Source organism: Chelonia mydas, chromosome 20 (genome assembly GCF_015237465.2).
Source record: "Chelonia mydas isolate rCheMyd1 chromosome 20, rCheMyd1.pri.v2, whole genome shotgun sequence".
Taxonomy (NCBI): Eukaryota; Metazoa; Chordata; order Testudines; family Cheloniidae; genus Chelonia; species Chelonia mydas.
Window position 1 is genome coordinate 10,198,337 of NC_051260.2, and position 140,518 is coordinate 10,338,854.

At 40.8% G+C, this 140,518-nt stretch overlaps 4 protein-coding genes and 1 long non-coding RNA gene across 8 annotated transcripts; all 5 read left to right on the forward strand.

Moving 5' to 3' along the window:
• The first annotated feature begins 2,465 nt into the window (after positions 1 to 2,465).
• Positions 2,466 to 7,799, forward strand: HOXC8 (homeobox C8). Its single transcript, XM_007065803.3, has 2 exons — positions 2,466 to 4,372; positions 6,150 to 7,799. The coding sequence occupies exons 1-2, from the start codon at positions 3,937 to 3,939 to the stop codon at positions 6,440 to 6,442; spliced, it is 729 nt and encodes a 242-aa protein (XP_007065865.2). The 5' UTR covers positions 2,466 to 3,936; the 3' UTR covers positions 6,443 to 7,799.
• A 5,485-nt stretch (positions 7,800 to 13,284) lies between these two features.
• Positions 13,285 to 81,282, forward strand: LOC114020832. 3 transcript variants are annotated; one of them, XR_005223091.2, is made up of 4 exons: positions 13,285 to 13,301; positions 41,793 to 41,824; positions 78,449 to 79,072; positions 79,910 to 81,282. It is a non-coding gene; the product is annotated as an uncharacterized LOC114020832 (long non-coding RNA). The 3 variants fall into 3 exon arrangements; XR_006286723.1 differs by lacking the exon at positions 13,285 to 13,301 and adding an exon at positions 34,312 to 34,378; XR_006286722.1 differs by lacking the exons at positions 13,285 to 13,301; positions 41,793 to 41,824 and having other exon boundaries at positions 73,857 to 79,072.
• HOXC6 (homeobox C6) lies at positions 16,820 to 26,634 on the forward strand. 2 transcript variants are annotated; one of them, XM_027828102.3, is made up of 2 exons: positions 16,820 to 24,789; positions 25,552 to 26,634. In XM_027828102.3, exons 1-2 carry the CDS (start codon positions 24,390 to 24,392, stop codon positions 25,890 to 25,892), a joined length of 741 nt encoding a protein of 246 aa, XP_027683903.1. In that variant the 5' UTR covers positions 16,820 to 24,389; the 3' UTR covers positions 25,893 to 26,634. The 2 variants fall into 2 exon arrangements, with proteins under 2 accessions (XP_027683903.1, XP_027683904.1); XM_027828103.3 differs by having other exon boundaries at positions 17,639 to 24,789; positions 25,576 to 26,634.
• HOXC5 (homeobox C5) lies at positions 28,493 to 31,538 on the forward strand. Its single transcript, XM_007065804.4, has 2 exons — positions 28,493 to 29,635; positions 30,283 to 31,538. The coding sequence occupies exons 1-2, from the start codon at positions 29,179 to 29,181 to the stop codon at positions 30,495 to 30,497; spliced, it is 672 nt and encodes a 223-aa protein (XP_007065866.1). The 5' UTR covers positions 28,493 to 29,178; the 3' UTR covers positions 30,498 to 31,538.
• HOXC4 (homeobox C4) lies at positions 51,154 to 53,432 on the forward strand. The gene is made up of 2 exons (XM_027828111.3): positions 51,154 to 51,891; positions 52,377 to 53,432. Exons 1-2 carry the CDS (start codon positions 51,348 to 51,350, stop codon positions 52,724 to 52,726), a joined length of 894 nt encoding a protein of 297 aa, XP_027683912.1. The 5' UTR covers positions 51,154 to 51,347; the 3' UTR covers positions 52,727 to 53,432.
• Positions 81,283 to 140,518: the final 59,236 nt, after the last annotated feature.

The following is a 140,518-nucleotide window of genomic DNA, read 5'->3' on the forward strand; positions in this document are numbered from 1 at the left end:
AGAGAGAAAGAGAGAGAGGGATGCACATTTTCAGAACCTTGCGGTGAGTATTGCTGGTCATGAATGTAACAATAATACTCAAATGGAGGATCTTCCTTGGGCATATGGTTTGCATCTCTGTGTATATATTTTCCTGCTTCGTTTAAAAATGGCCCTTTTGTAAAGCACACAAAAAAGACAGGATACTACAGCTGTGAAAGCTGTCCATAGGTACATTTCCGCAGGGAAAAAAAAGCCAGTTTTACAACTCTGTTTGTCTCACTGTTATGTGTGCTGAATAGAATTGAACAAAACAGGACCACAGAACTGGCTAGACGTCTGGGTTTAATTGTTTTATGGTTTAAATAAGGTGGGTGCTTTTCTCTTTGAAACCGGATTATTGGAATGTTTTGTCTACAGACTACAAACAACAGACCCCCTTGGCTCAGGGGGGAAAAATACCACCCTAAATTAAAACTGATAAAAGCACTGAAGGTTGAAGGAGAGATGGTACGCTGTTGCGTTTGTTTGTCAGTATGTACACACGTCGTGCTTTTTTATGCGTTCCTTAGCAGAAAAAGAAGAAACAGAAATAATTTGTGCAAAAGTACTGCCTTCTTGTCTATGAAGAAACAATCACTATCTCATTTTATTTCTAAGGCGTCATATCAAGCTCTCTGGCAAATCAGTAACTCGTGTAATTATTGGTTATAAAATGCCTCCTGATAAGCTCAGAATACCCATAGCCACTTCACAGTTTAGTAAATCATACAGTTTTCTTTGGCTTTCTTTTAGATTTAGTCTGATTTAGATGCTTGAAGAAACCGCTCCTTTCCCTTTTTGACAGAGGGGATCTCTCTCTCTCTCTGTCCCTCTTGAGTAAAGAAAACGCAAGATGGCGCTGTTGTTCAATATTAGAAGTCTTTTGGCCCATTAAGTTACAACGCATCCTATTACACCTTTAGGCCTCTAAAAGGTTGTAAGAAAAACAAATCAAAACAAATATGTATAAATTCCCTCACCTATGACTTGTAAATTAGCATATAATGTGTATCGGAAAAGCAAACACATTAGAAACTGTCAAGATGGTAGCACTGCTCTGAGTCTTAGGTAAAATAGTCTTTCAATAAATAGATTTTTTTTAAAAAAAATCGGTTAATTATATCTGATGAGACACAGAGCCCCTCAGTACAGCAGCAACCAGTAAATATATAAAATGCTTGCGGAGAAAGCTGTTTTGTTGAAGTCTTTTTCTTTATTAGAGCCAACACAAGTTACACCTTTTCAAGAATATGTTTCTGAAAAAAAAAAAAATGAAGCCGTAACATTTTTTTGGCAGTAAGATCAGAACATTAAAAATAACTCACACCCATGACAAATACAGTAAAAAATAGATAGAATCCTACAATACAGACAAATTTATAAAGCTACATTCCGAAGCGTGGAGGCACACACACACACACACACACACCAAAAAAACTGTAGACAAAGAACAGCACTTTCCCTGGACCGTAAATGTCAAGATATTTTAAAGAAGCACTGAGAGTTGCACATAACTGATTTAACGAGAGTGCTTTTTGCATGGACCTTGAAGGTAAACATTTATTGTTAAGCCCTCATACGGCGCGATAAATAGTCTGCATTATTTACTGTATCTTTAGGTATCACACAAATGCACATGCGGCTAAAAATGCAGCTAATGTTTCAGTCACATCATTTAATTTCAGGAAGAGACTATCTGAATTCTCAGTCATCAAATATAAATCCACCGCCATGTACAGAATGTTTAGTTGTTGGGTATTTAAAAGTAGGAATTACGTTGAGCATATCCCTGTAAAATGGTCACATTGACTATCAGCTGCTAATTAAGGCGTTTATATCCCCAGGTGCTTATTTCCCCCTTTAAATTGTTTTTAGGGGTTTAATGAGACATAACATTTTCTCATGTAAAATTCGACATGCTAATTCTACCCTGTTTATAATTATTTTTAATTTGTCCGTAATATTTGCTCACCGTACACGTATCTTTTCATTTCAGTAATAACCTAAGACATGGTTGGAAAATTGCTCTCCATATATATATATGTGTGTGTGTGTATGTGTATTTGAAAAAAAAAACCCACTACAAATCCCTATTTCTGAAGCTTTTGAAAGAGAAAATACAATCATTTGTTTTATTTGGGGACACCTAATAGACATGGGAAAGGGTTGTTTTGTTTTCTCCCTCCCTCCTGAAAAGATGTCTACTTAAAAAAAAGAACACACCTCAATGACAGTCTCGCCAGATATTTTAACTAGTTCATGCCACTAAAATGAAGAATTGGAACCCTGGAAATATCTTCCTAAGTTTGGGTTAAAATGTATTTCACTCTTCCACACTTCAGAACAGTTGGCATTTCTTAGGTCTTTTCTGAAATTAATTAACTTGCATTTTCAGAAAGAACATAGGGGGAAAATTTGAAGCAATTGCTGGAAATATTTGAAGGGAAAACGCTGACAGTTAATATCACTCCATAATTTATAGATGTGACTTTGATTTTTTTTCACTTTTAAAAAGCTGCAGAACAGCACAGGAAAGATTAATTTGCAGCCCTTTTTCCCCTCAAAATTTTAAGAGGAAGACCGCTGGCTTATGCTATATTTAATGGTCTGAGTTCCTTAATGCTGTCATAAAATGAAGTGTCTCAAGTGAAAGGTTTCAATGAATGGTCATTCACAGTGAAGAGAAACTAGAGGAGGAAATAGGTGCTTTAGCAGCATCTGTAAAATTAAAACATGGAAACAACTGTCTGTGATTTAGAAACATGTCGATTTTTAAAGGCAACCCTAACCACACACAGACACACAGATACACACGCAGAGATACCCATACAAAAGAGAGTTCATACTTTCTGTCCCATTTTCCCTCTCTTTCTTCAAAAGTAGCTTTCTTAAATGCATTGTTTACTTTATTTCCTTGAAATGATGCTTTCCTGTTATTTTCAGCGCTGGGTTTTCAATGGTTGGTCCAAAAGGAAGAGGAAAAAAAAAATCCCAGACTCTTCATTCATTTATTTATTTATTTTTAAAATAGGACAACAATAACCAACCAATCAAACCAATTGTCTCCTATAGGGGCAGCTTCTCTTTTTGTTGTGTTTGTTTGTTTGTTCCATTTCGATTTTTCAACAACAACAACAAACAACAACAACAAAAATCGGAAGAAGGGATGCCACGAGCTGAATAGGCTGCCGACTCATAACCCCACAGGCGTAGAGTCAGAAGAGAAGAGACGAAAACCTCACTGTAAATGCGTAACCAACACTCAGTTGGTTTCCTGTTTGTCTTTAAACCCCATCAAAATATCGCCAAGAAAATAATATTTCTATTGACACCGAATTGGTCTGGCTGGCGTTTCTTTTACCTGTTGAGGTTACCTAAATTGACCTCGCTGGCGCATGTATTTGCTGAGATAAGTGAAGAGGCTCGCTTGCAAAAAATCACCTAAGGATATTAATGCGCACCTTTCATAACCCTCCTTCATTCATTAGATATGTTTTTCCCCCTTCCCTTCTGAAGGCTGGTTTTTCCACGTACCCTTCACCCCCTTCAAGACCCCCCAAATCCTTGTCATTTTCTTTCTAGCCTGTCTTGGTGTGGAAGAGTGATGAGTACAAATCGCGTGTGAAAGCGCCACACCATCGGGATTTTGAGGAATTTGCCTATGGTGTTAAAGGGAAGGAGCAACTTACAGACAAACTGAGAGAGAGCTCTACCTACCGACAGATACAAGAGAAGTCAAGAGCATTAAGAGGCATAAAGCAGCCGTATACACACTCAGGCACTATGAAACGTCTTTGAGAGCTCATTAAAAAAAAAAAAAAAAAGCCACAAAACTCAGGACTTTATACAGTCCAGGGAGAGCCTAGCACTAATCTCTTAGAATTAAAGACTTTTTTTTTTTTTCATGCGAAAGTCATGAGTTCCTACTTTGTAAATCCTCTTTTTTCCAAGTACAAAGGCGGTGAATCGCTGGAACCAACTTACTACGACTGCAGATTTCCACAAAGTGTAAGCAGGAGCCATGCTCTGGTTTATGGTCCGGGCGCTACCGCTCCCAGCTTCCAACACCCTTCACACCATGTCCAAGAGTTTTTCCACCACGGAACCTCCAGCATCTCTAACTCTGGATACCAGCAAAACCCATGCGCCTTGGCGTGTCACGGAGACGCGTCTAAATTCTATGGATATGAAGCTCTACCAAGGCAGTCGCTTTATGGTGCCCAGCAAGAGGCGACCGTTGTACAATATCCTGACTGTAAATCGTCTTCCAACAGTAACTCTAGCGAGGGACAAGGCCATTTAAATCAAAATTCGTCTCCCAGTCTCATGTTCCCATGGATGAGACCACACGGTTAGGACATTTTTTTACTCTCCTCCTTTAACTGTTTTTCTTTATTTTATATCTTTATATATATATATATATATATATAATATGAAAAAAGATAGGCATGGCTGTAAAGTCTGAAAGAAATGAGCAATTTTTAATAATATTTCTTCTTCCTAGGAAGTCCTTTGAAATCAGACAAGCCAGCAGATACTAGAGAGACAGCAAGGTGATAATACTGTGCAAAGGTTTTAAATCACAATAAAGTAAAACTTGTTTTTTATTGCTTGCCTTGAGGATAGGCAATAAGATACAGCTCCCACGAGGTTATTTGCATCTTGATAATACACTGCTCTTTAAAATGTCATATAGCCTTTCTTAACCGCTTGGAGACTTAGGCTAAAAGGTAGGAACTTGCATAAGGGAATTATTCATACTTTACATACGTATGTTTATATATATATATGTATATGTGTGTGTGTGTGTGTGTGTGTGTGTGTGTAAAGCATTACACATATATATGTATATATGTAAAGTATTACTCTCTCTATATCTATATATAGCTAAATCTATATATCTAGCTAGATCTATCTATCTCTATATATAACTAAATAAAAGTTAAACTTAAAGGGGAACTTAGTTCAGAGCTGGGTGGGGTGGAGGGAACATTCTACTGTCCTGGACAGGAAAAGATAAAGGGAGAAAGGAAAATGGACTTAACAGAACTTTGTTTGATGAAGTAAACTGCAACCATTCCTCATTTGCACAGAATCCTAAATACCTCAAAGTACAAGTTTCTCTCCCCTAGCCTCCAGGTTGTATATAATACTTGTTAATTCAAAACATATGAAGATTAGACTACAGAGTGCTAATTTTAAAGGACAATCTAAGAAATAAAGTTTCCCCCAGCCCCCAAGAAACCCACTTGCCTTGTAAAAGCTTATAGGCTTTGGCCCAGAAAAGGCTTAAATTAGACATAAAGTGAGAAAACGTTATTTATCAAAGCTTTGATTTACAGGTAAACACATGTCATAATTTCGAGCTATAAGATATTTTAGCAAATCTATGATTTTTTCTCACCGAGTAAGTACTATGGAGAAGGGAGAGTAAGGAGTCAGATTCAGATACATAAGCCCTTATTCTGTTATTGTTGTAAATGTCTATTTATGTAGCTGTTTTCAATACACTTCCTGTGTATGTATATACATATACATATGTACTCATCTCTATATGTGTATACACACACACACATTGATAATACAATCACACAAGGGAGAGGTAACTTATCCAACAAAAATGCAGGTCCTTAGGGCTCAAAAATATTAGGAAGCTGTGAACATATATTTAGTGAGCTACATTTGCAAAAGGAAACCACAGTTAGACATTTTGCAGAAGAGGAGTGGGCTGGGAGAGGTTGGATTAGTAATAATAATATAGTTAAAAAAATTAAATAGCTTGTTTCATTTGATTTAACACCACAGCTAAAATCCATCAAATATTAGGAAGCTGGGAGGATATATTTTATGAATTACTTTTGCAAAGGGAAACAAGAGGTGGATATTTTGCAGAAGAAGGGTCTGGGGTGGGAGGGAGCATGGTTAGGGTTTATTATTGTTACTACTACTATTATTATTGTTGTTATGAAAAATAAACAGTTTGTTTTATTTCGGTTTAATACCACGAGAGGCTGCAGGCATAGGGAAGGGAAGACCACCAGTGTCTCTAGGAAAGATCAGGCAAGGAGTTAAAAAAAAAAAAAAGCACAAGGAGAGATCTAACAAGTTATGTTGTTTGTGTTCTATAGCTCCCGGAAGGCGCAGTGGCAGGCAGACTTACAGCCGGTATCAGACCCTGGAGCTAGAAAAAGAGTTCCTCTTCAACCCTTATTTGACACGGAAGCGGCGGATTGAGGTCTCTCACGCCCTGGGACTGACGGAGAGGCAAGTGAAGATATGGTTCCAAAACAGGAGAATGAAATGGAAAAAAGAAAACAACAAAGACAAGCTCCCGGGGGTCAGGGACGAAGAGAAAACCGAGGAAGAAGGGAATGAAGAAGAGGAAAAAGAAGAGGAGGAAAAAGAAGAAAGCAAGGACTGATTTCTCAGCTCCTTGAAGTCTCGTTTTATGGCAGATGATAAATCGAGATGTTTACGACGGTCATTTGCTTTTATAGAGTATAGAATGGAGAGCCTCACACAGCAGTAACTACCTGTCAAAGAGTTCTAGCCTTTTTTATTGTCATAGAACAACTTCCCCTACTTTTTTCTGTATATATATATATATATATATATATATATATATATATATATATATATATATATATAGCGGCATTTTTGGTTTCATAAATATATAGTTGGCTTTACTACAACAGCAGGAGGGGGGAAAAAACAACACAAAACAATCATTGAAGCAAATGCCACATCTCCAAACAGTAGATTCTCCCCTACTCCCACTTCTATCTGTCTAGATAAAGATATATAGATAGATATATAAATGTATGCATCTTATGTATTCGTTTTAATAGGTTTGAATAGTATTTCTTCTCTACCTTGGTTTTCCCCATTCATGACCCAAGGGGAAGTATGATATTGCTTTCTGCTAGTCTTAGCTTTTTAAAAATATCTATATATCTATGTATCTTCAGTGCTAATACCCAGTTATCATTTAACTTTTAGCTGCCTGTCTGAATTGGAAGATTGGAGGATGACCATAGGTGATACCACGCACATATTAGCTATATATGAATATATCTGTATGTAGATAATACCTATACGCCTATGTCTCGGTAGGCCAAAACATGAAGGCTAAGAGCCTAACATTTCATGATTTATATAGGCACTGTTTACCATTTCACTGTGTGAGCACTCGAAATTCTTAATATACTACCTAAAGGGAAACCTGCAATAATAATCAAATCTATTATCAACAAGGGGCTTACATATCCTAAATTTTACTTGGTCAGAATTTATTAAAGGAAAAGAGCGAGCGAGCTGCGTTTTGCCCTGATGCAAGCTACTAAGTAGCATAAAATAAAATGATAATAATAAAAAAAACTTGTAATGTACTTTTCACTACCTATAGAAGGAGTCATGCTTTCAAAGTATTTGTAATGCGGTTTTGTTGTATTTGTTGCTGCTTATTTTCTTGGAAAAAAAATTTCCCAACAACTGAAACTGCCTAGTTGAGAACGCACAGTATTGTATTATTTTATTGTGCTTATAAAGTAGTGTAGAACTAAATTGCACTGAATGTATAGTTATCTATTTGTCTTGACTTATCTGTTAATGCAACATGCTCGAAAAAAAAAGTCATTTGTTTTATGTAAAAGCATAGTTCTGCGTGTTCAAACTCTGAATGTAGCAATTTCTGCCAGAAGCCAATTTCTGGACACCGTGGATTTGTATTGTATACGTGAGACATTACGTAAATAAATAAATAATAATAATTAAAAAAAGATTTTAAAAGGTCTGAGTTGCGTAAATTGTTATGCATTTATTTAAAACCATTCATCCACACACACACACACACACACACACGCAGTCAGGAGATGCCAATGAGTCCCAAGTAATATTTCATAGATTCAAGTTACTGGTCGCCATGCTAGCATAGTTCAAAACCAAGAGCCATCTTTAAGTTGCAAGGAAATCAGGATGTCTGACTCTTGGCACAGCTACAATAAATGTGGGTAATTAGACATGGTGAATAAGCCAGGGGGCAAATAAAACCTGGTATTATCATTACCAATGCAGTATTGTTTACTGATACGTAGTCTTAGTGTTTTTTTAAAACTCCATTTTCAAGTTGCAAGCTTCCAGAAATATTCATTGTTAAAATTCTTCTCTTGGTATGAAACATGCCTACGCATGTCCACCTTCCTTGGGGTGGATTGGAGGGGGGGAGAGGGAGAGAGCAATGTATTAAATGTAAATATCTTTATTTTACTTTCCTCACCTGGGAACTTCTACTGAGAGGTCTCAAACGTGTAACATTCTGGTCTTCCATAGCTCTAAAGTGCAGCAGACCCGTCACTCTTTCTTTCTTTGCTCAAAATGAGGTTACAATAACCCAGAAGATTCAGAATTTCTCATGTCATATGTATGTGCAATTTGCTACTTGCAAGCGATCGTTATAAAGCGATTGAGAGATTGGAAAGAGATTATGTATACATTAAAACGTGCCTTAACTACGTTGTAGAGATATTCACAAGCCATACTTGGACTATATGAGAATATAGTTAACTAAGTGAAACTCTCATAAGCATCTTACCAAGAAAACTGTCATGAAAGCAATGAATAGCTTTTTTCAGATACAAAATCAGAAATTCTTTTTATGAATCAATACATAAATCCCAGTTATCGCTCTTGCACCTGAAGATCTCTAAGTGACACGACACTGAATCTCTTCCAATAAAACCTGAATGTGATGGCTTCAGTTCTTCTCTTTGTAAAATAGGAATATTATAAATATGCCCCCCACCGTCATTTTGTTAAACCATATATGCTGATCTTGTAAATATTTATTTTTTTTCTTTTCTGTTGATAAATGGACTACATCATATAGGAGTAGTGGATATAAAAGTGGCGGGTTGTTTACAATGAAAGTATAGATAAGAAAGCACAAGATTCCTAAGATACATCCTGATGCCCTGAACTATGTCTGGAGAAGAGACTGGGGTTGGGACATTCTTAACCCAAAACACCAAGCTTAAAGGATTTAAATGCCTCAAATAATTGAAAATGTTGGATACTGCTCAGGAAGAGTATACAACAAGGAAGAACTAGTTTATAACATATTAAATCGATACTGATATGTATATCCATACACCCCCACAACCCCACAATTCCCACACCCCCACACACATAATGCAAGTGCATATGCTATATGACGGTGTATAAGTGTAATTCTAGATTTCTAGTACCATTTATATGTGTGTGCATATACAAATGCTCAAACACACACACAATGCATATGTATATGGAATATGAATGTGTGTATGTTTCATTCTAGAAACCTAGTGCAGCTTGTATGTCGTGCATGTATTCACGTTCAAAACACAAACACAAACAATGCCTATGCATAGGGAACATGGATGTGTGTATGTCTCATTCTGGAATTCTAATGCAGATTGTATGTGTGCCTATTATTCATGTTCAAAATACAAACACGAAATGTATGTGCATATGCAATAAGAATGTGTCTATGTAGAATTCTAGTGCAGATGGGGGGGATAGGAATATCTATCTATCTATCTATCTATCTATCTATCTATCTATCTATCTATCTATCGAATTCTAAGTATACTCTCCCTCCACTCCCGAATTCTAGAATTATACACAAGCACACACGCACACACTTCTATGTTATTGCACATTCTAGAGTGGACATATATGCTCATGCACTCATTTTCTCCACGAAAGGGCTAAAAATAATAAGGATCACCGTAGAGTTTTCCATTTCGAATGTAGACACTTAAGGTAAACTGTTCTATTAGGCATAGAATAGGCTGGTTTATCTTAGCAGAGGCATAATCTTCAGGGTTATTCATCTGCCATTTACAGCACCGAAGTTTTCTTCCTCTTGCTTCAATAAAATGGATCTATGCTTTTCACACCTTCCACAGCAATGTTAAGGAGCCTTTGCAGACAGCAGCTTGCGCTATTACTGAACTTTTTTTGTTTTGTTTTGTTTAAGGTCTTGTCGAACCCATACTCTTCTTAGAGAGGTTCAAAGAAGAAAGATAACTTATCAAAGTGTTCTGTTCAAAATTTTTTAAAAAGTTGTATGCGCAGTCTATCCATCATATTTAAATCCACATCTCTAAGTAGTTTTATATGAACGAATACCACATAGCCACACTCATCTATCAAACGGTTAGGAGTTAAATTATTGAAACTACAAGTGAAGCAGTAATTTTGGGGTGAATGTTTATGCTGTCTAGTCAACACAACAAAGTCGCATCTTCAGTTGACATCCGGTTATTTTTGTAATCACTCCACCATTTCAAGAGAAAAAGAGAAAAGAGGATTTTATGGGGTAAAGTAATTTGAAAGAAGATACGCTGTTCACAAAGTGGCTTATTCAGAAACGATCATTGCTTCAGTATTACTGAAATTAGTCTCATTTACCCGCCTGAAGTGAGAAATATCCTATTTCACGCTTTTTATTAGCCAATCAAATTTCCTTCTGATCTCCATTTGTGATTTGTGAAAAATGTAATTCCTTAAAAAACTGAGTTTGAGCATATTGCTCATTTTGCCTTAATTTATTATTCTAATCATAGCAGCAGCTACACGACAATGCAGCCATTAGGCTAAAAAATTCGTTTAGATTTTATACTCGAAATGGGCACAGATTATATTTTAGAGGCAACGAATTTCTCGGGCATTTATTTTATTTTATTTTATTTTTATTTTTTGCACTGCATGCAGATAGGCTGGAGGATGGGTTGAAAAAGACGAGGATGAACACGGAAAGTTTGAAAAACAAAACTTGGAAAGAAATAAATCCTTCCACATTTTCTAGCTGTTATATTCCCCTCCCCCTTCCTAGATTTGATCCTCTTGTTACCTTTTCCAAAGGGGGTGGGGAGGGAAAATTATTTCTCGAATATTTAATTCAAGGAAAGAAGCGACAGGCTATTTTCCTAGACAAGGCTGTTGGATAAAGGGAATGAGAATTAAATACTGAAGTCATGGGCCCTAATGTTTCAAGTGCGGGGAGAAACGTGTCGGACAGGTTACCTCTGACTTGCAGAGCTAAAATTTCCTGTTCACTATATGGATTCTATTCTCTGGTTTACTCGTTGGAAAATGAGGAGTCCATTGTGTTCTTTGAGCTGTTGTGGTGGTTGCTTCCCCCTCGTAACTTTTAACTACCTGTTATAAAATTTATTGGTGGTTTGTAAAGTGAATAAAGTAATTTCCCTTCCATCCGGTTGTATTACAACCTTTGTGTTGTTCGGATAGACAGACAGACAGACAGACACACTTAGCCCCCACCCCACCCCCGAAAAAAGCAAGCAAACCAGAAGTACCTGCAGAATTGAACTCTGGAAATAGGGGAGCATGGTATGAAAATGCCTGACAAATGACTGAGTTCAGTTATTGCGACAAAGTGTATTTTTCCTCCCAAAGCTTTCTGCCATGCCTGGCCCTGAAGCTAAGAGTTGGGATTGTAAAATGTTTCAACAAGGGGAGAGAGGGGAGAAAGTGTAGCATTTAATCTAAACTAGCAGATCTGGTCTTTGCGGTTGTCTATTTGCAGACTTGTGGACGTCTCCACAGGATCAAAGCAGGCCTGTACCCGACAAAAAAAAAAAAAAAAAAATCTCTCTGACTCCAAATCAATATTTTCAAGTGTTTGCACAGGCCCCAACTAAAAACTCAAAGAAACATAATATCGCCTGCTATATAATTCCTGCCCGTCCTGTCGCATGATTCAGCGAAAGGATCAGACTCTGAGATGTTTCCTTGAGAACTAGTATTAGCTGAGATTTCCAGTCACAGAGTGATTAAAAAAAAATCCCTCCATGAAACAGTAAAATTGGATCCGACGCTGTTAATTTAAAAAAATCACACCAACATTTAGGGTAAAAATGTGGGAGTTTATGGGTAAATACCGCATCAGCTGCTCAAGTTTTGACTATTATTTGGAGAACTTCACTCCAAATCTTAATATCCCAGGACAGGATATGGAGATTGGCTCAAGCCAAAGAGCAAAATTATAATTTAGAAAACCAAAGGAGGGTTGAGGATCGCAAATTTGTGTTGAGCTTGCTAGTGAAAGTGGACACACCCTTTCCTAAGAATATTGTGTTGCCGAGAGATGTTACTACACGGTTTAATTAGGTTAGCTCGAGGAGCTTGCGGACACAATAGTGTTATTTAGCTTTTCCTACTTCCTGAAAATTAACACGGTTTTATAACGTTATTATTTTTAAACCTTCCAGTTCACCCCCTTTTCTTCCTGCCTCTTTAAAGTCCATCCTTCCTCCATGTTGATCTCTCTAAGTAGCCCAATTAATTAGCCATAATAAAAATAAAAACCATTATATTGTGAAGGCCATATCTCCCTGGTCAAACAAAAAAGGCTTCACATTAAGACAGGCACTAATGCTAAGAAATTAAAATCTAGTACGGACGCGCGCGTGTGTGTATATATATGTATGTCTTATATGTATTTATATATACCCAGTATTAATTTGCTTGCTTTAAATGGGAGGAGGGGTGAAGAGAGGAGAAAAAATTACTAATATTAAAAAAAGAATTGTATAAACATGGCGACAGACGAGAGCATTTGCACTCGTCACAAAAATGCAACGCATTCCTGGTTGTTTGCAGAAAATTTACAGCTAAGCAATAAAAGTTTACGACTGAATCACAAGTTGGATTGGCCACAGGAAGTCATGTGGACTCCATCCATGAACGTGAACTTTTTATTGTGGTTTCTCTTATGACTCTTTCACAGTAGTCCTCCCTTTAACAGTCCAAGCAGTGCCAGGGATAGGATGGTATTTTTCCCCCACCTAATTATTAGCGTTATTATTATTTTTTTTAAAATCTAGATTTTTTTCCCTCCTTGGGGTTGGAATTGTTGGTTGCTTTGGGCATTTTGGGAATAATGAGTTTACTGCTGCGTCTTGTTGCCGCCTCCTATTCTCCACCCCTAGGGGCAAAACGCAATACATTGCCTTTGGAGGATGCAATGATGAGGGGCACAAGGAGTTGTAAATACCTTTTTTTTTTAAAGAGAAAAAAATAGATGCCTTCCCAAGCTTCCCCCCAGCCCCTGTCCAACCAGAGAAGAACTATTTTGCTTTTGTTTTCCATCTTTTTTTTTTTTTTTAAATCTTTCTGTGGAGCTGAGCTGCAGCGTCAGTGGAACAGAAAGAGAGAGAGAGAGAAAGAGAGAGAGAGAGAGAGAGAAAGAGTGGGAGAGGGGGAGACAGGCAACATTGGTAAGTGTTCCCTTATTGGCTAAAATGTGTAACTAATGATCCATAGCAATGGGTGTTAAAGATAATGATGCATCGTTTTGCGAGCGAGGGGTAGGCGAGGGGTGTAGCTTGGGTATGACAGAAGATGGCCAGGATCGGCACAAATGTAGTTAATTCGGTGAAAAAAGGGTTTACGGGTGGTGATGTCACATTGGTGGGGAGCTGGTTTGCTGGAGACAGACAGAGATGCGTGCTGCAGTCTGCCTTTCCATTGACAATGGTGCAGTGTGAACAGGGGTGGTGCTGTGCTGGGGAAGGGGTGGAGGGGGGAGAGACTTACTGAAAGGCCTAAGAAAGCATCTGATCTACTGGTTAAACGAGAGGAAACCGAGAGGGCTCGGTTGGAACCTTGGCGGGGGGGGGAGGGGGGGGAAGGGAGGGGGGAGGGGGGAAGAGAAGAGCGAACCCGGAAGCGACATTTTCCATGAAAATGAAAAATAATCCCAGTCCAAACTTTTAATAAGAGGCAATCATTGACTATCTAGCGCACATGCGCAGTGTAGGCAGCCAGGAAGCGCAGGAGCAAAGCTTTTTAGTGCCATTTTTAATGAGCAATTACGGGTTTGCTTCTATTTGTGTGCATCAGCCACCGGCTGGCTGGCCCAGCCCCCACGGGTTTCAACAAATGATTGAAATGGAGGCGGGGGGGGGGGGAAGTTGCCGCCTGCCCCCCTCAGAGTTTTTATTTTTTAAGTACTTTTTAAATTTCGAGATCGTCCTTTATTCACCAACTCCGCCTTCTGGTCCAAATAGTCTTTAAAAACATCATTACGGGCATTACATTCTAGTCTCTCTTCCCACAAGGAACCATTTCAAATATTTCCTTCCACCCTCTGTTTTGTATAGTAATAACTTTCTTCTGGGATATTTTTATATTGGTTTTTATGTTGTCATGTTGTTGTTACTATTATAACATTGTTTAAAATTATGCTGATCTTTACATTTTATGCGGTCTTCAATTTCTCGCCTGTCTTTTAATTTCTCGGAATAATTTTTGTTCAGTTACAACATATACAATTTAAATTATAATCTCTTTCCCTATGTTTCCCCCTCTTTCCCCTTCTCTCTCTCTCCATTCATTTGTTCACTCGTTCCAGAGAGAACAATATATGAGATGTGTATTGGTTTAATTTGAGAATGTATGTAATGTATTAGCTTAATTTCCTCGAAAGTATATATCTCTTTTCTCTCCTGACATGACAGCCCCTCATGGAAAAAGCATCTCTAGATTTGTAATAGAAATTCCTGTTGGTAGAAGTTACAGTACAAAACAATGTACCTAAATAACAACATGAAGTAAAAGATAAACCAGACATTGTTGTGACTAACGGTGGGATGGGGGAGGGGTGACAAAGACAATTCTTGCTTCCTGGCTCATTATAAATTACTACTGTTCCCCCTCCCCCCATATTAATACAGTATGTGGGAAAAGGCATCTAGAAAGGAGTCTGTGTTAAAGTTGATGCGATTGATTCGTAAACCGTGCCACTAGTGAAATATTTAGCGTTTTCTGCCCTTGAATAATAAACAAATAAATAAATAAGTAAATAAACAAATAAATAAATCGCCTCTTCTGTATTTCAGTCTCTCAGGAGACTACATGGGGGTTTATTATCTAACGTGATAAGTGTTTTGGAAGTTACCGGGGATGATTCTTAATTTGATTTCTATGTTTCTGTGTGATATATATTGTAATTTTTTTAAAAAAAATAATAACATGTTTTTATCCTACTATCCTTCTAAAATTCATTTATCTATGCCCTGCATTTTATTCTGAAAATTATCTTCTTCTTTTGGTCTATTTAAACGACAACACCCCCGCCACCAAAATACTTTCGCTCTTGGGTAAACGCAAAGAGGTATTTTAAATTTTTTAAAAAATGTTTCCCAGAGGCAATTTCTGCGACATACCTTTCGGAGACGTTTTTGCAAAAGGAAGAATAAATTGGATTATACTGAATTAAGTTTTTTTTTTGTTTGTTTTGTTTTTTAAAAGTAAGAGATACAATTTTGTCTTCGGTTTGTTCACTGAAAACACATTGTGTCAGCCGTTGGTCTGCAATCCCTATAGTCATAAAGACACTTTCTGAGCAAACAATGACTGTTTATTGGAACCAGGTCATTACAGAAATAGTATCTTTTAGGGGTTCCAGACTAAATACATCTGCATTCTTCTCTTGAGTTGTGGTTAATGGGAACAAAAATCTGTTCCCTTTCCTTCGATATATTATTGAAGGAATTGCATTTACTGTTTACAATAACCACTGTCAGCTCTGAAAGGCCTGGAATTGGGTATACAAAACAATTTTTGATGTATTGATTTTCTACTTAGGCTGACGGATTGTCATCGTTCATATACTGGCAATGCTGAGAAACATTTTAGTAGGTATTGAAGGAATAACGTAATGATTTATATTCTCTGAGTTTTACAGACTAAAACAGAGGAAATAAATTGCTTCTTTTATCTATACCATCGGTACGCAGGAGGGATTATAATAAAATAACCACGTGTTATTGACATATACTTACAGAAAAATAACAGCTTTTCTACTGATATAGCTTGTATAAAAGTGTAGGATTCTACCACATTATTGAAATGCAAATTATGTTGTCGTAAATGTTCATATTTTAATTGTATTATAAATATATCAAATATGAGCATTTAGGCTCTAGCCTAAATATAATGAATAAGAATATTTGGGATAACATAATTTATATTTTAATGGGAAGACTTCACATTCTTAAACTATATATGTATATATTTTATCATCATTTTATCTAAGGATAGGATTATGATAAATCTTATTTTTATATATTTTATCTTATCGGTAAAATATGTAAAGAAAAAATTATGATCTACATATAAAGATTATGCTAAATGGGTGTGGATATGTGTGTGTGTGTTGTTATGCAACGCTACAATGCTAAAAATACGTTTTTATTATACCATTATAAACATACAAGTACAGTAATACTTGTAAAACAATTTACAAACTTTTGAAAATGGTAGCAACTGCGGGGAGGGAAGACGACGAACCAAAGTAGCCCACACTTTATCCAGAAATAGTACGTGATATACAAATATATTATAAATTAACATTTGTGTTCAGTGTAAATTGTACCTGCGGTAATGTTAACTTCGATTTTCAATGGGGTTTGTATCTGGGTCATTACTACACGAATACATATTATTTTTCACTATATTTTTGTTTTTTCTAAATTCTGTCCAGCAAATGCTTTTGAGAAAGAAATATTTGAGGTTAGTCATTTAAGATCTCTTTGCAGCAGACAAAATTAAAACTTTAGTGAATGTATATATATCATGTATAAAATGTATAAAAATCATGATTTTTCTCTAATTATTTTATTTCCCAACATTCACTAAAGTTTATATATATATATATATATATATATATATATATATATATATATATATATATATATATTTAAAATGCATAATACTGAAGTATCAAGGAATACCTGTTCTTAACGGAGGAAAGTTAGATCTCTTGTTACTAGCTCTACTAAAAATAAATTAAAATAAAATAAAATAAAATCTCTTTCAGATTTCAGTTTAATCCTATGAATTTAAGGTTTGATCACAGAAGGCCTTGCTACATTTAAGCAGTTCAGAGCTTTGGGAAACAAAGTGATGCTAAACAATGTATCTCTGTAGATAATGTGTCCACTTTATAGGTAAATAAAATACATTGCGGATATAGCTCCAATAAGTTTCTAGACAGAAAAGTAGATCAATAGATTAAAGCTAATATGATTGCAAGTATATATGAGAAATATCGTTGTCAAAGTGTATGTACAAGCCGAGAAAGAACTTTAGACATCTCAGTACGTATTCAATTATCCACAGAAACCAGAAGAAAATAGCTGACAAGCAAGAATCTCAAAGAGTAAAAGGTAAACGGGTGTTTAAATTCATATGAATCTGAGATTACATACAGTGTTTCCAGTTTCTGGTTTTGTTTTTGTTTGTCGCATGTGGACACACCTTTCTGGAAAAGTCTAAGCAAGAATCTGGTTCGGTTTGGTCAGATTTAAGAATGTTGATTTCCCAGGGGCAAAAACCAACCCAAACCCCATGTATATTTCTAGCGTCGAAATAATATGCATTTCCTAGATCTATGTTGTACAATTGCTATTGTTTCCACAGGTAGAGAATTTCTTTCCTCCTTTCATTCTGGGCGAGTGTTTAAATATCTGCACGTTTTGTTTACTTGTTTTGTATACTGCCACCAAGTGACAGAAACTTGCAAACCAGAAATTTTGCAATTTGGTGCCTTTTTGTGGGGGTGGGGAGGTGGGGTGAGGTGGGGAGGAGTGGGCAAAATACCCTTACTTGACTACTTGCAAAATGCTGGACTACAATAAAGGCCGGATTTGCAAGGAAGTTTTAGTACCTTAAAAGAGTCAGCAATGTCTCTCGCCCCACCTCCCCTGGAACGTCCATAAACGGCCCCCTATTAAGGTATTAGCTGAACAGTACTTCAAAAAGTTTGGCCTCTAAAACCTATTTGAAATTCCTCCGATGCACTTTATACCCATTCACTAGAAGTTTTCTTTTTTTCTTTCTTTTTTTAAAGCCCCTTTCGTTCCGTATTCCCGTGTTTTAAATCATTCCAATGTACGTGAACTCATAAAAATAGATAAGGCATGTCAACTTGGGAACGATATTTCCCCTCTTGAAAATATGAGTGTATTTAAGCAAATCCTGGAATATTAAATTGTAGCTCGATTAAAGACAATGTAAATGTATAAATTCAACAAAGTGCACAGAGGTTGTCTCCAAATATATAGTTTAATTCTGTCTAAGTGATCGCCTCTGAAAAAGCATCATTAAGGCAACTAATATTGTTTCCTGAATTATTATTTTTTACTTGCGACCTAAGATTAAATTTCTGCTTTAGAATCTGCGAACAATAAAATATAAAGCTGCCTATAGTTAATGACAACAATTTTTCATTGTTGAGTTATCCTTCCAGAACGCAATAAAATGGTATTCCTTTTATTTTTAATCCTTACACTGAGCATAAATAGTTGTGTATCTATATTCCTCTATCTACAGATATAGATACTCTTAATAATTTTAGCTACTAACCATTGCCCGCGTCAACTCAGTGACGTCATAAATGCAGCTATCTTGAATGTAAGAAAAAGAAAAAAAGAAAAAAAAACCACCCAAAACATGATAGTAGGGAATATTTTCACGCAGCCAGACAGAATAACCAAGCTAAACCATAGTTCTCTGAAATGCACAGGGTGTCAGGAGTTTGCAGTGGTACCTGGTTTTAACATGTAAGGCATGACATACATGCGATGCAGTCTGATGCACTCATTCGTCAAACTAGATAGTGGCTGAGAAATAAATTTTCCTTGATCAAATGGAATATGAAACTATTGTCCGTACTTTTGTAAAAGAGATTATAAGGGATTTTTTTTTTTTTTTGGCAATTACACAATGTAACCCTCAATTATTTTACACATATCAACATTTTGGGGTTTCCCCAGCACTGAGAATGAATTTGTTAATCTCTAAAGTGCCACAAGTCCTCCTTTTCTCTTTATTCATAAGTGCATTTAATTAGCAAACATTTGACGTAATGTTACATTGAAAATTGGATTATATCCATGCATTACTCATCATTACATAGCATGTGAAGGTGCTGACGCTAAGTTTAGCAGCAACATTGTTACTTGGCAATTTAAGACAAAGAGAAGTTCCATTTCTGCGGAGAGGTTTCGATTCTGGCTTCTTGTGTTGGGGTGCTTTGGGTCATCAATAAATCTGGTAAGGCAAAAATAAATAAATCCACATATTAGAAATTGTAATTCAGGCATAATAACCGTCGATTTCAGTTGCAATAAGAATTCAAATGAACATAAACAAACGCTCAACAATGTTAGAAAGAACTTCAAACCTTGGTAGAAAAAGGGAATAAATTAAATAGTGCAATAGATTAATTTATCTTCTCTCACAGCCACCCCCACCCCCATCTCCCAGTTTCCTGTTTATGAGATATGTGTTTTGACAGTTTCCAGAATTCTGTCTTCTTTTTTTTTCTTCTGGAAATGCATGCAGTGATTACAGAATGGCGGTTGCAAACCTGAGAAAACTATGCTCCCATGTTATTTTAGAACTATTATTTTTCAGTTTTGAAACTAAAGGCTAAATGTTTTCACATTCAACTTTCTGTGTGTGGTGAGGATGAGGCGTCAGGCAGAATCTTTCTTTCTTTCTTTCTTTCTTTCTTTCTTTCTTTCTTTCTTTCTTTCTTTCTTTCTTTCTTTCTTTTAAAATAACAGTACATTTACACTTATTTCCATCAGCCATGCAACCCAATTAATAAAATGGCTGGTGCATAGAAAGGAGTCTTCCTTCTAATTATACCAAACTTGGAATGCACTTTATGGTAAATATAGTCTTTATAACCTGTCTTTAGAGATATTAGACACACTTGCATACAGGACTGAAGAAATGGGGTTTATATAATAATAAAATAAATAATAAATAATAAAAAAAATAATAATAATAATAGTCTCCTAGGAAAGAGGTGGAAAGTGAAAAAAGAGAGAGCTCTATTATTGCTAATTATTGTTCGGTGCATCTTTGTCAAGAAGATGCCTTGAAGTGGCAAATAAACCTGCCAAATAGCCTTCCTCTTTCAAAACTATCTGTCTGCAACATTGAAATAAAGTTTAAACAGTCCATCAAGAGCTGAATAGAAAGTATGCAGTAGAAGGATAGATTTCCTCTTCTATTTTAATCAGAAGCTGCCAGACTCTTCGTCCTCAGGTTTAATTACTGCAATATAACTAAGGAAAGAAGAGACTCAAAACAATGCAAAGCATTTCAGGTTGGGAAATAGTGGCCCATGGCGCATATGTGCCAAGTAATCCTCAAATAGATTTTCTTTTTTCTTTCTTTTTTATAAGAGCTATTTACAAGAAAAGCAATATTCGACTAGGAAAGCCCGTGCTATAAAAACAAGAATAAAAAATAAATTAGAAGGCAAGAACTCATGTGCGCAATACATGCCAAGTTAAAAAAAGACCGAGATAACATATATGAGGTAAGATCAGCTAAAATCAGGAAGATATTGAATGACATCACTTGTTTGCATCTACCAACTACAAAATATTCAGCTCAGATATAAATACACACCACCACTCTCTTTATATAGTTTATATGTTATATATGTGTATGTGTGTATATATGCGTGCTGATACATTCATATTCTACATGTATATATAGGTGTGTATGTATAGAAAGAATTTCTAGTTTGACTATACACATTCGTTTTATATAATATATATATAGTATATATAATGCAGATACATACATGCATACACAGATATAATATGTTTTCAAAATATAAACTCTTTGTACTCTCTCTTTCTCTCTCTCTCTCTCTCTCTCTCTCTCTCACACACACACACACACACGCACACACACACACACGGAATTCTAATATGTGTGTTGAAAATATAAACACTTTCTCTCTACTCCCACTTATAGAATGCTAAAATGTATATTCATACTGCACAGGAACATCAAGTAAACACTTCTGACCTATATTAACTTTTGGTGTACGTTAAAAGCACCCAGACACAACCTGTATTTATGAAAAAGCAGATTTCTACATCCAGGCAATGCACTGGCTAACAGAGTGTGATTGCTTTTGACTACATTTGTGCTATCAGCCTCAACTGGTCATTCTGACTGTACCAAACAACAAACCCATTCCCTCTTAAAACAAACAAACAGGCGTCTAAATTTGCATTCAGGATCTAAGCAGAATAGGAACCTGACAGTAGCATTTTATTAAGGCTGTAGGGTGTTGGGGGGGGGGGGGGGGGAAGAGATTTGGGTTTGTTTCCTTTCAGTAATTAGTGGGGATAGAAAACACATGTGTTGGGATTGAATTTTTTGAAGCCTTTTTCTAAATCAGTTCATCAATTCGCTAATTATGGCTGGGAGAGAAAAAAATTTCTCCCTATACATATTTTTTCTTTCCCCCTCTGTGAACATCAGAGTGGGGAGAGGGGTAAATGTGTGTGTGTGCGTGGGGGGAGATATGGCTTATGAGAAGTGGATGTTATTTCAGATTTCTGTGGGCTTTTATTTTCTGGGAACAAAGAGCAACTGCTATTAAAGAACTACTCGAAGACTTGTGCATATTTCCACTGCTGTGTAGCAGTTTTAATAAAACATCTGTTCTTGCTTCTGCTGATGAGTTTACATAATTGTTTGCAGACCAATTTAACCAGAAATAGCCCTAGATATTTCCCTGTACATGTTTTCATGCGGGAAAATAATAAATACCTTTTGCAAGTGACATACCTTGATGAAATACTTTCGAGAAATCCCAATACTGGTTAAAATATAAATTGAATAAAAATCTAGTGCATTAAAAACGCTAGACTGAGGAGTTCAATCAGTAGAACATAATCTAATGATGCCTCATTTATATTTGCAGGAGTTTTTCTCCCAAGAACCCTGGTTTTTCAGGAGGGAAAGCATTCTATTTTAAGTTTCTTTACGGCAGCTGTTTACTGTTCACTATAAATCGACCAGACTTTTAAGTCTTGCCCTCTGTTTAGAGAAGTAATAAAACACTTAACTTTCTCCACTCCTAGTCGCACGGTTATCAGACAGGTCTTTAATACAAGAGCCCGGGAGCACCTATACAAAAATTAATCCCTCCACGCCAAGACTTTCCCAAAACTTTAACAAGACTGGGATTATTATAAATGCATCTTTATAGGTGAAAGAAACCACAGGAATCACACTCACATAGAATTATATCTGTATATCTTCCAAGGATTCCTGCTACTTTCAATTTACTCTCCAAGTACATTTGGACCATAAGTAACACATAAGGTAAGGCAACATACCAAGAGGAAGCAAACGACCTCCATTCATTCATGCATGCATGCATGCATTCAGTTTATTGTACATTGCCCCAGTTTCATATCTGGAAGCAGTGCAATCGTTGGTTTCCAAAGTAACCATGGTTTCAAATGAGATTGTTCCTATAGGACATATAAGTACATACATATATTTACAGTTATAATCTATATAACATATATGTATCTGTAGACACATGCATCTGCATGTGTATGTGACTGGGTGTGCAATATGTCAACACCAGGGGGATAGCATATGTAGTTTTTTTGTTCCGTTTTGTTTTGTTTCCATAAATCCCCACGTATAATGGCTGGGGAAGAGGGAGAAGAGTGGGGAGACAAGAAACCAAACTAAACTTCGTTTTTTGGAAAATACCAGTAAATCGTCACATTGGGCATAATTCGTATATCTGTACTAGGCTGGTCACAAGTTGAACACTATAGAGTGGGAGCCAAAGTATGGTCAGCAACAAGGCACATGTGCTAAATAACATGGTGTGTACTTCCAGCTATCTTCATTTTGGTCAGAAACTTTATTTTATTTTCCTAGTGACACTCAAGGGAAGCCTTAATGTTATAGAAGATGAATACACGAGCTTTTTTTTTTTTTTTTTTTCAGTTGTAGTCTCGTTTATGGCTTTATTGCCACCATTGATTACTTTGCTTTGTTACACAGAGGAAAAAGATCATAAAATCCTTTGGCATCCGGGTTCCTGTTATAGCTAGGGGGGAAATATAGCTTTCCCCCTCTTCTTTGTCAACTAAAATGTTTTAGGGGAGACATCGCTAAAAAGGAATTAAATGTACTGAGTAATAGCAAGAAAACACCTTCAGATGTTCGAATTTTTACCCTGCAACTTTGAAAGCCTGCATCTCACCAGACCACTCTACACAAATCCTAAATTTGAAGAAAAAGGCCAAGGGTTTCCTGGCATAATTGAATTTTTAAATAGCAAGCCACGAGAATGATGAATATACCTTGCAATATTTACAGATCAGCAGGTATGTTTTACATTTAAGGAGCAATTTATGGGACTGGATTGAAATTAAAATTAGATTAGCTGCCTTCATTTCAATTAGTTCTAGGTGCAATTCACCAAGACAAGAGATAATATAATCCTCTTTAATCTAACCAAATATTTGCAAAGGAAGTTTCCTAAATCTGTTGTAAATATGTGAAACCATAAATTTCTGTAAACGTAAACACGAGGTGCTGTCCTCAACCAAGACCTCAAAATGTACTTAAATTGCAAATAGGAAAAGTGTGAGTTTTGTTGCGGTTGCTGTTGAAAATGTAAATATATTCTAACAGTACCAACCAATGAAAATTACAAAGGGAAATATTCAGGACAGGAATGTCAAACTGTACTAAAAGAGAACATCTAACTTCCAGACTAACGTGAATTCGGAATGTTGTCTCTTTTTATTGCAACTTCCTTCCAAATCCATAGTTCAGGAATGTTCTAAAAGCCACATTATCAGTTGAGCAGTCGCCATGTCTTTTTTCTTTTTGCTCGCTTTATGTAATATTTTCTCATAAAGAACACAACCACTTGATTCCATAATATTGACCAATGCTCCATGAGAAAACGAAGAAAGATGGATAATTTATGAATTAATCTTCTGTGGGCACCTGAGATGTATTACTTTGAATTCTGGGCTATTTTGTTATCAGATATCAGGAAACCATAAAAAATTCTGTGCTTCAAAAGCTCAGTGTTGAAAAAAAAATAATAAAAGAGAGAGCGAGCGAGAGAGAGAAAGTTAGATTTGGTTGTGAAATTTCAAATTTAATTCAGATGTGTTTTTTCCCTAAGAGCCCCCCCCCTTTAAAATCTCCCCCCACGCACTTAATATTTGCTCTCCTTCTTCTAAGCCATCTTATATTTAGAATTTTCAAGACTTACTTTCAATGCATACTTAGTTTCAACTGGGGAATCAACACAAGCAAAAGCAATTTTTCCCTTTCTTGACATCTAGCTTCCTATTGGCTCAAACCAGGTCAGCTGACTTTGTCATTTTGTCTGTCCTGGAGTAGAGCCTTCCCTATAACAATCTAGTTCAGACTACAAACTGGAGACAGAAATAAATATTAAAGAAATCATACACCCAGGTATAGAGGAAGATATGAATTCCTATTTTACAAACCCATCGTTATCTTGCCATCTAACCAGTGGCCAAGATGTGCTACCCAATGTAGCTCTCAATTCAACGGCTTATGACCCCGTCAGGCATTTTTCTACCTATGGAGCAGCCGTTGCTCAAAACCGGATTTACTCTTCTCCTTTTTATTCACCGCAAGATAATGTTGTGTTTAGTTCCAGCCGAGGACCATATGACTATGGATCTAATGCTTTTTACCAAGAAAAAGACATGCTTTCTAGCTGCAGGCAAAATTCTATGGGACACAATACACAGACTTCAATTGCACAGGATTTTACCAGTGACCAAAACAGGAACACTTCGCAAGAACAAAAAACTAGCATTCAAATATATCCATGGATGCAGCGCATGAACTCCCACAGTGGTAAGTTTTACAGCTTGGAGATATAAATTAAATAAACTGAACCATCTTTACGACTATCTCCCTAGCAGAACAGGCTCAGCTACTTTTTATGGCCCCATAAAAACAATAATATAGCTCCTTCACAGTTGCCGCTACAGGCCTTTTATTTGTTAAGTTGTTGCAAGCAAATATGGCTTGTTATGCTCTTTCTAATTAAAAGACTTCGAGAGTGTAAAATATCTATAATAAAGTGCAGTGAGCTCTGCTTTTGAGTTAAGTACAAAATATTACTTGGGTAAAGTAAGTTTTAATGATAGGTGAGTAAGTACATTTTTTTTTATTGGACGGGAGGATATGTAAAAAAGATCCCTCTCTGTGACAGATTTCTACACAGGAATTTATGAAATTGTGTTGATAACACAAAAGAGGAAGAGTCTATTTCTAGTAATTAAGGCAACACTTTAGGGAGAACCCCTAGTTTTCTTTTCTCCCTCTCTGTCTCTCTCTTTAGTTTTGGGGGGTGGGGGGAATAATTAAAGCAAGACTCTCCAAAGCTTTGCAAGGAGTAGCATGCCTAGATTAGAAACCATTTGTGCTGCAGGGGCTGAGTGTGTTAACTTGAATCTGAGTAAACAGGAGCTAAGAACTGGGGGGGGGGGGGGGTTGACAATAGGGATGTAGGATGGAGGGGAGGGGGCTAGAAGGGAAATCGATTTTGTGATTTCAGTGATCAAAATAGATATGTCTTCACTAAGGTATATATGTATTACTAATTAGTTTTAGTTTGCTTTGTTTCTGAATCTCTAGGAGTCGGCTATGGAGCGGATCGTAGAAGGGGTCGTCAGATCTATTCCCGCTACCAGACCCTGGAACTGGAAAAGGAATTCCACTTCAATCGCTACTTGACAAGGCGGAGGAGGATTGAGATCGCCAATGCACTTTGCCTAACGGAGCGTCAGATCAAAATCTGGTTCCAGAACAGGAGGATGAAATGGAAAAAAGAAAGTAACTTGAGTTCCACTCTGTCTGGGGGAGGAGGCGCAGGCGCTGGGGCAGCTGCAGATAGCTTGGGTGCAAAGGAAGAGAAGCGAGAAGAGACAGAGGAGGAAAAGCAAAAGGAGTGAAAATTGACGGCTCAGCCCCTCATGCCCCCCCCACTCCCCACCCCCACCCCTCCCCACATACACGCTATATTTATCACTGGCACAAGTTATATGTTTGGCTACATTAAAAAAAAAAAAAGAGCCAAACGTGGACATGAAAGACAGACCTTCCCCCACTCTCACCCCCCATTCCCCAATATTCAGTTCAGAACTTGCTCCACAATCCCTTTTAGGTTTTGAGTATAAACCCTCACCTACCCCCCATCTTGCCTATTTATCTAACTTTGAACACAGGTTTCTTCCTAAAAAGAAATTGGCTTGCAGGAGGCAGAACACCCTGTAGTGTTGCCTAGTTGTGTTGGGATGATCCTTGTAAGATGGACTCTATGCAGTTGTTTTATTATTATTATTATCATCACCATCATCCAGAAAACGAATTTCCCACCATATTGAAAATAATTCCCTGAAATCTCTTTCCACGTAAATATAGCATTTTCAAGAGTAACCTAATTGTATTTAAACAATACCTGGGCTCATCATTGCAAACTGTGACAGTTTATGTGTGAATATTTTTAGCTGTATTTGTGGTATCTGTATTTATATTTATGTTTAGCACTGTAATGTTCAACAGTATAAAGTGAATGGAGGTCTATAGCAGTAGAAAAAAACCAAACCTTGTGTTACACCCTCTCATGTATAAAGATCATGTCCAGAGGACTATTGTTGAGTATTTAATAAAACTGAATATTATTTTTAAAGTTTACAGACTGGCCTCTGAGATTTAATTGGAGCCCCTCATGTTGATAACAGGGTGTTCGAAAGTTCACTTATTCTCTGTGTGTTTTTCCTAAAAATCAAATTCTTTTATTCTTCCCCTCCACACACACACACCTCCTCCATACTTCTCTCATTCAAAAGTATTCCAAAAGGGGAAGTATACATTTTGCTTTGTCTCCTTTATTTAGTCTTGTTACTGTATTGTTAAAGGGCATCACAAATCTGTGCCATACCTCTCGCTCCCTGATTAAAAAAATGGATTTCCAAAGTTCAAATAGTATTTTTATTGCAATCCTCATCAGGCAATTCACAGGTCACAGAATGTTTGTTGTTGTTATTCAATAAATAAATAAATAAATACATGAATTTGAAATTGCTGATGAATACCCAGCTTTAAGCAGTCACACACTTTTCCAGACTTACTTAGACCATTTCTATAGAAAAGCTGGCACTCAGCAGAGGGTAATTGACAATATCATACTATGAAGTAAACAATGCTAATATTACACTACGGTATGTTGCAGACTTATATAATATGTTACGAAGGCTTGAACACAACTTACATTTTATATCATCTGTGGTATATTCAGTACAAAGGCATTTACCAGTGGTAGGAACATTCTGTATCTAACACATACGTTAGGGGCATATCTTTCCTGGAAGCCCCACCATACTCTTAGAGTTTGTCTTAAACAACCAGGATTCGGCTGAAATAAAAAGAGCAGGGAGGTTTTATAATCCCATAATTTGCTTATTTTCCACCCCCGCTTGTGTATGTTACTTAAAACGGCATAAGAAAGGAGAGCAAAATATGCATTTACAAAACAATAGTCTTGCTACACAGTAAAGAAAACAGGAAGGTTAAAAAGAAATAAACAAACTTGTTTCCCTGGTCTGAATTTTAATAGAAAAAATAGAAATGATATAATTATGAACTAGAAATTATGTAGTTATATAAATATATGTGTATATATATATGAACTGTCATAACATTTAGAGCAACAAACCTTGAAATAGATTTTAAGGTTGTTATTGTGTGTATATTGCAACAGGCACGTATCCTTGTCTTAAGGCAGTCTAGCAGAAGGAATCATATTTTAATGCAATCATTTAACTAAATACCCTTGAAAGGAGATTTGATTTCTCAGTAAGCATCAAGCACAGGTCTCCCTACTTCTTCAAGCAGTAAACTGCAGTGGTAAAGGTAATAGAAATTGTAAACTTTCGGTCATTACTGTAGATACATGACAGAAGCAGCCCATGCTTAATACTTAAGAGCTTTTTTTCACATATACTGAAGAGAAGGCATTGTATGTGTTTATTTCATTCACCTAAGCCATGAAATATTTATGGGGAGGTAACTTTATGGGATTCCCTGCCACTGAATACATACACTGATATTAACACATAACATAACGCACACAGAGTGATACACAGAGCTAGAGTGTACAGATATATATATATGTATATGTATATATATATAATATACAGCTATAAACAGCAGATGTGAATATATATATTCAAATCTGCTGTGTATAGCTGCATATTACAGGAGATTTAGATTATAAATCATATGTGCATTCATATGTACAATGTATACGTATATGCAATATAGACAATGTATGTATACTGTATATATTATATATGTAATGTATTGTCTGTAACATATATTACAGACAATACATTACATATATTATATAGTATATATATGTGTGTGTATATATATATGCACGAACTGATATATTATTCTAACAAAATAAAATATAGCGACTAATAGTTCACACTAACGCGTTTTGTGCATTAGAAATACTAAAGCGTTTCAGTCTACAGCAAATACACAAACATATCTATAATAATACAGATGCGCATAGACACACATATGAACCCCCCCTTCCCACCCAAACACAGCTAGGTACGTGTGTTTCTCTAAAGGTGCATATAAACCATACTTTGCTATTATAGCCACATAATATATGCGCACAAAGAAAATAAAGCGAGAACGTATTATGGCATGTATCTAAAGATATTTTGCATCACTGGCTTTATCCCACACAAATACGTCCATGCCCGCTTCTGAAGCTCTGTCAACACAAAATTAGCCAAATCTTCCATTTCTTAAAAGGCTAAAGACTTTTATATGTTGGCCACTCTACACCCAAGCCCAATGTATACACTGAGGGGGGGCATGGGAAGCCGCATTTTATGAAGCGTTGTACCACAGGCCTAGCACCAGGTGACGCTATAGTCTCGTAGTCTTGGTTTTTACTTGGGGCCTTTAGTTTGCTTTGCCAACATATCAGATACGTTTCACAGGCTTCCATCAATAACCTCCTGGGGTCATCAAGCCAAATTTATGACTGGCCAACACAGTCACGTGATTCTATTTAAACATGCCTTATTTGGGCAGCGCACATAGAATAAAGAAAGAAGAATCTCCACCTATAAATTCTGCACTTTAGAGAACAAAAAACCCCCTGAACTTCAAAGGGCCACAAATCAAGCCTAATCAAAAGGGTGCAAAAAATCCGACATGAGTTCTTACGTAGCCAATTCGTTCTATAAGCAAAGTCAAAATGCTCCTGCCTATACCATGCAAAGTTATGGGAATTATGGATCTCTGTCTGAGGTTCAGTCATCCAGGTATTGCTACAGTGGGCTGGATCTAAGCATCACATTCCCATCCTCTGGTTCTTCCAACTCTCTGAACGGTTTGGACATGTCTTCAAGCCCTAGAACTAACCCCGACCGACCTTCCTGTACAGTCATGGGTTCTTCAGGGCACTCTCTAGCCAGAGACGACCAGACTCCTCTAAACCCAGGAATTTACAGTCAGAAGGCTGGTAACACGGCGTTGGAGGATAGATCTAAGGGCACTGGCGAGATCAAAGCGGAGCCCGTGCAAACTACACAACAAGGAGGGCAACAACTGCAGCAGCAGCAACCACCACAAATATATCCGTGGATGACCAAACTACACATGAGCCATGGTAAACTTTCACTTCTTGATTTTGTTTCACAGGATTTGCCTGGTTTTATAGGCCATACGGGGCAAATAATAAAAAAAAACTAAGGTCGTAAATTTTACGACTAAGGCATCAATTGCTCGTAAAACTGTCCACTAAAAGGCTTAGAGGCTATATACGCCCAAATTTATGACAGCATAATTGGATCATAGAAACAAAACGTGTATAAAAGGCAATATTCCAATTTTTTGGAGGGGGTTTTAAAAATACACATGTTCTTTCAGGCTTCTCTTTAAAAATATTAAACCCAAAAAAACCATATAAAAAAGTCATCCTGTCTATATAGACTTGTTTTTCCTCCTTGCACCCTCTCCAGGATAGAAATCCAGCCCATGAAAATATATTCCCCTCTTTTGCACACTTTCTTAATGTTTAACAGGGAACAGGTTCTCTTCTGCTCAGTCTGCATACGTTTGATCTTTACAAACTTTAATCTGAAGGTGTTTATAAAAAGAGAAGCTACATGTTGACCCTGGCCAAACCTTGAAGTCCTAGGCAGATACAATTGTCCTGGGTATAACCAAGGGGACTTATTTATATTCTGTTGTGTTATTATTTATTTTTGAAACATAATTGTTTTGGCTTTTCATGTGGTGTCTTTTATTTTCCAGAAACAGATGGCAAACGTTCCAGAACTAGCTATACTCGCTACCAAACTCTGGAACTAGAAAAAGAATTTCATTTCAACAGATACCTCACACGCCGGAGGCGCATTGAAATTGCCAACAACCTGTGCTTAAACGAAAGGCAAATCAAAATCTGGTTTCAGAACCGGAGAATGAAGTGGAAGAAAGATTCCAAATTGAAAAGCAAAGATTCTCTCTAAGTAGAAGGATGACTCTCTAAAGAGAGAGTCAATAAATATTTACACGAGTTTGGTTGTAATCTACCTTCAAAAAAACTTTTCTTTTTAGGGTGGGGAGGGGGTTGTGTTGCTGAATGGACTGTGTTACATACCCTCACAAATCCATCAGACAAAGGAGTTATCTTATTAGTATGCAAAAACCTGCTCTTCGCTTCATGCAGAACTTAGTGTATAGCTCTTTAGATTGTTACTCAATGTTCTAACCTGTACGTTCTGGGGGGCGGGAGGGACTATCATAATCATGTTGCTCAAAAACAATCCGCAGAGCTAATGGGTTATATTTTATCAGTGCTAGAATAATAACAATAGCAACAACAATAATAAGCTGCCTACGGGAGAAAAAACGCAAAGTAAGTTGTCTAAAGTCACAGAATTTTCCTTAACTGTCTGCTTAATGTTAATAGCAGAAGGGAAAATGCGGATATATTTTACTGTATGTAAATTAACCTCTGTATCCTCGGGTTGTACGTAAAAGACCTGACATCTCCACTGTTACTTTCTGAAGCCTAAAAGAAAAATGTTTACCTTGTACGTGGATTGGATACATCCACAGCTTATTTCATAGATGCACTTGTCCTCAAACATGGCAAAAAAAAAAAACCTCTGAGACGAGTTGGTTTTGTTTGTTGGTTTGTTTTGTTCGGACTTAGAATTCATTATTTTTTATTATTTGCATATGAAAAGAAAGGAATGGACTATGAAATAATCGGCCTGAGCAATCATCCGAAATATCTTGTGCAGAAGAGTAAAGCATGTGGGGAAAATGAATTATCTGGACCTAATATTATTGTGTATTTATTTGTTGAGTAATTAATGTAGATTTGCTAAATGCTAAAAATATATAAAAAAGCAAAAATTTGTACATCTTTGTTTAAATGTAGTCCATTTTAATAACTTGTTTTCAATAATGTACGCCGTATATTTATTGGTTGCAGTTTCATATGTGAAAGACCATGGAACTTATATTTTGTCATATTAAATAAACACTAAATAATACAAAACTTTGGCGTGCCAGCTGAGATTAACCCCTTTGTGCTGATTTTCCTTCTTAGAGTTGTATTCAATCCTGCTTCTAGTTTGCTTAAAAATCTCTCTGGAGATAACAAGGGCAGAATGAGGGATCCATTTCTTACTGTACACTTACATACCTCGACCCAAAGAAGCTTTGAGTTATGTGTGCTTTTCAGTGGTGGGGTCTTCTGATTGTAGAGTGCTAGATAGAACCATCTCTGAATAAAGTGCAGCACTGCTGTTACTTCCAGCATACAAATAATATGGCAGCGTTGGCTTCTTCTGAACCAAGTAAACTCCTTTTAGGCTCTATATTCATTTCCCCCAGCTGACAGATGGCCTCTTCTGCCAGGAATCTAGTTTTCAAAGACTCCCCCAAGTGTATATGTATAGTTCAGAGAAAATACCCTTCCCAAAACAACCCAGTTGACACCTCTAAACAGTCTTTTAAAAGGTTGAGAAGCAACTTAAGAACGCTCAGGCACAACTCCCATTGGTTTAAATGGATGTGTTGCATGAGTTGGGGTCTGTACAGTGATATGTAGGCGCCGTACCTTTTAGTGGCTATAGGCCCTATCCTATTGCCATTGAAATCAATGGTAAAACTACCATTTATTTAAGTAGGAGCAGAATGAGGCCCATATTCGAATAGAGGTTCAGGGTGAAATTCTGACTCCACTGAAACCAATGGCAAAGTTGCTATTGATTTCAGTGGGGCCAGGATTTCACCGGCAAGGTTTAAGGTGGAAGTTTAGGGTAGACTTTTTAACGTGCTCTTTGTGAAAGTTACTTTGTCTTTAGGATGCTACAAGATCTGAGTATAAAATTACATTTTCTTTGGTAGTTAAAAACTTATACAGGAAATCTCGATACTTTAAAAATGTATTTAGAACCACAGTTTTCTAACCCCCTGATTATTGTTATTGTAATTATTATTATTTAACGTGCTTGGCCTAATTTAGTATTCTTGAGGTCTGTTTGATCTATCTATCTATCTATCTATCTATCTATCTATCTATCTATCTATCTATCTATGTGTGTCTGTCCATATATATGTATGTGCGCACACACATGCATACAGGCAGACAGATATACATATACACACATATACAAACACTTGCATATAAACAATTATATGTGTGTGTGTCTGTATACAAACATATATTTGTCTATTTGTATACATACACACCATACCTATAGACAACACACACTACTAAGGTCATCCTTGATGTGTCTTGAGAGCTATTTACAGTAGAAACAAATGCTTGAAGAAGCCAATAGCTCCATAAAACTTTATAGCATTTCCTTTACACATTTCAAACAATGGAACAATTTCCTGAACCTGGAAACAAAAGTTTCTTTTAGTGGTAGCCTGGAAGTCTTTAAGGGCACAATTAGTAGAGCGTGGTCAAATGTGGAGTGTCTATATGGCTTTCTTATTAAACATGGAGTTAGGACTCTACCTCTTCCTATAGTTTATTTATTATTAGGCAAGTTACAAGTATCAAGCAATGCTTTTCAGAAAGGCTGTGACATTTAATTTTACTGTCATTTAACAGTCAATTGAAAATTCCTTTTATTTTTCTGGAAGAACTGTCATTTTTCCGTTCATTGCAGTGAAATACGGCTAAGCAAATCAAAACTAGGTCTGGAAATTTCATTCTGCCTGAACCAGGTTTTGCTTAACGCTCTGACCATGTGGGCCTTGGGTAATTACAAATAGAATAATAGAGTCTTGTAACTATTCCTTTTAGGTTTTTATTTTCTACCCATGCTGTGTAAATCTATTGAGAAATTGCTCAAGCACGGAAAATAATTTGGCGTATACTGGTGGCTGTTCACTAACTGAGTAGTTCTGCATCTAGTCTTATTCTCCTTTCTCTTAAACACTGTATTTGTTAAATCGTCAACAACATCTTTCCTTTCTCCTTGATAGGTAAACTGTCAAGAAACAATTAGACTTGACAGGTAAGGGTTAACAAAATCAGATCCATTTTTGCTATATCTAAGGGAGGAGTGGGGTTTGCTGGTTCTGTTTTGTTGTTGTTGCTTCTTTTTTAAACCTAACACATACAACTCCAAACTTTTTCATTGCCATAGTGCGAAGCAGCAGTGTAGTTAGTTATGATTAATTAGGTTAATCCTGACTTTCCCGGGGTGGGGTGGAGGGGGGGCATGGATTTATTTCAACCCCTCTTTTTTTTAAAAGAGTCATGTTCCAGGACTGATTCATTTTTTATTGTTGTTTTTGCTGCTTCTTGAGAGGTTTTGTTTTTTCCTGTCTGCCTCTCAATCCTTTCCCAAAGATCGCTGTAAAACCAAGAAGGAAATAAAAAATGACTTACCTTTCCCCTGTCATCCGTGTCAACCCAGTGTGAACTTAAAATGGCCCCAAAAAAACAACCACAGACCAAAGTTCCATTTTTTAAAAAAAATCCTGCATTGTTATTACTATTAACATCATCATTATTATTGAGCAAAGGGCTTTTAGTTTAACTGAGAACATGAGAACATTAGCAGAAATACTCATGGCTTCTATGTGAATTTAGTAGTTTAAAACTTTTGAAGGTTATTTATGTGGATGGCCCTAAGCAAAAGCCCTGAATGGCTCTCAGAGAACACGTGATGTCATTAAACTAAGTTTTATGGTTTGGGGGAGCTGACAAACCCACAATATATTTACATCATATATAATCTTAACTGTCCACCATCGCAGCTGCTAGAGCTGTTTAATGCTGGGACAGTGGGACAAGGCATTTAGTGTGGATTACGGCGTCTCAGACTGCTGTTAGTGAAGGTACATCTTACCAAATGGATCCCAAGCGATCTCAGTAAGTTAATTTTCCCCCCTTCTCTCTCGCTTTCTGGGGGGAAAAAATCCATTGCACCCAGTGAGTCTTATTAAAATAGAGCGTTAAACTCTGATGGGCATGGAATTCTGTAGATACTGTGATGGGGGAGGGCTTTGCTTCTTTTACTATATGACAAACTAGTATGTATGCCGTTTTAAAGTAACATAGAAGGCGTATAAGGCGAGTAGCAGTCAGGAACCTTATCTAGAAGGAATATCAGACACCCCCTCTCTTTCCCCAGGGCTTGTGGAAATTAGATAAGGCCAGAAAGCTCCATATATTACTGGTTAAGCAGAGACATTTCTCCCCCCACCCCTGTCCTACCCCACTCTCTCTGTAGACAATAAAATACTTGAAGAAAGCGAAAGGTGGAGGATCGGGGTTTTTGATTCTCCTCCCCCCTTTGGTTTTAAAACTCTGATCAGATAGTTTTGATTCCTGCTTGAGTTGTTGGGGCTTTTTTAATCTTTGGGTTTTTTTAAGGACCACAGTATAGAGTTTGCTGTGTGTGTGTGTGTTAAATGTTGCTGGGTGGTGAAGTGCATGCGCATTGCTGTGGGGGGTGGGGGGGAGGTTGAGCTGGAAAGAGATCTGGAAGTCTGACTTCTGTACTCCTTTGATGCTGTTGGCAGGTGTGTGGAGGGAGGCATGAACTCAGAGCTATGCGGGATTGGAACTAGGCCGAAGAATTTGTAAACTCCCTGTCGCAGATAAGGCTACAGAGACGTGGCATTTTTTTTTTCTTCAGAAGACTGATATGATCAGATTACACAAAGTGCCATTAATGCAATCTCTGTTTCTCTCTTTTTGTACTCCCCCCTCCACAACCAGGAGATTTTGCTCTTATTCCTTGTGTGTCCTTGGCTTAATGTAACAATATACCTCCAATGGATAGATTTCAAACTCGAGCAATGCAATCTCGAAAGGATCTATCGAAAATGGGGCAGGCCAGAGTCCAAACACCTGTCTGGAGCACAGTTTGAATGCAGAGAAATAGACTGCTGTCCTGGATGGTTTCCCTTCAATATTGTTTGCAACACACCTGGGCAGTGGTAGTTTTGGGAATGTAGAGCCGGGGCTCATAACTGAAATCTAACCACAAAGACTATATTATATTCAAAGTTAGACATGTCATATTCAGTGAATGGGAAAAAAATTAGGAAATGTAGCAATGACTGGTAAATACGTAAGAATTCCTGTCCCTGATACTGCTTGTGTTGTCTCAACTGTACTTCTAGAGAGCGTCTTGATTTGTTTATATACCACATTCTCCCTCCCCCGCCCCCAGTCCATACAACTGCCTTCGGAGCGCTGAGCTCTCTGGATCTAAGAGTCAAGAGAAGTGTGCAATCCCAGAAATAACTACTACTTGGCCTGTTTTATTGGAGTCCAACTCGCGATCAAAAGACCCTCCTGTTAAACAGCGAAGTGAAAAGAGGATTTCTCTAGTTCAAAGGAAAAGGAAGGAGGGGTGTGTGTGTGTGGGGCGGGAATCTGTCTGTGAGGGGGACGGGTGTGTACATGTGAAGATATAAAATGTTTTGTTGCGCTTAAAAGAGACGGTGCAAGGGGATAGTATAGGGCCAGTGTATCTCACGAGCTCAGCTCCCGTTTAGACGCCTAAATGTAGAGCAGGTTTCAGAGGAGCAGCCGTGTTAGTCTATATTCGCAAAAAGAAAAGGAGGACTTGTGGCACCTTAGAGACTAACCAATTTATTTGAGCATAAGCTTTCGTGAGCTACAGCTGAATGCATCCGATGAAGTGAGCTGTAGCTCACGAAAGCTTATGCTCAAATAAATGTGTTAGTCTCTAAGGTGCCACAAGTCCTCCTTTTCTTTTTGTAAATGTAGGATCTGGACTTTCAGAAATGTTCAGTACCCAACAGATCCCTTTGAGAACAATGGAGAATCACACACATGAACAATCTGAGGAAAACCCATTATTCTTAACTGGAGTTTACTGGGAGCTGATCTCTGACCCAAAGAGCCCAATTCTGCATTATCTGCACCCCACAAGGAAACCAGTGGGGTTTTTTTTTGTAGAGTTGAGGAGAAAAGGAGGATCCTGCCCAGTAAGCTTTAGGGTCTTTGTCCTCCAAACTTTCATGAAAAGGGTGTTCCTGGGGAAAATGAGTTTCTCCAAGCAAACAGCCTTCATTTTCATTAGGGATTTTAAAATCAGGACACTCCGGTATACTGGGGAGGGGGAGAGGGGTAAACTCCGTCCCCTTATAGGAAACCAAGCAGAATTGTGATCATAGGCCCCTGTGTGTATACATAGGCCAGATGCCTTCAAGTAGGTGTTGCTCCTGTTACTTATGGTCTTTATAAGATGCTTCCCAAGCCTTTGGTCTCAAATCCAGGCTCTGATCCCACCCCTACAACTCAGCGACAACTTCCAGGAGATTCAGGCCTAAATACACCTGGTTATTTACGTTGGGATAAAGATTCAGCCAGTTTCAATAAACAGCAGCACTTGCTGAGTCCCTCAGTAAGGTGCTCAGTTAATTTAACACGCTCATCATGGATCCAGATTCTGTTCCCCTTCACACCAGAGTAAATGATGAATCATTCCAGATTTGCAGTGTGGAGGGCCAGAACAGAATTCGACATGGTCCGGCTATTTCTACATGCTGTAGACACTCCTTCAGATAGGTGATTCTTTGTATAGGCATAGGTGAAATCCTGACCCCACTTGAAAAATTCCTTTGGCTTGAATGGGGCCAGGTGTGTGCTAAAATAAACCAAACTGTAGTCCTTTCGTTAGGGGAAGTTCCCATTGAAGTATATGCTAATTTTGCCTGAACAAAGACCCCTGGGTGTAGAATATTTAAGTTTGTGTATAAGTAGATACTATGTACATACATGCACCCATAAAGTACACCCTTCATGTGTATCCAGAATATAAAGTGTCATACAAGAGATATACACAGTGATGTGGTGTATGTATAGAGATCGATACATACTTATTAAATATAGAAGCAACATCGGGCCTAATTCACCCTGCGTGTAACTTCATTGACTTCTGGATAGTTACAACTTGGGACTGATCTCTGTTTTCAACCTCCTGGGATTTTATTATTATTATTATTATTATTATTATTATTATTATTAAAATGATTTGACCAAATTCTCCATTATGGGCCAATCTTTCAAGAACCCTGCACCCACATTTGGGGCCAGATTTTCCAAAAGGTCTCCGAAGCCAGCAGCTCCCCAGTGTTTCCATTATGGCTCTTTTCCCTAAGGAGCTGCGTGTCCAGCCTGCACGCCCAGCCATATGTGTATACATCTGCCCCTCCCCCTCTTCTGTGTAATACTGGGTGAGTTCTTGGGCCCCTTAATGGTGCCATGAGTTCCTTCTGGTGCGAGATCGCTCTTCCGAGGAAGAAGGTGAGCTGGGTTTGGCCTCTGCTCTTTGCAACAAAACTTGAGCAGTTGTGACAACTAGGAAGATTCTCAGTGGGATGGGGCAGGGGGAGGACCCAGGACAAAGACATTTTTTGCCCACCCGATCCTTAATTTCTTCCTCTCCAAATAAACCAGTAGATTGAGATCACTTCTGCTGTTCACATTGAACCGGGAGTGACAGCATCGGATTGGTGTGGCACTGTTTTAAGGCTCGGCGCGGAGGAGTAGCAGCCTGGAAAGCGTGGGGGGGGGGGGGGGGGGGGAGGCGAGAGGGGGGAGGGGGAGAGACAAGAAAAGGGATGGCCTGTTAGCAGAAATAAATCGCAACCGCTTCCCGAGCCTTCATGCCCTTTGCGAAGCAAAAGGCGGCCTCCCTGCAAGGCCAGTAGTCACTAGGCGCGGTAGCTCATAGTTCTAGGTTCTCTGGGGCGAGGCCGGTGGGTTCCATGCTGCAAAGCGCTGAGTGAATCTGGAAGGTGCGGAGCTGTTTCGTCGGCAGGTGGCTTCAATGCAAATCTAGGCTCCAGCCCGCACGTGGGTTTCCAGAGGGTTGTTTTTCCTTTTTCTTGCCTGACCTACAACTTGTTCCAGGTTTAATAACAATATAACAATGGGGGTGCTCGAGTGGATAGACTGGAGAGTTAAGGCTTAAACGAACTCAGGCTTCGTGAAGATGGAGATGCATATAAAAACATTTCCCAATTTCTCCATAGATAAAGGTTATTTTAATATGTAGTGTGACCAATCCTCTACTTTGCCAGGGGACACACACAGCCATAACTCCGTGCCTGGACAGAAGCTTTGGCGTTTTGTATCGCAAATCACATTTCTCTTATGAACGAAGAACCCAAGGGTCCAATGAATTAAGAAGTTTCTTCATAAGGAGAAGTGGCTCTTTTCAAAAACAGCCATTTTAGTCGTGATTGAAAAGAACAAGTGCTCTGGATTTCTTGGCGCTCTGTCTCTTCCCTAACTCTGAGTTTCAGGGGGGAAAAAACCTCTCTCACACAAATAAACTGATACAATTGGTTTTCACCTGGAAATCCTATTCATAAAGCCCATTATTTGTTTGTGCTTCAAGAACAAGATTGATCAGGCCCAAGAGTTGCTAGTTCATTTCATCTTCTCCAATGGGGAAGTTCTTGCCATCTGAAATCGTCAACTTTTAATTTAGGTTTCTCCAGAGCTAAATATTTCTGAAATGTTATGATAAATGCACTGTTTGTGTTTCCATCCCTATGACTCTTCGCTGTATTATTATTTTTTCTTAATGTATATGTGGTTGGCTAACATTTCACCACGAGAAGATGGAAAGTTAGCCTGGAAGATTTGTGTACTTTTATGGCACCCAAAATATCCCAAGGATCCCAGCAGGCATGCGCAAAGTGGAGTCACGTGATTACTGCTCGCCAGTCAAGAAAAGGGGTTTGCACACACCCTAAGATATATTAAAAAACAAACAAAAAAGAATTAAACATCTTTTGATTAGCAGAAGCAAATGTGACATTCAGGCAAGTTTGTCACTATATCAGTCATCTCCCCTTCTCCTCCCAAAAGGTGATACAACATTAGCATGAGCTTGATATTTTACCTAAGGTTGCACCGTTGTGGGAGAGTTTCTTTTCTTGGAACATAAATACAGTCCAAGTTCTGCCACAGATAGAGGATAAATCACAGTGCTCAACTGTATTCATCTTTGTGTGTTGTCAGTTGGGATATTTGAGATTCAGAGGCATTCTGCTTAATTTGGAATTAAAATTGAGCGAAACCCTACTTCGCTGAAATTACTTTACCTGCAAGATATTTACACGTCGCATTTTAAACTACCTGTTTTGGGAAAGGAGGGGATGCTACTTTAAAATAACAGCGCTTCCTGGCATTTTAGTACCTTAAAATCCTACATTTCGTACTGGGAACATTTTTGTTAAAGGTGAACAAACTAAATACAATAACAATAACCAAGACGACAGAAAACCATGAGTTAGCAACTCCAAAATTGCAGCCACTGCGAGTCAATGTAATTGGGTTACATCCTATTATAACAGTGGGGATATTTTATTATCTATTGTAAGAAACAACCAACATCTGTGCTCGCCTTGAACAAGACTTGCAATTGCGAGAACCTCATTCCACTTTTTTTTTTAAAAGGTAGGGTTATAACTTTCTTAGTCACCCTCAGAAGATTGTATATGGAAAGGTTTGCAGTGGGCAGTTGCCAAAGAGATGCCATATTCCAAAAGTAAACATTTATTTGGTCCTTTACAGCCACCATATTTGATGTGCCTTCTAAATAGGATGGCAAAGGGAAGAGAGAGTACGGAGGTTTTACATTAGGGACAGGATCTGATTATTTCCAAGCAATCCTTTGCAAGGCAAATTTAAGGAAATAATATTTTCCAATTGTCCTCCTTTCAATAAAGAATCGAAAGTGCTTTAGTTTCAGTGCCACACCCATAATGAAAAATAACCCTTCAAGGCATCTAAAAGCACGTTGCCGAGTATTGCCAAGGGTATCAAAAGTAAATATTTGTATTGAGCACAGTCTAGAATGCTCTGAGCTTTGTTATGGGTACTATGAGATTTAAGACGCTGCATGTCTGACACAGGAAGAAAGTTTTGGTGTGACTTGAAATGTAGATATATTCTTTCAAGAGGGTCTTTCATTGTCTAACTCTTTCTTCGGTTATAGGTTTCATGATTAATTTTTAAAAAGTCAGTGTTGTAGCTAGTAAATTATTTCATTTCCTCAGCAGATTTGGCTGCTTTGGTTTTTAGCTTAAATAACATTTTTTGAAAACTGTTTCCGTTTCAGGATCAATAAAATAGCCATATTCAAAATTTTATTTACCACCTTCGTACCGTATGAATTAAAAGGTTTTTTTTAAAAAAAAGGTTAATATTAAACATTCCTCTTTCCAAGAAAACCATTGCGCATATTAATTACCCATGTGAGCGGAACCATAATGTCTTCGAACATAAGTTTAGTGTGATGCTGAATCCAGAAAAATTGGCTAGCTAGAGATGGAATGAAGAAATCAAAATATCCAGCTAAAATAAGGTACACTCCAAGGGTGAGATTCACTTTGTTTCAGTTCGCTGGTCTCGGTTATTCTCCCAGTGGTTTTTAAACATCATCTCCCCCTTTTCCTCTCTCTTTTAAGAGCCACGGTGCAGAGATCTTCTGCCTATGCAGATTGTACTGATGGATTGATTTTATTGATTTAGTATCTGATTCTGAGAGAGCATTCCTGTCAAATGATATTTTGATCTGGGTTTTCCCGGTCAAGAGTTGAATTCCGAGTTATCGATTTTTTCTTAAACTTGCGATTTCCCTTTTTCCTGGCAGATATGAATGTAGTTTCCCTTATTACCCCTGCACGAATTGGAGATGCCTAACCGCTCACCATATCACTTCTTCATTTAGAAGGAGGAAGCCTTCCCCAGTGCGAATCCCCCTCCCACTTTCGCTTCATTGTTCCACTGATCAAGATTGTTGGTTATTATTTTTTAAATTCCATATTTGTTTTCCTAGCCAAACCAAAAGGCGAGAGGATTTGAGGCAACAAGATAGTTGGATGTACATGAAGAAATGTTATTCCCCATCCCCCACCCCCCTTAGAGTCTTTATTCTGTATCCTATTCATTTTCTCCTCTTCCTTAGTAGATATATCTATATAGACATTATATATATATATATATGTATAATCAGTTCTTGGCACTCAACAGATTTCTCTAATTCATGTCTCAACAACAAAATAATCACATGGGAAGAGAGAGCTGCTACTGTTGACCTTTCTATTTATTTCTGTCCGCGGCAGGATTAGAGTTTGCTTGAGTTTAGGTAACATGAACTGGAGTGTAATCTACAAGGAACTGGAGTCAACTTGAAAGTGCACATAGCTAGAGTTTATGGATGATCCTGTAGGGCATAGCCTGTATGTATCTTTCTTTCTTTAAAAAAATGAAACTTTCTTTTCTGTAGGTTTGGCCATGACAAAATGGAGAGAAACAGCAGTAAGTAATTCTTTCTTTCTTTCTTTCTTTCTTTCTTTCTTTCTTTCTTTCTTTCTTTCTTTCTTTCTTTCTCTAAAACAAAAACAAAATCAATGTCCTTGTTTTTTAGACTCACAAACCGTGATTGCATATATTTTGTTTCATCTTTCACAAAAGGGATGGCTGACTAGACTTTTATTACAGGAGGTTTTTTCCTGTCAGGAAGGGAGGGGCGGGGGTTGTAAACGAAGGTAGGTGTCCGTTTTGATCTGTCGCTAATCACAGGAAGTGAGGGGGTCTGTGTCCTTAAGGTTGTAAATTCCACAGATCTGCTTTTACTTACATTCTCAAAGGTACCTCCGAAAAGATTTTTTTTTTAAAATAATCTCGTGCTATGGTCTGGAAATTGTCTATTATGCCCAATAGTGCTCTGCACTGTTATCGTTAAAAACAAAACAAAACAAAAATAGTTGTATCTTTTGCCTGGAGTCCCAGCCTAATCTGAGGGAAGACATAGTGGAAATATTTGTAGCTGATTTTCTGCTAAGGCAATGAATAAGATCTAAAGACCCATTGGCACTGGAGATCAATGCACCAAGTAGCTTCCTAAAAAAGGTCTTCAGACCTCCCTCCCCTTGTTAACTATATTTGACCTAAAAATATTGAACGTATTTTGCTTAAACATAGCCCAAAGAGAGGTCAACTGAGCGTCTCCTATGGGGGAGGACAGCTATTTATAATAATAATAATAATTATTATTATTATTATTATTATTATCATTATTATTATTATTATTTTATTATAGCTCGGATTGAATATTCCACTAGGTTGATAGGTTTATATAATTAAAGACAAGCTAGAGGTTAGTTGTTGTTTTTTCCTCCCCTTTTCCTTCTGTTCTATATTGTGTACTTTTGTGGCTGTGATGCTTAATATCCAGTAGGAGAAAATAATACTTTACAAAAATGACTAAGATTTGTGATCTAACTAGGCTTCGCAGTAATAAAAATAGAAACATACACACACACACACACACACACACACACCAGCTTTCCTTGGAACTCTAAGAGCTAGAAGGTTAGATACATGCTCAGGAGGCATATAGGCAGAGTAAGACTTTGTGTATGCTTTCTTTCTTGCTATATCTGATTAAATACATTTAAGTGAGAAATTAACAGATTATCAAAGAGATCCCTTTTCGACATCCACATAAAAATGGTCTGTGCCTACGTGTGTGTATAATCCGTGCTGAAGGCTAACTTCTTTCTGTACGGTAGCATTCAGTCAATCTCTCTCTCTCCGGCGTGGTGAAAAGTGACTTCTTTCCATAAAATACCATTCAGTCTCTCTCAGTGTGTGTGTGTGTGCGCGTGTGTGTGCGTGTGTGTATACACATTGTGCTGGTTTTATAAGACAGTCAGTCAAGGTACGTTGTAAATGAATGATCTAATAGACATTCTCCAATTAAAAACCAAAAGCCCCCGCTATTTTTGCTTCCCTGACACTCTGGCTAGGAATAAAACATTTGACTGTTAAGGAGAGACGGGAGTACTTTACATCTGTCTCTGCTTTTCTTGGGTACCTGTCTCTGTCGAAATTAATTCCCCATAACACTGTGGAGAACAGAAATATAAAGCTTTTTTTTTTTTTTTTTTTTTAAAGTCCAGTCTCAAAGTTGCTGGGTCATGTGCAAGCGAAGAAGTGGAGTATGAACAACCCTATATGTTATGTTAGTTTACTACCATGCTGCACTGGCTGATGCACCATCCCTGAACTAATATCTAATTCCTCTTAACTTTTTCCAAATGGATGCTTAAAATAAGATTTTCGGATCTAGGGAGTCTGTTATTATTAGTATTAGCTGGCATTCTGTTCTGCCGTCATTTCATCCCACCTTCCACTTTTTCATGGAGCTAGTCCCAGCTGCTAAACTCTGGATGGAATCCAAACAATCTGTTGCCTTCACAGACCCGTTGCAATCTCATATGGGTGCATTTCTGGTACCCTAGGTGTTCACCTTTCCCTTTCCCCAGGTCCCCAGGTTTTGGTGTGAAAACACTTTAGCCTTTCCAGGAATCGAACAATTATTCAACGCATCCGAGGCCCAATTGAACGAGCTTAGCCATCTTTTTGCAATAAGGCAGCCGATTTCTTATCAGGTTTGAATTGATGCTAGAGGCCTGGTTCTGTATATCATTCTTGAGATTTCTCTTGTCCAACTACCCGGCTCCTTTTGCTTCTGTAGGCTTGACTAATGACTGCTGCAAACGACAATGCCTGCAGAATTCTAATGGCCAGGATGAGTCGGGCAACATTTACACATCTAAATTTATTTTAAAGTATTTTACAGCAGACCAAGTTAAGTTAAGTTCTGCCTGCTGCTCTGGAGGTGCAGCTACAACCCTCAGAATTACTGAAACTAATAAAGGTTTTATTAAAAGGTTTTGATGGATTCACCTTTGGGATTAACTAAGATAATAGTTTATTACACAGTGAAAGATTAAACTGAAAGTACCCTAGTGAAAAAAATAAACATTATAGATAACAGAAAACTCCTCTTCAATCATTATAGTCCATTGTTGCCATTCTCCACCGCCCAATGAAAGTTTTTTTTAAAAAATTCAAATACCTCATTTGGTAGCTGAAGGCAATTAGAAGGTTTCTCCAGAACTCCATGTATCTTATTCGCTCATTAGAACACACATGGTTCCGGGTTTATACTCTGTATATTTGTATAAAGTGCGGTTGATCGACAGAAAATCGAGATAGATAGGAATATCCAAAGATAGGAATCTTATGCAGAAGAATAAAGTAATCACACTAGATAATTTTTCTTCATCAGTCCTAAATAACTAATTCCAGTGCCTTACTGAACAGTGTTCATCACCTTAAACAACACTGATACACACAGGCTTGTGTGTCTGTCCCTGTGTGTATATATGGGGGGTAGGGTGAGGGGAGTGTGCCTATATTTGTTAGTTGTGTGTGTGTGTAAACATACACTCACATACAGAGATATGAATAGATACACAAATACTTTAAAACAGTTTTAGGTGTGCAATATATAATATTTACCCTTCAAATCATAATATATCTGATACATGATTATAGTATGCATATATATGTACAGTACACTGTATTTGCTTTATATATATGTATATAACAAAACCAGTGCATATACAATATATACAGTGTATATATAATACGTGTGTGTGTGTGTAAATCCTGTACATTTTGAATATAAAAGCTGTATTCATTAAACTGACTAGGAGAATTGATATCTGTAAGGTTTTAATAACAGCTATTGATTCAAGCACTCACCAGTCTCTAACCCATATTGAGGAAATCTTTGTACATCTAATCTAATTAGACACTGTCACACATATGTATGGTAAGAGCAGTTTGGCCATTTGAAACCCAAGGAGGAAAGGGTGCTCTTTTGCTGCCCTTTGCTTAAAAAGTGTCCAGTGATTACTTCACATCCCCAGAGAAAGCTACCACAGAATTGATTTTAAATTGCAAAGGGTGTCAGTACCGACCAGAAGTGCCTGCAACCTGTGCTTCTTATTTCCCCATAGGCACAGATTCAGAATGAGAATAACCCATCGGACTTTTCTCTTTGCCATTTACACGCCAAATGTTCTATGGCGAATGTCACACGAAGTGTTGCCCCTGTTCAGCTGGATTATTTACTCTTGAGCCAGCTAGGAAGGGAATCCAGCGGAAAGAGAAGGCATTTAGCAGGACTATATGAGGCAGGGAGGTTGTCTCTGCAACACTGAAAATGAACGCACAGTAGGGTTTATCAGAGTTGCCCTAAACTTAGTTGCGGGCCAGGACAACGTAGCTAACTCTTATATTGACCCTTCAACCTCAAGGGAGGTTGGTATGACTTTCTATTCCCCTGCACAATTTAAAATAACTAATATTATCATTCTAACCCACTCTACTGTCTCAGTGGCTAAGCCCAGATCCATTTTCCCTGGGCATCGGCTTCCAGAGTTCTTGTCAGGAGCTAGGTGCTATCACAGACAGAATCAAGCCAAAGCAGTGCATTCTCTGTAATTATTAATATTATCACTCTGGGGGACGATTTCAAGGCTGAATGGGTTAAGCTAGTAAGTGCCACTCAAGAAGAAGCTTTCTAGGATAATACAGAACAAGAGCTGTCTAAAGTTTGTATATATTTCCATACCACACAATAACATCCACCTAACTTCCACTGAACGGTTCTCTCTGCAACTCCCCCCCACCCCCTCCCATCCCCGTAGAAGACCAATGTTTTCTTTACAACTTAACCTACGGTTCAGCAGCATGAGATGAGTCATTACAGGTATTGTTTGTATAGAAAAAGTCAAGGAGAAACCCTATAGCCTCTATATATGTCACTTAAAAGGATCCTCCATCAAAGTTTTTTCTCAGTGCTGAAAAGGATAGAGCCGTCAGACTCAGAAAAGATTGTATTCAGAATGTATTGATTATAACTAAAATACATATTTTCAGCCTTTTAAATAGGGTTGAAGAGGCTAAAGGAGAAGAAGGAAGCGATCAGTTGTAGTTATATGGACCATTACAGACAAGCAAATATGGTATAAGAAATAAATTAAACTCTACCGATCGCAGGTTTATTAATTTGGATTTATTTAAAAAGTTATTCTTTAAGGACCGTCTCTGACAGGTTTGGTTTGCTAGTTCTCGAAGCTGCAACACATATATTTTCTTTTCGAGCTAAATGAAATCACACGAGAAGTTATAAAGAATTGAGACGTAACTCGCTTACCCATGCTGGCTACTTTGATCTATTACAAATAATAATCCTCTTTTAAAACAAACAAACAAAAAAGTAAAAGCATGTTTCCTACCAAGCAGGAAGTTATTTTTAAGCTCCCGTGTAGGTCAAGTCTTGAAGAGTTCATGAACTGAGGCTCCAATATAAATAATAATAATTATTATTAATAATAATTAATAACAACAACAATAATAAAATATATTTGTAATACAGATTCAAATCTCCTCTCAGCTAAAAGGGGGTCTTCGCCAAAACCAGATTTTTAAGGGGGGTTTGGGGGGAGGTGATAGAAAGAAAACCAACAATTTCTCCAGCATAAAAATGAAACATCAAATTAGTTTGCCTCTGGGCTTCATTTTTCCCCTTCTACATTATAACTAGTTATTGAACTAGCTAGAAGATCTAAAGGCCATTTGTGAGGAGACAAATTTCAATGGAGTTCCCCCATCAATAACTCCTTGGCAGTGACCTATTGGATCAAGTCAAACAGTTGAGGTGAAATTCAGGTCACGCTGTCTAACCAATATTAAAATGCGCCCACTTTTTAAAAAGCCACTTTCAACGAGATTTGAAGAAAATTGAATTCCTGGGTGGGGGGGGGGGGGGATAGAGAAAGAGAGAGAGATTGAGCAAACGGTTTGTATATTTTTTTACAAACAAACAACAGGAATTCATCTTTAACATTTTAACGTTTTAGAAAGAAGGGGTAAATATTTACATTATTACAGATTCGGAGACTAAAAAGGAAAATGTGAAGGCGAGTACTTCTCCTGACATGCTCTGGTTATTAAAATCGTTTTAGGCCGATTCATTACTTTTACTGACAACAGATTTAAGAAAAAATCAATTAAACATTTGCATATTTCTTTGCATAAATTAGACCTGTCTATTTGTATTATGAAGGAACAAAAAGAAAAGGTCTTTTTTGCACTTACTGCTTTCAAGTTGTTAGAAAAATTAAAATTTAATTAATTACATGTCATTGCATAATGTCACAGAGAAACCAACTGTTTTTTTCTGCAAGAAACTATCTGTCTCTCCCCCCGCCCCCAGCATACACACTAATGTAACTTATTGTATAATAATCACCTTAAAATAAACCCTTAAATGCTTTGAAATAAAACTCTACTCAAACATTTATTTCCTGCCTATGAATCTCAAGAAGAGATAGTTCATAGTGTGAGGTTTGTTGTTTTATTATTATTATTAAACATTGAATAACAAAACCCCAGTAGATAGGTACTTCATTTTTCTAGGATGCACAGATTGCTAATGGCTTGAGGTACAGGTTACCAAACGGTCAGTATGGTAATAGCTAAGACAATGAATCCGCAGGGACAATAGTCACTTATTTTTCTTCAGTACTGTCAGAAAGGCGCTTTGTACTCAAAAATGTTCTTGAAATGGTAACCAGATCTATATTTTGCAACCTGATCCCTGGGTAGAGAAGGAAATAAAGACCAGAAATTATTTTTTCGAGGTGCTATATTTCTCTTGGCGTTGTCAGTCCAAAACTGTTTGTCGACATTGTTGGGTTGGCTGGGGAAATTGAGGCGAAAGAGAGAGGGGTGGGAGGGAAGGTTTATAGACAAAAGAGCCAGATTCTTGTACAACTATTCTTCACACGTCAGTGCAGACTTATTTTATGGAGACAAAAATTCTGCCAAACACTTAAAGCAAAAGACACATCTAAAAACTCCACTAAAAACAAAAAAAAAGAGAAAAAATCAGATAAGTGAGGGGGGAAATATATTTGTGCACTGCTTAGAGATAATGTGCAAGAAACTAAAATAGAAGGGGGGAGGGATGAATTTAGATTAACAAGGCAGCAGGGCCAGGCGCTTCTTTAAAGAAAACCTTTTTTTTAAAAAAAAAATATTTGCAATTAAGTCCCAAAGCTGTAAGAATAACAAATCATTGAAATAAAATTGCAGTTCTCCCTTGGCCATCTGGAACACTGAGCCAAAGACTTTTTTAAGCCTTCGAACTGTAGGTCTGTAACTCATTGGTAGAAATTAGTTTAGGTGACCTTCACTCCTTGGATTTTTGAACTCTTTAGTTGTTTATGATAACCACCAAGTATGTTCTTAGATAACTACCTGTGGATATTTTTTAAAATCCCTCTCATCTGTGGCTTACCGAGATTCATCCTTTAAAAAGACATGCCTAGGTAAAATTAGTTTATTAACTCTACATCTTTATTCAATATCCCCGCAGCCTTGGAATAAAGTTTTTGCATCAGTATGAACAATAAATGTCAAAATCCTGTATGAGTCCAAGGTGTTCGGACAGCATGAGATACAGCTAGTGAAAAGGAATGTATTAGATAGATTTGAATCAATGTTTTGAATACCAGAATACATTTCCATTAATGTCTTTTGCAAACTCTAGATTCTTCCCCCACCCTCCTTGCAACTTTTCTTTAGACAGATAGGATTCTACTTGCTTATATCAAGAGATGGAACATATCTAATTTTAATAAAGTGGGGCTCATCTTTGTCAAGCCACTGGATAAGTAATTAGGCCATGGGAAAAATATGCCAATAAAACCAATAAATGCTAGATAATAATGAAAGCAGCAAATGAGTTTCCACATGCAACAGTGCCAAAATATATATGGGACTGAGTCTTTGTGTGAGGTAGGACCCGCAATCACAAATATGCAAAGCAAACCATATTTGTAAACATCTTAAGCAACATGCTAAGTGAGTGGCCTTTGCATGCTCTCCAACTTTCCTCCAGCCAGAGAGCACTATTCTGAAGTGCAATCCTTTCCCTCCCCACCCCTCAAGCCTCAACACCACAAGTGCCAAATTATACAGTCGTCTATATGTACCCTGTAGAATCGAATTTGTGTGAATATTTGAGAGTCACAAATTCGTCTCTAGGGGAGTATATGGACGATGCCAGAGCCTTGTAAAGTTCTGCTTTCCTTTGATTCCCTTAATTGCAGCTGTTCTAATTAAATCCTCAAATACTGGTTATGTCATTTTAAAAGGTAGTTATTCAAGTGCAAAACAGCCATAGCTTCTGCCAGGACAGCGTGGGGGTGGCTTGTTAAAGGTAGACTGAATAATAATGATGATTGGGGATGAGGATCATAATAATAATAAAATCACATTATTACTTTTCATATAAAGAAGAAATAGCAGAAGTCTGAGCCAACAGCACAAAAAGCCCCAACCATTTCATGTGACTGATTTATGGCGTTTTACAACCCCATAAAAGCTGTAACAACGAGCCAAAAGCCTCCGACACCGCTGGCACGTTTAGTCTAATAAATAAAACATAAACAGTTAACTTTATGTGTCACTTTTATTGTTATCAAGTAAAATATGGCAATGCCCTGCAAGCTATGATTTTCAACTATAATTGTTATCAAGCAGTACAAGGGATTAATCCGACTCCCTCTGCCCCTCTGTTTAGTGCAAGCTATAGATAAAGCCCTTAATTGCAATAACTGCTCTCTCCAAAATATTTACATCGATTTCCAGTTTCAGTACTTGCACAGGGGGTCTATTTGTCCTGACATCTGGGAAAGGGAGCCATTTTTATATATGTTATCTCAACCTTTCCTCCCTCCCTCTATTAAAGCAGCTAGTTAAATGGGTCTTTTCAATGGACGTTACAAGGGAAACTGATTCTCTGGCTGGATGTGGAGCTATGAACCACATTTCTATCTAATCTGATCTAATCTATCTATCTATCTATCTATCTATCTATCTATCTATCTATCTATCTATCTCACATACATGTATGTTTAATTAAATGTATGTATGTAATATATGTATATTATATGGAGCTTTGGCAGACTGGAAAAGGCAGAATTTTGAATGACGAAGACAAAGCATAATCAGCCTGTAAAAGCCAGTAGGAATAAAAACACACAAGTAGTTTTACAAGTAAAGAATTGTTGTCACTCCAAAAGCATTCCAGCTTTCTGAGTGGGTGGAAAGACTGTGTAGCTATGATCTTTAATACACAAATAGATCCTATCAGTTTCCAAGGAAATGAGATATCTCTTAAGCAAAGGTTGGGAGCATTTAGAAAACTCTAAATTATGGAGCCATGATTTGCATATTCCCTTTTACCTCTCAGGTAACTTGTTTCCTTCCCTTCCCTCCCCATCCCCCATTTAATGATGTGTGTTTAACAATATTTCATTTTGGGTGGGGGAAAACAAATTTACCAGCAAGGGCACTTAAACTGCCCTGTGTTACTTAGGGGTGGAAAGGGGGGCAGTTTTGTAACCTAGCATTTCTTTAAAGTGAAAAATTCAACATAGTCTGAGCATGTCTTATTCTGTGCAGGGTAAAGTGATAGTTAATCTTCATAATTATGGCTTGTTCTGTTGTTGATCTGCAAAATCTGGGGGGAAGTTCTACCACGGAGAGATTTCTAAAATCCAGTCTATGGCAGGGTGTGGGGTATTATGAGGAATATTCCCCACATGTCCCCCCACCCCCTTTACAAAAACCGGTAGGATTTTATTCTTTTATTTTCCCTTACACATTTGTCTTTTTCGGCGGCGTGAGGGGGGGCGGGGGGAGGAAAGAAAAGGGGGTCTGTTGATCCTTCTCACCATCCTGACCCCTTTGCTCCTAGTTTTGAGATTACACAAACAACAACAAAAAACAACAACAATGCACACACACACACGCACATACACACACACAAATTGGATACATTTTGAAAAAGCTTTTGGTTCCTTATCCGGGGACTAGGCTGGCTGGTGTGATTGGACAAGGGAGTCACATGGTGAAAGTAACTTTACGGGGTCGCCAGCTTGTAGGAGGGCTTTATGGAGCAGAAAAACGACAAAGCGAGAAAAATTATTTTCCACTCCAGAAATTAATGATCATGAGCTCCTATTTGATGGACTCTAACTACATCGATCCGAAATTTCCTCCATGCGAGGAATATTCGCAAAATAATTACATCCCAGACCACAGTCCGGAATATTACAGCCGGACAAGGGAGTCCAGCTTTCAGCATCATCACCAAGAACTGTACCCACCACCAAGACCAAACTACCCAGAACGCCAATACAGCTGTGCCAATATTCAAGCTCCCGGCAACCCAGCCGCGCACCAAAGGGGACATGGGCAAACTCAAGGAGGCCACCACCTCTCAGAGAAACCGCAGCAGCTCTGTGAGCAGACTGCTCTTTCCAGTTCCTCCACCTCTCCTTCCCCAGCCCCTCCAGCCTGCAACCAGCCAAACCCTGAGCATCCTAACAGCACAGCTTCTAAGCAACCTATAGTCTATCCATGGATGAAAAAAATCCACGTCAGTACTGGTAGGCAACTTTTTATTCTCTCCCTCTGCTCTGTCCTTCCTTCCTATTTTCACACCCTGCTCTCGCTCGCTCGCTCGCTCTCTCGTTTTTTTTTTTCTCCCCCTGTTTCCTTCCCTTCCATGAGAGTCTTTGGGTTAGCACAATTGAGCTGGATTTACGACTCGGAATGGGTAATTACACCCACCATAAATTTTATAGCCAAGCTAGTCTGGGCAGCCTTAGCCATGTGGTTCATTCTGTTATGTATGTGTGAAACTCCTAAAGCTTTGTAAGGGGTACATAAATAATTCAGTCTTTTGAGCCAGGGAAACCCCTTCTTATTAGAATAGAAAGTCTTGGGCTGCCAGAAGTTCTTTATAACCCATTTAGCTGATTACTTTTTCCTGAGCCACTCTAGATTTCCTGTCTCTCTCTCCCTCTCTGTTCTGTCTGCTTCTCTCTCTCTCTCTCTCTCTCTCTATTCATGCTAATCTTTGCTTTTCCAGTGAATCCCAATTACAATGGAGGCGAGCCCAAACGTTCCAGGACTGCGTATACAAGACAGCAGGTCTTGGAGTTGGAAAAGGAGTTTCACTATAACAGGTACCTGACAAGGCGAAGGCGCATCGAAATAGCTCACTCCTTGTGCCTCTCGGAAAGGCAGATCAAAATCTGGTTTCAGAACAGGCGGATGAAATGGAAAAAAGACCACAGGCTGCCCAATACCAAAGTCAGATCCTCGACTCCATCTAATTCATCGGCGGGCACCATCGCTGCTGGTAACGCTGCCCCCAGCGAGGAACTATCACCGGGTACAGCTCAGGATCAGCGAGCAGAGGATATCACAAGGTTATAAACAATATCACACACACACACACACAAAATTGACTCTGATTATTTATAGAATCTAATATATATATATATATATTTTGGTTCTTTTCTTGTAGTTTTCCTGTGCGTATAAAAAACAATGAGGTCTTCTGTAAGACCACAGGCTTTAGATGCATGTAACATAGCATGAAGCCAGGTGACCGAGAACCTGCAGGTTTTTTTACGCCATTTCAGGGTTTTATTTATTTTTTAAGGGGTAAGGAAGGGGGAGGGGGGAAGAGGTCAATGTTCCGTTAGATGAATTTAATGAACAAATAAGAATAATCACAAAGAAAAAGAATGTAGGTATTTTGCCCTCTGCGTTACAAATGTACAATGATCTACCGAGGATAAAATGGAGCATTGAAATTCTTTGGTATAAATGTGAAGAAAAAGCTAAAAAAAAATCATCATGATTCAAAAGGGAAAAAAAATCACACAAACCAGGCTGAGCGAGTAATTGGTTTAAATTTTGAGAAGCAAGGGGGAAAAAAGAAAAGGGAAGGATAGTGACATATTTAAAAAAAGAGCAAGGTTTAAACAAAGTCAGTAGCTAGTTTTTTTGTCGTGGTTATTTGTGTTTTTGGACTGATTTTACATGATCATTGTAAACTTGCAATAAAGAGTTTTAGTGTGTATGTGAAAGTCCCAGTGTTCAATAAACCAGTGAGTGTGAATTAGTTTTACTTTAATGTCTGGTGGCTTATTTCACTCTCCACATTCCCCTAGCCCTAAAAATATATATATATATAATAATCCTGGGATTGTGGCATTAATTCCATGTGCAGGAGTGACTGCTTAAATTAAGTCTAAACAAACATAAAAATAGCTCTGTTTTCTAGATTTTATGACATCACAACTTGGTCAATGTGTTTCAATCTCAGATTCTCCCAGTCAAACATATATATACTTGGGGGTGGGGGGGAGGAGGGAGGGAAGGAATCTTGTTTTGAGAAAGGAACAGTGATGTGTGTTTGGGTTAGAATATCATTCATCTGTCTCTGTTTCCCCCCTATCTAATATAAGGGTTTTCTGATTTTTTCTCTTTCTCTACACTTCTGTTGTTTTGTTGTTGTTGAAAGATTATGTGAACTAGTTCATTCATAAAACCAATAGGCTTCATCTAATCTTCTTCCAAAGACAGTAAAAGGTTTGGCAAAAAGGCATTCTTGCTCTTGGACTTTGAATAAATGATCCAAACGGAGAGTGACATGGATAGTTTAGCAAGAAATTTGTCCCCACAATTGAAGGTTTGTTTACTTTCCCGGAAGGATGAGATAACTGTAAGAAAGAGTTGTGTACAAATGGGGAAGTTATACATAGCTGTTTTCTAGGCCCCAATCTTTTGCAACTTTGCAGCATGCTCCTTTTCAGAACTACTGTCCCAGTCTGAAATAACATAGGGGTGCCAGATTTTCAGGTAGGCCTGTTTAAAGACATTTATTCTTCAAGCATTTAACACTATCCCAAAGTCTTGCATTAGGATAGTTGGCCAGGTGATTAGATCTCCTTAACCCTCCCCAGAAGAGAGATTATCTAATCTGAATGAAGGGGATCTTTCTGTTATCTTTATTTTTATTTTTATTTCATTCGTTTTTAAATGTTGGTTTTTACTGGCTCTCAAAAACATGTATAGCCTTCCCTTAAACAAATAATGGTCTCAGAACCTATTGTGATAGCTGGTGAGATTGATCCTGAAAGGGGAATATATATTATGATTACTATTTATAATAGATCGTGTACATGTAAAGCTCATCAGTTCTTTACACTCCTGCTGAGGGACATTAATATCAGAGTGAGAATGGAGAAAAATGTTGCCATTGTAAATAGACATCAAGTCTATAGTTCTCTTTAAACATTTCCACCTCCATGCAGAGGTATGTGTTATGAGTTGGTTGCAATTTTTTCTCTCCCTCTGATTCCTTGCCTGTAACAGACAATCTCACACACTTTACCAGTAAAAACAAACAGAAAAACATGGTATTTAAATTCTTTTTATATTCAATAAAGTGAATTAGCTAGCTAATCTGTAACAAAGCATCCTCCAAAGGGGAAAAAGAGCCTTTACTTGAGGTTAGAGACACTGTCTTCAGACACATCCACCATGCATATACATTGTAAAGAAAACAAAGGCTAAAAGTCCTAACCTTGTGATAATGGTGCTGCTACAAAGTTGAACTGGCAGTTCATAGCCAAGCAATTTGTGTGTGTATGTGTATTCATCAGTGGAAACCTACATGTGCTAGTTCCGCAGACTAAACTGAGGCTGGTGGGGGTGGGCTGGGTGGAAATATTTCTGTTTAAAGTTTGATCCACTTTCTCCCCCCCCCCTCCCCTTTTTGCAAAGTGCATCATAACTGGATGAATTACAAAGGGGTATTCTGAGAGGGGACTGGCTCTGAATGGGATGAGACTTTTTTGTTGCGTGTGTGTTCTCTCTCTGAGTGTCTGATGAGGAAGCTAAGGAAACATTAATCACATTTTCAGCTCTATAGTCTGCATATTCAGTAATAATAAAAAAAGAATCACATTTAGGTATATGCCTTTGCATTCTTGTACCTACTTTTCTGCCCCGGTTCTTTGCTCTGAGACTAACTTTACTTTTTCACCTCTTCTCTGCGTTCTGCTGAGTATTATTTAGCATCTTACTTAGCCTTTAGACTTGGCCATGACACAATTCCTGGAGTGGAGGGAGATTATGAATGCATTATATAGCCAGGCAGCAGGGGGAAGAGAAAAAAAAATTAATGTTCCTAGCTACAAGCAGCCTGCACCATAGTCTCTTGACGCCTCCATGTTGAGCGCCTGAAAGATACTTTATTGAAGTTCGGGTAAATGGCAAAAATGGGTTCACTGAAAGGACAACTTTTCTATCCCATCAGCTTTATTCTAGCCAGGCAGGCTGACCTCTAAGCCCCCCTGACCCGGGTAGGTCTCACAACGTGTACCTTCTGTGTCTCTCTACATAGATTTAGCGGCACCACTACTGTTTAGCGTCTTTGTAGATTTTACCATAGTAATGGGGGAGAGATGGGGCAGATTCAATGCGTGTTATCGCATTGTGTTGTCACCAAAATAATCCAAGAGAAAGGAAGAAGGGTGAAGTTACGGCCAAATCTCTCTTCTCACTTCCCGCCTTCCCATGGCTTATTTCCCAACTGGCTACTGCCCTATGACCAGATCAAAGTACCCAACGCCAAGTAAGTAGCTTTGCACTTTAAAAAAACACGGGGGAACTTTGCAAAGCGAGGATTAAAATCAGGAGGCAAATGCAATCGGGCGAGAAGGGAGACAATTTCTGTGTTAGAGGGGAAACAATAGTTTAGTCTGTTTAGGAGTGCAAAATGGTCCAGATATACCATGGCACATATGGATCTGGTACAAGGGGCTGCATTACCCCCACTCCCCATCATCCTGTGTTCGAAGATTAGATGCTCCTTCATTTCAGTGCGCTATGTTCCAGGTTTACCTCGGCACATATAGATTTGTGGGGGTATGTTCCCCCTCAAACTGTGTATTTCATTGTTCGTGATTGGATATTCTCTCTACTTATATTACTGGACTATAAAAGTAACATCATCAACAAAAAATGTTTCCCGAGGATCAAATTAACATCTCAGGTCAGTTTATTTTAACTCGTTTTCTTCCAGTCCAATTTGCTTGAAAATGACACGCTTAATTTTTTTTTGTTTGTTTCCCCTCACAGCTAGATTTTTGAGGACTAAAATTCTAACATGAGTGAGAAGCAGTTTATAAGGCTTTAACGAGCTATAAAAAAAAACATTATAAAGCCCTTGTATACAGACCCTTGAAGGGACCTCTGTTAAATGTAGTTCAAGAAGTTGTGAAACTTAGTTTCCTGTATTGCCTGTTAAAAACCAACAGCTCCAGAGATGTTTGGGGAGATAACTTCCCACAAACAAGGGCCTTCAGGCGTTAAACTAAGTGCCTTCAGTTTTATGAAAACTTTTCCAGTATATAGATACACATTTTCCCCCCTTTTGCCCAAGGGCTAATCCACAGAAGTGGCATAGTTTAGCTTCCAAGCTCTTCAGTTAACATAATATCCCAGGTCTTTACAGCCACTTGTGTCCTTTATCCCTCACATAGTTCGTCTGCACTGTTAATTGTAATTAAAAGACAAACATTCAGCCAGGGTTAAGTGAATGAGTTACGGGTTTGCAACCATAACTGACAGCACCTCGAACGTGTAACTTACATTTATTGTGGTCTCGTATATCATTATCCAGAGATATAGTTTTATGTGCTTCCTAATCTGTCCTTATGATTTATTTTGATGGGCAAGGTACCAAACCAAACATTTTGGGACTTTAGTGAAAGACTAGTATTTCCTTACAAACAGCCAGCAGCCGTTATGGTAATGATATTAACAGTTTCTGGCAAAAGCCACCCTTTTCTGTTTGTTTGTTTCATTGGCTATAGATTGTCTTCCTACGTGGAAAAGTATTTTCCCAACTCAGCAATAGATAGTTTTGAGTTGAGAGAGAGAGAGAGAGAGAGAGAGAGAGAGAGAGAGAGAGGTTGGTTTATTTCTATGTAGGGAATTCAATATTGCTTTGTAAATTATTCACTTTTCCTAAATTAATTTTTTCCCATTCCTAAATTAAAGTTTCCATTGCTACCTAATCCATCATATGTATTAGATAGATAGATAGATAGATAGATAGATACTTTGCTTTAAAAAAAGAAAGATTTTTTTAAAAACAATCTTTGTATTAAAATCTTTAGCTGTTTCTTGGAGTTCATTTTTTCAGGGATATTTTGATCATTTTATTTTCTTCACTTTTTATCTGTACTACAGCTCTCCCAGCTTCTTCTTTCCTCCTCTAAAGGAGTTATTTGCTGTTCTGGTGTTAAACGTTATACAATGTTCAGTAATATTTTGTCCTTTGTGTAACTCTTTCTGAGGAGCAAACAAGCAACCTATAAATAATTGAGGGGTAGCCAAGAAAAATAACTCTAAATATATATATATATATATATATATATATATATATATATATTGCAATGTATAAGTAATATACATATGTTACTGAGAATGGAAAGAGATCGGTGTTATTAAAATTACTATTTCAAACTTTAGGGCTTTTTCATAAAGTTTAATTCTGATGCGCTCACTGTGACGGCTGTCACTCAATCAATTCTGTTTGTGTCTGTTTAGTCACTCATAAATATCTGTGTTATTACTTTTTCAGCTAAACAGTTTCATTTCTCTGGGGCTCAGATGTTAACTCCCTTCCACCACCACCCCCATCCCCCTCTGAACGGTTATTTATGCCTCATACTTATTGCTTCTCAGGAAAAGTGAAATTATTAAGGACAATATACCTCTGAAAAAAATTAACCTTTACCCCAAAGACAGCCAGCTTCTTTAGGAAATAGAGCAGAATATAAATAAAGTTGAGTCTCACACGACCATTGCAACACAAACAAAAGGGTATGCTCCAGCATGGGATAGAAGAATTAATTTATTACAAGGTATTAAAAATATTTTAAGGTAAATTTTTCCCGATACTTCTTTTTTTAAAGGAAGTATGTTGTTTTAATCATCCTCTTCCCTACACCCAAGCTCACTCCTCCATAGAGTCCTCTCCTCTGCTTATTACTTGTTAACCTCACCGAATCACATCTTAATACATTTATTTTCAATTCATTAAATTATTATTAAGCAGACACTTTAACAGGCTTAAAGTGCTTTGCAGCTTTTGAGTGCAAGTTTCCCTTGAGTAATAGCCTGGCAAATTAAAAGTACACACAGAGAATTAAAAGTACATGCATATACACACAACCACACACACACACACACATTTGGAGAATTAAAAGTATATGCACACACACACAAATACATACAAAAAGACTTCCACCGGCATATACATGGATAATTAAAAGTAGATGCTTACACACATATACACACACACACGTGTTTATGCTCATGTGCACATTTTATATATACATTCATATGTACAAAACCTCACACATATAGAGATAGAATTAAAATGTATCCGACACCCACACCCACACAGCCTGGAAGTTGGTTACCCTCCAGAAATGCTGCGAAACCCAAAAAGTAGAAGCAACCTGCTATTAGGATTGTCCATGAAATTATGGTTATTTTATTTGCAATATCTAGATACAGTTTGGCTTACTTCTGGGGCGTGCATGCAGCAAAACGTCTGTCTGGCTTCTCTGAAATCCCCCAAAACCAGTTCCCCTGAAGTACCTATAAATATTTAAAGAAGACCCAATAAAGTGTTTACTCGCAGGTTTGCTTTGCATTAGCTAGGTCATGACCCCAAGTTTGGACAGCAGGACAAAGGAGCTTTGACTAGGGTCTTGAAGTTTCGTGTTAGGGAACGGCATAATCCCAAAGTTATTGTTTGAACCAGCAGGTTAATTTACTTGTTTGGCAACAGCTCTGAAGTCTGGACGTATAACTTTATCTAGCCCATGTCTCTAGCCCCATCAAGGACTACTTAGACTCCTCTTTTATTAAAGTATCCAGATTAGATGATTGTTAAAGTGTTGCAATTTACTTCCAATTAGAATCCAAGAAGGTTTTTTTTTTAAAGGGTCTAAACTGCATAATAACAAATAATCCCCTAAAATCCTATGCTAAGGAAGATACCTTCTCTACACTTTCCAGACTATGGAGGTCCTGGCGGGTAAAAAATTCGATACCTCCACGCGCCATGTTTATTTCAATGCTTAAATACAGCTATCCTGGTTTGTAGAATAATTTCAATAAATTGGGGGACGGAGGAGGCTGAGGGCAAACAAACAAACAAACAAAAATCCGGAAGTCAGTGGCCAACCCCCATTGACCTCGCTGACTCAAACTCAAGTCCTAGGGGTCTCTGGTGCAGAGGCTATACCGCACTAACTCATTTTAATTTAACAATTAAGGTTTGGAAAGAGAATAGTCTGGCTTGATCCTTGGACAGTTTTCCCAACTGTAAGCATGTAAAATAAAGCCTATGGTGTCTATGAGACGATGTTGACTGTAGATAGAGAATTATTCTGCCAGCACCCTGTTTGAAAGAGTGCACTAGCCGCGTTCTTATTGGTTTTTTTAAGCTTTGGTTTAGATTCTTTTCCTTCTTAAAACCAAAGGAACAGATGGTAAAGCTGAATTTAAAGTTGTATAAACTTCACCTCAGTGCTAGAATGCATGGGCCTCTATGGGCACTGAATGTATAAAGTTTGCTCTTGATAACAATATTTATATATTCAGTATACAGAACTGACCCTGGGTGTATATACAGCGAGATAGCTTTGTAAAAGGGGCATGAGCCTGAAATGGGCTAAATATTTTAAGGACTTGGTTTTAAAGAGACCTGACTTCTTCATGGGCATATTTAATAAGGGAAATGTTTATTACAAAAAAAATGCTGATGATGTGAAGGAAAAAAGGCAAAGGAGAAGGTACCCCCCCCCCATTTGTAAAAACAACAACAACCTCTCAAGTAGTTTATTTCAGATTTTGATTCTCTCTCTTTTCACAAAACTGGAGCTGCTTTCAGGGGAGAGAAACGCAGGTGGAAAAGTGGGACTAGCATTGCTGTATGGGAAGAAAATGACCCGTGATTTGTATAGCAATGGCTTGATGCTACTGAGTGGCTTCTTTACCTTGACGATCTGCCTTTTTATGGTGAATGTTTTAATATCAAGTTTACAATATACATCTTGGGTGACATAAATCGACCGATACGTACGCATGTAGTGGCCCCATGCTGGTCATCCTAACCTTTCCTTTCCTCTCCAAGGATTTTCGGAGATTTAGAAAATGCCGCACTGGCTTTGCTGTTACTGTCCGCTCCACTCGTGAAGGAACACAGCATTGCGAAGTGTTTATACTCCCCGGCGCGAAACATCAAGACCTGTAATTTTTTTTAATCTAAACAGTTCTCCTCTCTATCTGGAAACCGTCTTTCTGGGTACGAAGAAACTTTTTTCCTAATATGGGTAGAAAAGTCTTAGAACCAGCAGCATAAAGATTATTGTGAAGATAAACCTCCAGTGTAAGTGTGTGCTTGTCAGAGTGTGTTCGTGTGCCTGCACGTCTGCTGTGTGTGTGTGTGCATGCCTCTCTGTGTTTGTGTGAGTGTATGTCTGTGTGTATCTATGTGTCTGTGTGTGTGTTTGTGAGTGCCTCTGGGTGTTTTGGAGTGTTTGTGTGACTGAATTTGTGTATGTGCTGTGTGTATCTCTCTCTCTCTCTCTCTCTCTCTCTCTGTGTTTGTGTGTGTGTTTGTGAGTGCCTCTGGGTGTTTTGGAGTGTTTGTGTGCCTGACTTTGTGTATGTGCTGTGTGTATCTCTCTCTCTCTCTCTCTCTCTGTGTGTGTGTTTGTGTGTGTGTTTGTGAGTGCCTCTAGGTGTTTAGGAGTGTTTGTGTGCCTGACTTTGGGTATGTGCTGTGTATATATGTCTGTCTCTATGTGTGTGTTTGGGAGTGTGCATGTGTATGTCTGTGTCTATGGGTGTGTGTTTGTGTTTGTAAGTGTGCATTCTGCTTTCGGAGGGTGTCACAGAACAGAGCCAAGGTTTGGCCTGACCATTGTAAAGAGGGAATTCCTTGAAAGACTTCACATGGGTATCTGGCAGAGGCAAGCTGTAAATCCAACTGTTTTATAGCCCTGGCAGCAGATGGTTTAAAGCGCACTTTCCCCCTTTGGATCACTGTTTATCACAGAACTTCTAGGCCTGCAATCTATCGACCTTTTATTCTTGGGGTGGTGAGCTGGTTTGTTTTGGTTTTAGACTTTCCATTTGATTGCTAACCCTTTTATCAAATGGCTTCTTTTAAGATCTTTACCCTAAAACAGCCCTTCGTGGTCACTGCGGATGGCGATTAACTCTGGCAAGGGATTGCCTTCTTCTGTCCCTGCTTTCCATATTTGCAAATTAAGCGCTCCTGTGATCCGATCAGACCTTCATTACCAGGGGGAGAGGAGTATTTTGAGGAGGGGGAGGGGAGAGGGACTGGTATGGGTGCATAAAGTCACATTAGTTTCTGTGGGGTGAGCAACCCTGGCTGACGTGTTATGAAACAGCTTTAACGTGCTGTGTCGATACCCTCCCTAACCCATCCATCCTCCTTCGGCTAGCCCTCTTTTGTTGGCAGAGCTGGGATGAACCCCACCCTTGTAAATAGAATCCATGTGGCCAAAAGAATCCGAGGCGTTTTGCCTTTGGGGTTAATAGGGGAAAGCGGTGGCTGTTTTATGCCCCTATCCTGTCAATCCGTGGCTGGTATGCATGGCAGAACCGTCTCTATTGCTCGCTCTTTTGAAGCTTTAGCATATGCCAGGCATGTTTGGAGAGCAAGGCTTGGAGATAGCTCAGGCTTATTAGGTTAAATCGTGCGTGTGTGTGTGTGAGAGAGAGAGAGAGTGAGAGAGAGAGATTGTGGAGTCAAATTTAATTCCATTGTTTCTTATCACAAGGTTCCTTTGGAAGATCTAGAAAAAGCCCCAACAAGTAACCAACAAACAAAATAATAACACTGTCTCTTCACGTTTATTTCCTTGTAACATATGGGGCTCTTCGGCTTCGCTGTATCCATCACCGCTTCTCTTTCATTCTGATAACTGAGAGCGATTTTCATAACGACTTGCAAGAGGGTTGTAAAGAATTATGGGCGCTCAGCAGAGTCCTCCGGTGAACTGTTGGCAAGTGTCACTTTGCAAGCTGACACCCCCCGCAGTAAACGAGAGGCTCTGCTCTTCGAGTGCAGTTCTCCAAGTTTGCGTGAGCCGTACGCGCTATATATATATATATATCTAGTAAAAAGCAAGACTGTTAGAAACAAATACCCAACTCATGTAAACAAGGCACTCGTGGCCTCAGTCACCACGACAATTAGAATCCGGAGCGTCTGAACACACACCCTGCTCTCTGGGAGAGGTTGATATGGTTAGTGGGAGTGCTAAAACCCTACGAGGCATACAATATTTATCTTGGTTAACCCTGGTGCTTTTATTAACCTTGGTGCTTCCAAGGACTCTGAGCCCCCTCCCTCCCCCCACATTAATCGATCTGGACAAGAGTTGTAGATTTCACAGCTGATGTTTCTGTTCAAATACTTGGAAAAGGGGGGGGGGGGGAACAACCCAACAACCCGACCTTATAATAATTATAATAAAAGCTTCAGATCTAGCTGGGGTTCTTCTATTGAGAAAATAAACACAAGCAATTATCCCAGTGTCTGCACCTACCCGCTCAAGAGCAAAGTGATTAGATGCGCGTTATGAGCACTTTACGCTCATAAAGTTAACTTAAGACAGGTCACTTTCTTCCGAGGAGCAGCCAAGGGAAATGCGAGCGTAGAGAAATCTACGATGGAATCACTTAAAATCTAAAATCTTCGGAGAAAAGGCAAAATGCATGGCCATCTATATGGGCTAATATACACACACAAAAGAACAGAAGAGACAGTTGTTTTCCTATTAAAATCTGCTGGATGCTCCCCCCCCCCAAAAAAAAAAAGAAAGAAAAAGGAAAGGGGGGGGGCTGCATTCATTTATATGATTCACTGCTGTTTAAATAATAATGTGGTCTTGGCAAAAAATGGACCCCATTGCCAATTTTCTCTTCTCACCCAGATAGAGCGAAATGATACTATCTCTGTATTTACAGTTCAATGGCTTGAATACTTAATTTAGTCTATTTTTCGGAACACTCCGCATACCCATAAATCTGCCAGGCTTTCTCTGTTACAATGCCATCAAATAAAGAGGACATTGACTTCCAGAGCAGGTACGGTCCAAATAACTAACAAAGATAATCTATAAAACTGATTTGGAAGGCACGAGATGAGATGAGTTCCTTAAGTCTAATCACTCCGACACTATAAACAAATGGCTAACCTTCGGAAATTAAGTTTGCTTTAATAACCTTTCATAAACAGACTTCTGTCTTGGTGGCTGCAGAAATTATCCTGACTGGGCATTTCACTCAGCACATAATACAGTAGGGACTGGGGAGAGGTTTCCTGCACTCTGTCATTGTATGGGGGGTCCGCATCTGGGCCAAAAGCTTGGCTTTACTTAGGCAAGTAAAACCATTGAAGTCAAGGTTTACTCTTCTTGTGAGCAGGATTTGTGAGCAGGATCTGGCTCCAAATATATATCCATCTGTGAAAGAAAGAAAGAAAGAAAGAAAGAAAGAAAGAAAGAAAGAAAGAAAGAAAGAAAAATTTCCCCATTCAGAAACAAGAAATTCCCTTGTATAGTGTGACTGCTTGTGAATAAAGAGTCATAGGTGGCTGTTACCTTACCCCTTTAACTCTAGACATGATTTCAATCTATTGAGCACCAAAAGAGTAACACGTAGCTTTTCCATGAGCAACTCCCTAGGAATTAGATCCAAGCAGCCAGATCCTGGATTCAGCTATGTGCTGAAGTATACCAAACAAAGGGGTGGTTATTTCAAAGGCACAAACATGCATAATGGTCAGATGTTTCCCTTTAGCCCATGTGTTTTTGTGTATGACTGTGTATGTGTTGGAGATGACTCTCAAAAGCTTGCATCATACAGAATTTAGTCTTGGGAGATGGAAAGAACCCCTTCAATCTGGGGCCCTAAACAGTGGGTGTTCTGCTTAGGATATAGCTTCCTGTTGGTCAGTGGTGATCTGTGAAATGGGTTTTTTTTTATTTTAGTCCTGCCAGATCTGCCCTAACCCAAAGGTCTGAATTTAAACACTCCTTGAATGAGGGCCAGCCGAAGATGACACTTGAATGTTGCAACTTCGCTACTGGCATTCTTCCAAAAACAATTTCTTCATCATCTCAAGTTTCAACAAGGCCTCTCTTCTCCCCCACACCACCCTTAGAAAGGAGACGGTGGGGGTGGAGGGACTCTTCTCTTTGGATGAGATGAGTACTGTCCTAGGAAGAGCCAGAGATGCTGTGGTGAGCTCTTCCCCAGTCCGGGGCTTTGTCCGGCTGAATACATTAAACAAGGGCACCCAGAGGTCATGCACTAGTGGAGCAAGCTCCGTGCTTCCAAACAAGCCCATTTCCACTGGTGTCAGAGCTCACCACTTCAGGATGGGGGAGGTGGGACTGAGGCTGCAGTACAGGCCTCTAAGTACAGTGAGGAGGCAGGGCTGTGGGGTGGTAGATTTTGCCCTCCAGGCTTCAGGGTTGGCATCAAGTGGTAGGTCCTGCATGAAGGCAAATTTGCACTCCTGGCTTAGGTGACGACATCTCCACTGAAGTCAAAGGGAGGTTGCTAGGAATGGCTCAGGTTCAGGTGCTAGAACATTACATTGAAATGGCTATTGGTATTTTCCTGTCCCATACACAGCTTGCCTAGATGCTTCCCACCTCACAACCAGACAACTGTGTCCTCTTTGTTGCATGTAGAACCCTTTATTGCAAACTCTTACAGGGCAAAAGTCATCTAAGTACTGCAAGATCAGTGTCTAAAGGCAGCTGCACACACCTGTGGTTGTGTATAATATGGTGCCTCATAGGTGCCTCAGTGTGTTTGTGTATGGGCATGTGTGTGTTTTGGTACTTGTGTATGTTTTGTGTATAGAATATGTATTTGAGTATGGTGCATATGTGTGTATGGTATGTTGGTGTCTGTGTGGGTGTTTGTATATGTTATGTATGTATATTTTTGTGTATATGCGTGTTTATGTTTGGTTTATGTATGAGTGTGCCTGTGAGATATATATGTATATGGGTTTATGTATATGTGTGGGGAAGTGTATGTGTGTAAGAACATAAGAATGGCAATACTGGGTCAGACCAAAAGTCCATCTAGCCCAGTATCCTGTCTTCGGACAGCAGTCAATGCCATGTGCTTCAGAGGGAGTGAACAGAAAAGATAATTATCAAGTGATCCATCCCCTGTCTCCCATTCCCAGCTTCTGGCAAATACAGGCTAAGGACACCAATAGCCATTGATGGACCTATCTTCCATGAATTTATCTAGTTCTTTTTTGAACCCTGTTATAGTCCTAGCCTTCACAACCTCCTCAGGCAAGGAGTTCCACAAGTTGACTGTATGTATATTTCCTTTTGTTTGTTTTAAACCTGCTGCCTATTAATTTAATTTGGTGACCCCTAGTTCTTGTGTTATAAGAAGTAAATAACACTTCCTTATTTACTTTTTCCACACCAGTCATGATTTTATAGACCTCTATCATATCCCCCTTAATCATCTCTTTTCCAAGCTGAAAAGTCCCAGTCTTATTAATCTCTCCTCCTATGGAAGCTGTTCCATACCCCCTCATTATTTTGTTGCTCTTTTATGAACCTTTTCCAACTTTGAGATTCTTTTCTGAGATATATATTGAGATGTATATTTATTTATGGTCCATGGGTATGAATGTTTGTGCTGGTGTCTGCAAATGTTTTGAGTATGTGTGTGTATTTGTGTTCGATGTATGTGTGTAAGCATATGTGTTTTGTAAGTATGTGAATGTGTGTATTTGCTTATGATATATGTGTGCATATTTGTGTTTGTGTGTTCATGAGTATGTGTGCATGGTCTAGATGTGTGTGTCTGGTGAGTGTATACTTATGGTATGAGTGTGTGAGTGTGTGTGTGTGTGTGATTGTATTTGTGTAGTGATGAGAGTTTATGTATGGAGGTGTGTGGTAAGTTTAGGCAGGCAATGTGGGAAGCAGGTAAATAATTTTGTCTCCATTTCAAAGTAATGTTTAACACTAAAGTTACCATCTAACTATACATTTCCATAAAGCTCCATTTTGACATATGCCTTTCCTATGGAATTTATGTCAAAAGAACCCTGAAAGCAAAACTACCTGTATGGGCTGACATACTAGCCAGGCAGGGTGTCAGTTCTCTGTGCATGGGAGAAAAATAATTAACCCAAATCCTAATGAGATTGAACCAAACCGTAAAACTGTATAAACATCCAGACTACTGGGGACAACACCTTTGATCTCTGGGCCCTTTCACTGAAATTTACCATTAACCTCTTTGATGCACTTCTTCAAAGATGTGGTAATTTCGGGGTGAAACCCTGGAGCCATTGAAATCAGTGGGAGTATTTTGCCATTGACTTCAATGGTGCCAGGATTCACCCCCTTATATTTTGCAGATGTTTGGGACCATTAGATTGAAAAGTGCTTATGCAGCCGGTTTGATTAAGGAAAGAGAAAGGCAGCATTCCTCAGCTAATGTAAATCAACATAAATCCAACGGAGCAATGCTGATTTCCAGCGACTCCCATTCTGTATTGAAGACTGGTCGTATAGAATTAGATTTATTTTACTTGAAGTTAAAAAAAAATCCAGAATATCTTTTTATGCCCCCCCCCAAGAAATTATTACAGGACAAGGCACGGCTTGTTTGCAGTGTTGTAGCCGTGTTGGCCCCAGGATATGAGAGAGACAAGGTGCGGGAGGTCATATCTTTTATTGGAAGAACTTTTGTTGGTGAAAGAGACAAGCTTTGCAGCTCCACAGAGCTCTTCTTCAGGCTCCGTGGAGCCCGAAAGCGAGTCTCTTCCACCAACAGAAGTAGGTCCAGTAAAAGATATGACTTCACCCACCTTCTCTCACTCAAAACACCATTTGTCCGAGATATTCTATTCACTTATGGATGGGGGAGTTGTTTTTAATGTAGTCAGTATTTGCTGGAATCGTTTGGAAATCAGAGGGGAAGAACAAGTGAATTAATTGAGTTCATCGTGTTGAATGGTGAAACAAAAGACATGCAGACATTTATTGTTATTAATATTGTTTCTGGTGGTGTTGTGCTGGGCAGTGAGAGACCGTTCCAAACAGTTTACAGTTTCAATAGACAAGAGGATAGGAGGGGAAACTGAGGCACGAGGCGGTGGTATCACTGGGCTGTTTGGCTGAACAGTGGCTGCAGGATAGAACCCCACATTTCTGTGAAAATAGTATCATTGACCTTGATTCGGCAAAGCGCTGAGGCACTTGCTTAAATCTCATTGATCAAGCACCTGATCAGAATTAAGCACCAGCTTAAGTGTTTTACACCTGCTTAAGGGTAAACCCACACTTATGTTCTTTGTTTTATCAGATCCTTAGAGAGCTAAGGCAGCAGGTAGGTGACATTGCCTTGGCAAACACATTTCAGCTAGGCATGCCTCAAGCCGTTTGACCCCCAAAGTCAGCTCATGCTAAGAAAATATCCAGGGTTCTAAAGAATGGATGGGGAAAAAATGAAATACCTGGAAAGCAGGATACATTTTTAACATTCATGTCACAGCATTTACCCCCTCCCCGATACACCTACAGACTGAGCATGGAGAGTGAAAGAAATACAAGGAAAGTAGAAATACTAGGAGGTCGAGAATGCCTGCACTAGAAAGTTACACACCAAAATAACTTAGCAAATGTAGCGTCCCCAGCCAAGCGCTGATCTCTTTAAGAGCTGGAGCCAAGGATGCAGTAAACTTAGATGATAAAAAATTAGTATGTAAAATAACAGAGTGAAATACAATTTCCCCGACTACCACTTTCCTTTCATTACCCTTTGACTGGCTGGGACTTTAAAAGCTGTACCTCACCCATTTTCTTTAACTGCTTCATGATCCAGACCTAATGAATTTGCTTTGCTACCAATAAATCAGAATCAATGTTTTCTCTTCAATGTTGTATTCCTAATTTCTTGGAGAGAGTCACCAAAAAGGTGCGGCTGCCTGAAGTTAGCAAATTAACACGCTATTATTAGCAACCAGCAGACTTTGTAATGTTACAGTGCACCGTGGGTTTTGCAGCTGGAAGGGTTTGCAAATTACAGATGATATTAACTGTTTGCTGGGTCCTGTGAAATGTGGAGCACTGCAAGATTTTTAAACTGTGCTGTCTATATTTGAAGCTGCTAAACAAACAACAGCGATTATTTCCCCCATGGGGACCATAGCAGAGGGGCCGCGGTGCCCTTTGATTAAAAGTAACTTCAGTGGAACAGAATATGGTGATCCTTAGAAATTGCTTCCTGACATTTTCCTGCCTCAGTGGAATCTGATCAATACAGTATGTATGATGAGATTCGTTGATTTCCCACATCTGTTTCCATAGCTGTCTTACAAACGCCATGGATGCTATAGATATGTGTTGTTGTTCTTTGTGTGTGAGAGAGAGACAGAGAAAGAGTGTGTGTGTGTGTGTGTGTGTGTGTGTGTGTGTGTGAGAGAGAGAGAGAGAGAGAGAGAGAGAGATCTACTGGTTATTTTCCCCTCCAAAGGCTAAGTGGGAAGGAACATGCAACATACCATATCAAAGAATGGCATTTGTAATTCTCCTTGTGTGTGGAAACCGAATTTGCTGAGTGTGCATTTTCTTTTCTTTCTTTTTTCCTTCTGTGCCAAAGCTGGTTACTGATGTATCCTCTCCATGACTTCTTGCTGCTTGGCTCCCACTCAGATCCTGCACTGAAGGCATTTATCATTTTACATCACAAGGTGGCTCCTCGATTTAACTTCAGAACCGGTTCTCTAGGGAATATTTAGGGCATATGTAGTGTGTTGCTCTGTGGGGGGGGGGGACGAGGGACGGGGACTAGCCACCTTTTTATTTGTTATCTTTATGTAAAATACATGGACAAAAACACCCCACTCCACTGTCCAACATAAACAAATTACTTTTATATTCCCATGAAAACAACTCCCACAGGCTCATAATTTCCTGGGACACAGGGGGGATTTAAAAGAAGGTAAATGCATCCAAAAGAAATAAATTGGGCATCAGATCAGATCTGTTTATGGAAATAAAACAATAACATTCTGTGACGGCGCAAGTTTGCTGTGAAAATAGGCCCACGAACAAATACAACAACACAACCGTTTATTGGATTGAAAAATTGTCTTTATTGAACACAAGCACGTAAGGAGGGGAGAAAACCGGTTTCCATCGGCTCCAAAACTTTGATCAGTGGCGAGTGGCTGTGAAGGAGGAGATTTTTTGGCAGAATATACACTTCATTTCTTGCAAAGAAATTAGCAGAATTAGCAGGCTATGCAATTTTTATTTTATTTTATTTTTTTACCGTCAAAGATCCCAGCACTCAGCCCTACACATCCTTTACAAGGAGCAGAGCAGTGACTTACTAACATAATCTTTGGTTGTGGTGTAGGAATTTACTTTCCAAGTGGGAGGCAGTGGAGGTGAAATTAACCAGGCTTTGAGCGGAGAATTCTGGATCACGTGAGCAGAGAGAGCCCCACCGAGTTCCATCAAGTGCCTTAGGGCAACAAACTCTTGTCCTCTGGTCCAGAGTTCCCCCCTGCCCTGTAGTCCAGATCTTGAGAGGAGAGGGGAGACTTCTCTACTCCGGATGCTCTGAAGCAAGAGACTCTACCTCGCTGGAAGTGTCCGGAGTGCAGAGAAGATTGTGAGGTATTTAAGGCTCTCCAGACAATTGCTCATTCTGTAGTGAGTTATTACGCTGCTGAGCCAAAGGTCATTAGAAAGGATAAGGGCAGCCATAAAACCGGCACAACTCCATGCTTTTCCTATAGAGATTATCATTATTGGCTTATTAATACACGATAATTTTGAATTATACACTGCAATAAATAGGAGAGGGTTGACTTGTGGCTTTAAATATTTTATGAATCTCAAAGCGAACATTTTAAGCAACACCATGTGCCTCCAAATCATTAGAACATCAACTTTCTTTTCTGGGCCATTTTTTTGTTTGTTTTCGTTTTCTTCAAATAACAAAATAGAAGTGGTTTAAAGAGCAATCGAATGGAAGTTTGCAACATCTGAGAAGGGGGAAATAAGTGTATTTAGGAAGCTCCAAAAATAATTTATTTGGTTATCGCTCCCTGACTGAAATGCTGAAATCAGATATTGTGATGCAGAAGAAAAAAAGCGAGAGAAATCACTCTATGGTTGCATTCAAAATGCAATTTGCAAGATACTCTGTCATTCCAAAACTCGGAGGCGATTTCAGTGTTAAAGCAACCCTTTGATCCCCCACTGCTAGGAGGAACCAAACGAAAATAAATAGATGAGCTGCCCCCTCGCTTTTTAATTCTAAGAATACAAGGAGTAGCGTGTGCCAACGCTAATCACATTTTAAAATAAACACCCCCATTCTGGAATATTTTGGTATGTTTTCCGATTCAATAATATCAAAGATCAGATTTCTAATTTATATATTGCTTTCTGACATTTAAGAGCCCTGGTGATGAAATATATCCTCTCAAATGCCTCCAAGCACCATAACTCTGCCAAAACACAAAGTTCATTCAGGGAAAAACCAATAATAAGAACAATAACAGTAAGTAGAAACTTAAACAATATTTTAAATTCAAGCTCACGTGCATCAATTCTTCAGTTAACTCCCCCCCCCACACACACACCTTTCACTGAAATATATTTTAGGGGCCTCACTGAGTAGAAAATAATATCCAGACTGACTTTTATGTGACACAAATAAACTTAACGGTCACGAAAGTATGTTAGTAAAACTGTACATATGCACTCGACAGCGAAGGTAACATTCAGACACGGACTGGCCTGCAGAGATCAAGAAATACAGTGTCTAGCCAACAAAATATTCAGTATGTTTAATGAATTATATGCTTAAATCACATCATTTAGGGGAAAGCGTATTTTTAAAAAATCTTAATTAAAATAGAATTATTTCTTGCACAAATAAATCTGACAGTTAACATACATATTTTCCCCGCACCCGTCCTAACTTCATTTCCCTCACCCCAAAGTATTTGCGTCAAAATTATTCTTCCAATCGTAAATCTTCTTCTACAGATGAACAGTACATAGAACAGTAACTTTTCTTTAAGTTTGCAATCTTCACTGTACACAACCCTCCCCAGAGCGAATCCTGCACCAAAATACTAGAGATTTAATATATTTTAAAAATACATTCACATAAAAAAATTACCACACTTTCTGGCCTTTTCTCTAGAAATCGATCATATAAAAATACCTTTAGCACAGCAATCATAAATATTGTCCTCTTTTAAAAACAAGCATTTCCTCTTATTTCACCATCTTCTTCCAAGCAATACGCACTCTTTTCGCCGGCACAAGAATAATTTAATCAACAAAGTCGAATCCGAACCTAGGGGGGGAAATAATACAAAGTTAGCTTCTTAGCTCTACTCATGGGACGCAGTATCTTCATTGTTCCTTTGTTAGAGTTTGCATCAGCGCGAGAGGAACATCTCTTTCCCCCAAAAAGAAACTTTTTTTTCCCACCCACTCTCTTTTGCTTGGGCTCTGAATCCAATCATTCTTCATCATCTTGCTGTAGGAGTTGGAACTCTGCTTAGCTTTCTATAGAGTCGTGTGTGTGTATGTGTGTGTGTGTGTGTGTGTGTTCAGCCGCTGTCCTCTTGACTGTGGCATGGGCAAAGAAATAACACAGACACACAGACACAACCCACAACACGAGTATTTTAGGAAAAGTTGCAGACTTGGTCGGAATCTCTCTCCTATAACCCGGGTTTTTAAAAAGACTCCTTGATGTACTAAGTGATGCAGAGACTAGGGTTTTTTTTTTTTTTTTCCTTCCCCCTCCTTGTTTACAGCTACAGAAGGCAAAAGAGTCATAAATCTTAGGGCAGCCTACAGAGACAAGTACATTTGTATGCATCGTTAGAACTAGCTAATACCTAAACCCATTAGCAGACCGTGTAGAGTTCGAGTTTCCGGTGTACATTAACTTACAGTTAAATTCTGGAGGAAAGGGCATTGTGAATTAACATAAACTATATCCATCATATAGTTTGTCATATTAGATTAGTCAGCCATGGATTTTTGTGTGTGTGCGTGTTAAACTTTTTTTTTTTTTAAGCCTTCCAGCGCTGTGTTAATTTCAGGCAAGGGGTTGCCTTTTTTGCATAAATGCCATAAATCATATATCAGGATCTTTTAAAAGAAGTACAGGCACCCCAATTACTGTGCATATTAAACAAGAAATCGCAGTGATGTGGGGGAGAGTGAAATCAAGAAATGTCAATGAGGAGATTGGACCAAGAAAAGAAAGACTGTCTGTCTGTCTATCTATCTATCTATCTATCTATCTATCTATCTATCTATCTTGGGCCAGTCTCTCTCTCTCTCTCTCTCTTTCTCTCTCTTTCTCTCTTTTTCTCTCTCTCTCTCTCTCAACAAGAAAGAAAAGTCCTTCATTAACAAGAAGGTGGGGTGGGCTTCAGAAAAGAAATGGATCCTTTAAGGCAACACACACTGAACCTAATGGTGGAAAGGGCCAAATTATGAGACCAACACACAAGCAAAACGGTATTTTTTTTTTTTTTTTGTAAATTCCTTTCACCGTTAGTCGATGGATTCCATTGCACAAAAAGGACTTTTTCCCCCTGAGATCCATTATGGTGCCTATTTCCCTCCACTAATCAATGCTTTTGTGTCTTCTTTCCACTTGCCCTAGCTCCCCATCTTTGCTCTCATGACGCTGGGTTTGTTCACATATTGCTGCTGACAGCCCCCCCCCTTCACCCCCTCCCCACTGCACCATCATAATCTGCACCATAGACATAATGCCATCCCCACCTTTGCTATGAAAAATCCCCACTTGCTTCGCCTATATGGACAGATTCCCCCTCCCTCTTTCTTCCTCCCTCTCTCGTCCCCAGATCCCCCCCCCCCCCCCCCGCTCCCCGGTTTGGGTTGCACATAGATTATCTGAACTTTTGTTGTTCGCTTTTTCTCCTTCGCCCGTGAAAGCGTTAAAGGTAAGGGACTGGCACTCGCGTCCAACAGCAGGCTTTTGTAAGGATGATTTATTGCCTCAATCTTGGTTCACCCAGAGTTCACATGGATTTGCTGCTGCTGAGGGCTAAAAGATGGTCTCCCTTGACAAGTGTGACTATTGGAAATGCCTCTTTTCTCTCCCTCTCTCGCCCCCTCTCTCTGCTGGGCTTCTAAAGTGTAAAATGGTTTATAATTGAGAATGAAACTGGAGTGTTTTGCGTGTGTGTGTGTGTGTTATACACCATTCTGTGTTTGCCTGAATATCATTGCCAAGCCAACACGATCTGCATGGGAAGTCTGAACCTGTGGCAGATCCCAACTGAAAAAAGAAGAATAACCGCACATATCTTTCTTTCTTTTTTTTAAATTGGGATCTGTGCCCAATCAAAAGTAGCAGACTTCCCATGCAGGTCGTGTTGGCTTTGCAATGATGTTCAGACAAAAGGCTCTTATTGCTTTTAGATGCACACACACACACACACACACACACACACACACACACACACACACTCACTGTAGAAGTTATGGCATCATGTCTGTGTGAGAATGAGATTTCCAACCCTTTTTGGTGGGGGGGGGGTGGAGGAGGAATTGTTACTAATCTGGACTGTGATGGGGGTTAGTGTGGTTAATCTGGGGGTGATTAGCCTGAGAGCCCTGTATCTCTTTATTTCAGAGGAATTACTATCAGTTAACAACAACAGCAAATCCCCTCTTCTTCCTTCTCCCCCTCCCACTTGGTTTAAAACAAGTAAAATAATTTATTAAATGCATCGAGGTCTTAAACTCCTGCAGACACATCAACCATAGATTACACAACGTGACCTGCCTTCCAATGCTCCTTATCCCCCACACACACCAAAAAGAGGGGAGGGAACAAAGGGAGACCCAATCCCCTTTTATAAAGCACCTCTTTCTACCACCCCCCCTTAATATTTGCAGCGGAAACGTTATTTTTCTATATCGAAATTTGTTTGTACTTTGAACATTTGCCTGTAAAATAACCCTTGTGGTAATACTAATAAGATGCAAATTTTATAGAGAGCTAATCGCTTTTTCTTAATTTATGCTTCAAGGAAATGAGGGGCCTTATCTAAAAACGTTTAAAAATAGAGCCAGCCAGGTGCATGAGCTGTTTGGTATTTCTAACTATCCCCTTCATCTGTCTCTGTATATCTAGATGGGTATGGGTGATCGTGTTGTGTGTGTATAGAGAGAAACTATATATAGTATAGACTATATATATGTATGACTCTATGTATCTAGATGTATCTGGGTGTATACACTACATAGCAGCTATATATAATATAGATCATATATATTTATGTCTCTATATCTAGATATATGTGAGTGAACTTGTGTGATTGTGTTTATTTATAATCATAGACTACATATAGAGAGTTTTTATATACCTAGCATAGGTTATGTATGTTTATGTCCATATATCTAGATGTGTATGTGTGCTTTTGTGTATGTTTTGTGTGTGCATATAATCACAGGCTATATACAGAGGTATGTATGGGGTAGAGACGGTATATATCTCTATGTATCCAGAGGTATATGCCTGGTTGTATGTATATATATAGTCAGAGACTATGCAGAAAGGCTGGATATACACTATATATCATATATATCTTCATTTTACTCAAAGCCATTTGGAAGCAATTTTATATGTTTGTACTTTTCCAAAACGTTTTTAGTGACTGGCTTAATCTGTCAAAGCTGTGGAAGAATCACTAGAAAGGTGATAGAAATATTTTCAATGATATATAAATGAACAACCCAGACTAGGCTAACTTCTCCTGCTTATTGATGACATCAGTCCTATTCAGGTGAAGTTTTATTACTGGAAAAAATAATGAAGCATTAACTCGATTTCAATATTTTTAATTTGCCTCAGCTAAATCTTTAGCAAAGAGGTTGAATCTGGATTTCTACCGAAATTAATTTTCAGGATTTATTTTTAAAATATTTGATGCTCAACTTGACTTTCTTCATCTGTTAAATTAATCCCTTACTTTGTCCCAAACCATAATTATATTCACTTCTGATAAATAATTCATGCCTATCTCTTACCTTTGGACTGCCCTGTCTTCAAAACAAGCCCAGATAGGAGTCTTGAAAAATAGAGTTAAATATAATTTAATAGAATCAAAACGGAATGATTTTTCTTAAAGTAGACATGTTTTAACCCGGGATTAAAAAAAGTGAATGAGCTACGTTTCTTTAACAATTATCCAGCCAGAGACGGTTTAGTTAAACTCGCCATAGTGCAAACACCAGAAATGCAAATATTCCTAATAATAAATTTGTAAGGAATCCATAATGGTGGATACATTGATCAGTTCCCTAAACTGTATAGCTAGTCTGGAGTTAGATAATTAAATAAACAAATCACAATAAAACACATTAACTTAGTATGTTTTAACTGATGGTGTCTGAAGAGAAAGACAGAGAGTTGCTAGGTCAAATTCATCGCTAGTGTAACTCCAGTGACTTCAACAGATTTACACCCCAGGGCTCAAAGACTAAATTTAGCTCAGTGTCGTGTAAATCAGCCGGATTTAAATGAAACTTTAAGCAGCTAATGAAATATACCAGAAGCCGAGGAATCACAAGGATATGCTGCAGTGTAAATATGTTTTCAATAAACACAGGGTCCTTACAAATCCGGAATCGTTTAGATGCGACTGGGATGTCTTTTGAATGGGTAATCTGAACTGCACTCACTACTCTGGCTATTCTCCCAGCCAATCCACCGCCCCCCCCCCCCCCCGCTTTTATTTCCCCTTTTAAATACCCCCTTCTGAAGGATATCGGATGTCCACACGGCACACACTTGCCATTTCTAACGGGCTGACCTAGTTAATGGTTGATGTTGATTAATTTTTATTTATTTATTGGAGTTTGCTTTCAGTTTGGTCGTGGCTCAGTCAAAAATTTAAGGGCTCATTACATCCCCCTGCCTAGCACGCTAGATACTTCGCAGCGCAATTTAAATTTGCGCCCAGGTGAGTTTTCCTAAGGCTTCGTCCCGCAAAGGCCTGAGTGCTTTCGACTCCCCCTGACTTTCCTACGAGTTGAAACACTAGACCCTGCCTAGGTTCGAGCCCCTGCTTATGTAGTCGGGGGCCTATTTCTGCCGGTATACGTGAGGGCAGAATTTGGCCTGACTTCAGCCATTCTTTACTTTGCGGGATTTTGTTTTTGCGCTTATGTTTCTATACAACACTCCCGCCGTATTTAAGACTTTAATATATATGTAGGGGGACACCGCCTGTATATAGGTGCACAGTACTCAAGCAGCATCAGCAAGTGATAGTACATCACATGCAAACAAACAGACCAGAGCGACTTTCGTCTTGAACTTTTGCTGGGTGGAAAGAAGGAAAAGTTACACACCGGATACATTTCCCAGTCCACTTTGTGGTGGGGGCTGGGGTGCAAAATACTGAACAGAGTGAGATCGCTTTGTAAACAGGACAGCAATCCCACGTGTTCTTTCCACTCAACCTGGGCATTGACATTTTCTCTCGGGACATATGAGAGAGAGAGAGAGAGAGAGAGAGAGAGAGAGAGATTTCTGATCCTTTGGAAGTCTTCCACCATACAAGGGAGAGAAAAACAGAAGATCTTTACCCTGCTCCTTTCTGAAACAAGGGGCAAATTAAACTGGCAACACTGAAAAGGTGCGGTGTATGTTCAGGAAAGTTTGCAGGACCGTGAAGTGTGTGTGTATGTGTGTGAGCGAGAGAGAGAGAGAGAGAGAGAGAGGGAATAGCTAGAGTCCGCATCCTTAGCAGCCCCAATCAACTTGTTTGTAATTGTATCTGGCATTTTAACTACAGCCTCTTCCCCCGTCATACAGAGATCTGACACTAAACGTCTGATCAATTTAAAACAAACAAGATTTGTGGGGGATTTCCAGTCATAAATAACCCAAACGGCCTCTCTCGGTTGATTTTACCGTCCAGGCTGCTTTGTTAGTTGAGATTGGTTGGTCTGTTCTAGGCACACAGTTAACGATGGAAGGGGTCGATCACTGGCTGGGACACATGGACTTTAGCTGAGGGTCTCCTCCAAAGTTAGGACGAAAGATGCCGCGAAGGCAGAGAAATCATGGCCCCGATGAAGTCAATGGCGAAACTTTCCTTGGCCTCTTCAGCGCCAGGATTCTACCCGCGCTGCTGAGCTAGGGGAGAGTCGCAGGGACCGCACCCGTCCATCGCCTGCCCTTTCCGGGATGGGGCCTGCAACTGAGGGTAGAACAGGAGGTGTCTTTGAAACGCCTTTAATGAGACTCCGAGACAACAACAATTATAATTATAATTATTCCTTGTAGTTGCTAATTTCGATTTATCTTCCAGGGCTCTTTTGTGTGCCTGTCATTGCCTGTATAAGCTAATGGTTTTGCCAATAGTCCCTTGCTTGTCTCTTCCCAAAGAAAATCGTTGGGCTTTAAACAAGAACTCCCGACTGCAAAACTCCCGGACTTTGCCCTAAGAGGAGCGAGGACAGGGGAAGACACTGGAAAACGTCTACGGTTAATTTCCATAAACTACTAAAAATAAAGATGCGATTATAAACACACACATTGCACTGACCAGGGGCCAAGCATTTCTTCAGCAAACGTTATGATGTTTACATGAAACAAGCCATTACACCCAGCACATGCATCAATAGCTTATTTCAAATAAAGACCTACATTGCACCATGACTGCCTCCATCATGCCACGTAAGCACCCGAGATAATCTGTTGTGTGTTACACAAGATTTAAGATCTGCTTTCCCCAGGGCAAGGCTTTTCTCTCTCTCTCTCTCTCTCTCTCTCTCTCTCACACACACACACACACATACACACACACACCACCAATCACGGAGGTGATCAAAAAGGTGCAAAGCCAGAGGACATCATTGGTTGGATCCTCAAGTTATTGTAGGCTGTTTTTTTTTAATTTAAATTAATTTTATTTTTTATCAGCAGGTTTGGGCCCTTTATGCGCAGGATGGCTGGTGAGAGATGTTCTTAAGTGACCTGGGTATGTTGGTTTAGAACGTTTGCTCTTGAGTTCTAACTCTGGTGGAATCTTCCTCAGAAGAAGCCATTGGAGATCTGCCCATGACTGTGATCCACTGAGTCCCTCTCCTGTATTGAGTTAAAGATATCCAGTCCCCTTTCTTCCCCACCCCAGCAGCGAGAAGAAACTGGAGATGCAAAAAGCTGCCCAAGACCATAGACTTTTGGAGGCTGTCTTTCCTAAGGTCCCATTAGCATGGGGTGTCAGTCAGCAGCCTCTCCCATCTCTAAAGGGACACCAGCCTCACTGCTGCCTGAAGCCAGAAACATCCACAACTTCATCAACAAGCCACAGACTTGCCTTGCAGGGCTTCAACAGGACTCTGGGGCACACGGATGATCATATCTCACAACTAGCCCTCAAGGTTCCAGTTGTCTCCTCTGCCATTCCATGTGGCCTCCCCAAAAAGGCATTCAGAGCAGAAGCTTTCTGGACCAATGTCCAATCCGAACAGTGATGGTACCAGCAGAGCTCACCCCCAAACAGGACACAACTCCAAGCAAAAAAACCCAAATTACTTCCCACAGGTATGTTCCATCTGGTCCCAATAAAGCTTTCTTTTTACAGTGTGTGCATTGTAGAGGCAATGGGTTTCTTAGCAACTCCAACTGAGTGGTCACCAATAGCCCTTTCATAGAATTTTAAACAACTGTATAAATACTCATGACTTACTCCAGAGAATTTTGCCCTGCGTGGTTGATGTTTGTTCTCACAAGGTTATGAAAACAATGCCCGGTGCTAGAAATGAATTTTAATCCAATAATCATAAATTCTGTATACTTTCTAGTCCTAATTTCTTGTCCATTGCATTTTGATGCAACTTTGTTTATTTGTTCATTGAGAGACCACCAAAACAGAGAGAGAGAGAAGGATGGATGGAGGGGTAGAGGGGATGGTAGGATGGATGGATATAAAATTACCTAGGCACACATATGAAGAGAGAGAAAGAAAGAGAGATATATGTAAAATGACATGGATAAAAAGATTGATGTAAAGTTACCTAGACCGAGAGAGATTAAATTAGAAAGAAAGAAAGAAAGAAAGAAAGAAAGAAAGAAAGAAAGAAAGAAAGAAAGAAAGAAAACCAGCATATATCACAACTTTGGGTAATAACAACACTTTGAAATTGTCTGCACAGGTTCTATTGGAGCTTGCTAAAAATCCAGACTTTTAGCTGAATTTGGATATTGTCTATCCACTAATGGGACATTTCAAATGATTGCAGCCAGTTTATTGCTTGCAATTATGTTACTGTCAACTGCTTCAAAGTTCAGATGTTGTACGGGGTGTGGGATGGGCGGTGGGGAGGGGAGGCTGCTGCAAGGGCAGGAGCGGATGAGATGGTGTGGCCTTTTATTTTCTAGGTCCCTGCTGAGGGCCAGCACGCTTTATACCAATGCCCAGCTGGAGAAAGAATTCCATGTTATCAGGTATCCCTGCTGACAATGGAGTGTGGGATTGGCTCAGCTACTCAACCTCAAGCTCTGGTTCCGAAGGATTCGAAGGATGAAGAACAAAAGGAGGGAGGGAACTGAGAACCTGTCCCCTAGCAGCTGGTTGGGTAGGATGTGCCCAGGCGCCAGTCCTACATCAAGGCCCAAGGAGATGTGTGGGTTGACAGCCCGTCTCTGACAGCCCTTGTGCAGCTGTCCTGGAAGTTGGATCCTCCTCTGTCTCTGCAAGGGAAGTGTCATTACGAATCCCCCTAATCTGCAAAGGAGCTGGAGTGAGAAAATTACCTGGAAAACATGCCTGGGGCCAGCTCACTCTTCAGCCACAGCTACGCTATAAACTTGGACCACAGCTGTGCTGCTCAAATTCCCAGTCAGTGCTACCTTGGGGCCCTGTAACCCCCATCTCACTTAAACAGACTTAAACACACATCCTGCACTTCAGGGAAGTTCTCCGGAACTGCAGTTCTTGTGCATCTGTGAGGGCTCTCTGCCACGGAAACCAAGCTGGGAAAATTGCTACAGTCCTATTATGTCATTAAAAAACAAAAACCAAAACAAAATAGAAAAAACCTCTAAGTGCAACCAACAGTATCCTTTGATTTCCTCACCCTCTCTATTCCCAGTTGCCTCCTGTGTATTAAACTGTACAGAGATCTGTGCATAAGGCATCTAGGAACTGGTGTGTGCATATAACCCAGCCAAAAACAGGATAAGTTCTGTGTGAGCTTATAACTTGCTCCATGTATTTTATTAAAGTTGATTTTACTCAGCTGCTTACCAGTGACTTTGTCAGGTACAAAGGTGTCAATAGCTACCCTTTAAATATCCTTACAATCCTTAAACTTCCTCCAAGCCTAGGGCAACATTTTTTGAAAAGCAACTCGTGATTTTATCTACCTCACTTTCTGGGGGGCGTATCTTAAAAGGAGTCTGATTTTCAGAAAGGGTTGAGCTCCCATCCTCTGCAAATTAGGCCCCTTTAAGGTGCTTCAAATTAGGCAACCAGAGATTTTCTCATGAGGGTGGTTTTTCCTTTAACCCCTCACATTCCCCCTACCTGGAAAGAACATCGCTGTGGCACTTCTACTAGCCAGTGGGTTATTGTTTGATAAGCAAATGTAGATGTAAACATGTTTGAACCCACTCAAATTTTGACCCTGCAATAAGTTAGCTTCTCACTGTAATTTACACATTTTTTTTTCTTTTTAAGAGAGATTAGTTGGCTCTTGGCATAGTTTACTGTATTGTTGTGGTATTCAAAATAAAGAGGCCTTTTAAAAACAGTGCTGGGCGGTTTTCTTGGCTCGTCTGGGTTGGTTTTCTCCAGGAACACTGCTCTGTTGTTCTTAAAATCACTTTGCCATCTTGTAGTTTACTAGGGGTTGGGCTTCACCCTTCTCTCACCCCCATTAATCACTGAGACAGCACTTACTTCAGTAGGCCCCCAGCCCTTTTCATCTCCCAGTTAGTATGCAGCTCCGGAGCCCTGCCTGCTTGTGCACTTTTTTATAATGGCCCCTGCCTTCCCTTGAAACTCACCCATTCCTCAGGACGGAAGGTTCTCTCCTCCGCTTTGCAGGCATTTGTAGAAAGGTACATTTAGTCTGAGATTTTCAGCAGGGCACCCACAATGGGTCTCCTCTTTTAGTAAGAAAAGCAGTGTGCAGATCCACTTTCTGCCGCACAGAGTTCAGGGCAGGAGCTGGACAAGTCGTGGTTCATTTTATAAGTTGAGATGTAAAGTCTTGCTGGAATTGTTTGGAGACATTGTGAGCATATGGGCTTTGCCGTGCCTTAAAACCAAACAGGGTAACAACAACAGAGCCTGTACAGGTTTGAGTCTCCCGAAAACAATCAGAGGTAGCTTTGCACAAAAAAATGAAAATGTAGCAGAGCAGATAAATGTAAAACACATTGCAGGACGGTTGTTCCCATGGCCTCAGGCAATTATGATAACACAACTTTCAAGTGTATTTTATTGTATCCCACCCCCAAGATGAATTACCCAGCAACTAAATCTCCATATTGTAATTAACTGATAAATATTTAATAATGGTTAGAACTTTATCCATTTGATCTTTCCATCAACAAACTTTAGGAGGTAAACAGGCAAATTGAAGATGACATTTTCTTGCCTTAGAAATTTCAAAGCTTGACTCTCTCTGCAATTTGTTTTTTTAAAATAGAAGAGTCTCTGTTTACAAAGGAAATGTTAATTTAAAGAAACCTATTATGAGAAAAAAAAAAAGCTATGATCTGAAATAACAGCAAGATCTTTGTCAATTGCAGAACAAAGATTGTGTTGTGCAGAATTCTTTTCTTGCTTAGGAGAAGTGTATTATCTTGTGCGTGTGCCTGTGTTTGTGTGAATGGGTTTGTGGGTGTTTGTGTGGAATGTGTCTGTATCTATGAACATGTGTGTATGTATGGGTCGGTATCTGTGAACATACGTTTATATGAGGATGCGCGTGTGCATGCATTTGTCTGTTTGTATGTGTGTATGAGAATACGTGTGTGTGTGCAAGTGTTTATGTGGGTGTGTGTCTGTGAGCTTAATCTGGCTTCCACTGAAGCCAAATGCAGAGCTCCGATTGACTCCAACAGAAGCAGGAGCAGGCCTTGTGCTTTTAAACCATAAATAAGATTAGCTGAAGTTGCCCGATGCACAGAACTAACGGATTTCAAAATGCCTCATTTGTGGTGTCCCTAAGGAAATGAGCACTCGAAGGCCTTCCTGGAAGTGTGTATCACCCATGCCACCAACCCAGCCCTACTGCAGCCCTGCAGGAAAATGGCTCTGCTGTAAGCGAATTACAACCCCATTCCTGGAATTAAATCAAAACTCAAAGCTAACTCAATTGTACCTAGTGTGGCAGAAAGGTCAAAAGGGATTCTTGCTCCATTTACAATAATTAATGCAGCCCAGCAACCTCTCCCCTCACCCACCCACTAATGGGCAAAGCAACACCCACAGACTGGAAACCAGGTTAGAGAAGGAGTGATGCCACCTCCAGGAGCAGTTTCTTCCACCTTTTTAACAGGTGAAGCGGGAGTTGGTTACATATTTCTTGATCTTCAGCTGTGGGCTAAAGCAGCTTGTTGACAGTGGAATGAATGTGTTATAAAAAGGAAGGAGAATGCTCTTGTGAAAGGATCTGTGTGTATTTGTATGTGTGTAGGAGAAGGGCTTTGTAAGACCATCTTTGTGTATGTGTGGGTGTAGAATAAAGTCCTTGTAAGACCATCTCTGTAGGATAAAGCCCTGGTAAGGCAGTCTGTGTCTGTGGGTGTATTTATATTTGTGTATGATAAATCCCTTGTAAAAGGGTTGGGGGGTATTTGTGTGTGTGTGTGTGAGATTAAAGCCCTGTAAGAGAGTCTATCGCTGCTCTACACCCAGTTTTTGCACTGGGGTAACTGGATCAGTAATGTGCTGATAGGAATGCTTCTCAAGCAGCGTAAGTATGTCCACACTAAGGAGTTGCTGCCGTTTAGCTAAAATCAAAGAGTTAAATCAGTGCAAAAACTGGGTGTAGACAAGCCCTCAGGGTATTTGTGAGTGTAGAGAGTTATAAAACCTTACTGAGGCCAGCTGGCCTGGAGGGTACCCTCCCGCAGTATTTTAACGTTTTGTTTGTTAGCATTAACATCAGTTTTACTATTGCAGTAGCCCCTAGGAGCCCTAGTCATGGATCAGACCCGCATTGTATTAGGCATCGTACATCATAGGCTCCGACTCCATGGGTGCTCCAGGACTCAAGCACATATGGACAAAAAATAAGGGGTGCTCAGCACCCACCAGCCACAGTGGTTCAGGGCTGGCTGCTGATCACCTGCTCAGCGGGCAGGGGGAGGAGGGTGGGGCAGAGAGAAGAGAAGGGGATAGAGCAGGGGACAGTGGGAAGAGGAAGGGGGAGGGAATGAGGAAGGGGAGGGTCTTGGGGGAGGGGATGGAGTGGGGGCGTAAAGAGGCAGAGAGGGCGGGGCCCTGCAGAAGAGCGGGAGGTGGAGCACCCACTGGGAAAACCAGAAACCAGCGCCTGTGCTGTACATGATTGATTAGCTACACTACAGTAGCATCTAGGAAGCTAGTCATGCACCAGGACTCCATGGCGCTAGGTGCTGTACAAAGAAAAAAAAGCTGGTCCCTACCCCCAAAGAATGTATCTGTCATTTTCTGCCCAGGCAAATCACTCATCAAAAATCCCTTCATGACGAAATTCGCCTCCGGACAGGCATGATATAAACCTTACCTAGAGCACAGTGATTGAAGAGTCTGTAGAGAAAGGCATGAGTTAAATCAATAGCAGCGATAACTCCTCAGGACCTCCCCCATCCATCCCCAATTTCATCACAACATACACCTAATATCCATCCCCCCACCACTAAGATTTTTGGCATTACCTCTTCACTTGCAACTACAGAGGAACTAAGGCCCAGATTCTCCAAGGTATTTCGGCGCCTACCTCTCAAGGGGAGAATCTGGGCCTCAGGCCCTGACTCAAGTTAACTTGTCAGCACTTGCTGAAGTCCCCTGGATTTCTGTGGAGTGACTCCCGCTTTTACTCTGGGCTATCTGACAGCAGGTTTTGTTAATCTGGCAACGCAGCACGAGGCGTGTAAATAGAGCTATTTGCTGGATATTATAATTCAAGAGTGGTCAAATTGTTACTTTGTAAATGCTCTCAAGTTATACGCCTGCACAAATGATAGAGGCATCCGAGAATGAGCATCACTTAGGATAATATGCAGCGCAAGAGCAGGTCCATTTAGCATGTCGTAAAACCCCCTCGTTTCGTGGAGCGCTGCTGTGGCTCAGAGTTGGACCACGGGAGCTGTGCGAACTCTGATAAGAGCAATAAGAAATAAATAAACAGACAGCCAAGCATTTTATAAAGTCTCCTATTTATTAACGTTCGGACCTCAGTTTCCAGTTAAAGACCTCCCTCGGCAGTGCTGTGCAGCCACTTCTGGGGAGCAGCCCCATGTGTCCGGCTTGCCACCTGCCAACGCAAGTGCCTATAAGCAGAGTGGGGCCCTTGGAGTGGATTTCAATGTCGCATTCTAATTCTACTATTACTGTCATAAATCCATTTGTCAAATGCCCTGGGAGACTCCATGGCCGTCAGCCTTGTAATACTTTTTATTGCCAGCCTAATCTTTACAGATCGAATTAAGACTGGGGGACTTTATCAGCGGATCGAGCTAGGTGAAGGGTTATGTGAGTATTTCATTTGTTCTACTATCAAAGGTCCACAGGCCTCTACCCCTGTCTGCTGCCATCAGGGCAAAAAACGCCTATTACTGTGTAATCAAATAGCCTTCAAGAGGCTTGCTCAGTGGGCTGATGTTCTGAATAAAGTAAGATGAATGTGGCATTTTCTCCCCAGTCTGAAGAGCAGGGGCGATAGCCTTGTATCATGATATTAATTCCCTTATTAAATTAAATAACACTAAGGGTTGTGTTGCTTTCATTAAGAATCGTGGGCGAATGAGCTGTCCCTACAGTCTCTCTTTCTCTGTACCATCCTTGTAACGCCGCACTAATTAGCAACAGGCTGGCAGAATGTTTTGCTGCCTCCCTATCCTGCTAATTAATCGCTTTGAGTAATAAATAGACTACTCAGGACCTGAGGCGGGGAAGGTGGGTACCATCAGCTACTACCAGCCTTGAGTAGCATGGGGCTTGGTTCAGTGCCCAATGAAGCCAGTGGAAGGACTACCAATGACTTCAGTGGGCATCAGGTCAACCCTGTAGGCCCAACACAGGAAATTGCTTAAGAACAAGATCACAGAACATAGGAATTGCCAGAATGGATCAGAGCCAAGGTCCATCTAGTTCAGTATCCCATCTCTAAAAGCATCCAGCACCAGACACCGCAGAGGAAGGTGTAAGATCTCTACGGTAGACAGATGGTTTCACATAGACCTCACCCTGATCACTAACAGTTAGAGACTGGTTTACACCCTGAAGCAGGAGATTCACTATCTCTTCCAACTTTTGTTTTAATTAATTATGGTAACTCTGGATATTCTTGCTAGCCATATAAGTGTCCAATCCCTTTCAAATCTTGCTAAGTTTCTGGCTTCAACAACTTCATGTGGTAGTGAGTTCCACAATCTAATCACACCCTGTCAGTTTTTAGTGTCCCAGCTTTTAATTTAATCAGATGTCCCCTTGTTCTCGTGCTTTGAGACAGGGAACAGAGAAGCTCTGGATCTCCCTTCTCAAATAAATTGGTTAGTCTCTAAGGTGCCACAAGTACTCCTTTTCTTCTCTAGACTGTTCATTATTTTATATACTTTTATCATGTCCCCTCTTTGTTTCCTTTTGAGTCCCAATCTTTTCCCCCTTTATTCACATGAGATTTTTTTTCCAGGCTCTGGGTCATCCTCTTTGCTCTAAACCCCCTCCAATTCTGCAAGGTTAAATCCATCCCTGTTCAGCAATGCACATAAGTCCCAATTTGGAATAGCATCCCTATTCAAGAAGGGCATGTAAGCACACGCTGAACTTTAAGCATGTGCTTATGTCTAGGGCTGACTGAACATTCGCTGCCAAAATTTCTTTTATGATGGAAAATTGGGTTTCCAATTAAATTTTCATGGAAAGTCTAATTTTTCATGATTTTTTTTTTATTTTTCATCAGAAAATAAAAATATTTTTGTCCATAAGTGTGTCTCTCTCTCTCTCTCACACACACACACACGTGTGTGTGAAATTCTTCAGGTTTCACTAAATTTTTTTTTTTTTAGTTGCTGGAAACTAGTAAAATAAAATAGCTTTTGTTTTTTCAGTCAAATATTGACATTTCCACTGGAAATTTCAATGAAAACTGAAAAAACATTTTCACCCAAATTTTCTGGAGTGGGGGTGGGGAATCCAGCCAGCTCTAGGTAAGTCCCATGGACTTCAGTGGAAGGTGCAGATGCTCATCACCCTAAAACTCATGTCACATATATAAGTGCTTAAATAGGGATAATTTGCTGATCCCCAGGCACCCAAGTTTGAAAATCTGGGCCTCACCGTTTGTCCCGGTGGGCTAGTTGATAGAGTCAAGTGAGCAGCGATGGGCCCAGACTTTGCAGTGCAGCACTGAAAAGCTTTGGGTGAGATTCTCAAAGCTGGACCTGGATACTCAGTTCCTATTAACATTCACAAAGCTTTGGAAAAATCTCAGCCTTTCGTTTATAAATGAAACAGCTTAATGCTATTTGGGTGGGGGCAGTGGGGACAAAATTTGGAGGGAGGACATGCCAAATGTTGCTGAAGCGGAGGCCCATCCAAACTTTCCTCAGTGTTTATTCTTTTCCTGTTAATAAGCAGCTGACGCGGACAGGAACTCTGTCAGGAGCTGTGGTTATCTCTTTATCTGTTGCAAACCGATCTCTCAGCAGCTTGTCACCGATGCTCCTTTCTTCACACCACGGGCGTGTAGGTGAGGAAAGACGAAGCCGACATTCCTGAAGGGGCTGTGGAGGGAGGTGCCTCGGCCCAGGAGACCCGAGGGCTGTGCAATGCCGCCAGGCAGCACAGGCCTCCTTATGACGGGCTCAGCCTGAAACAGAGCCAAAGAGCTGGGAACCGCAGCCGATGCTGCCCTGTGTTCTTCAGCGGTTGCCTTTTGTTCTGAGGCCAACTGCTCAAGCGGCGGGTTTGTACTCCAAGGAGAGGGCCAGGTCCTGCTCTAACTTAGGGCTGGTCTACACATGAAACTCTACAGCAGCTCAGCTACGCTGCTGTAGAAATTCAGTGCACACGTTACCTATGCCAATGGGGTGGGGGGGGGTTCTTCTGCCGACATAAGTAATCCACTTCCCCAAGAGGGTGTAGCTAAGTTGACAGAAGAATTCTTCCATCGACCAAGCACTGTCTCCACAGGGACTTAGGTCATCTTAACTACACTACTCATGGATGTGGATTTTCACATCCCTGAGTGACATAGTTATGCTAGCATAATTTTCTAGTGTAGACAAGGCCCTAGACTCAGGTGTAAATTCAGAGCCCATATACTGGCATAGGTATTCAAAGGTCAGAAAGGACCTTTGTGATCACCTAATCTGAGCTCCTGTATAACACAGGCCAGAGATCTTCCCCAAAGTAATTCCTGGAGCAGATCTGCTAGAAAAACATCCAATCTTGATTTTAAAATAGTCAGTGATGGAGAATCCATCACGACCGTTGGGAAGTTGTTCCAATGGTCAATTACTCTCACCATTAAAAATGTATGCCTTATTTCCAGTATGATTTTGTCTAGCTTCAACTTCCAGCCTTTGGATTGCGTTATATATGTCCGTCGGGGGTGTGGAAACACCACACCTCCTAGTGACACAGCAAGGATGACAAAACCCCCAGGGTAGCTGCAGCTAGGCCAACAGAAAAGTGCTTCTGTCAGCATAGACAGCATTGTTTGGGGAGATGGCGTTCCTCCTTCTTTCAGGTGTACGCTTCATCTGCACTAAGGGGCTATGCTAGCATGTGCTGTGTAGGGTAGATATAGCCTGAGCAACTCTTCCGGAATCAGTGTTACACTGGGTATTATTCCAGTGTAAAGGGCCTGATTGGATCATACTCCCACTGACATCAATAGGTCCGATTCTCATTTATACTAAGGCCCTGTAGCGAGGCGAGGGCTCACCAGCGTGGCACCTCCTGCTGGTCATCTCAGGAATTAGCTCTTTCCAGCCCAGAGCACCCTCTGTAGGCCAGTGTCTTGCCTGCCACTGGCCCAGTGTCCCTCCCAGACCCCAGTGCCCTTTACCCTGGGGTTCTGCCCCAGCAGTACCCCCCACACTCTGGGTCTCCCCTCCCAGGGGAACCCCCAACCCTCTAAACCCACCTTGCCTCAGGGGCTACTGCCAGTCATCATCTAGCCCCCGCTCACTGGGGCAGACTGCAGTGTAATGGCCACAATTGGCAAGGGGTTAGGACCTGCTGCCTTTGCCTATCCTCAGGCTGCCCCTCTGCAGCCCCAGTACCTTTTTGGGTGTTTACCAGGCTGGAGCTCCCCAGCTCCCTTTGCCCTTCCCCAGCACTGCTCTACTTAAGGTACCTTGCTCCCAGGCAGCTAGCCCTTCCCACTCCAGGGCTAGAGTGAGCCTCCTCTAGCCCACAGCCCTCTTATAAGGGCCAGCTGGGCCCTGATTAAGCCAGCCACACCTGTGGTCAGCTACACAGTCAGCTTCCCCCAGCTGTCCTTAATCCCTTTCCCCAGCCATAGCCCTCGCCAGGGCTGCTTTTACTATTGGCTCTCCCAGGGCTGTTTTAACCCCTTCAGGGCCGGAGCGGGGGTGACCACCCCGCTACAGCCCCTTTAAACTGTTAGAGTGGTGTAAAAGTGTCTCAGTCTAAATGAGGATGAGGGTCCAATGAGCGTTGAATGAAGCCTTAAGTAACAGCAGAATTTGGCCCAAAATCTTGAGTTCCATTATCGGGTTCTGTGTTGCCGTTCATCTTCTACAGTCATTTTCACCAGTGCAAACAGAGTGTAAACCACAGCCCTTCTGCTCTGATTTTACACCCATTTTGCACCGGTGTAAATGTTGGCGTGGGCCAGGGTTGTCAAAGAAGCATCTGACTCTAAATGGGATTTCAGCACCTAATTCTCTGAGGCCCAATTGACAATCCCAACCACAAACTGCACAGCAATGGCGAATAAGGCCCCATGGATGTCCAGCAGTATTCATGCTGCCTACCGAAGGGAAATAGTTGTCTTACGGTTTCTGGATCTATTAATCCAGGACAATTGGCTTTTCAATATGAAATATAAACATGGTCAGGTGCTAATGCTGGTCAGCATGTCCCATAAAGAGAAAGTCAGGGAAATAATAACAATACCTGTCAGCTAGCCCGTTTCATCTGTTGATCTCAAAGTGCTGTATAAATGAGGTCAGTATCATTAACCCCATTTTATAGATGGGGTAACTGAAGTGACTTGCTAGGGTCATCCAATAGATCAGTGATAGAACTGGGCACAGAACGCAGTACCACTTCAATGCCCTATCCATTAGGACACAATACCACAGTCTTTTCATATTATAAAAGAAACTTTGCCAAACTATTTCTGGATGAGGGTGAAGAAACTTTCATCTCAGTTCCCTGTTGTTCTTGCCCTTGCACCATTTAAAATAGTGAGGAGAGCATGCAAATGCTAGTGAGCATGGGAGTATTTCACACATACTACACACAGGTGTAAGTGACTTTGCAAGACTCAGACCAATGGAAAATGAGGATCATGTAATCTGATTTCACTTAGAACTGGCCTACACATAAGGTTGCACTAGTTTAATGAAAGGTGTGATTTTAAACTAGTGCTACTTTGCATATGGAAACTTCAATCCGTTTACACCTGGCTTATAGTAGTTTAGCCTGAATTGCACAAAACTAAATGGCTATAACCAGTTTGAAACTGATATGAGTGTCCACAAAGTGTTTAACTACTTCATTTTAAAAACCAATTTAAGACAAACTGATGCAACTCCTGTCTATAGACAATCCATTAGTGGAATATTCATTGGTTCCATCTGTGGAACATTATCTTCATCGGGAAAAAGGTGTTTTCTACATTGAGTTAGGCGTGGTCTACACTTCAGCATAGCTACATCAGGTAGAAGTGTGATTTTTTAAACTGAATTAGCTATGTCAGTATAAACCCTACTGTAGACACATTTATATTGGCATGTTTATGTCTCTCAAGCCTGGTCTACCCTTAAAAGTTAGGCTGACATAGCTATGAAAAATGTCATGCCCTGTGCAGTGTAGTTAGATCACTCTATCACCCACTGGAGACCCAGCTAGATCAACAGAAGAATTATTCCATCGAACCAGCTACCACCTCTCAAATGGGTGGACTGACTACAGCGATGGAAACCCCCCGTCCATTGCTGTAACTCTGCCACTGTAGTGCTTCTAGTATAGACATAGGCTTAGGGACCAGTATTGGTGCAAGCTATACCAGCAGAAGTACTCTAATGCTAGTATAAGTGGTGTCTACACTAGGTCCAGGTCTACACTACAAAGTCAGCATAGATGTGCCAGACAGAAGTGTGAAAAAACCACACCCCCTAGCCAACATAACTATGCCAGCAAAACCCCCAGTGTAGATGTAGCTAAGCCAATAGACTAGCACTCTATCAGCATAGCTAACGTTATTCGGGGAGGTGGTTTTACTACACCGACAGAATAACTCCTATTGGCATAAGCTGTGTCTACACTAGGAGGCTCTGCCGGTATAGCTATGCCACCAAAACTTTTCTAGTGTAGACAAGGCCTTAGCTATCCAACAAATCAAAGATAGATTTTACTTTGATACAGCTAGTCCAAGTCAATCCTACACCCCCCGACCTGGGGTTTACCTGGCCTACCTACATTGAGTTCAAAATAACAGGGCCTTGTCTCCTGTAGGATTTTATAGCAAGACAGGTATGTCCATGTACTACCCTTCTTTGCAGTCAAGACATACTCTCCATAGCCAACATGCCACCAGCATGAGTTGTAACAACCCTGGGAGGTCTCCCAGGAGACACTTTGCAGAGAGCTCCGTAAGAACATAAGAATGGCCATACTGGGTCAGATCAAAGGTCCATCTAGCCCAGTATCCTGTCTTCTGACAGTGGAAAATGCCAGGTGCCCCATCCACCCCCTGTCACCCATTCCCAGCTTCTGGCAAACAGAGGCTAGGGACACCATCCCTGCCCATCCTGGCTAATAGCCACTGATGGACCTATCCTCCGTGAACGTATCTAGTTCTTTTTTTGAAGACAAGATTAAATACAATGATTGGGAGAGGAACTATCCAATTATACTAAGGGCTGGACAACCCAGGAATTCTCTTCCACAACATCTGTGTGTCTCTGCTGTCCTATGGGCTATCAACATCATCCCCTGATCTCTAGGGAAGCAAAGGTACGTCTTTTCTTAAATGCCTAGTATGAAAAATCTTTTAAATTTAGTAGAGAAAGGAATAACAAGAATCAATGGCAGGAAGTCGGAGTCAAACTAATTCAAATGACAAATAAGGCACCATTTTTTACCAGTGAGGGTGATTAACCATTGGAACAAACTCCCAAGGGAAGGGGTGGATTCTCCATCTCTTGATGTCTTCACATCATGACTGGATGCCTTTCTGGAAGAGATGCTTTGCTCAAACACCAGTTATTGGGGCTACATAGAGGAATAACTAGATGAAATTCTCTGGCCTGTGTGATAGAGGAGGTCAGATTGGATGATACTAATGGTTCCTTCTGGCCTTCAACTCTATTGATCTAGCAAAGGCAAAGCTCCCCTTCACTGCAGACTTCAGCATTTAGTTTAGAGGTAAACACAAGTGCAGACCAAAGCTCAGGGGCCTGACTTGGCTCTCAGTTTCACCAGTGTAATTCCAGAGCAACACACATTGAAACAGAGTTGAGTTTGGCCTTGCCAAAACTGGAGGGTTGCCCCAAATTCAGCTACCGTTGGCCAACAATGGCATAGATTCTTCAGCACAAGTGTAGCCTGCCTTGTACAAAACTAAATGGATATAACCAATTTGAAACAGATAGGAGTGTCCACAAAGGGTTTAGCCAACTCATTTTTTAAACTAGTTTATGTGAAACTGGACTGCTCTATGCCATGATTTCCACAGATGCAGTTAACTCCAATTTCTAATAGCTGTAAACAGGGGTGCTGGAAAAATTTGTATAGTGGGGATGCTGAGAGCCATTGAACCAAACTGTAAACCCTGTAGATGATGGAAACCACTTCAAACACCCTGAGTTCCAGCACCAATGGCTATAAACTGCACTGGAGGAAATAGTAACTGCACCTGTCTACACTAGGGGTTTGCACTGGTGGGTAGCTACACCAATGGCTGTAATCAGGGCAAATCCCCCAGTATAGAGAAGGCCACACTCCAGATTTACACTAGTGGAACAGAGTAGAATTTGGACCTAAACGCTCAGAAGAAATTGACCTCACTGAGCTGGGCCCTGAAAGGGGGAAATGCCTTCTGCAAATGTATCCCTGAAGTTTCTTTTCTTCCCTTTATTAATCACAGAAGGAAAGGCAGTTCCATTCCCCTCCAGTAAATATAGCAGAGCCATTAATTCTGTCTGCAGAGCCTTCAGCTCATTCAACTTTCTCTCTGTTTAGCTCCTGCCAGAAACAATAAATAGATGAGCTCAAATTTTCATTCACCATGTCCTAATTCACCAGTCCACCCTTATTCAACAAAGCACTTAAACCCAGGCATGATTTTAAGCATGTGCTTAAAGTTAAGGGTATGCTTGAGTGCTTTGTTAGATTGCAGTACTGACAACCTCAACAATGCAAAAATTTTGAGATTGGCTTAAACATAATGAAATTTATTTTATAATAAATTGGAGGGTTCCTTTGGCTTAGGGCTTTTGAGCATTTAGGGGCCTGGTTTTCAAGCTTTTTCCACATCCAGGAGGGTGGGAAATTTTTCTGTTGCAATTAAAGTAGTGATGCTCATATATTCGCCTGACTCCTGGAGCAGGGGCTATTAAAAAACACCACAAAATATCACAAGACTTATGAGAAAACTGCAAAAGATTGCAACCGGGGTGGATGCAAGCACATGCTTAAATACTTTGCTGAATTTAGGGCACAAGTCACTTTAATGGGACCAAGCTTGGGCCCTGTCTCCGTAGAAATGCAACAACTTTCCTTTGTACTGACTTTATTTTCAATTGTGTGCGTGATTCCCCTTCTGGGTTTGCACGCCACCAAAATACCTCGGACCAACTCCCACCCCTCCTCCCCATATTTTGCAGATGCAACTGATTCAAGCACACCAGGAGAAGGACTGGATTTCTGAATTAGATGTGACACCGTACTGGCTTTGTATATAATCCTGAGGTTTTCTCCAAATAAGAGCAAAGTATCAACAGTGCCTTCTGTTTCTAAATGTGCTGCTGCCATTCGTTGATGGACAGTTATTGAAGTAACTCAGCAGTGGGATTTTAAATGGTTATAATATGAACCGCTCTCAAGGTAACCATTACTATCTCTTAAAAACATTTTATTACTAGGGCAAATGTATGTTTTAGCAATGCTCAGATGGCTACTTAATGTCATGTTTATCCCAGGCCAGAAGCTCCTTGAAATAAATGAGAGTTTAAGATCCAGTTTCCCTTTTTGTGTAATGGAGCTAAAGTTGTTTAAATCATCGGCTTCCTTATAAACGTTTCACTTTAAAAAGTCGGCCTATTCTTCTCCATTAAAAGTTCATTCATCACAAGTGGGGAAAGGGGAAACTGTGGCAAATATCTTTCGGGAAAGATTGATGGAGATTAAGAACGGTCTCTTTAAATCATGGCTCCATTGCGGCGCTAGCTTCTAGTCCTGAGAATGGGGCAGCGTGCCGTCCCGGCGCTGCAGAAGCAGAATGAGAAGGAGATTGTGACATAGGCTACAACCACCCTGCAAATGAAGGGGGGATCATAGGTATACTCATGTTAGCTTTAATCTAGCTATTGCAAGTAACAGTAGTATTGAAGATGTGGTGGCATGGACTTCAGAGCAGGTTAGCTACCCAAGTACATACTCAGGGTCCCTGGTGAGCTTATACTGGGGTTGCTAGCCCATGCAGAAGCTGTGCCATCACATCTACACTACTCTTGTTACTAGCAAGTTAAAGCTACTGCAGCTACGCCAAGCCATGTTACAATCACACACATTTCACTGCAGACATATCTCCAGAGAGTCACAACCTAGTACCTGATTCCACCCCTACCTGCTCCAGTCTCTATATCCCCTGCCCTATGCCCAGCGGCCGTGCTAATCCCCTGACACACTGGTACAGCTGCTTCTGCTGGTACATGTGGAGGGCACAAAGGGGGGCCTTTTCTGTCCACACCCAGAGGCACAGGAGAGCATAGCAATCCCAAAGCAGCTGCTCTCCTCCACCCTGTGCTGCTCCCACGAAATGGGTAGCCAGAGTAGGAGATTAAAGGAGAATTTTACACCTCCTTACTCTACAGGATGGCACGTGAGATGGGCCACAAGCCAGACTTATTGTTTTTTTTTTTAAAAAAAGATCAATTTATTATTTATTTATTTATTCAAATTTGTAAAATAAAATATAGATCGACTGGAATGTGGCTATCTCATAGAAGTCACACTTGTATTAAAGTTCCATTTATAAGCAGGACATAAAGGGTTAACCGATGGTTCATAGCTATCTCAATCAATTGTTATAGTGCCCAGGTTGTTTATAATTAGGCTTGGCACCATTTTTTTTTAAAATAATTTTGACAGATAATGTCAGTGTTTATTTTAAATCATTTTCCCAACTTTTATCAACTTAAATTTTCACAGCTGCAGGAAATTGTGGGGGGGTGGGGCGGGGGTGGCCATCAGACAATAATTATTTCATGGTAGCACAGATGTTGAGATTCAAAAAGTTAAAGCTTTATATCCACTAAAGCACATATACAAAGTCAATCCCCTCAAATCAAACCTGAATACCTCTTCAATTAGCACTTTTGCCTACCTGTAAATTTCGATTATTAACAGTGGACATATTTTTTTCATGAGTTTGTGCGTGTGGTGAAATCAACGTTTACCAACATTTGCTGATAAAAATCTAATCCATCCAAGCCTACTGATAATCATGGCTAGTAATGAGATCTATAGTACTTTCTACTGATGTGTTTATAACCATCAGTAACGCAAACCACTCCTGTCTGTAAATACATGTAATCAAATACGCATAGTCCGCTACGGACTCTTGTGCCAGCCAGAGTGACTACAGTTGATGATGTCACACCAGACATTGTGTAGTGAAGTTTCCAGATCAGGGTCAATCCTGGGAATCCACGAACCCATTGATTTCAATGGAGCTACAAACATTTATTCCTGCCAAAGATCTGCTCCTGGGTGTGAGATCCTGGCCCCATTGCAGGGAATGGGGAAACGCCCATTGACTAGAGTGGAGCTAGGAATTCACCCCATGGCCCTGTTGTGCTAGGCACTGTACAAACATGTAACAAAGAGATGGTGCCTTCTCCAAAGAGCTTACAACCTTATGTAAACCAGTTGTAAATGGAACTTCAGTATAAAGTGAAGAGGGAGGATGGTCCCATGGGTAAGGGTCTGGAATGGGACACACAAGCTGCAGGATTCATTCTGGGATTTTCAAAGGAGCCAAAGGGGTGACAGCACTGCCAGCTTGAAACACTCAAAAATCAAGAGTCAGGATCCCCAAAGTAATGATATTAGCGTAAAATCATGAGATTTTTTTAAAAATAACAATATCCAGCTCTGACCTAGTGCTTTGGACCAGTAGATCTCAAAGCTCTTTCCAAAGGAAGTCAGTGTCATTATCCCCATTTTACAGCTGGGGAAACGGAGGCACAGAGAGGGGTAAGTGACTTGCCTCAGATCACCCAAAAGGCCAGCTGCAGCATTGGGAGTTGCATGCAGGTCTCCTGAGTCCCAGCCCACTGCTCAACCCACTAGGCTACACTATCTCCCTACTTGCTGGGCTCTCAAGCACAAGTGTGAGAAGCTTACCTTTCTTTTTAAACTGGCTGCTGGGATGCATATCTAATCACATGTCTCCAGAAGCTGGGGCTTTAGGAAAAACATTACATTATAATGAAACTTGTGATAAAGTCATAAGAGAGGGTAACACTGGAGTTAATTGGCCAACTCCCACTGATTTTCATTAGGAGCTGGGGATCTAACCCCCCTAGATCTCTTTGAATACCTCAGCCCCTCAATCCCTGGCTTTGGTACAGATACACTGTCTGACCTTCAGATGGAAGGGACTGAGGGGAGTTAGGCACACAACTTGCACTGGCTGAGAGTTGGGTACCTCATATTTTTAGGGCATGCCTTCACTGCAGAGTTAATTTGGGCTCTTGTTTGCCCCAACCCCTTCCCATCCACACACAAACCCTCTCACCAGAAATGGTGCTTTAAACCCACGCTAGCGGGGGCTATAGGCTAGGGCCAAAAGCCACTTTCCCTCAGGCTGGTATCCCAGTGAGGATGCAGGCTGAATCACTCAGTTGCTGATAGCTCTCCAATGCCTTCCCATAATTTCCCCCCATTAGGCTCATTTGGCCTTGTCTGCAGACAAAAGTTGCACCACTTTAACCATACTGACAGAGGTAATGCGATACAATTTGGCCTAGTGTGGACGCAATTATATTGCTATAAATGTGCTCATACCAGAATAGCTTGTTCCAAACACAGTATACCTGTGTCCACACTGGACTGGTATAATTCCACTGGTAAAAAATCATCCTGGTAACTGACATAATTCTGAGTGCAAAACTGATGTGGAAAGTTGGCCTTAATCTCTCTATGCCTGAGTTCCCATCTGTAAAATGGACATAAACACCTCCCTTTCTCCCATTCCTTATCTCTTTAGGTTGTCAGCTCTTCAGAGCAGGGACTGTTTCCCATTATGTGCATGTGCAGCACCTCACACTGCGGGGGCTCTCATCTTAGATGATGTCTATGGTCACTGGAATAATATAGATAACTAATGATTATAATAAAGATGAAGAAGAAGAAGGCTGAGCAATATCCACTAGCTATTTCAATTGCACACAACCCTTTTTTTATGCAGAGCATTAAGGGCATCATTTTCAAACTTGGGTGCCTTGTCTACACCTAAAGCTTAGGTCGACCTAGCTACATTGCTCAGGATTGTGAAAAATGTCATGCTCTGTGCAACAGAGTTAGGTCGACCTAACCGCCATGGTTAATGCAGCCAGGTTGACAGAAGAAATATGATAATAGGACACTGTTCAATCTAGCAGAGAAAGGTTTAACATGATCCAGTGGTTGGAAATTGAAGCTAGACAAATTCAGACTGGAAATAGGTGTAAATTTTTAACAATGACATTAATTAACCATTGGAACAACTTACCAAGGGTGGCGGTGGATTCTCTGTCACTGATCATTTTTAAATAGGGATTGGATGTTTTTGTAAAAGATCTGCTCTAGGAATTCTTTTGGGGAAGGAAGTGTTATACAGGGGATCAGACTAGACGATCACAATGGTCCTGTCTGGCCTTGTAATATATTAATCTATCTATGAAAAAGTCTAATTCATTAACAAAGCATACACACAATCATACACACACACCTTTCAAAGGATCCCTCCTTCTAGCAACAGCCTTAATATTTCTTCAGATGGTTTGCAGTTGATTTGTGTTATTTTTTCTGTTACCTCTATGTATAAGTACAGGACATGTACAGATTGCAAAAACATTCAAGTTGCTGTTTTATGACATGTGCTTTCGTATCAATTAACCTGTGCTTCCCTATGCAAAATAAATTTCATTTATAATTGCTCCACGTACGATTTTCTTTGTGTGTTTGTGTCCTAACTCTGGTGGGGTGGTAGCACTTGCACAGTTAAGGGTGGGACACAGCTGATATTTCTAAGCACTCTAAAATCCACCTGCTGACTTAGATTGTCTTCAGTAAACATAGGCTCATGGGACTTTCCAGATGGGATTGGACCCGAGGTCCATCTTGCTCCGTATCTCATCTCTGACGGTGGTCATTACCTAGCAGATGCTGCAGAGAAAGGTGTAAGAACTTGGCAGTAGCATATGTGGGATAATCTGTCACACAACTGAGGTCTCATCCTGATCTCTGTGGGTATCTTTACACTGCAGTGTGAGGCCAGGGTTAGCAGAATTCAAGTTAGCAGACGCGGGTTTTGTTACCCTAGAGCAGTGGTTCTCAAACTGTGGGTCGGGACACCAGAGGGGGTTGCGACCTCATTTGAAAGCCAAAATCCGAGCTCTACCAACCAGGGCTGAAGCTCTCAAGCTTTGGCACCCCCCAGCATGGCAGGGCTTGGGCTTTGGCCCCCCAGCCTGGGGTGGTGGGGCTCGGGCTTCCCTTCCCAAGGTCATGTAGTAATTTTTGTTGTCAGAAGGGGGTCATGGTGCAATGAAGTTTGAGAAACCCTGACCTAGAGCTTGAGCATCTACACTCATTTGTAACCCCATGCTAACAATTGTTGAACCCTGTGGTCCCAACCTGGGGCTCCAGTGTCTATAGAGCATTATGTAACCACCCATATCCTAAGACCACCAAGCATCCTCCCAAAATGCAGCCTCTCTAGCCCTTTGTTTATGGTGCAGTGTAAGAAAACGTGATTCTCCACCAAACTTGACTGTCCAGAGGACAAAGAAAGTTGGCCCATGGGATTGTGGAATGCTTTTGGCAGACTCCCGAAGCACAAATCCAGTGGAGTTGTGTCTACACTGCAAAGCAATAGGACTTGAACCCAGGGTCCCGGCTTGACTCAGGCTCAGACCCATCACCCTCCTGGGGTTCCTAGGACCCTGGTTCCGAGCCCTGGGTTAGTGCAATTTGTGTCTAGATGGAAAGGGGTGGGGAGGTTAGACTTGACCCTAAGTTTGAACCTGGGCTTATATTACAACGTAGACATGCCCTAAGAATCAGAGACTGGCTAAACCCAGAGCAGGAGGTTTAACATTCCTTCCCAAACTTTTGTTATAATTAATTATGATAACACCAAGTGAGGGCTCTACAAAAAACTGGTCTGTTTGTATCTCATCGCTATTTTTCACAATGTTTAACAGAAATCATGGCAAAGCTGAGTATAAGCTGTCCTCACTGGCCTTAATCATGCAGAAAAGGAATGAAATGGACACATTCCTAAAACAGTGAAAGACCCAGAGACAGAGAGAGACTGGAGGCAATTACAGACCCCTGTGTGAACGCTTCAATATCTTTCATTATATCAGTAAAATTAAAACACATGGAGCGAACATATAAAATTGGCTGGCTAATAACAGAAGTAAAAAGTTCTTAATCAGACACGTGACCCTATAAAATAAAGGGAATAATTGGAAAAGCTATCTAATTTATCTATTGAATGCCTCTAACACGCTCTTTATCACTTAGATGGACAGAATATAATTGGTACGGTGAAAGCCATCAATCTTAGGAACTGGGCTTCCTGTACAGGGTACAACTATTACTGTCATATTATGACACCATAATATCAAGATCAATGACATTTTAAATGCACTCCAGTTATGGGCAATTGGTGACAATAAAAACAGTGACAAATTGATGAAACAAGCACCAAATGATCTGGTGTCTAAAATAAACCATAAATAATCTTCTTAAAAAATATGTTCACCGAATTCAGTCACAGGGGGTGGGGGGATATCTGACTTCCCCAGCTGATCAATTTCCTTCAAGTATATTTTCGAGTGCTGAATTATCTGATGGACTGCAATTTTCTTGAAGAGGAAATTTTCTGATTTGATTTAAGGGTCATTCCCATGCCACTTAATAATGCTATCATTAGCATAATTGTGGCCATAAGAAGGAATGGTATCATTTAAAAATGAAAGCCTCCGAGTTATTCTCTGGCTGAAAAGTCAACACAGTTGCATGGTACACATAATGCATTTTAGAAAAAATACATCAGGACAGCATTTTTTCCTGCTGTGTTATGTACCTTAAATAATCATAATAATGATACTTAACTCTTGTATGATGCTGTTCATCTGCAGATTTCAAAACACTTTGCAAAGGAGGTTAGTATCGTGACCACAATTTTTACAAATGGGGAGACTGAGGCACAGAGATAGGAAGTGACTTGCCTTGGGTCAGCCAGCAGGCAAGTGACAGACCTGGGAATAGAACCCAAGTCTCCTGGGTCCCAGCCCAGTGCCCAGTTCATTGGACCAAAAGAGCTTGAGGCTGACACTGAGATTTTTCAAAACCACCCATGGGAACCGGACACTCAAATCCATTAGGCAGCGCTGAGGAGTTCAGTCTGAGTGATCTGTGCATGAGGAAGCATTGTCTCGTAATTAGAGTAGGAGGCTGGGACTAATGAATTCTGGGTTCTGTCGTGGACTCACTCTGGCGCAAATCACTTCCCCTTTCTAGGCCTCCCCATCTGGAAAATCAGGACAATGATACGTGGCTAGCTTACAGGGGTGGGGTTCATTGTTGGGGCCCCATTGCACGAATCACTGGGGGATGTTCTTTGGCTTGTGTTATGCAGGAGGTTAGACTAAATTAGTGGTTCTCAACCAGGGGTACGTGTAGCTCTGGGGATAGACCAACTCATCTAGATATTTGCCTTGTTTTACAACAGCCTCCATAAAAAGCACCAGCGAAGTCAGTACAAACTACAATTTCATCCAATGACTCGTTGATACTGCTCTATATACTATATCAACGGTTCTCAAACTTTGGGTGAGTTGGTTTTAATGGAGTCACCAGGGCCAGCATTAAACTTGGTAGGGCCCAGGGCCGCTGGGCAGGGCTGAAGCTGAAGCCTGAGTTTTTAAGTGAGGTGAAATGGGGTACGCAAGTCAAATCAGACTCCTGAAAGGGGTACCGTAATCTGGAAAGGTTGAGAAACACTGGACTAGATGACCACAATATTCCTTTCTGACCTTAAAAATCTACAGAATCTGTGAGATACTAATGTGACAAATTGAACATCTAGTTTTATTTATTTAATTTACTTATTCAAGTTGGATTTTTACAAGCTACAGTAAAAGAATATCAGAGAGTATAAGCTTCTGGGATCCCTTGCCAGCCCTTTAAAAATGCGTTAATAAAGTGCCCTTTCAATTACCCTGATCAACCACATAACCTAGCAGATACATGCATATAGGAGCTAAGGTCCTCCTCCTTCACAGCTATCCATCCCCACCCAATACCTGTCCTTTCAAGAGCAACCGAGAAAAGGTTGACTTTGCAGCTGGCCCCAAAGGCTAACAAACATAAACCAGGGGGGTTTCACTTCTAGCCACGAGCTCTCAGAATCTGAAGTCCTCTGGAACTCTCAAGTTACTTGGGCTTTTGCATTAGCGGCTGAGAGAGGAGAGAAAGCCGTTTGTCATAGAAGGCACATAAGCAGCACACAATTTATGAACTTTTGCGAATGAATAATACTTTACATTCCTCAAGGCCGTTTGAACACCGCCTTATTGAATTGGGCTCAGAATAGCTCCCTCCGAAGTGCTTCCGAGGCCCCCTCTTATTCCATCTTCTTGATGAATATGAAATGTGAGTGAAAGTTGGGGATTGTGAAACTTTGACAGTTCCTTTATGATCCCAGAGTGATTTTCTTTGAGGTGCTAATAGATTTTCTTTGGTACACATATTACGGCAATATAAAAAGGCAGGCTAACTGCTTCATTCTGGCAACTCACTGGCTGGTAATGAGGAAACATTTTCACAGGGAAAGAAAAAAAAAACCATGACTGTTTCAATGTTTCAATAAGAGGGACAGCAGCAACTCAGTCAGCTGTGAATGAGCATGGAGGGGCCTGAATTGCTTTTCTCTCAATATGGAGCCGGGACATGAAACTGATATGCTTTATCTTCATAACTTCCCAGCCTAAGACTTGTCTGCAGAGGGAAAAAGGGAGAGATTTTCTTTCCTGCTGTAATTTTAATCAGCAGGCAATGGGACTATAGAATCGCCTGTCACCATCTATAAAATATTGCCTGGTGGAACCTTTGCAAAATGATTGTCTCATGGCAACTTGGATTATCTACCCTGAGTACTGAAAGGCCCACGCTTCTTATTTATTTAGATTTAAACTCATAAAGAGAGGCCTGTCCAAGGCTCAAAGGTAACATTTTCAGAAGTGCCTGTGGGCAAGATTTTCAAATGAATTTATGTGCCTAAAGATGCAGCCAGGTGGCTACTAGAATTTTCTAAAGCACTAAAACAACGTTACTCCCATTGATTTCCATGGGAGTTAGGTACTGAAATACCGTTAAAAATCTGGCCCTAGGTGCTTAATCTGTTTAAGTGCTTTTGAAAATCCCACTAGACACCTAGTTGCATCTGTAGGTGAGTGAATACTCTTGAAAACCTGGCCCTAAATCCCTTAACAGACTTAGGGCAAGTCTGCACTACAAAATTAAGTTGACCTAAATTACTTCCATGTACCGCCACCTCAGTAATTAAATCACTTTTCCATGTCCACACTACACTCCTCGTGTTGGTGGTGTGCATCCTTACCGGGAGTGCTCGCACTGATTTAACGTTGGCATTGTGGGATGGCTTCTGAAAGGCAACAACAGTCGATGTAAGTGTCCACACTGACACTGCAATGACCTAACCACGTTGACCTAATTATATGCCTCTCGCGCAGGTGGAGTTATTCGTCTGGTGTTGTGGGTGAGTTACATCAGTGGGAGCTACATTTTAGTGTAGATGCTTACACAGTTAGGGTGGCATGAACTGCCTTACATTGACCTTACTCTGTAGTATAGACCAGGCCTTAATCCCATTCCCAGAAGTAATTTGGCATTTAGGAGCCTAAATCTCCTTGAAAGTTAATGGAATTTAGGCTCCTAAATCCTTAGGCCCTTTTGAAAATGATATCCCAAGTGCCCTAACAAATCATTAACAATGCATACATAGAATGACATCCCAGCAGCACCACAGACATCATCCCGACAGGACCTCAGCCTCAGACATCCACAGAAATGCCACTTCCCCTCACCCTCCCCTCACCCATCCATCAGCAGTGTCTTTCTGCAATTCTTAAAGCGGTCTGGAAAAGTGTGTGTATGGGAGGGAAGGTCTGTCCTAATCTGGGATTAGCAGTTTCTGTAAAACAGTGATTTAAAATGAGCCCCTCAGCAACCTGGCATGATTTTTAATTGTTTGTTTTTGCCAATTCTGTGAGCTCTTGCATTCTTCCCTCGTCCCCCCTCCGCTCCAGGCCCCCCCTCCCTCACCCCCCCCCCCCCACACACCATTTTAGGCACTTTCTTTCTGGACAGAATACTACAACTGACTAAAGACTTTAGGATTTCTCTCACCTTCTCGAAAACTGTCCATGATGGATCAGGTCTGACCTCGGTAATACAGCTTGTAAAAAAAAAATACATCACAACTTCGTTCCCAGGGTAGAATTGGGAGTTTGGCTAAATAAACATTTCCTTGGAAAGTGTCTGCTTTCCTCGAACACTTTTGGTTTTTCATTGGAAATTCCCAAACTACACATTTTTGGCCAAATACTAATTTTTGGTCAGTTGTCAGCCGTTTTTGGCCAAATATTGGAAAATATTTTGGCTTACTTTTTTTTTGACGAAAGGTCAAAAATTTCTGTGGAACGTGCCTCCCGCCCCCATTTTCAGACGAGCTCTGTTGAGCAGTATTATAATCAGAGGGTTTAACTATTAGAACAAGCTACCAAAGGAAGGGGTGGATTCATCATTGATTTGAAGGCTTCAGATCAAGACTAGATGGAAGACAGGCTTTAGTCTTGGTGAAATTCTATGGCTTGTGTTATACAGGGGTCAGGAATAGACGATTTAATGGTCCCTTGGCCTTATAATTCTCTATACTTGGTCCTGCCTCAGTGTGGGGGGGGGGATGGACTAGCTGATCTCTTGCGATCCCTTCAAGCCCTATATTTCTATGATTCTATGAATCTATAATTGCATTTCATAGGCACAGAGTTGCCAATTTTACCAATTTTATGAGTCTTGTAACATTTGGAGTTTTTCTAAGGGCTTGTCTACACCTGAAATGCAGGGCTTCAGCAGGGACACTGCCTATGCCGACGGAAGGGGTTCTCCCATAGGCATAGGTAATCCACCTCCCTAGGAAGTGGTAGCTAGGTCGATGGAAGACCTAGTGCTGTCTACACTGGGGTTAGGTTGACTTAGCGACTGTGGATTTTTCACACCCCTCAGTGACATAGCTGGGTCAACATAACTTTTTAGTGTAGACCAGGTCTAAAAGCCCAGACTCTTAAAATCAGGTGATTACAAGAGACAGCTTTCATTTCAAAAATAAAGTTTCTAGCCCATTTTTAAGCCAGTCACGTGGTTTTTGACCATTTGTGTTTGGCAATACTATAGGTATCACATCAGGACACTGTTGCATTGCAAACTCAAGTCTACTTCAGTGACTGCTCTCAGACTTAAGCCTCTTTTGGCCATTGGGATGTCATTGGATACATGTATTTATTTTTCCTGCAGGTGTACTTTAAAAAAATCAAATATGATTATTTAAAAATATGACCCAAAAATTTTAATGGGGAATTTTCCCTATGAAATTTCTTGTGGGGGAAATTCTTAATATGTACCCAGGTCTAGTTGGGAGTTAAGTGTCTAAATCCCTTGGGAATCCTGGGCAACAGTTATATTCTAGCTAGTTTAACTATATTAGTCTTATTCCTATAAAGGCTTGGAAGGATTAGATTTTTATGTTGATTTCACCATTTACTCACAACCCATTTACACACCATTTAAATACGTTTCACCATTTACACAAAAAATATTTCCGTCGCCAGTAACCAAAATTTACAGATATGCAAAATAGAAAAAATGCTGCTTGAGAACTTATTAGAGTTTAATTTAAGGCTAAAATGTGGACATATGAAGTTGACGGTTTGTGTTTTCACGGTTATAAAGCTTTAACTTTTTTCATCTCAGCATGTATTGCCATTAAATAATTACTGTATGACCCCCTCTAATTTCCTACACCTGTGAAAATTTAAAATGATAAAAATTAAAAAAAGCTTCAAACCCATAAATTTTGCACAATTGTGAACAGTTAAATAGAAAAAATGCTTAAAAATAAACATTGATATTATCCATAAAAATCATTTAAAAGCAACCAAATTCTGCCAAACCTATTTATATAACAGTAAATGAGCTTTCTTTCTTTCTTAATCTATTTAAATGTACAGGGGATGCCTCACAAAATAGATTCTGAGCTCTGTTCTCTCCAGTATTCTCAGCTGTTCTTCATTATGGGTCAAAGTCATGCCTAAGTCATTCAGGAAAAACTTCCACTGACTTTCCATTTCCAGCAGGAATGGGTTCTGAGACACGGGGACCTTAAACCTGTCACTCGTCGAGGATTGAATGCTAGTTATCCTGGGCCTGGAGCCAGACCTATGTTGTGGGAGGATTCCACATTTTGGGGAAGGCAGGAAACATTTCCCTGACAGGTTGGGATTTTTTTTTTTTTTGTTTGTTAAAAAATGGCAGCTGTTTGAAACTGCTCAGAGGTTTGGAATGTTCCAAGTAGCCACATTGGAGATGGATTAGTAGACAAAATGCAAGTGTGCAAAGCCTTTAGGATTTATCCCACAACGCTCTAAACTGAGTCACTCAAGGGGGATAGCCTGACCTTAAAGGCTAACTTCAATGGGGATTGCAATGGTATAACTTAGAATAAAATACGGCCCTTTGACTTGATTTTCATGACTACCATATCATAGCTAGTGCTCCATCTGGCTGTCCATCACAAAAACATCATACTGGGCCAGATGATCCTCCATCTTCAGAGCCAGATTTAGGCACAGGCACCAGAGGCCTATGCCTAGGGCCCCCGGCTCCTGGAGTCTCACAATGAGATCAGAATCTCAGCTTTCCTTGGCGGAAGATAAGAGCAAGTTTCTAGCTCTCATGGATGCAAAGAAAAGCTTGAAAAAAGAACAAAGTAGAACCTGCTGCCTGCCTGATTCTGCAGACAGCCTGAAGCAATAGCTCTGCGAAGTGCCGACAGCCCCACTGATCTGAACTCTGAAACCTGCTGCCATCCCAAGGAGGGCTGAGGCCAGGGGTCGGGCTACGGCATGGAGGTGTGATCATGGGGCCTCATGAGAGATGCTCATGGGGCCTCAGGGAGTATGTATACACTGCAGCTGGGAGCAAGCCCGGCTACACAGACTCATGCTAGTTTATCTTGAGCTAGTGCGCTAAAAATAGCAGGGTGGCTATTGCAGCTCCAGTGGGGACTTGGGTAACAGGGGGTTCGGTGAGCCCAAGCCGCAATACCCACACTGCTATTTTTATGCACTAGCACGTGGCTGTCTACCCGGGTTGGGAGGCCTGCTCCCAGCTGCATTTTACACAGACTAAGATTGTCGTAATCTGGCTTTGCTCAACAGGTGTAAATCATCATCTTCACTGATGTTAATGGAGCTATGCTGATTTACACCAGCAGGGGATCCGTTGTAGCCTCGTTAGCCTACATTAGTGTTACCTCTCTTCTGGGCCATGCTGTTAGCCAAAATTCTGAATCTTGCAGGTTGTTTCTGTTAGGATGAGAAACTGACAATAGAATCTGGTATGTCTTTGGTGCAATCTTCTTTAAATCCAGTGAATATCCACACAGTTCCCTGAACACAAGAGGAATCCAACAACAGGAGACAGTTTCTTTGCTTGTAATTGCAAGCCTCTTTCCAGCTAGCACTCTGCCCAGAAGGCTCTCTCTTTTGGCTTTCTCTCAGAGTCATGCTACCAGTGCTTCTCTTTCTGTCTCCTTTTTGGCTTTCCTGCTGCCTTCTCTGTAGACTGCTTCTCTCTCACAGTCACAGAAAGTCCCACCAAACAGTACCCAACCCCTGCTTTTGCATTCAGACCCCAGGGGCAACCCCTCACCCATGAGATCACAGGACTCAACTCCAATAATCCAGCCTTGCCGAGGTGACTCCTATTGCTTCAGTGATCACTAAACAAAAGGGGTATTTAATTGCTCCCTCATTTAGTCTGAATGGAACGCAACTATCATGCCCATTGGCTTGTGACCGTCCATAGATCAGAGACACTTCCTGGGAGCCGTCCAATTTCCTCCATAACTTTATAGGCCAATCAGTGACATGGGGAATCATTGCCAGGCCTGTCATAATATTTGTTTCTATGGAAAGTCATAAATTCATCCCCGGTGCTTCCCCCACTGAGTTTCATGGAGTTATACACCAGAATGATTCTGGATTTGCTGTTCTGGAGCTGGTGAGGTAGGAAGGAGGGAGTAGGCAACTGACATTTGGATGTTTAGACATTAAAGACAGAGATTTTCAATGTTGGCTATGGGATTTAGATGCACATCTCCCATGTTGTGCATCTCAATTCCTATGGCAGCTCTGAAAACTGTAAAATGAGGACAATGATACTGACTGGAGCTGTCAGAGCATTTTCATTGGCACAGTTTTCCCCTGGAAAATGCTGCTTTGATTAACTTCACTTGGGGTGGGGGTGGGGGAGGGAGGAATGAAAAGGAAAAAAAGTTTTGAAAATGTCAAAATGAATGAAACATTTAAATTTTTCCTTTCAAAATGACTTTTTATTTAGAAATTGACTTTGTTTTATATTTAAAAACTTGAAACGGTTGAGGCTGAAATGAAACAGTTAAGGTTCATCAAAACGGTTTTCTTTCTTTCTTTCTTTCTTTCTTTCTTTTTTTTTTTTTTTGAAATTTTTTACAGTGAAAATTTTTGAAATTCTGGCTTTCCATTCCATTTTGGGATTGAAAAAATAGTTGCAATTCCATGGGGCAGAAAATCCATTTTACCACAATCCCGAATACAGATGCTCTTTGCAACATGCTTTGAGAGCTACAGGTGAAAACTGTTAGATAAGAGCTGTTATTTGTATAACCACAGGGTCAAATAATTGGAAACCATCTAAATCAATGGCTCTCAACCTTTCCCATTCTGCCTCACACACCCCTTTCCATACTAGGATCACCCCAGGAACCCCTCCCATCTCTCTAGGATCTAGCCCCTCTCCCTCCTTCCTATCAGGGAGGTTGTGAAATTCTCGTCTAAATCATTCAGCTATTTCTCCCATGAAAACCTTACATGGAGGAAGAGCACATCAGAGACAAGGTGGGACTGACAGGTTATTTGGGCACTAGCGCAGCTCAATATTTTGAAGGCAGGTGGCCCAGAAAGTAAGGGGAGCTATGCAGTTTATGGTAAGTTTCCAAGAGAAAAAACCTCTTAGCTTCATGAGGAAGGACAATTTTTTCTCATCCACTTGGCAAATGGGTCACCCAACACCGCACAAGCTGTTGGAGTGGAAGTCATTCCAAGGCAAGACAACTTCTCCAGTCTGGGTCCCCACCCTGCCCCTGCCCCTTTTGTTTTAATAGGCAGGCTTTGTCTTGATTATATGTACAGATGAGGGCCAGATTACGGCCTGTCCTGTATGCCTGAGCAAGGAAGGAACATCTCTATTAAGTATCAGGGGGTAGCCGTGTTAGTCTGTATCCACAAAAACAACAAGGAGTCCAGTGGCACCTTAAAGACTAACAGATTCATTTGGACATAAGCTTTTGTGGGTAAAAAACCCCACTTCTCCAGATGCATGGAGTGAAAATTACAGATGCAGGCATTATATACTGACACATGTAACTTCTCTATGGCATCACTGCACGGGTTTCCCAGACCTGCTTTTGTGTGTGTGTGTGTGTGTGTATGTGTGTGTGTGTGTGCGTGCGTGCGCATGGACAAAACAGCCTCAATGGGGTCACTACTGGAACTGAGTGGGAATCGGAGTTTTCATTTTGTGGGGAATTCCATGATTTAAAAAAATATATGCTGTTCTGAAATGGAATGGAAACAAAAAAATTCAAAGTTTCCCATTATACAAAATTCCCACCCCCAAAATATTTCTGACCAATCAAAACATTTTGTTTTGATAAAATGGATACAACTGGGGCTTGGTCCTGCTTTGAGGAGGGGGTTGGACTAGATAGCTCAGTGGTTTGAGCATTGAGTTCAATCCTTGAGGATTGGAAACAAGCAGGGAGAACTGGAGGTCCTGGTGATGTCAAGGAATTATGACGTGATTGGAATAACAGAGACTTGGTGGGATAACTCACATGACTGGAGTACTGTCATGGATGGTTATAAACTGTTCAGGAAGGACAGGCAGGGCAGAAAAGGTGGGGGAGTAGCACTGTATGTAAGGGAGCAGTATGACTGCTCAGAGCTCCGGTACGAAACTGCAGAAAAACCTGAGTGTCTCTGGATTAAGTTTAGAAGTGTGAGCAACAAGAGTGATGTAGTGGTGGGAGTCTGCTATAGACCACCGGACCAGGGGGATGAGGTGGACGAGGCTTTCTTCCGGCAACTCGCAGAAGCTACTAGATCGCACGCCCTGGTTCTCATGGGTGACTTTAATTTTCCTGATATCTGCTGGGAGAGCAATACAGCGGTGCATAGACAATCCAGGAAGTTTTTGGAAAGCGTAGGGGACAATCTCCTGGTGCAAGTGCTAGAGGAGCCAACTATGGGGGGAGCTTTTCTTGACCTGCTGCTCACAAACCGGGAAGAATTAGTAGGGGAAGCTAAAGTGGATGGGAATCTGGGGGGCAGTGACCATGAGTTGGTTGAGTTCAGGATCCTGACGCAGGGAAGAAAGGTAAGCAGCAGGATACGGACCCTGCACTTCAGGAAAGCAGACTTTGACTCCCTCAGGGAACGGATGGGTAGGATCCCCTGGGGGACTAACATGAAGGGGAAAGGAGTCCAGGAGAGCTGGCTGTATTTCAAGGAATCCCTGTTGATGTTACAGGGACAAACCATCCCGATGAGTCGAAAGAATAGTAAATATGGCAGGCGACCAGCTTGGCTTAACGGTGAAATCCTAGCGGATCTTAAACATAAAAAAGAAACTTACAAGAAGTGGAAGGTTGGACATATGACCAGGGATGAGTATAAAAATATTGCTCGGGCACGTAGGAATGAAATCAGGAGGTCCAAATCGCACCTGGAGCTGCAGCTAGCAAGAGATGTCAAGAGTAACAAGAAGGGTTTCTTCAGGTATGTTGGCAACAAGAAGAAAGCCAAGGAAAGTGTGGGCCCCTTACTGAATGAGGGAGGCAACCTAGTGACAGAGGATGTGGAAAAAGCTAATGCACTCAATGCTTTTTTTGCCTCTGTCTTTAAGAACAAGGTCAGCTCCCAGACTGCTGTGCTGGGCATCACAGCATGGGGAGTAGACGGCCAGCCCTCAGTGGAGAAAGAGGTGGTTAGGGACTATTTAGAAAAGTTGGACGTGCACAAGTCCATGGGGCCAGACGAGTTGCATCCGAGAGTGCTAAAGGAATTGGCGGATGTGATTGCAGAGCCATTGGCCATCATCTTTGAAAACTCGTGGCGAACGGGGGAAGTCCCGGATGACTGGAAAAAGGCTAATGTAGTGCCAATCTTTAAAAAAGGGAAGAAGGAGGATCCTGGGAACTACAGGCCAGTCAGCCTCACCTCAGTCCCTGGAAAAATCATGGAGCAGGTCCTCAAAGAATCAATCCTGAAGCACTTACATGAGAGGAAAGTGATCAGGAACAGTCAGCATGGATTCACCAAGGGAAGGTCATGCCTGACTAATCTAATCGCCTTCTATGATTAGATTACTGGTTCTGTGGATGAAGGGAAAGCAGTGGATGTATTGTTTCTTGACTTTAGCAAAGCTTCTGACACGGTCTCCCACAGTATTCTTGTCAGCAAGTTAAAGAAGTATGGGCTGGATGAATGCACTATAAGGTGGGTAGAAAGTTGGCTAGATTGTCGGGCTCAACGGGTAGTGATCAATGGCTCCATGTCTAGTTGGCAGCCGGTGTCAAGTGGAGTGCCCCAGGGGTCGGTCCTGGGGCCGGTTTTGTTCAATATCTTCATAAATGATCTGGAGGATGGTGTGGATTGCACCCTCAGCAAATTTGCAGATGATACTAAACTAGGAGGAGTGGTAGATACGCTGGAGGGCAGGGATAGGATACAGAGGGACCTAGACAAATTAGAGGATTGGGCCAAAAGAAATCTGATGAGGTTCAATAAGGATAAATGCAGGGTCCTGCACTTAGGACAGAAGAACCCAATGCACCGCTACAGACTAGGGACCGAATGGCTAGGCAGCAGTTCTGCGGAAAAGGACGTAGGGGTGACAGTGGACGAGAAGCTGGATATGAGTCAGCAGTGTGCCCTTGTTGCCAAGAAGGCCAATGGCATTTTGGGATGTATAAGTAGGGGCATAGCGAGCAGATCGAGGGACGTGATCGTTCCCCTCTATTCGACATTGGTGAGGCCTCATCTGGAGTACTGTGTCCAGTTTTGGGCCCCACACTACAAGAAGGATGTGGATAAATTGGAGAGAGTCCAGCGAAGGGCAACAAAAATGATTAGGGGACTGGAACACATGACTTATGAGGAGAGGCTGAGGGAACTGGGATTGTTTAGTCTGCGGAAGAGAAGAATGGGGGCGGGATTTGATAGCTGCTTTCAACTACCTGAGAGGTGGTTCCAGAGAGGATGGTTCTAGACTATTCTCAGTGGTAGAAGAGGACAGGACAAGGAGTAATGGTCTCAAGTTGCAGTGGGGGAGGTTTAGGTTGGATATTAGGAAACACTTTTTCACCAAGAGGGTGGTGAAACACTGGAATGTGTTACCTAGGGAGGTGGTAGAATCTCCTTCCTTAGAAGTTTTTAAGGTCAGGCTTGACAAAGCCCTGGCTGGGATGATTTAATTGGGGATTGGTCCGGCTTTGAGCAGGGGGTTGGACTAGATGACCTCCTGAGGTCCCTTCCAACCCTGATATTCTATGATTCTATGAGGGGGCCATTTAGGGATCTGGGGAAAAAATTGGGGATTGGGCCTGCTTTGAGCAGGGGGTTGGACTAGATGACCTCCTGAGGTCCCTATATTCTATGATAGGTAAAGCTAGCAAGTGTGTGTATACCTAAGCTGGAAATTACGCCACTAGCAGTAGCATCCATGTTGCCTTACAAAATGTTTCAACCATATCAAAACACTTTTTTCAAGTTTTCGGTCTAAATTAACTTTTACTGACATCATCACCACAAATCTCTTCACTTTCAACCAATCGGCATTTTCCGATGGATAAACGTTTTGCTGGAAATTTTCCTACCAGTGTGAATGACTACATCCCCTTCTCCACATGTGAGCAGTAAGAAGATGAGAAGGAAGAGGAGAATGGGGGCATTCTTGGTGTCAAGTTGCCTGATGTAGCTTATGACTGTGCATGCCAACCTCAGGGCAGATTGTCAAGGACTAGGGCTTAAATCCCATATTGGTTGTATGTTCTGTAATTAGATTTCACCAACCAACTAATGAGTGTGAACTGCTAAAGCACTATAACAGTCTAACCATGGAATCACTGACAGTCCCGTTGGGTACTTTGGTCTATCTTGCCACCCAGGCAAGCCTGTCTTTGTGATAGATGGTCCCTTACACCAAAAATCGCAGCAATATTCAGGTTACTCCCAGTCGCAAAGGACCAGTCACTTACTGAGAGTCAACTGTACCTCAGATCTCAAATCACAGACAACGTAGCCAATCCTATAACACTAGCTAAAGATTTATTAACTACGAAAAAGAAATGAGAGTAACTCACAAGGTTAAAGCAGGTACACATGCATACACAAATGAGATACAGTCTTAAGTTCCAGATGGTAACAGCAGCTGCTATCATATGCAAGCGCTGTCTGTCCTTTAGGGCTAACCCAAGGCATGCAGCTGGGGATCCCTTGCTTATGCTTAGAAATCTTCCCCTCTCTGAATTCCAAGCAGCACAGTGATAATTCCTCCTTTGCAGGGATTTTTATGTCCTTCCCTCAGCATTCAAGCTGTGATGGGATGAGGCCTTGAGCTAGAATCCTCTTCATGGGTGTGTGGGGAGCGATCAACAAAGTCTTTTGTCCACTGATGTTCCATAGTGGCTTGGCTGGTGTCTGTAGGCCTTCTTTTGTTGCGGAGAAGAGGACACCTCTTATGGTAAACTAACATTTCACACTTGGTAATGTTTTCCTGACTGTGGGCTTTGACAGTTGTAGCAAACACTTTTAGAGTTACAGAGCAAACACTTAAATATTATCGTATACCATGGGGTACAGATATTATACATAAGAGTAATACATGCAGCAATCCACAAGCATTTCATAAAGTCTAAACACTAAACACATTCTTATAACTCTAATATCTATTTTAACCATACTAGCCCACGGGTGAGCCAGACGGGTTTCCAGCTCTGCATTTGTCAGTGTCCACTGAGGCCCAGGGACCATGGCGTGAGCTGGCACTGGGTCTTCCAGCGTCACGCTTGGCTCACCCCCACTTCCCCATGCAGTAGCCAGTGCATACTGCACTGGGTATAGGGATGGTGAAGGGCACTTCCTCCCTACACCCATTTAAAAGGCTTGTCTACATGGGGACATCCAGCAGGAAAATTAATCTGAATTAATTAAAGGGGTGAATTTGAAGTGAATTAGTTAACCCGCATTAAGGCCAAGCAACTTGCCACCAGACCTCAGGGCTGGCATCCGTTAGCAGGAAATTGTGAACACCTTCATTCAGAATTAAAGTGGCCTGCATTTCCTTTAATTTAATTCGCTTCCAAAGCGAATTATATTAAACTGAATGAAGTCCACTTTAATTCTGAATAAAGGTTTTCACATAGGGCGGGTTACCTAATCCACTTCAAATTCCCCCCTTTAGTTAAATCGGATTAACTTTCCTGGATATCCCCTTGTTGACAAGCTCTTAGATCAGAAGTAAACTGGGAACTAGACCATGATTCTGAGTGTATGTCTACCCTGGAGCTGGACAGTATAATTTCCAGCTGGAGGAGACATGCCCAGGTTAGCACTGATCAAGCTTATGGGCTAAAAATAAAAGTGTAACCCTGGGAGTGGACATGCCAGAGAGGTTAGCTGCCTGAATACATGCTTAAGGTCTTGGATGGGATCACTCTTGGGGCAGCTGGCGCCTCCCACCATTCATGCCATCTAGCTACACTCTCTACTTTTAGCACTAAGTTGATCAGAGCTTGCGCGGATATGTCTACTCCAGTTGGAAATTACACCTACATTGTAGACATACGTGAATCCCAAACTGGTTCCCAGCCTTCTCCTGGGGTAATACAGCCACTGGGCTGGCAGAACTGCAATTTAGGCCTCAGAAAAGAGGCAGGTTGGTTCTGGTTGGCAGAGACTCTTTTGTTGGTTTGATTTGGATTTAGTTTCTCTGGAAAGTCCTCGCTGACATCTGGGATGACCGCCGGTAATGTACGAGGCACCGCGAGAGAGAACACCCACTTAATTAAAATACAGGAGATATACTGCCTGGGATGAAGACACTAACAACTTCACGTGCAGCTGCATCTTATTTGAGGCATCTTTCATGCTTGTGATGATAGTAAACGGCTTTAATATTGAAATATGTGCCATTTACTAAACTCAACCCATCCCTGTATAAAAAATAAAACGACTCGTAGCTTGATGAAAGATACACAGAGTAAATACATTAATAGGAGGTAATTGAAAACTCATGGGCAATCTTTAAGCAATCATGCACTTGCAAACGTCTGTATGTCTGGGAGCATCTCCTACTCTGTATGACATAGGGCTGCCTGGTACAATTTTACAAATCACAGGCCTGGTGTTTTATGGTGCGAGGTCTCCAACTGTATCAGCAGTGTCATATTTAGATTCTAATTATATTTCGAGATGCTTCAGTGGCTTCTCCTGCCGTGCAGCATCCACAAGGATCTGTTCTCCTCACTGAACAAAGGGAGAAATTGTACGGAGGATCAAACCAATCTCAATGCACAAAGAGATTCATAGATTCCAAGGCCAGCAGGGAACGTTGTGATCATCTGGTCTGACCTCCTGTATAACACAGGCCATAGAATTTCCCCAAAATAATTCCTAGAGCAGATCTCTAGAGAAACATCCAATGCAGAGACAATGGGGAATTAGCTGCCTGAAGGGGAAAAGATGTTACATGTAGTTTTCCTTACTGGAACCTGAATATTATTATTATGTGATAATGTCTGGTACCCTAACTGCACAGATGATAAGAATTAAATTTCGCATTGGGTATTTTAGTGGTTCCAGCTTCACCCTCCTGGCTTATAGTACAACCAGTAACCCTGCAGAAATAGTGTCACACATGGAAAGAGTTTATTTTCATTCTCTCCCTCTTTCTCTGTCCCTAGTTCAGCAGAGTACTTGGCCATGGGTCTAAGAGTCCCCCACCCGCCCCCACTCTCCTGCTGGTAATAGCTCACCTTACCTGATCACTCTCGTTACAGTGTGTATGGTAACACCCATTGTTTCATGTTCTCTGTGTATATAAAATCTCCCCACTGTATTTTCCACTGCATGCATCCGATGAAGTGAGCCGTAGCTCACGAAAGCTTATGCTCAAATAAATTTGTTAGTCTCTAAGGTGCCACAAGTCCTCCTCTTCTTTTTGCGGATACAGACTAATACGGCTGCTTCTTTGAAAACTAACTTTAATGCAACTTAAGAATGTGCCTTAGTACATTGCTGAATCAAGGCATATGTAACATTTTCAATAGCACCTAAGTGACTTAGGAGCCCAAGTCCCATTTTCAAAAGTGGCTCAGGCATTTGGGGCCCAGATCACCAAGGGTACTGAGGCACCTAACTGCCTTTGATTACAACAGGAGTTAGGCATCAAAATACCACCAGAGCCTTAGGATCCTAAATCTCACTGAAAGTCATTCAGATTTTGGCGCCTCACAAGACAGATTTACAAAGGTATTTAGACAGCTAAAAATGCAGAAAGGCACCAGTGGAGTTTTCAAAAGCACTTAAGCTAAAATCAATAGGATTTAGGCACCTAACCTGCTTAGGCAGTTTTGAAAATTTCACTAGACATCGATGTACATCTGTTAGCACCTTTGAAAATCTGGTCCTAAGTGCCTAAATCATATTTGAAATTGGGTAACTGGCTTCTAAATCATTAAGGCGCTTTAGAAAATGTAACACTGTGTGTGTGTGTGTGTGTGTGTGTGTGTAATACATTATGTATAGTCTTCTTCCTTCCACCCACTTTTTAAAAACTTTTCTTTTTTCATTAAGAAAACTGTTTCCAGTTACAAGAAGTGATGTTAATAAATAAATAAATTATTTCGTATTATTAATTATTATCATCATTACTATTAACAACAACTTGCCTCCATATGCCCTTCCATCTAACCTAACTAGTGTGGGGGAAGAAGGACCATGTGTGTTGTGGGTGTATTTAACTATTGATTTTAAACCTCTCAGGGCTTAAAGATCAATGGTACAATTTGGCCCAAGTTTCTGAGAGAATTCAAGTTCTCTCCATATTGATTTTTAAAGATTGGGTAATCCTGTGGGGAACCAGGCATAAATTGAGAAATCACAGGTAATAATGCCTTAACAAGCAATGGTGCTTTCAGGTGATTGCTAGGAATTCTTATAAGACTTTTCTAGATAAACTATCTACCATAAAAACATTGATTCCAGCCTTTCTACTTCCCAACACTATGGTTCCGTCTACACTAGATTTGTGTTCTTATGATTTCCCTCCACTACTTATTACTGTATTACAGTAGCACTAAGATTAGGGCCCCATTGTGCTGGAATTTCACAGACACATAGCAGGATAGTCCCTGCCCCACAGAATTTACAATCTAAACAGACAAGTCAGGCAAAGAATGCCAGGGTTGAAACAACTTGCCCAAGGTCACAGAGAAGGTCAGTGGCAGAGATGGGATTAGAACCCTCATCTATTGTAGACCAGTGTCCTACCTACTAGACCACACTGCCTTATCAGTGTAGGTCTATGAGAGTACTAGTGTAGACCAGCTGTTGGCATGATGGCTAAATCTGGTCAGAGCTGGTTTAGGTGACACTGTTGTTGACATGCAGGTGCCTGACCCTCCACTTCTGCAGTTTCTGGTGGAGCTGGAAAACTTTAAGAAAACTTTATTGCAGACAAGGCCCAGAGGGTGTTGCAACTGGTGTTGGTCCAAACATTTCAGAATTTGATTTTCCCAACTGGCGTGAAAACAAGTATTTGAAGTTTCCTGCAAACCAGAATTTCCAAAAAAAAAAAAAAAGAAAAGAAAAAAAAATCAGCTGTGGAAAAAGTTCGTTTGGGAATTTTGAAATTTTATTTTATGGATTTTTTCATTTTGATATTTTGTTATTATTATTTTTACTTTATTTCGTGCTATAATATGACATCATACAATAGTGGAGAGTTTATTTCATTTGAAGAAGATTAAAACTGGCTGCTACTTAGTACTGACTGAAACAGCTTATCTGCTTTTCTAGATCAAAGTCTCTCCTTTCGCTGTTGCAAATTAAAGTTTCCAATTTTTTTTCCTGTGGGAATTTTCATCAGAATTGACACACATTTCAAAATGTTTCGATTTAGACAAAAATGGCAGGTTTGGCGGGGAAAAAAACCCCTTTTGATGGAAAAGGTCTGACCTGTTGTAGCTGCAATGCCAGCTTTCACATGGGATGATTGGCATGTCATATTTGGAATGAAGTTGGCCTTATCAATGGTCTAACCCTGTAGGGTGCTGAGCATCAGCTGAGATCTTCTGAGCTGCTTCAGCTTTCACTTTGCACCCCCACCTCTTGTTGTTGTTGTTGTACTGATTGAAAATGATCAGTCTACTTTGCACTGAGTAGGCCAGATTCTCAGGCCCCTTTTCAACCTCTTAGGTGAAATCCCCTTAAATCTTCTGCTAAGGATGCCCCTGGTGTAGGACCCTCAACAGGTGTGGAGACAGCAGAAAGAGCCTGCTCCGATCCCTCCCTTCCACAGCCTTTGGCACAGAAGGCATATAAGGGCTGAGAAGGGAAGGTAGCCAGAGCACAAATTGCTCCAGCAATCCCCAACTGATGCATGGTCACTAGGAGACCTTAGACAGCTCCCTCAGTAAGATCAGAGCAGCCCCCAGGCTGCTGTAAATTGCTCTGAGGACAGGGCTGGAGACAGTCATACAGGGTTCCTATTGGCTCCCAAAGGTATCTAAATGTCTTTGAGGATCTGGGCCTATGTACCTAAATCCCACTGAATTCCCTCTTAACTAACTCCCTTTTAAAAATCCTCAACTCAACTCTCGAGCCAGTAGGAACCATTTCTTTTTGCCAAAAAGAAATTTTTGACAGAAAATAGCTTTTGGCCCAAACCAAAAATTTTCATTTTTGTCCACATTTTGCATGTGTTTCAATGACAAGATGTTTAGATGCAAAAAATTAGACAGCATTAGTGTTTTTGATGAAAACCCAGAACCCCCACATTTTCAGTATGCTTTCCAAGTTTTAAGTAAAAATAACAAATTTCAGAAAACTGAATATTTTTACCAAAACTGATTTCGACAACTGATATTTTTCATTGAAAAACGGAGAAATATTCTGACGGAGACGGGGAAGTAAATACATTTTTTTAAAATTTCCCATTAAAAGTATTTAGCAGGTGTCAACCACTCTATTAAGCACCCACCCACCCTCACTCACAGAGACACATAATTGGCAGTTTTCAACCAACCCTAAGACACACACATGCACATGCACATTCTTCTCTTGGCTTCCTACTCCAGTCTGTGCTCTGTTTTCTATTATTTGCCTGCAAGAGAGGATGAACTCAGAATCACCTAAAACAATTTCAAGGAGTGATTGTTTTCACCCTGCTTTGTTCTTCTCAGCTTTTGAAAGCCATGGGGCAGATTCTCCATAATCCTGCACCTTGTTCAGTCGTTTATACCAAAGTGAGCAGGGTGGGATTTCCACTGTTGTGCGTTTCCCAGTGCTATTCATTGTAATCTGAAGCCTGCCTGAGGATTCTGTCACTGATCTGGAATTTTAAACCACCGGTTCACTTCTAAAAGCCCTGGCCGTAAATTTCATCCCCCCATAAATTAGCACATTCATAAATTGTTATGTAGAAACAGGACATTTTTAGGTGTTACGGTCTCCATGCGGTTTGCTCATATTTCATTTGGAGGGAATAATTGATGGACACTGGGAAAAAATCAGATGAGAAATGTCAACCCACCTAGGGTCAAAGTGCGACTGAAAGCTTACAAATTCAACTTTCACTGGCACATCCATCTTTGGAACAGAACTCAACAGAGTAAAAGGAAAAGAATGAGAGGGACTTGGTCATTTAGGGATTGGTTCTGATTTCACTCCAGTTTTAGACCACTATAACTACCTTGGCTTCAGTGGAGTTTAATAGATGCATGCAGAATGGACCATCAGGTCTGACCTCCTGTACCACGCAACCCACAGAATTCCACCCAGTTACTTACCCCTGTATTCAGCCCAATAACTTGTGTATGATCCAAATAAACTCCTGGTTTACAGCCATGGGTGATCAGAATCAGACCCTGAATCAAATAACTCCCACTTTCATTTTCTGCATGCAGTTCCATGACCCCCATCAACGTCCACATTTTCATAAGAGACTTGCCCCACTATCATTGGAAATGCCTTTTTGGGTGCCCAACTTGAGACCGCATTTTAAGGGACATCCTTTCGGAAAATCAGGCCCCTTTAAGGTGTCGCAGCCAAAAATGGAGGGACCCAAAATCACAAGATGCAGCAATTTCTCAGTGAAAGTCAATGGACAGGAACTCCCATTCAGTAGGAACGCAATAACTCACTGGAAAACTCCAAGCTTAATATCCCAGTCTAACTTCAGAGAGAAAGAGATTATCCTTCTTTACAGGGCACATTTTACCTCACAAAATTAACAAACTACCCAACCCACTAGACTATGGGATATTCTGGCGCAGGGCTCTCTCAGTCTCTCTTGTTGAAGCTATTCCACTTGGTGTTAAACGTGCAGTGGGCAAGAAAGAGCATGAGAATGACTCTATGGTCAAGACACTCACCTGTGAGGTGGGAAAGCCCTTCTCCCCCACAGACAGAGAAAGGACTTGAACTGGGTTCTCCTACATTCTGTGTAAGAGCCCTAACCACTAGGCTAAAGATTACAAGGCCGGTGGTTTCGCCCATCCAACCAATGTGTGTGGAGTTAGGCATGCTCTGTACACGCCTGCCAGATCGAGTCCCACAAGTGAGATTGGTGGTGGAGGGGCAAGGCCTAGCTTCTCCTGATGTGAGCATCAGGCTGGGGTCTAGGCATAAGATAGGTGTTCGGGCACCTGCCTGAGGCACAGTGCGCATGTCCCAAGGCAGAAACGTATGTGCCTAGGGGGCTTTTACAGCAAGAGTTTAGGCACCTACTGAGTTGAGGTGCGTACAGGGTTAGATGGCAGCTGAGATGGGGTTTTGTGGACTGAAAATAACACCTAAACCCTGACTCCCACTCTAGTACTTTCTTCACTAGACCACACTGCCTTCCCAGACAGGCCATCACTATAAGTTCGGGCTTGAATTGAACCAATGACCTGGAACGGAAAGATTTTATACACCATAAACCATCTCCAGGGACAGCCAGTCCTCAATACATATTAAATTAGCAAAGCAATACTTACGTCAATCTTCTCCATATTTAAGGAAAATGCTGCAGCCTTTATTTTGCATCTCCTGAATTTGCTTGGTTTGGAATTAGGGCCTTCGCTTTATTTAAATGGCCCCTTGCATTTCATTTCTTTGTGGTTTCTTTTTACGCAAAACCTCTTGCATGGTGCAATTTCCTGTCTCCGAGTCCTGTGGCTTCTTTCTCTGCAGGATCGGGATGCATAGTCCAGGACAATCTTTTGCTGCCTATTCAAATAGAGATTCAGCCTCTTGAAGTAACGTTTGACTGATTATTGTAATAGGAAAATGTCGCTGTGTTGTTTTTTCCAATAGACCATAGAATGCTGTGTGTACTATGAACATCCCAGAATTTTTGCACTGAAGGATTTCTTGTACTGTATTCTAATGGCCTAAATAAAACAAATTATGTATAGCTTGGTGTCTCTCAGCTAGACCACTTTATACTGGAAAGAAAAGGGGATATGCCTTGCTTTCGTCTCTTTTCCAATTTCCCTGCTTAAAGTCCTGATATAGCAAAGCACTTAATTTTAAACATTAGCAGTAGGTACCATTGACTTCAATAGGATTACTCGTGTCAAAATTAAACACAAGCTTACGTTCTTTTTGATCAGCACTTGTCAACAAAAATATCATCTCTTGACTGCATCGCATTATAAGGTCTGGCATTTATTTTGGACTCGAGCCTACCTACATTCCATATAACCTTGTTATTATCTTACCAGGGGGTTACAGCAGGACTCCTGGGTTCTCTCTCAGTTCTATCACTGACTTGTTGTGTGACCTAGTGCAAGTCACTTAACCTCGCTGCATCCTTATTTAGCCCGCTGTAAAATGGGCTATAATTCTATGTATCTAGCTCATTAGGGGGGAGGCCAATTGTGAGGCTGGAACAGATTAATTGAAGTTTGGAAAGTGCTTTGAGATCTCACCTCTCCCTCTGATTAGTGCTATTGTTCCAACTCCTGAAGCCTTTTACTCTGTTTTGTCTCGGTATTGACTCAAGCAAACTCCCACTGAATTCAAATGGAAGTTTGCCAAAGTAAGCAGTGAAGTAAACCCTTAGTAAGGACCTCAGGAAGTACTTTATGATTATCATGACTGCTATTTAAAGAGGAAGTGTGGGTGAGTAGCCCCCTCCCCCAGCAGGGAACTGAAAAGATTTGGGTTCTATTCCCAGCTCCTCTAACCTGATGTGTGACCTTTGGCAAGTCCCTTCCTCTCAGTATTGTCTGTTCAGACTGTCAGCTTTTTGGGGCACAGAATGTCTATGCAGCACCCAGCGGCTCTGATCCCAACAGAGACTATAAGTGCTATCACTCTTCAGGTTAATAATTACTATTTGAATTTAGTGCCACAATGTGCATGGTTTTCTACAGAGAGGAAATCAAATATATACTGATGTTATTACTGTTGGGCCTTGTACATTTCAGTGGGGCCAGTGCCAATGCCAATTGTTCAAATCATGGCTTTAAAATCATGATAGAGATACAAACACACACACACACTTTCTGGGTTCTTTTTATTTGCCTTCTGTTTTTCGAGCCTTTAAGGTGTGCTTGTGTTGCATTTTCAAGCTTTTCTCTGCAACACTAGGGCTAGCTATGCCCTTTTAAAATATATCAAATGAAAAAAAGTTAAAGCTGGGATTCTCACATATTCACATGAAGTTGAGTCTGAGCCGGGGGGACCCACCCACAAAATATTACAAGACTCTCAGTGAAACCCGGAGAGTAGGCAACACCAATGTTATTATTTTTAAATAGCATCCTATAGAGAAGGAGGAAAGGACAAATATGTTTATGCTTTGCCAAGACACATTCCTCGGAGCTGCTATGAAGAATAAAACGCAGAGGGGCCAGTAAAGAAAGATATCAGACATATCTGAAGGATCTCAGATGATTTCATATTTTGTCATTCTAACTTTCGAACACAAAATAAATAAATAAAAAGGCAAATTGACAAAGTGCACCAAAGGGAGTGCGGATTGCAATGGATAGCTTTCGAAACACAAAGGGGATATTATGGCACTATGTAAAATGCATTACTGTGTGCCTTTTGGCCGGCCATACGCTCCATCTTCTTGTATAAATAATGGAAATTTATGGCAATTTCCCCCTCTCTCTCTGTGCTGTATTTTGTTGAAGGAGGCAGTGGCAAGCCTGCCTTTTTGTACATCCTGGGGAACTCCAGGAATAGATACAGAAGGTGATTCAAAGTTTACTGACCTTCCTAAACGCAAGAGAACAGGTTTTTCATTGCAACGTCCTGGATCGTTAGCGCTGGATCTTTCTTCCTTTGCATGCTTTCTATTTTCAATGTTCAAAAAAATAAATAAGAAAAATTCTTTTCCTGGACTTGGAAAATATCCCATGGTTAGCCAATGGCTGGGCTTGTTCTATCAGTGACTTGGTTAAAAGCTACCCTCATCTAAAATAAACAGACAACACATTTTCAAAAGCCTGGGGAAAGGTGCAGGATTTGGTGCCTCCATTTGCACACAGGATTCTGCTGTGGCATTTTCCTAGTGCCTAAGAGAGCATTTTAAAAGGAAAAGGTGTTTGCCTCTAAACCAGAAAAACATGCATATGCAGGATTTACTTCTGAGATGGATTTCCAGTGTTTAATAATTAATAATAATACATGTACATAATGTCTCACCTATGTCCCTCCTTGTTCATTATTAATAGAAATGGCTGAAGCCACAGCTCTTAAATCTGAATCTGGATTTCAAACACAAAGGCCCGGTCTACGCTGCGGGGAGGAGGGGGGATCGAGCTAACTTCAGCTATGTGAATAACGTAGCTGAAGTCGACGTACTTAGTCTTCACTGCGGTAAGTCGACGGCTGACGCTCCCCCGTCGACTCCGCCTACGCTTCTCACTCCGGTGGCGTACCAGAGTCGATGGGAGAGCGCTCGGCGGTCGATTGATCACGTCTAGACTAGACGCGATAAATTAACCCCCGCTGGATCGATCGCTGCCTGTCGATCCAGCGGGTAATGTAGGCAAGTCCTTCAGGCAGTGAGTAGAGCACAGACTCTGCATGCCCAGCTAACATAGCTAAACAGGTGGTGAAACATGGCTTAGGGGAGTAGAGTTGTGTGTTCTACATGCCTGACTCCCCTAGGGTTCATGCTCTACACACCCAAGCAGTCCACGCACATCTACACTGCTGTTTTTTTCAGTGTCGTGTTACGCTGCCTCCCTGCTGGGAAGCTTTACCCACGGCAGCCCCATCGCTGGAGACTTTCATGGCGATATGTGGCTAAACATGTAGTCCCTGTACTCTACACACGGTCATAAGTGTAGCCCTAGCCACTGTTCCCTCTAAGCTGTGCACGTGTGCGCACACAGATCCTAAACCCCCCCACACACGGCAAAACACCGCGCCCATAACAATTTGCACAGAAGCACAACAATTTGCACAGAAGAATTTTTTTGCGCACACGGCCTGCCAAAAATTAGAGGGAACATTGGCCCTAGCCTAACGTTCAGAGATCTTTGGGCCTAGGGTTTTGATTTCAACCTATATCTAGATCTTAATGGCCTAATCCTGTGTATAACTCATAGTTTCATCGCGTATAAGGCCAGAAGGGACCATTAGATTATCTAGTCTGACCTCCTGTATATTGCAGGACATTAAATATCACACAGTTACCCCTATATTGAGCCCAGTGACTTTAGTTAGACCAAAACCTTTCAGTCCTCAGGATACTAAACTGGAGTGTGCCATAGGCAGAGAACAGGAGGAGCCAAGGTGCCATCAAAGCTCAAGGACCCTGACATGTAGGGAATTGCTTAGGTCAGACATGCTCAGATGATGCCAGCAGGCGAACTGCACCCCACCCTGCAGAGAAAGGTGGAAAAAACCAAACCCAAGGCACCTACCAATCAGACCTAGTGGGGGAAATTCAATATCCTCAGTTTCCACTGAGCTTAATAGGGGCTGAGGGTGTTCAGATTCTCATAGGATGTCCTGAAGGATCTGGGGGTTATAGTGGGTTGCAAACTGAATATGAGACAACAAGTGATTCAAAAAAGACTACTATCATTCTGAGATGTATTAACAGGAAGGTCATGTGTAAGACACAGGAGGTAATTGTCCCACTCTACTCAAGCTCCCAGTGTGACACCATGGCCAAAAGACCTAACGCAACCCTGGATTGCATAACCAGGGGAATGTCGAGTAGGATCAGAGAGGTTATTTGATCTCTGTATTTGGAACTGGTGGTGTGACTGCTCCTGGAATCCTCTGTCCAGTTCTGAGGGCCACAATTCAAGAAAGAGAGGGTTCAGAGAAGAGTGGCGAGAATGGTTAAAAGATTAGAAAACATGCCTTAGTGATAGACTCAAGGAGCTCAATCTATTTAGCTTGAAAAAGTAAAGGTTAAGGGGTGACTTGACCAGAGTCTATAAATACCTATGTGGGGAACAAATATTTAATAATGAGCTCTTTAATCTAGCAGAGAAAGGTCTAACCCCATCCAATGGATGGAAGCTGAAGCTAACCAATTCAGACTAGAAATAAGGCAAACATTTTTAATTGTGAGAGTAATAAACCATTGGAACAATTTACCAAGGGTCATGGTGGATTCTCCATCACAGACAATTTTAAAAACAAGATTGGATGTTTTTCTAAAAGATCTGCTCTAGGAATTATTTTGGGGACGTTCTATGGTCTGTGCCATACAGGAGGTCAGACTAGATGGTCACAATTGTTCATTCTGTCCTTAAAATCTATGAATCTATGACCCTTGTGAGGCTTCAACTGGAGAATTGTGACCAATTCTGGGCACCGCACTTTAAGAAAGATGTGAATAAACTGGAAAGAGTCCAGAGGAGAGCAACAAAAATGCTAAAATGTTTCGAAAACCTGACCTATGAGGCAAAGTTTAAAAACATGGGCATATTTAGTCTTGAGAAAAGAAATCTGAGAAGGGACCTGATAACAGTCTTTAAATGTATTAAGGGCTCTTATAAAGAGGATGGTGATCAATTGTTCTCCACGTCCACTGAAGGGTGGACAAGAAGTAATGGGCTTAATTTGCAGCTATTAGGAAAACATTTCTAACTATAAGGATGGTTAAGCTCTGGAATAGGCTACCAATAAGGTTGTGGAATCCCCATCATTGGAGGTGTTAAAGAACAGGTTGGACAAACACCTGTCAGGGATGGTCTAAGTTTACTTGGTCCTGCCTCAGCTCAAGGGACTGGACTTGATGACCTCTCGAGGTCCCTTCCAGTCCTACATTTCTATGTGTCTATGGTTATTTTGCAGGATTGATTTATTAACAGATTGGGCCCCTATCGTGGTAAGTGTTGGACAAACATTTCAAGTATTATTTTCTCATGTAATGTTATCCAAGTTGGAGGGTTTTTTGTAATGTGGCGCAACGGATAAGGCAGCGTGCTAGGACTCAGAAGTCCCAGTGCCTGTCTAATGTGACCTTGAACAAGTCACCTTATTGCTCTGTGCTTTCATTTCCTCATCTGTAAAATTAGGGGTGGTGATAGCTCCCCTTTGAGATCTACAGATGAAGAACCCTTTAAAAGGATCCTGTTGTTGCTATTATTTCAATAACAGCACAAAATCTGGAATTTTCATTGTATGGGAAAGTCTGAGATTTTGAAATTTGGTTTAGTCCCAAACTGGGATGAAAAGACGAAATCTCAAAATTTGTGAAGAAATGAAATATTTTGGAAGTATTTCCCTTTGATCTTATTGAAACGTTTCATTCCGATAAGGTCAAAATATTTCATTGTGACTTTTACCATTTCCAGTATTATACTAATAGTAAAATAGCATAAACGTCAAAACAGTAAAGTCAAAATGAAATGGTCTGATAATTTTCCACTAAAAATTTCATCATAATCGACACGTTCCTGCAAAATGTTTCAATTACATAAACTCAGCATTTTCCGATGGAAAAGGTCAGAAAATTTTCAACCAGCTCCAGGTATCAGTGCTCAACCTGTCAAAGCCAAAATGTGGAATGCACTGTGTGGCAAAGCTGCGAAATGAGGGAGGCACCCAAGAAGAAATTCATGCACGACTCTGACCGCACTGCAGTACAAATCGCTCTTACATTAATCTCAGTTTCAGGAGTCTTCATTTCTATGGCCTGTGTTAGGCAACAGGACAGTCTAGATGATCACAACGGTCCCATGTGAAATCTATGATGTCAATTTTTTTACCAATAGAAGGGAGATGACATCAGCAGGGAAGATTTATAACCTCAAAGTAGCTGTGTGCTGCCCCTTTAAATGAAACTTTTGAGAGGCAAGATCCAAGCATTACAACTGACACACCTCAGCATCAATAATTGTATTAATCTGGATACATATTTTGTCACTGTATTAAAGCTAGGAATTTTAAAAGAACCTAAGGCCTTTTCTATATGGGAAAGTTTTAACAGTAAAAACTAAGGTGTGCATTGGTGATATAGTGAAACCATAGTAAACATCTGTATGAAAATTCTTAATTCAGTTTTAGAGTGGCTGATTTCAGTTTATAGTAAATCCACTGGGAATAGGTTCAAGTTAAACTGAAATCAACCACTCCTAAACCAGAAGAGCAGTGTCCATGTAGGGATCTGCACCAGTTTAACTCAGGCAATTAAAAAAAACCAGGAAAATTAAACCAGTGAAACTTACCCATGTAGACAAGGCCAAAGGGAGTTAGGTGCTGAACTCTCATGGACAAGTACAGCCTAAATATTTTTGCCCTTAATTAAGAGCAAGCTTCCCTGTCACTAGTAATTCCTGATTTTGTTTTGGTTTTTTTGAGGCGGGGGGAGGGAGGGTGTCAATAGAGGATCCTGTAGACCTTACACAGTGAGTTAGATCCTCAGCTGTTGGAAATCAGTGTGGCTCCACTGATTTATGCTAGCTGAAGATCTGGGGTAAATTTTCAAAGGCACCTCAAGGACTTAGGAGCCTAAATTGTATTTTCAAAAGTGGCTTAGGCACTAAGCCTATGTCTTATTGGTCATCAATGAGATGTAGGCTGCTCCTAAATCATGTAGGTACTTGAAAATATGACCCTTAATCACTTAGGGCAAAATTTTCAGAGGTGCCTAAGTCCCATTTTCAAAAGTGACTTAGGAGCCTAAGTCATTAAGGGCCAGATTTTTTAAGGCATGTAAGCTCTTAAATATGCAGGTCGGTGCCTAAAAACCTTTAATAAGTGCCTTAGATCTTTTGAAAATGTTACTCCTGGCCTATGAACTCTGCAAGTTTTGTCTACATAAGATATGCAAGATTGGCTCCCAGTTCCACCCACCCCACAAGCTAAAGACATCCTGGAGGGACTTCAGAGAAGAGAAGCAAAAGATGATGAAAGGTCTGCCAAGCATGGCCTTGTTAAGAGGGAAGGTTGAGCGAGAGAGATGGGCATGTTCAAACTAGAGCGAAGATAACAGAGCAGAGGCATGATTGCTGACTGCAAATATGCAAAAGGTTGCTACCAAGAGGACAGCGACCAATTATTCTCATTAGTAAATGGGAAGAGAGCAAGGAGCGGGGCTTATGATGCAGCAGGGAAAAATTAAGCTAAACATTAGGAGAAAGTTTATCACTCTAAGAACAGTTAGGACAATGGAACATGCTGCCAAGAGCAGCTGGGGGGTTGCTTTTACTGGAGATGCTCGCGGCTAGAGACCCATTTGTTGAGGATGGCTTAGGAATAATGAAGTGATTCCTGTAATGATGGGATAAGTTGATCACTAAGGGGTCTTTTTCAACCCAAAATGGCTCAGCAGTTCTCTATTCATGACTAAGAACTACTTGCACGACTAAAGACTACAGGAGAGGTAGTGTGGCCTAGGGGATAGGGGCACTGGCCTGGAGTACTGAGGTTTGATTCCTAGTTCTGCCTCTCGTATGACCTTGAGCAAATCAATTCTTGTCTCCAATCCCCTTCCCTTGTCTATTTAAACTAAAGTCTTCAGAGCTGGGGCTGTCTCTTATTAGGCATCCGACTGTCTCTTTGTTCTCTGTTTGTACTCTACTTAGCATGCTGGGGCTCCTAGGTGCCACTGTAATACACCTAATAAATACTCGGAGGCTGTTTAACAATGTCTAGCACAATGGAGTCCTGCTCCATGACTGGGGCTCCTATGCTACCATAGTACCCCTAAGAAATAAAGTACAGCACCTAGCGCAGTGGGTTTCTGGTCCATGCCTAGGGCTCCCAGGCATTACTGCAATACAAATAAATAATAATAGAGTGGCCCTCGTCATAGCTGGGGAGTCTAGCTGTTACTGTAATACATGCAAAATGAGACCCTATTACTTTCCCTGCTGAAGAACTGAGGTTTGTCATGATGGGGTCTATGGTTTTCCATGCAGCTGGGCAGGTGCAGAAATCAGACACGGACCCAAGCCACAAAGTTCAGATCCAAATTCCAACTTCTCCAGTAATGACTTCCACAATTTTGTTTCAGGACAATCTCTATTGTCTGATACAGCACCAGGAAGGATTGGGACTTTTGGCGACAAGTTGGGCGGGTCAAAAATTTTTCAACAAAACTGATGTTTAATAAAAAATCAGAGTCTTGCCTAAATTAATTTTGGGGGGGAAAGTGTTTGCTTTCTGCAGGAAGTTTTTGTTTTTCATCCAAAATATGAATACCCCAAAACTGAAATATTTCAGTTGAAAATCAAAATATTTCAATTTGGAAGTGCCTTGTGGGAATTGTTGTTTAGTTGCTTCAGGACCCCATTGTCCTCTGTGAGCTGGCTTCCTGGCCAGACTATGACTCTCCTGAATCACCATGTCCAGGGTCTCCCATGATGCACTGCTTCCTCTTTCCCAGAGGGGAGACTATGGTGTATCATGGGAGGTGTAGTCTGACTAGGGCACCTGGCCCCTAGAAGGGAATGAGGCACTATTTCAGAACTGAAATATTTCAATTTTCGGCCTAAATATTTTGGTATTTGAATTTCTGCTGAAAATCAAAATTTTCTGCAGGAACATAAAACGCTGTTACCAGCTCTACCCACAATACTCTTAGAATTTACATAGGGAGGCAGTGTTTCCTAGGAGACAGAGTGCTGGGCTAGGGCTCAGAAAACATGGATTCTGTTCCTGTCTCTGCCACTGACCTGGTGGGTGACCTTGGGCAAGTCACTTTCCCTCTCTGTGCCTCAGTTTCCCTATATGTAAAATGGGAACAATGATACTGACCTCCTTTATGAAGTGCTTTGAGCGCTAATGATGCAAAACACTGTCTAAGAGGCAGGTATTATTATTATTAGGGAGTCCTTTAAAACACCACAGAGAGGAACTGAACTCTGATACGTTTCTGTGAATGTGCATAGATCAAAACTCCATTTCCAGGAGTGGAATAAAAGTCCCCAAATCATCTCAGTGCATTTGTAATATGTCAATTTCCATCCTGGTAACAGCAACACCTCTGCTCCGAGGGAAGGCCTTTTTCCTGAGGGGCGCAAGGCTTTCCTATAAGACATTTCCACTTTAGCTTGCTTTTATTTCCTTCTCACTCTGAACTACTAGCACACCCCAGTGACCATGAAACAGACAACCAGCCGTCTCGAGGCTCGTAATACGGGAAACAAAGCAGTTAAGGGCTGGGAAGAAAGTACTTGCAGAGGGGACTGTAACCAATCTAGACCATGAGAATGGTACCTCTATCTAACACTCAGTTCCTAATGAGGACAGGAAGTGCTAACAATGTTAGCGGGAGCAAAGCTGAGATGGCAATCCAGCACACCAGGTGATGTTTCTTGCTCTAATCACCCCCATAAAATGTATTTAAGCAGCCAGGCTGAGACCTTCTGATGTTTTAGTTATTTATTATTGTTTCTGGCCTTATAACTCTTCTCTTAATGTCAGGCAAATGAAGCATATGCAGAGACAGGGGCTGCGGTGGGATCGTTGCATTAATTCATGCCTCAGTCGGGTATTGTGCGGAAAGTTTCAAGTTGGACTCTAACTGGGCCGCCAAAGGAGAGCAGCTGGGTTTTCAAATGTGCTAGGAGAGTTAGGTGCCCAAATCTAAGCCCATTTAAAATTCCCAGTTGTTTGATTTTTTCACTCAGCTTGTATGTAGTACCCCTTGCTCCACCCTGTGTCTGTCTTATCCATTTAGATAAGGGGCAGTGGTTAGTCCTTAGGCACTAATGTAATAAACATGATTAATAACATTTCTAGCTAGTTTGGCTGCAAGTTATTATTTATACAAATGACTGATTTTCTTTCTTTCTTTCTGAACATATAATACACATTGACATAGAATAATATACCATACGAAAACCCCACCACAAACCCTAAGTTAAAAGAATATCATTTCGATTGTAAAGTCAAGTGCTCCAAAGTTAGGAAATGTGAATTTTGCAGGACGAAGAAAAGGCTCTTCTCTAACCTGAGGGTTTCGTCTCTGGGAATTTCAAAGGCCTGCTGCAAACAATGGACACATCCTAGCTGAGGATGTTATGCAACCTAAATATAGGGGTTGCTAGCAGCTTCCCTTATAATGGTATAACTGCAGGGTGGAAGATGGATACACCTCTCTCTCTCTCTCCCTACAGCAGTCCTATAACTCATATTTAATTAGACCCAGAGCATGATGTCTTTGTATTCGAGGTACCTATCCACGGTAAGGACAACCTGGACAACATGGAAGTGATGCTGGTGGGTGGGAGAACCCATCTAGAGGAGATGGTGGGTGTAATGTTTGCTCCTTGTAGACAGGATGTAGTACATTTTGCTCTTTGCACAAAAATATGGAAAAATCCACATTGTTTCGGAATAAGCTTTACTAAATATATACAAACGTATATGTAATTTACATGTGACCTAGCTACTTGCAGGTGGTTGCTGTGATTGGGTTCTGGTGGCTTCTAAAACACCGTGAGTGCCTCTTGAGGGCTCCCAATCTATCTAAAAGGATAATATCCTATTATTACACACTATAGACGGTTTGTCGATCTATCTATTGACCTGTACCACATAGCTACGGTGTTTCTAAGGTGCCTATCACTTTGGCATTTGTCTTTCAATTCCTTCCCCTGCAGATTTTGGTAGACTCTTGTCGTCCTGGCTCACTAAGTTATAGGCTAGATGGTGGTGAACTCTCTGGCCTGTGTTATGCAGGAGGGTCAGGCTGGACGATCATAATGATCTCTTCTGCCTTCCTCCTGGACCAACAGCCTAGCAACTTTGGAGCCTTTTAATTCAGTCATTTCTGGGGGGTTATTTATTTAAGCTAAAATACTATTTTATTGCACAATCCTGGAGCTCAGAAGTAGCTAACTTCCCTCAAACTTCCATAATAATTCCCCTCAGGGCTGCGCTGACTCATGGGAAATTTCTGCCCAAGGGACAATGTGTTTCCCCCAAGATGTGAGCGTGTGGAACAGCTGCCGGGGCTGCAAGTATAACCCAAACTAGAGCAGAGTTTGCTACCATGACAGCTGGAAACCACACAGCAAGCTCTGCCAGGCGCTTGCCTATGTGTGGGTACGCGTCAAGCTTGGGTCAGCGTTAGCCTGAACCTTTCCTGTTGTCCTGCGCACCAGGACCAATGGAGCACAGGGTAGGTGCAACAGGCACCCAATTAGCGCAGCCTGGTTGTCATTGACACTGCAGGCACTTTACACCGTTCTGGCAGTGCACTTGTAAATGACGTACACACTCACTGGCAGGCCCCTGCCCGTGGCCAAAGTGGTGCAAAGTTCTGCTCTGTTCTATAAAGGTTATTAGTCTATAGGAACATAGGACTGGAAGGGACTTCCTGGGTTGTTGAGTCCAGTCCCCGTTTCCACAGGCAACCCCGGCTTAGGACTCCACTCATGAACTTATCAAGCTTCATCTTAAAACTAGTTAGGTTGTTTGCCCCCCACTACTCTGATGGGGAGGCTGCTCTAGCATCTCCCGCCTCTGATGATTAAAAACCTTCTCATTTCTAGCCTAAATTTACCCCTGGCCAATTTATTCCCATTTGTTCTGGTGCCAGTGCTGTCCTTTAGCTTCAAGACGTCTTCTTGATCCCTGGTGTTTACCCCTCTGATGTATTTATAGGGAGCAGTGACATCCCCTAACAGTCCTTTTTATTTTTATTTTTTGCTGGGCTAACAAAGCACAGCTCTTTTAGTCTCCTCTTGTAAGATCAGCTCTCCGTTCCCCTGATCGTCCTAGCAGCTTTTCATTGCACCTGTCCCAGGCTGAAGTCACCTTTCTTGAACGTGGTTGACCAGAATTGCACACAGTATTCCCGATGAGGTCTTGCTAGATGAGGCCTTGTAGAAGGGCATTAATACTTCCCTAGGTCTAATGGAAATACCTCACCAGTTACACCCCGGGATCACATTTGCCTTTTATTTATTTTATTTTTAACACAGCTGCATCCCATTGGTGGCTCACAGTCATCCTGTGATCTTGTTCCTAGGCTATTTAACATTTTTATTAATGACCTGGAATAAAATACAAAATCATCCCTGGAAAAGTTTGCAGATGACACAAAAATTGGGGAAGTGGTAAATAACGAAGAGGACAGGTCACTGAGACAGCCATCTGGATCGCTTGGTAAGCTAGGCACAAGCACACAATATGTGTTTTAATATGGCTAAATGTAAATGACTACATCTGGGAACAAAGAATGTAAGTCATATTCATATGATGGGCGACTCTATTCTGGGAAGCAATGGCTCTGAAAAAGATTTGAGGGCCATGCCAGATAATCAGCTGAACATGAGCTCTAGTGTGATGCTGTGGCCAAAAGTCCTAATGCAGCTTGTAGAGCATAAACAGGGGAATCAGGTAGGAGCAGGAAAGTTATTTTACCTCTGTATTTGGAACTGGCACGACCGCTACTGTAATCTTGTGTCCAGTTCTGGTGTACACAATTCAAGAAAGATGTTGATAAATTGGAGAGGGTTGAGAGAAGAGCCACGAGAATGATTAAAGGATTAGACAACATGCCTCACAGTGAGAGACTCAGGGAGCTCAATCCACTTAGTTTAACAAAAGGGTAAGACATGACCTGATTACAGTCCATAGGTAGCTACATGAGGAACAAATATTTAATAATGGGTTCGTCGATCTAGCAGAGGAAGGTATAACACCATCCCGTGGCTGGAACTTGAAGCTAGACAAATTCCAACCAGAAATAAGGCATGCCTTTTAAACAATGAGAGTAATTAACCACTGGATCAAAATCAAGATTGGATGTTTTCCTGAAAGTTCTGCTCTAGGAATTTTTGGGGGGAAACTCAAAAAAAAAGTGCCATACAGGAAATCAGACTAGGTGATCACAATGGTCCCTTCTGGCCTTGGAATCTATGAACTTATGACTCATCATACTGTGCTCATCCCCACAGTGTCCGAGCACCTCATGAGCCTAGTGTAAATGGAAGTCAGTTTTACATACACTTTGCACTGGTGTAAGTGGTGAGACACGGTGCAGGGCAATGTCAGATCAGGGCCTATCCCTCTATCTACCCAGCTTCTCAGATTGGCATCCATCGCTGTCGAACCTTAGAATCTTTAACCATCCATTCATCCCCCTACTCATGTCTCTATCTTACATGTCTGATATACATACCGGGGGGGAGGGAGGGCTATAAATAACCTATATTTTGTGTGTTTACACAAAAAGAGAGAGACTCCCACAATTTTTGTCTCCCTGTGCTAACTGTAAGACATGTCTATCCTTTCCAATCTATGCTGCCTCTTATATTGAAGTGAGAAGCTCAATTTACCGCAAAAATTGCATTTAGAGGAAATGACAGAAATCCTGAGTGATACTAAAAGTCTCCAGAAAGACCAATTTTTTCAGTGCAGACTCATTTACCCAGTGAGGGGGAAAAAATGAAGAGAACCTTGTCAGTTCCTCATTGCATTTTCCACCAGCCTCTTCGGACACCTCCATGCACCCACTAGACAATCAGAACATCATGTTGGACATTGCACATCTTCCTTCTTCCAATCCACTGGGGGACTGAAGACTTCTTCATGTTCCTCATTCTTCTTTCCGGCAGCTCTCAAATCGGATTGTGCTATATACTTGGAGTTGTGGAAGCACCTTAATGAAAATTGAAGATGACATAAAAAATGATGTTTGAGGCACAAAATATGTATGTGTGTGCGCATGTGTATGTGTAGTGTTATGAATCACACCATGCAATGCTCTCTTTAAACTTTTGGATTGTGGCTTTTAAAGTTCTTAGTGTGAGACTCAATGGATCCTTCTACTATTCCATGCATAATCACTCTTTCTCCCATGCCTCACCTATGCTCCTGTAAAAATCGGCAACATCATCACAATATCCTCCTTCAAGTCCCTCTGTAAAACTCACCTCTGCAGTGATGCATATAAAAACCTCACAATACGAGTAGGTAGCTGGTGTGCTGCAACCACTATCTATTGTGCTGATCACAACATGTCATTAATACCTTGGGATCCCCCTCAGTCTGATGTATCCACATGTTATTCCCCATCTTACCCTGGGCTTGTATACATAGGGAAACTGCCCCAAAACAGCTGTTCTGGAATAGCTGCCCGTGTGGACACTCTCTTCTGGAATGAAAGCAATTTTATTCCAGAAAACATTATTCCACTTTGGAAGCAAAATAATTATTCCAGAATACAAGTGACTTTTATTCTGAAATAGAGAGTCCACAGGGAGAGGTATCCTGGAATTGTTTATTCCACAGTATCCTATTCCGGTCAATTTCCCCAAGCTGCTAGGCCCCAATCCTGCAAACACTTCGGCCATGTCTACACCAGGAGCCCTTTACTAGGCTAGGAATACCAGCATACTATACAGGCAAAGTGCTCCTAGTGGGGAGCTGTGTTTTGTATCACTACAGTAAAACCACCCACCATGCGTGTAACAAGCTCTGCCAGAAAAGGCACAGCTTCACTAGGGGTTTCTGCTGGCACCGGTATCGCTCTGGGGTCACTCCTCTTCACGCCCCTGACTGACAGAGCTATGTCAGCAGAAGTCTGTAGTGTAGATCCAGCCTTCACTGCCATGAGTAACCCCCAGTAAAACTGCTCACGGTAGTAAGTTAAATACTTGTGAAAGGCCTGGTCTATGCTACAGAAGTTGTACCAGTATAACAGCATGGAAGAGGGGTGTGATTTTTTTACGGATATAGTTATACAGATATAAGCCCTTGTGTAGATGCAGTTATCTCAATATAAAGATGTCTTATACCATGGTAGCTTATTTTGCCTCCCAAATTCTGTCCACATTAGGAGGGGACGTTGTCTCTTTAACTCTACAAGCAGCCAAACTTTTAACCATATATCTGAAAACCCTTATGTCTACACTACGCGTACTGCTGCAGCTGTGGCGTTGTAGGGCCATAGTGTAGATGCTTCCCACTGTGATGGACTAGGTTTTTCCATCAATGCAGGGAATCCGCCAGTGGTGGTAGCTAGATCGATGGACGAGTTCTTCCATTGACCTAGCAGCATTTATGTCAGGGGTTAGGTCAGTTTACCAACAGTGCTCAGGGGTGTGAATATTTTTTACACTCCTGAGCTACGTAGCTAGGACAATCTAAATTTTAAGTGTTGACCAGGGTTTGGTCGGCACTTCAGACTTATACTGGTGTCATTTATATCGGTCAGAGGTGTGAAAGAAACAGACCCTCCCCTCCCCCCCAGTGACAGATATGCCAAGAAACCATCAGTACAGGGCTTCTGTTGACACAGCTAATGTCATTCAGGAAGGCGGTGTGGGAAGAAAAATCTTTTTCTGCCGGTGTACATGGAGGGCTATGCTGGCATAAGCTCTGTAGTGTAGATTAAGCCTTACCCTCATGCTGAACTTCACTGACATAGGTAGTCCCCATTGAAAGAACCAGCCACAGTAGTAAAGTTAAGCATATATTTGTAGGTTTGGGACCACAGGCCTGGTCTACACCGTGTGGGGGTGGCAAGCTAAGTCGGTCTAAGTTACGCAACTTCAGCTACGAAAATAACGTAGCTAAAGTCGACGTACTTAGAGCTACTTACTGCAGTGTCTTCACTGCAGTAGGTCGACGGCTGACACTCCCCCGTCGACTCCGCCTATGCTTCTCGCTCCGGTGGAGTACCAAAGTCGACGGGAGAGCGCTCAGCGGTCGATTTATCGTGACTTCACTAGACGTGAGAAATTGACCGCCGCTGCATCGATCACTCCGGAGCTAAGTGTAGACATGCCCTTAGATTTCAAACTCTTTGGGGGGGAGGAGCCATCTTTTTTGTCAGCTGCTTGTACGGCACCTAGTACGATGGGGTCTGTAAGTGCCACCGTGCTCCAAAATATAATAATAATACCTGATTTTTAAAATGACTTATTAATAAAAACAGGAAAGCCCATTAGAATCAGGAATGGAGGGGAAAAAACATCCATCACACATTTTTACTTCAAAAACAAAGCAGAATCCCACACGTCACCCATCATGCCCCCACCCCCCCCCACCGCCCGCAGGGCCCTGACAAGTAACTGTTTTGCCTTGTAAATGTTATCTTATATTGCAAAACATCAATTGTCTATGTTAATCCATTGTGATTTCTTCCCTTCCTCCTCACTCACCACCCAACCCCATATAAAATATTGAGCTTAATATTAAAAAGTATGGTGGGGCCTTATACAAACATTGATACATGCGCTTTGTGTTCACAAGGGAAAGGCTCTGTTCCTCTCCAGTTTCAGGAGAGATTGAGGTTTTAAGCTTCTACTAATTTGGCTGCAAGTTTATATTTCATTGCAAAACTGTCCTTGTTTCTGTGGAAGCTAAGGACAATAGAAAACACACCCAGCTTCTTAACATCTGCCTTCTTTATTATGTAATTGGCCAGGGCTTAAGATTGCAAAGGAAGGTCCCACTGAAAGTATTTGATAAAGATATTTCTTTCTTTCACAATACATTCACCACCCCCCACCACCCCCTGCCATCCCGTGTCTTTATTTAGAGACAAACACAGGTCTTGAATGTGGCTGCTCCTGGGATTATTAGCAATTTAAATATTTGGAATTCTCCTAAGAGTTTGTGTTAATTGTGGACACTGGAAACTTGCTATTCCACTTTTCCCACACACACACACACACACGAAGGGCGGAGGGTGGAATTCAGGTTTCACTGAGTTTGCTAAACTCACAGGGGCCCTCAAATTTGATCATGATGAGCCACAGCGCAGGTCAATGGCAGATGTGGCTTGGCCTTCTCCTTGAAGAAATGAATGCTGCTACCTGTTTGGATTGGCTGTGTCCAAAAAAACATGGAGACCACACGTGAAATAGAGCAGGTGCATTGGCATGGAGTAGACCGGGCTGAGTAACTTCTCTGATTCAATTAATACAGTCCTGGAGTGCTTCAGACAGAAGCCCATATAGACTCTTGTTTTATTCACATATACAAAGCCTCTTCCGCCCCCCCTTCCCTTTCTAGTGCAAGCTTTCCTAGGTGCCATCTGCATCCAGATTTCAGTTGACAAACAAGGGGAGAGTGCTGCTGAATGAATTACAGAGACAGGACCTTGTAAATATTAATCAAGATGCTTTTTTCTCTGTTTGGCTCTGCAGGAAGTAAGCAGATGGGGAATGGGACAGCCCTTTTGCCCAGCTGAAGAGTGGGGATAATGTCAGCCTAATGAATTCCACCAGCAGAACATTTTTACATAAAATCAATGGCTGGATATGAGGTTTAAATATTTTATTAGACCTTCAAGTGGTCAAAAAATGTCTAAAAGTGGGGGAAACTCAGTTTTGTGCAAATGTCCCAGATCTCGTGTAAGGAAAGGGGGTGGCTTTAAAGGTGGGGCAAGGGCCTTTGGAGATTGGGGAAGAAGAATGAATGGAAGGATTGCATTCCATAATTAATAGTTGGAAATAAATTGGCTCACTTAAATTCTACTCAAGTTTCTAGTCATTCAGGTGTTTCACCAATTCACTGATGTCTTGTGTGGTTCTTTCCAATAGATGGTTTCGTAATTAATCATTACACACATATTTTTCCATTGGGGGAAAAATGCATTTCATTTTGCACCCTACATTTGGTAAATAAATAAATAAAAACCCCAAACTCTTTTTTAGAGAATGGTTTCTTCAGAGAATTTTCTTCTCCATAACTAATAAGAAAGGCAGAACATGAGTACATTTTAAGCAAAAGTCTTATCTGTTCATTTAATATTAACAAATTGAAATGAATTATTTTAATGCCAATTAACTTGTAGCTGTCCCTTATTAATAGTAATTTAGATTAATATTTCTTGGAAGCAGGAACATTGGGCTCAGTGTTACGTGCCTGGAATATCAACTGGAGAAGAAAACATCACTTTGAGTCATGAGGAGTTGAGCTCTTTCCTTTTTTTCTTCGTCTTCATCTGAGCTCTTGTTTTTTTCAGTCAAAACTCAAAAAGTACATCTGGGTGACTGTCTCTAAAGGTTGCTAGCTTAAAAAGACAACAGGATCATATTAAAAAGGCTTAAAAACTACCCCATAAAAATTGGATTTAATGATTTCTCCAAAGCCTCCAGTTTCAGAGTCATTATATTGATATATAGATAGATAACCATCTTTATAAGACTGCTAACAATCAAGAAGTGTAACTATTCTCCATATTCCTAGCATCTTCTTATTTCAATTAAAACAGGCCAATAGATCAAAATACAATTAAATTAAAACTATTCTACAGGATCCACCTTCCTACAAGGTCTGGCTGATTAAACTAGAGTATAATTAATAATACATTTTCTTACCCACTGATTCTTCCAAAGGAGACTTAGCTTGGGAGAGCAGAAAGAAAACCCAGACATCTGAAATTAAATATTATTGCTGGAAAGGGTGAAAGGTGGGGGAAGGGGAGCGGAATTAACCAAGGCAGTTGACCGTGGCTTTGAAAGAAAGAAAGAAAGAAAGAAAGAAAGAAAGAAAGAAAGAAAGAAAGAAAGAAAGAACATTTTTTCCTCTATTATAATGGGATATTTTAGTCTGAAAAGTTGCCTTATAGGTTATCAATAAAGCCACTCTGGGATTTCTATTAACGAGTATCCACTTGATCTATACAGAAAGTTTGTTGCGTTTCATTACTAAACTCTCTCTCACACACACACACAAGCATGTTCATCCATTTTCATTGCAAAAGTAATTTCAGACTTCATCGGCTAAATGAAGATGAAACGGTGTATTATGGTTGGATACAGAAGAAGGGGAGGGAGGGATGCTCTATTTAAAAAACAACAACAGCCCCCACAGCAAAAAGATGCATGCAAGCGAACTTGGGAGTGTGAGAATAAAAATGGACTTACCTTGAGCATCCCAGCAGAGATTCCAGGAGGGTCTGGTGGGGTGGGCTGGGGCTGGGCTGGGTTGGGGGGAGGGATGAAGTCATGTCCATTTCTCGCAGCCCAGAGAGAGATCTGGTGCAGAAACTGTTTCCTATCATCCCTCTTGTGTGTTTGCCCAGAGAGAGACTGAAAGTTACAAATCGCTGCCATTAAC

Coding starts and splice junctions, on each gene's coding strand:
- HOXC8 (XM_007065803.3), top strand. CDS start 3,937: ATGAGTTCCTACTTTGTAAATCCTCTTTTTTCCAAGTACAAAGGCGGT. Junction 4,373..6,149: donor CCCATGGATGAGACCACACG/GTTAGGACATTT, acceptor TGTGTTCTATAG/CTCCCGGAAGGCGCAGTGGC.
- HOXC6 (XM_027828102.3), top strand. CDS start 24,390: ATGAATTCCTATTTTACAAACCCATCGTTATCTTGCCATCTAACCAGT. Junction 24,790..25,551: donor GCGCATGAACTCCCACAGTG/GTAAGTTTTACA, acceptor AATTAGTTTTAG/TTTGCTTTGTTTCTGAATCT.
- HOXC5 (XM_007065804.4), top strand. CDS start 29,179: ATGAGTTCTTACGTAGCCAATTCGTTCTATAAGCAAAGTCAAAATGCT. Junction 29,636..30,282: donor CAAACTACACATGAGCCATG/GTAAACTTTCAC, acceptor TTTATTTTCCAG/AAACAGATGGCAAACGTTCC.
- HOXC4 (XM_027828111.3), top strand. CDS start 51,348: ATGGTGAAAGTAACTTTACGGGGTCGCCAGCTTGTAGGAGGGCTTTAT. Junction 51,892..52,376: donor AAAAATCCACGTCAGTACTG/GTAGGCAACTTT, acceptor TTGCTTTTCCAG/TGAATCCCAATTACAATGGA.